Source organism: Syngnathoides biaculeatus, chromosome 13 (genome assembly GCF_019802595.1).
Source record: "Syngnathoides biaculeatus isolate LvHL_M chromosome 13, ASM1980259v1, whole genome shotgun sequence".
NCBI lineage: Eukaryota > Metazoa > Chordata > Actinopteri > Syngnathiformes > Syngnathidae > Syngnathoides > Syngnathoides biaculeatus.
In genome coordinates, this window is record NC_084652.1 from 2,802,487 (window position 1) to 2,946,665 (window position 144,179).

General features: G+C 45.2%; 1 protein-coding gene across 1 annotated transcript; it reads right to left on the reverse strand.

Moving 5' to 3' along the window:
* Positions 1–19,078: 19,078 nt before the first annotated feature.
* cdh2 (cadherin 2, type 1, N-cadherin (neuronal)) lies at positions 19,079–77,708 on the reverse strand. Its single transcript, XM_061838946.1, has 16 exons — positions 77,401–77,708; positions 75,533–75,641; positions 42,385–42,596; positions 37,265–37,432; positions 35,939–36,094; positions 35,122–35,266; positions 34,825–34,997; positions 32,610–32,747; positions 32,069–32,254; positions 31,207–31,460; positions 30,783–30,925; positions 29,745–29,978; positions 27,068–27,301; positions 26,727–26,866; positions 24,163–24,327; positions 19,079–20,615 (listed from the first exon to the last, which is right to left on the reverse strand). Exons 1-16 carry the CDS (start codon positions 77,461–77,463, stop codon positions 20,409–20,411), a joined length of 2,727 nt encoding a protein of 908 aa, XP_061694930.1. The 5' UTR covers positions 77,464–77,708; the 3' UTR covers positions 19,079–20,408.
* Positions 77,709–144,179: the final 66,471 nt, after the last annotated feature.

The window sequence follows — 144,179 nt, forward strand, 5'->3', positions numbered from 1 at the left end:
CCGGTAGAATAATTCACGTTGTTGCTTAGCGTCTTCTGGCTCTTTGGAAACGGAATAACAAATTCCAAGAAAAAAACACACGAGTGGCGAAGAGCACGTAGCTCGCCGTGTTAGCTTCGATGTCTCATCTTGCTAACTCCTTGCACAGGAACACAAGTGGCGAAGAGCACGTAGCTAGCCGTGTTAGCTTCGATGTCTCAGCTTGCTAATTCTTTGCACAGGAACACGAGTGGCGAAGAGCACGTAGCTCGCCGTGTTAGCTTCGATGTCTCATCTTGCTAACTCCTTGCACAGGAACACAAGTGGCGAAGAGCACGTAGCTAGCCGTGTTAGCTTCGATGTCTCATCTTGCTAATGCCTTGTACAGGAACACGAGTAGCGAAGAGCACGTAGCTAGCCGTGTTAGCTTCGATGTCTCATCTTGCTAATTCTTTGCACAGGAACACGAGTGGCGAAGAGCACGTAGCTAGCCGTGTTAGCTTCGATGTCTCATCTTGCTAATGCCTTGTACAGGAACACGAGTAGCGAAGAGCACGTAGCTAGCCGTGTTAGCTTCGATGTCTCATCTTGCTAACTCCTTGCACAGGAACACAAGTGGCGAAGAGCACGTAGCTAGCCGTGTTAGCTTCGATGTCTCATCTTGCTAACTCCTTGCACAGGAACACGAGTGGCGAAGAGCACGTAGCTCGCCGTATTAGCTTCGATGTCTCATCTTGCTAACTCCTGCACAGGAACACAAGTGGCGAAGAGCACGTAGCTAGCCGTGTTAGCTTCGATGTCTCATCTTGCTAATTCTTTGCACAGGAACACGAGTGGCGAAGAGCACGTAGCTAGCCGTGTTAGCTTCGATGTCTCAGCCTGCCAACGCACAATTTTGGAGATTAAAGTATTTGCAGCGCACCCCACGTTTTGAAAAGCACTGATGTTGATAATAGCACAGGTTATTCAAACGAGTGTGCAAAAACATGGTGATCAGGTTTACTGACATTTTTTTTTTGAAGGCTGACAATGTTGTCGTAATTTAAAGATCTCAAATGCCTTCCACACTTGCCTCTGAGCTGTGCAGCATCCTCTCCGTTCGCTTATTGAGAGGAAGCTAAGGAGTCGGCGGGAGCCCTCTCAAGTCGGGACGCGCTTTTTATCGGTTTCGCTCCTGTAGCCTACGCGCACATATTCAAAAAGCTGCTTTTGTCTCAGCCAATCAGCCGCCCAGCAAGCTTTGGCAGCAATCACAGCGTTCCCAAAACAAAAGAAAGCGGTCCTCCGTCTTTGGAAGATGCAAGCGGCGCGCTTGGCAAATGCAAAAAAGTGCCTCTGCTTGAGCGAGCCCCCCCCCCCACCCCCCCCCACCCCCACCCCCCTCCGCATATGCACACAACTTACTTCAAACTTCCCCTCACAGTCCTCCTCTCACGCTAGATGATCAAGCCTCAGAGGAAGAATTAAGTCAAGAGCCTGATGGGGATTTTTTTTCTTCTTTGGCTGCCAAAGCCTGCTTGCTTGCTGATGGAATGCAGCCCGTAATTTCACATCAATTACACCATTTGGAAACGTGGCCGTGGCCGGCGCACGATGCCCAGCCGTTTGCTCGCGGAGCGCCCCACTTAGCGGGTTTAGGCAAATTGGCAGCAAGGTTCTTTCTTTGCTCGGTTTGGAGTGACACGCGGCGGCGGCAGCTTTGAAGCCGGGACCGACGCGGCGCGCGTGGGCGTTTCCGTACGCTTACATACAGTAGAACATTTCATTACGCGTCTCTCGACGCCGCACGTTTTTATGCGCGTGCAAATCCAAATGAGAACATTATTTTCTTTTGTTCCTGTTCTTAAATAAGAGCCTTTCTCTGATGCAATCTTTTGTGGACACACATTATTACCCCCGCGGCTTATGTTGTAATACACCAGAAGGCGTTGTGTCAGATACTCGGCCGAGGTAATTTCCAGTGTGTAAACACAAATGTCATCCTCGATAAGGTTGTGCCCGTTACTCCAGAAATGATGATAGATGGCCGCCACCGCACCTCGACAATTCTCCGAACGTGATCATCGGCCCAAAGCGACAAATTAGCATTTCTCTCATCTGGCGACATTGAGAAGCGCTGTCAAATGTTGAATGGATGTGCAGTCCGACGCGCTGTGGGATGTCGTTCGCTAATATGAGCACTCGTGTGTATAATGCGCTTTGATCGAGGGATTCCTACGCTGTGCTCGTCACGGTGGAACAAACACTTCATGGTTTACCATGAAGCAACGCTAACACAGCAGTGAAGTCATATTTGCAATAGATATTTATCGTAATTTCCGAGCCGTGACTTTTTTCACACGCTTTCAACCCTGCGGTTTATGCGGCGCTAGTGTTAGCGCGGCGCTAGCGTTAAACTCTGTCTGTGTACCAAGGCTTATAAAAAGGTGCGCTAACGCTAGCGCCGCACAAGGTGTATCGCCGCGCTAGCTTTAAACTCTTTTCTGTGTACCGAGGCTTTAAACCAGGTGCGGTCTGTAGGACGGGAATTACGGTATGTGGAAAGGGCGGCAGCTGGACAGCGTTGGCCTCACAGTTCTGAGTTTGGACGTTCTTCCTGGTGCCTGTGTGGGTTTTCTCCGGGCACTCGGGTTTCCTCCCACATCCCAAAAACATGCAACATTAATTACACACTCTAAGTTGCCCGTGGGTGTGATTGTGAGTGCAGCTGTTTGTCTCGATGTGCCCTGCGATTGGCTGGCAACCAGTTCAGGGTGTACCCCGCCTCCTACCAGTTGACAGCTGGGATAGGCTCCAGCACTCCTTGCGACCCTTGTGAGGATAGGCAGGTAAGAAGATGGATGGATCTATGTGGGAAAAAATCTTCAAATTATCAATGCAACAGAATCAAATGGGAAAAGTGGTAGCGGTAGCCGTGTGACCACATATTCAAATAGTTGGTTGCACAGTCATAAACCGCTTTGTATATTTTCTTTAGATTGTATTTTTTATTATTAAATTTTTTATTATTATTTGTATTTTATATTTTTATTCTTCATATATTTTATAATATATACTGTATATTTATATTATCTGTCCAGTCAATCGTGTCTCGGGTATGACGTCACACCAGTAAAATCAAGTGATCAAAGATGTGCCTCGATGTCAGATATATGATGCTCATCAATTTTTTATCCACGTTTGGAAGAGACCTGATTTTGCGTTTTTTTTTTTTTTGTTTTGTGTTTTTTTTTCCCCCTCGCGCTCTTTTTAGGCTACCATTAGGCATCCAAGCATCGTGATTGCTTTAAGCGCGTATTCTTTAGCTCAGTGACAGCTGAAGTGTGAGGCTTTGCTAAACATCTCGCATCAAAAATTGTGCAGCGTACAGTAGCTGACTCGCAAGCGCTGCGTCAAAACGATCGGCTCATTTGTAACACTCCGCCGAACAATGCAACAGTGAAAGCAGCCGGAAGCAAAACAGGAGAGCAGAGTGAGAAAATGCGCCGAAGACGAGCTCGCTTCCCCCTCGTTCCTCCATTTATAAAGTGTGATTGATCACTGTATTCTGCCATTAATGGCGTCGAGACTGCGGGATAACAAGGTCACACACACACCCCCCCCCCAGCCTATTTTGTTCCGACAGGAAGGCAACCCCCCCCCTACCCCCCCCCCTCCCCTCTCTCCCACGCGGTTTTCAACCTTTTCAATCAGACCGTTGGAGGCTTCAACCACGTTTCAATGTTGTTGCAATTCTTCTGGGAGCGTATTTTGCGCAGAACCGCTTAATGACTCACTCCCGTCCGACGATAAGCGAGGAATTATTGGCTTTGCATAGTCGGGTTCTTGACTAATGTGCTTTAATGGCATCTCCATGGTTCCTATTTAGGACGCTAATTGGCAGTAATGCATGTCAAACTGCGGTGTGTTTTATTAAATGAACTATTGATCTTGGCCTCGTATGCAACTGACGCCTCGCTCCGCGGACACCTTGTTATTCACGTGTTGCCGCTTTTGGTTTTGAAAAGGCGAGTCTGCAGCTCAAGCGTTCGTTCACTTTGGAGCGGTATCAGTACTCAAGATGGAGATTGCGGCACTCAATTTACATGTTGAAAGTGCCACTGACATCCCTGTATACATTGTAAAATAGATATTGTTATGAAAATTGCGTGAAAAAAGTAAATGAGCGGAGAACGTGTCTTTCATGTGCAAAGTTGCGGAAGTCTCACGCGACAACGGCGCGGCGTTGTCGTCGCTCGCGGCTGACTACGCTACATGCTCTCATACGTGCTGCGGCCGCGAGTGAGCAATGACGACGACGCGTGGTTTCTCGCAGCCGGCTGCGGTCGCTCGCTGAAAGGAAGATTACGTCTCCCTCCCCCAAATTATGATTTTAGCATCTGTATACACACCTACCCGTCATTTGGAACCCTTGAAGCTCTCGTCCTTTGCACCCATGAAATCCATTTTTCACGACGAACCGGGGTATTTTGGAAAAGTGTGAAGTGTGAATCCATCCTCCCGAGTGTTCGAGCAATATCTAGCGATGCAATGAGCCGGCATTTTGGCTAACACGAAGGAACAACGAGCTACCTTCCCGGAGGTAAAACTAATGGAAAGAAACGAGTTCACTTGGGGGCGCCGCTGTCCTTTACGTCACTTCCTGCTTCTTGCATCTTGGCTAACACGCAAGAAAAAACAGCTAATTTTGCGCCGGTAAAACAGGTATAAACACACAAGACCGCCAGTGTGGGTCCCTTGAAAAAACATCACTTCCTGCTTCTTCTCCAAAACGAATGCCTCGAGAGGATTTTCATGGCGGGAGATACACAAATCCATATACGGCAATATCATAACGTGTGGTGAAAAAATGGATGGGTCTACGTCGGCTGTCTCTCCCCCCCCCCCCCCCCATTAAAAACATACTAAAAATCATGCTTCCGGTCTTCAAGCTGGTAACAGCTTAAACACAACGACTCTGACCAGCCCGATAGTAATTTTAATAAATCTTGCTGATTTTGGACCGACTGTTGCGAATACTCGACGTTGGACACTCCTGGCGACGACTTCAGCGGACTAACACCACCATCTGTGCAACCTCAGTCGTATCGTTCACGTCGAAGCAGCTCGCCCTAAGTTAGCCTAGCCTAGCTGGGACCGCTAACAATGAAAGCGTCTGTTTTCCCACTATTTACGGAGGTGGAAAACATCAAACGCTAAGTATCTACAGGAGAACAATTGCATTATTTTGGACAAAAGTGGATGTTCCCTCAATAAAAGTATGGATGTTGGAAATGCCATCTTGTGTTGCACTGGAAAGACTCGGGAATTTGAGGACATATGGAGGGAGACCCTGAAGAGTTTTTGGAAAAAAATGTGAATTATTTGTGATTTGTGTGCTTCTTTTTTTTTTTTTTTTTAACACTGTTATTGTATTTTTTTAATTATATATGAAAAATCTAATAAATATATTGTTTAAAACAAAAAGTATCCTGCAAAACCTACATATCGTACACAACAAGGGCAGAGAGTACCGATAAGAAGTTGGGCGAGTGGAAACGCCAACATAAACTTGCTTATCGCCCGAGTATTCCTGAGCTTAGCTTGCTTGAAAAAAAAGTTTGCGATCAGTTCGTGGATGTCGAAGAAACGGTCGAACCTGAGTAACTTCCTAATTTATATGACGAGGGCCGTGAGGACTTGGGAAATTGGGAAGTTTTATCTGCGTACCCAGAGGAGGATGCATGGGATGACGGGACAAGCCGAAAGAAAAAGATGATGATGCTTTGTCAGTAGCCCTTTAAGTTCCTACGTGTAAAATTTTTGAAAAAGTGAAACGGGAGAACCATTCCAAGAACAACGAACACAGTCCCCGAATCCTTGCAATTTCGCAAAAGTGTAGGCGGTATTAGTGTGTTGTTTTGTATGATAACATAGTGAGGAGACCTAAAAAGATGGGATTTTGCCTTATAACGGTTGAGCGTATTGCAAAATAAATCAGCGTCTCAACAGTTCCTCCTCAGCCATGATAAAGTGCAAGTGTTTGGTATTTTTCCATCCGCAAGAGGAATGGAAACGAGCCGAGGAGGTTAGCAGGTTAGCGATGCTGCCCGCCGCGACGCCGCTGAAATCTCTCCACCGTCATCCGCGACGGCTCGCTCTAAATTAAGGCCGAGCAGTCAAATCGGGAGGAGAAGCCATTTGTGGGGAAAGGAAGATGAGTCGGTGTGGGCTAAAACCCATTCGGCATCATTCACCCGCAATCGAAATGTGTTTTACACCTCCGGAGTTCGACGGGGGGGCCGCGTGGGGAAAAGCAATTTATTCTTATGCGGGAGTTGCGTCACCCGTGAGCTGAAGCCATCGCAAGCACTTTGTAACGTTTTAACGTAACGTTTAGCTCTACTTAACAGTTGACGGTTGCTGAATATGTCGGACCCGACTAATGGTTTTTTTTTTTTTTTGCGGTGTCGGAACACAAACAAATGAATAGAATCACATCGTCTTTGAGAAAGTGTGAGTCAGAGTTTTTGTTCTTGAAGACAAATACACAATTTTGTACTTTGCCGACCGACGGCTTGTCACTCTTTGTCCCGGCCTACGCCGCAGCCTCGCCCGATGACAATAGACCCAGTAGACGGGAAAAACGGGCCTGCCCAGTGGCCTTGTTTCTCCTTCTAGACGACGACGATACAATAAGCGCCGTATTGTGATCCGGGCGCAAGTCGCCTGAAGCACATTTATTAACCGCCGGTCGTGAAGTCCCTCACCAGACCGCCCGAGACCGCAGCGACCTTATTAGTTGTCATTGCAAGAAATTATCCGGTCATTGTGGACAATGCGACCAAAGGTGAAAAGCGGGATGTCACAGACAGAACCAGGTTTGAGCGAGGACCGGCAGAAAGGAGAACAGTGAAGAGAACAATTATATGAAGTCATGGATGTGCAGGACAAATCTGTGAGAATCTGCGGTAAACCAGTAAAAGTGGTAAGACCTTAAGACAGAATGTAGACTACCGTGGTATGGACCATCTAATCGGTGGATGGCATAAATTCAGCATCTACGCTAGCGATTTGGACGCCCTACGACAAATCGCAGTTGGTGGTCGTCAGTGACATCCTCGTTCCCGCATTTTTGGGAAAATAGCTTCGAGTACATCTAATGACAATACTGGATGGACTGTTCTGTTAAACCAGGTCTGAGCTGGCATCCGCATCAAACCCTTACCTTGCTGTTCCGAGTCTAACGGGAGATCGCTAGGCGCTACGCAAACTTTCTCTAAGTCCGCATCAGCTACACGCTATGCCTGCCTAGCTAGTTTGGCTAAAGTTTCCTGTAATGGTGCAGAGACGCTCCTCAGATATTCCTTCCTGCAAATAAACTACAGTTCTCACAAGTCTTTATCACTTAAAGAGGACAAAAAATAAATGACAGGAGAAGACTGAGAGGCCATACTAGCCGCTAATGTGAAATGTAGAGGGCGACACGCCAGAAAAATAAGTGCTCAGGACCAACAGTTTTTTTTTTTTTTTTTACGGTGTTACAGATGAGAGTAATTAAGTATACACAACACTTTAGCTGGTAGATTAATAAGCAACGAGAGAAAACCATACCAGAGCTACACACAATCAGTTGAATCTACCATGTTTTAGCTTGATTTTCCCCTCATCGCTGTTCTACTTGGCGCTACTAGGTTTTGTAAACGGATGTCTGGTGTCCCTCAGGGCTCTTTCCTGGAGCTGTTTCATTTTCTTTTTTTTTTTTTTTTTTTTTTTTTCGCCCACACCAAATTGCTTCTCTTTTCCTTCTGTCACATCACTACATGGAGACGGTTAATGCCGGGATGTTGCACGCTCCACGTTGTCAAGCTCAATCTTCGGGAAGATGGCGTTTCTCTGCCCTCAGGGGACCGGCCGACCTCGCTGTCGCCGCTGACGACACCTCGGTTGCGCCGTCTTGAATCGGGCAACAACCAGCTGTCCTTGTCCGTCCATGTTACTCCTGCACGTCCTTCCTCTTATGACATCCACATACGTTCATTTACACGGTTATTCCTGCCTCCAGTCGAAGATGAAATCAGACCTGCAATGCTTCAGAAACGGCGTGTGTATATATAGGAATAGTGATAGATGCAGTCGGCGTCTTCTTTTCCTTTCGTCTTGTCCCTTTTAGGGGTCGCCACAGCGTGTCATCTTTTTCCACCTAAGCCTTTCTCGTGCATCTTCCTCTCGAACGCCGACTGCCCTCATGCAACATCCATCACCCTTTTCTTTGGTCTTCCTCTCTCTCGCTCTTTTGCCTGGTAGCTCCATCCTCAGCATCCTTCTACCAATATACTCACTCTCTCGCCTCTGAACATGTCCAAACCATCGAAGTCTGCTCTCTCGAATCTTGTCTCCAAAACATCCAGCCTTGGCTCTCCCTCTAATGAGCTCATTTCTAATCCTATCCAAGCGAGAACCTCAACATCTTCATTTTTTCTGCTACCTCCCGCTCTGCTTCCTGTCGTCTCTTCGGTGCCGCCGTCTCTAATCCGTCCATCGTGGCCGGCCTCACCACCGTTTTATCGATTTTTGCCCTTCATCCTAGCGGAGACTCTTCTGTCACATAGAACACCAGACACCTTCCGCCAGCTGTTTCTTCACTTCCTTACCGCACTCTCCGTTGCTCTGTATTGTTGACCCCAAGTATTTGAAGTCGTCCACCCTCGCCATCTCTTCTCCCCGGAGCTTCACTCTTCCCCCTCCACCCCTCTCATTCATGCACACATATTCTGCAATCAATATTCGGCAAATAACGTGACAAAAAAATAAGAATCATAAAAATCCAGATTATCAAATGTATTCTGCTGTGCAGATGCGTGTTGGACTTGTCGAAATTGTTTTGCTCTCACGAACAATTCAAGAGGAAAGATAAAACGCTGACATTCTTGTGGGTCAGTTGCCGGCCCTCTGAGACGAATTTGGACTGTGATTGGTTAAAGAAACAGTCCAGATTCTTCACTTCCTACCAAACTCTCCGTTGCGCTGTATTGGTGACCCCAAGTATTTGAAGTCGTCCACCCTCGCCATCTCTTCTCCCTGTAGCCTCACTCTTCCCCCTCCACTTTTCTCATTCACACACATATATTACATATTTTGCTTCGGCTAATCTTCATTCCTCCCCTTTCCAGCGCGTGCCTCCATCTTTCCGATTGTTCCTCCACCCGATCCCTTCTTTCACCGCATATCACAATATCATCTGCAAACATCACGGTCCAAGAGTAGATAGACGCAGTCGTAATTCATAATTAATTTGGGGGGAAACACGGAGGACTGCAATGCTGCTTTCGGTAAAGTTATGCCAATATATATATATATATATATAACCTCCATCCGCCATGCGAATATAAAGTACTCCCCAGGGAATGTTTATTGTGGAGGGATGACTCTTAGTGACGTCATGGTGTTCTTTGGTGCGATGCTATGACATCATCACTGCTTGTTTCCTGGCAATGATGTCACCGCCTTCCCAGAAAAACTCACATTCGGATGAAAAGTGTCTCAAAAAAAAAAAGCTGCATGTTGATTTTTTTTTAGAGTTTGAATCCCTTTCAACTACTATTAAGTCAGGACTCGTGCGACATGGTCAGTTTGGAAACTTTCCTGGTTGATCGACAACGACAACCACCTTGGCCCTCCAATTGAGAGAATTGCATTTATGTAAAATAGGCCTTTAAAATAAGACGCTATGTGCGCCTGACTCTTTGCTGAGATTTTTTTTTTTTCGGGGGGGGGGGGGGGGGCTTGGTTTGTTTATTTTTGTCAGTGTTCAAGCATCGCCTATGATCACGCGTCCTTTGTGGGGGCGCATGAACAATTCACGCACGGGCAGCCGCCGCCGGATGAAAAAAAACCCGACTGGCGCTGGCGGGGCGGCCCAAAGTGACATTGAATGTTCATAGACGAGCTGAAAATCTGCCACCCGGCCCCCGGACGCATCGTGAAGGGAGCATCGTTGTCCCCCGGGGGTGCCCCAAACCCCCCCCCCCCCTTTTTTTTTTTTTTTTTTCCTCTCTGTCATTCTGCGGTCACAGAGTCGCATCTGTTTGGACTCGGGGGTTGTTTATATATAAGAACAGAAAAATGAAATATTTGTTTTCAATATTTAACTAAAAAAAAAAAAAAATGCCAACACGGGTTTCTAAACAAACCCCCAAAAAAGGCTCTTTTTGTTCTTAATCTGCGGTCACTTTTTTTTTTGGGCTTCCAATTTAATGGATCTCGAGTTGTCGGCGTTGTTGAGGTGCCAGTTTTCCAGTTTTCGTGCTTTGAGGGCCAGTTATCCTTTGATTGGTTGACAGGGAACTTTTTTTTTTTTTTTTTGGTCTTTTGAGTCCACCAAAGAGCAGTAATTGGCTGTCAGGCCAATCAAGGACGTCTCTACTGGCTCCAACCGCTGACCTACATTTACAACTGAAATTCTTTTGTTGGGTTTTCCCTCTCCAGGAAATTGTCTTATTTTACTCCCGACAGTCTTCTTGCTTTATTGCATCGTGTTTGGTTTGGCTGCGCTCCTCCTTGTACATTTTTTTTTAAATTTTCATCAGATTTCAGCTTCTTTGTGTTGCTATGCCAATCTGATCCAACCTGGGGCTTGGGATTCGCTACGTTTGGCCGCTCGACTGTTTTCTCGAACCAATCGCATTTCAAATTCATCTACGCAGATGATGTCAGCATTTTCCTCTCCTCTGATTGGTTGGTCAGAAGAAAACTTAGAAATACATGAGTTTTGATCATATTTTTCCGTGCATCTTCGACAAAAATATTGACTCTGAACCCCTCCAGACGATGAACGCGTCACAGTTTTGTGCTTATATATTGCATCGTAGAATTCCAATAGTCCATTTTCTTTGCCGCTTATGCTCACAAGGGTCGCGGCGAGTGCCGGAGCCTGTCCCAGCTGTCAACGGGCAGGAGGGAGGGTACGCCCTGAACTGGTCACCAGCCAATCGTAGGGCACATCGAGACCAACGGCCGCACTCACAATCACACCTATGGACAATTTAGTGCCCAATGAATGTTGCGTGTTTTTGGGATGTGGGAGGAAACCGGAGAAAACTCCACACAGGCGGGGTGTGGGATTGAGCCCAGGACCTCAGAACTGTGAGGCCAACGCTTTACGAGTTGATCCATTGTGTGTAAAGTGTTGACCTCACGGTTCTGAGGTCCCGGGTTCAATCCCGGACCCGTCTGTGTGGAGTTGGCATGTTCTCCCCATGCCTGCGTGGGTTTTCTTCGGGCACCCATCCCAAAAACATGCAACATTAATTGGACACTCTAAATTGCCCCTCGGTGTCATTGTGAGTGCGGCTGTTTGTCTCGATGTGCCCTGCGATTGGCTGGCGACCAGTTCAGGGTGTACCCCACTTTCTTCCCGTTGACAGCCGGGATAGGCTCCGGCACTCCCCGCGACCCTCGTGAGGATAAGCGGCTAAGAAAACGGTTGGATGGATTCCACATAAGAAGGAAATGAAGAGCAATCGATGCGAGCAGACTGACCGGGTCTAGACCGCGATAAATGAAAGACCGGCTGCGCCCAGCGTGCCGTCGCTCTGTCATCCCGCCTGCTGACTTGTTCATTCAGTGGCAGCCTGAAGCACCAAAGAAAGACCCCACCCCCCTCCCGCCTCCAACCCAGCGCCAGCACCGACAGCCCGGCCAACATCGGTCTTCCTCAGGTCCACCAAAGGTCAGCGTCACGTTGTAGCGTGTATTCTCATGTTTACCAACACGCCGCCCCCCAGTGGCTCTATGACACTCGCACGCAGACTGCTGACTGGGTCCACTTGGAACTCTGCAAAGTGGCCAAAGTCGTGTTCGCAGTCGATAAACGGGACCCGCGGGTGCTTGTCGGAACAGCAACCCGCAGACGACGTCGCTCGGGACTACTCTCGCGCTGCAAGGTGACGTCCTCCTCTTGAGTTGGACTTTTTAGTCCCACTAAAAATGGGAGTAGGGCAAAGGCGTTTTGACAACATTTCCTGGAGGGAAAAGGATGATGATGATGATGAATGAATTATGAATCTCATTATTCATCGGATGCTTTGAGCCTTTGCTGCACTGAGCAGAAAAAGTCAGGTTAGCCTTTAAATGGGGAACGTTTCACTGGAATGGAACGTGTTGGAGGACGCTTTTTTCCTCCGCCGGTTCATTTAATTTCGGGTACTGAGAATGTTGGTGATCCAAATGCAAGCTGGAGATGACGAACAGTTTCTTCGAAGAATTTTACTTACAGAATATTCCGGGCACTTGTGAGTTACAGACAAATGGCAAGGGTACATAGCGATCACACATCTTCTATCTATTCTGTCTTAATGTCAGACCATGGGCGGTATCTAACCGATGGCACGACATCGGGAACAAAGAGTTTCTGTCTAAACCGGTTCTAGCTGGTCTCAACTGGCGCATTTCTCTGATCGGTGCATTAATTACGACAAAGTTTCCAGAATACAGTTGAGCAAGGTTAACCGATGGGCCGACGTGCAGCGGTGCGCGATATCACTCAAGGACGCATCTGAGCACGGAGCTCAGCTCGCTCCACTGAGGACGTGACGAAGTTATGCAGTCATGACTAAATATGGGCGTGAGACACACTTCCAATGTCAGATGCTTAGCGTTAGCGTTCCAATTTTTTTGGGACAGATTATACGTCGTCTCTCGGAGTTCTTTTTCGAATTCCGCTAATGTTCGGGGGAAGCAATAGTTACGAAGTTACGAGTTAGCTTGTTCCCAATGTTTGGATAATCATGACCATTTTGCTCACTGTAATCACGATATGACGTCATCATAGTTTTTTTTTTCCCCCCCACGTGTAGCTATAGCTGAGTTCACGTTGTTTTTCTTTGGATGACAAACTACTCTGGAGCGTACCAAGTGCGCCCCTGCTGGTCAAGTAGTGCATTTCAAGACTTGACAATCAATTCCCAATCGAGACGATTCTTCATGATCAGTTTTTGTTTGAGCAGAATATTTTTCCCGAGATAGCTCAGCTTTTCCAGAGAATGAGTGCCAAACAACAAATCCATATTTCTCCTCAACAAATGGCACATTCATTATTTATTTATCCCAATGGCCGAGTTTGTTTTATTTGTTTGGCTTTTTTTTTTGGGGGGGGGGGGTTGTTGTTTTGTCTAAATGCGCATTTTGTAAATCAAAGACGTCGTCATAAATTGGCAGATGAAACCGATGCGGTTCCCTGCCCACCTAATTAGCTTTGCAAATTATTTATTATGCGCAACTATTTTTATCTGTTTGTTAGTGGAAAGACGGCGATGTGCAAATGAGCAATTATTTCTGCCGTGCGCGCCAAATAAGTCATTGCGGCGGCACTCGACGTCAGTGACAGTCCTCCGTGTGCGTTGTCCATTTTTTTTTTTTTTTTTTGACATTTCTTGAATTGACGAATAAGTTCCGCAGCAACGTGCGCTGCTTCAGTTACGTTATGACAAAAGTGATGGCCAATCTTGCCATTGTATTTTCCTCTCATATTTGTGTATATTTTTGGGTAATTTTTTTCACGTACCGAACAGGGATTCCTCGGGTTTACGCTGTTTCGACTTTACAACGCCCGTCCGCCATTTTGTCTGGCTGACGCTTGCCCGCGCTTGTGCGCCGGGAGTATCTTTGCATCTTTTACCCTCATTTTTCAACATTATCGCACCGAATAAGAAAGCTGCGTCTTTTAGCGATGCTTCTTCTGAAGCCAAAAGAAAATCCATTACCATGGAAACGAAGCTCCAGATCATCAAAAGATCGGAGAAGGGAGGGACACCAACGCCACCAAGGCTTCAGTCGGTCGACCGTGGTGGCAATTATTCAAGCGATTTTAGCGCACGTGAAGGGTTCCGTTCCCATGTCGGATACAATATTCACAAAACAAGGTTCTTTGGTACCTGTCGAGATGGAGAGGATTGAGGACCGGGTTCTTTTGCAGTAGCTAAGCACCGCCTCCCCTTCTTCTTCTCCGTCCACCTTTTCAGCAGTCATTCTAAGCACATCATTTTGTTTATTATTTGTTGGGGTTCTGGTGTAAATTCTGACTTTAACGGTGGAATCCGAATGAAGTCGAAATTTGAGTTAAGTCGCTACTGCGGGAACGGATCTGAGTCGTAGACCGAGGACTCCCTGTATTTCGAATATCGGTGCTTTTGTTGTAATATTTGAATGCCTCGTAATATGTTCTTGTTCTGGAATAGTCATGTATGTTCCTTATATTGCAAATGATTTTCAAAAATGTCGGTCAAATCCTAATTTGTATTTTCGACTATGTCCCCCAAATGTCCTTTTTCTTGGGGCGGGGTCTTCAAAACCTGTTTAGGCTTTCAAAACCGTAAACGCAACGCAAACGTTTGACTGCATTTGTGAGTCGTATGCAGCAGAGTGCACAAAAATGTATCTTTTATTTTCATGATCTGCATCCCCTCATGCGAATCTCCTTGGGAATCGATTTTTGGTCACTTGAGAATCCGAATGATCCGCTTGTGTTTCCTCAAATTCTCGTTATTTTTAGCGAGAGAAATGAGCGTCTGGACAAGTATCTAGTATCTAGCATCTATCCAGTGTATCTTTCATCTAATATTTCTGTGTTTCCGTGTCCTGGTGTAAGAGAATCCAGGCAAATTCCCCGCGAGCAAGTGTGTGCGATGGAGGTTGCGGATGTTGTGCGCCTTCGCGTTCTTTCTTTCCTTCCTTCTTCCTCATCCTCGGGAGGGATAATCGGCGGCGTGAAATTGAAATGTGGTCCCGGGGTGTCCGTTCTCTTCCTCACCTGCGACGCCTTCAAAGAAGCGAAGCGCTCGGCGCCACCGAACTCCTCCAAGCGGTCGGTCTCCGCATCCACGTGATGAGAGAGACCCACGCGTGTACCTGGAAATAAGCTGCGGCTAAACGGTGGCGACGCGACGCGGAATATGAAAAATAGAAGCTCTGTCATTGCCGTGGCGACCCATCACGAAGCCATTCATGGGCAGGGTGGCAATTTTTTTTGCCTTATTGAGATAAAAGTCTCCGTCCGAACAGGCCACACTCAAGGAAATAACACTTCTTTTTCGTTTAACGCATAAAACAAAGGGCTCAAAAGATGTACCCTCTCTTGGGACGGGTATGTTATCGGTTCCGTGAAGTGTTACATCCGAGAGATATGTTTATTAATGAATTCTTATTCTAGAAGGACCCTTCCGCCTTAATAATCGTGATGGATTAGCATTTTGAAGACGAACTTGCTTGCATACTGACCTTCCTCCCTTTCTTCTCTTGGAAAACGCTGCATGTGGACTTGAGGCAGCCATGTTGGGTCAGGAAGGAAAAGGAAATAACTCGGTGCTAACTTTGACCGATGAGTTATCCTCTCCTGATACCAAATTATAGCTTCAGATTAAAACACTTCAATATTGTGATATACTGGAGGATATGATGGGTGAAAATCACGATGTCCATAAAAATGGGACGCTGCCCACGAATGGGTCATTAACTAGGACGCCATAGCATTAGGACAGGTGAGAATCCGGACTTGAACCTTCTAAACTAAGTTTTCTCGCTATTTGTGCGCTGGTGTCTTTGGAATTGAAAGCATTAAATATGCCGTTAATATACAAGGGTGACCCAAAAAGATACGTACCCATGAAAATGTCAATTGTGGCTTTGATTAAAAAGCTATTTATTTCAACTTACAACCACAAATTATTCAGTTTATGGAAGACCATTCGCCAGAGTTTCGGCTATTTCTGTCAATTTTTAGTCAATTTATGCCTTTCCCAAGATGTGTTCCAAATGTCCACCATTTCGTTGCAAGCAAACCTGTACTCGTCTGGCAAAGTTTTGAATCACTTTTATACACTCCTCTTTCGCAACTAACAATCGTTGATTTTGATGGAAAGTTGCGACAATGGAAACGCTTTCGAAACTGAATCTGTACACGCTGGTGTGATTTTGTCGCAAAATAGGTCTCCAGGGAGAATATCTTCTGCTGATTTGTCCAAGACATTTTCGGGGCAACTGTAGCTGCAAATGATCATCCATAGGTTCACCTTTCACGTCCTGCAACAGAAAAGAAAATTGGTTAAAAAATGGATTTTTTTTATCGAATAAAATATGGGTACGCATCTTTTTGGGTCACCCTCTACTAGGGTGATTGCCAACATTATTTGTAACGTTTTGGGGAAACGAGAAAAAAAAAAAAAAAAAACAAATTCAACAAAATGAAAAGTTGCCCCGATTCCGACCTTTTGAGGATTTCCATGACTTAAATTGACTGACAATCTTTTTTTTTTTTTTTTAGCAAACACATTGTTACTTCAGTTTTATTGAGATTGTTACAGTCATTTTAAAATGACTTTGGCTTTTATGCTAACAACGTCATCGTTTGACCTTAAAATGGCATCTAGAGATGCAGCGTTGATGCTACACGAGCTTGTTGTGAAGAAAATAGTTGTTGACATGGTAACAGGTACCGACGTACCTTTATTAGGTCTTGATTAAATAGATACAGTAAGTAAATATATTGTTTGAGCACTAGCACGAGTGCTAAATTGCCGTTGAGAATTGTGTAGTTTGTCCTAAAAGGATCAATCAGTTGCATTTCTACAATAAAGCGTCAAATAGTTTAACCTTATCTTAATTGTTGTTACACTAGCTTGTGAGGATGGAACTGTGTTATTACCACGACAAGGCCGGATTTCCTTCTGAAGTGGTTTATATTTTTGGAGTAGTCAGGACACCTCTCATCTTGCGAGAACTTTTTTTCTGGCGTCGGCACGATCGATCATGTCGGGTTTGTGACGCGAGTGGGCCAGTTTTGACAGCCGTGCCGTAAGTTTTTTTGATTTAATTTTTCAAGTCCTCATGCAAATATATCAATGGTTTCAGTCGTCATGTCTCCATTGTAGAGTCTTTAACTCCCAAATCCAAGTCAGGTGTGACTGTGGAGTTTTCTCGTCGACTCCACGTCACGACGACCGGCGTGGCCGTTGTTGTCCGGGCTACTCGTCACTTGGTGACTTTCTGCGTTCATTTGCCAAATTGGCTTTTCCGCACATTTGGAGACGGACCAACGCGTGAAGTTGATCATTCCGCACGGCGCTTCGAACAAGCTCCCCGTGCAGCCGTTCCCACCCGGACGCGCACTTGTCATTCCGCTCCACATCCCTGCTCGCCTCCCTCCGGGGGCTGGGGGGGGGGTGTTGTGTTGTGTGTTGTGTTGTGTGTGTGTGTGTGTGGGGGGGGGGGGGGGGGGCTGCCTGGCTGCCTTCACCCGTGCCTCACAGGCAACTTATTTCCTTTCTATTTTTCGACATTTTGAAGTCAGGTACAATCTGACCTCCTGTTCTTTACGGGGGAGACGCCTGCCGTCACAAAGCTTTCACCTTGACTCTACGTCGGCCACCGGAACGTGCTTATTTTAATACTGCAGTCAGAAATGTAAAAATAAAACAAAAAGTCCTTCAACATTCCATCTCGACAAAATCAAAGTAACACTGAAGGAAGAACTCTAAAAATTAAGCGTATTGTGACAAACGATGGCTCCTGGTGGTCATCTCCAACACCAACAGAGGCAGTAATCCTCTGTAGTCAAAGTGCCACTGTCATGAAATGACTGATTTTTAATATGTTACTAATGGAAAAAAAATGGAACCATCCGTTTTTTTCACCACAAAAACATGATTTTGACATATGGCTTTTTGTAACTCCCGCCATGAAAATCCTCTTGAGGGATTTGTTTTGGAGAAGAAGCAGGAGGTGACATTATCAGCAGACATCTCGTATGTTTCTACTAGTTTTACCTGCTGGAACGTAGCTCTTTGTTCGTTCGTGCCGGCTCGTTGTATTGCTGGATATTGTTGGAACACTCGGGAGGATGGATTCATTCTTCGTACTTTTGAAAAAGACCCGGTTCGTCGTGAAAAATGCCTTGCACGGGTGTAAAGGATGAGAGCTTCGTGGGTTCCAAATGACAGCTAAGTGTGTATACAGCTACTAAAAAAAAAAAAATAAAAATAATAGTTTGGTTGGGGGGGGGGGGGGGGGGGCGTAATCCTCTCAGAATGTAAGAAAAGATCCACGCATGTACGTCAGGGGTGCTAAATGTGTCGATGTACCTGTTGGCACCTTGCACGGCTTCGGCCGGGCTGGTTCATACATACTGTCTGGGAATCTGTTGTTAGTTAGAAGCGATCCACATATCATCTAAATCCAGCTCGAAACGATAGGGTAACACTGCCCCGGTCACTTCACTCGATTTTGTGAGATGTTCTCTTCTTCGAAAAGAGCTTCCGTGTCCCATAGTAGGTGGAACAGCGTGTTTTTAATGGCGACTGTCACGGTGTGATGTCATGAACAGACGATGCAGGCGATATGGCGACCACTCGAATGTCGCATGAGACTTCCGCAACTTTGCGCAGGGATGACGCGCTCTCCACTCTTATTATTATTATTATTATTACTATTATTATTTTTGTATGGATGTATGTATTTTTCATGACAATATCTTTACAATGTTTATAAGGCGTGACATTTGACCTTTGAGTGCAATACAATATACACGTGGAAAAGAAAAAAGTAGATTTGTTTCCTCTGAAAGGTACTGTACAAAAACTACAAATGAATTTGTCCTGTTAATTATATTTGAAAGCCATTTTTGATTACTTCCCAGGTCATGGCTTGTCTACTTGTTAACTTTGTGTAATTTTTGACAAAATTAAGAAGAAAAACGGCACCTGTTGTTTAAATAGCGGCTGTATGTTTGATTTTATTTAATTTTTCGGTGAATAGACTGAATGTTGGAGCAGTAGAGGCCGGTGGAATTCAGCCTGACACCAGACAACAACATTCAACGATTTGCTTTCAGGGCATGGCTGTATTATACATAGGTACACGCTTCACTTGAGCATTTTCAAACTCATCTTAACACTTGGTGCGCTTCAAACAATCACCAAATGTAGCCTTCAAAGGCAAATGCTTACACATAATAGCAAAGGCCAAATAAATTTGACATTGGCTTGCGCGGATTTTGAAATGACTGGAACGCAACTCGGCCTCCAGGCAGGAATTTACTTGAATAAAAATGAATCAACGGGCCACTCTGTTAGCTCCAAAACTGGACTTTTATTTGAATAGTTTGGGTAAGAGAGATAATTAGTTGAGCAGAACAAAATGCTTTTTCACACAGCTCAAGTCCAAAATGTTTTCCACTATTAAAGCTCAGCTTTAATAATCAGTGCCTTGCATGTCACACCCCCTCACCCACACTTTTTTTTTTTTTTTTTTGGGGTACAAATTCAACAGTTGTGCTGACGAGACGACAAGTTTTCAATTTTCTTTTTTTTTTTGTCCTTTCAAATTATGTTGTACAAAATCTCCCAACTTCTTCCAGAGACTGTCACCCAATTATTATTTCTCCCCCCCCACCCCCGCCATCTCGTAAATAAATTTGGGGAACAGCTTTCCTCCTTGCGTTTTGTCGTCATGAAAAGATAAAAACATGCAAAAAATGTTTGATTTTGGATGTCCAAATGAAACATTTACAGGTTTTGGAACTTTTTGCACTTGTTCATATACTACACCCAAAGAAAAGATAAAAAGAAAACAAAACATTATGTACACACATCTTTTTACAGTGAAGTAAAAGTCCAAAATATCCAATGCTGACTAAGGCAAATGAAGTGAACATTGATCAGACCATTTTTTTTTCTTTTTTTTTTTTTTTTTTTGTCAAATACTGTACTACATCACTCCAGGAAAAAAATAATGAAAGAAAATAAAATAATTTGCTACAAAAGTGTGATTCGTAACTCCCTTTAGGTGCGACCAGCTGAACAGTTCTGCTCTTCCTTGTTCTTTCCGTGATTCTTCATTAAATAAACTTTCACAAACAAATGGAAAGAAAGAGAGAAAAGAAGAAACGGGTGACCGAAGCTGACCAGAATGTCACATACTTGGCTTTGAAATCACCCCCCCCCCTCCCACCCCCGCCCTCCCAAAAAATAAAATAAAAATAAAAGTCAGTACCATTAAAGCCTTGAACATAAAACTAATCATTTCCATCCAAAAGAAATGTACAAAAAGGCACATTATATCCCAGTGCTTCTGTACTGTGAAGTTCAAGTGTAACTGAGCGCATTCAATTCCCGCAACGGTCTTGAATGGTGTGAGCGGAGCGAGCGTCCACCGGTGCCGTCGACAAGCATTATGTACGCGGAGACTACAACAATAAGCCGAGTTGGTTGCTTGGATTTTTTTTTTGTGTTTGTTTTTTGTTTTTTTTGTGTGTGTGTGGGGGAAAAAAAAAAAAAAAAAATCTCTGCATCCTTTTTTTTTTTTTTTTTTCTCTCTCACAGTTCCGTCACGTCTAATGTCCATCCACAAGGAATCTCCTTCATTTCGTCGTCTTCTTCTTCTTCTTGTATGCTCGTGTCTTAGTCATCGCTTCCGCCGTACATGTCCGCCAATTTTTTGAAGCGAGGCCCCCAGTCGTTGAGGTAATCGTAGTCCTGGTCGCCTCCGCTGCTGGACGAGTTGAGCGAGCTCAGGGAGCCGGCGGTGGAGCCGCTGCCCTCGTAGTCGAACACCAGCAGCGAGTCGTAGGGGGGCGCGGTGGGGTCGTTGTCTGCGGCCTTCAGACCCTGGAGGGAGGGAAACCACATGCGGGTTTAAAAGACCTGGACAGCAAACATTACGGCAATTTTCAAGGTCGGGAACTTGTTCGCAGGAATTTGAAAAGAATGAAGTAGGAAATGACGAGGCAGAAAGTTGCCTTTTAAAATTCGTTCAATGCCATTGACATCAAATAGTTAACAATTCTGTTGTTGAGCAAAAGTGGCTCGAGAACTATCAACGCTACTTGGTCCAGACAAGTCCTGTCAAACATTTCTTTAAGTCTCTGCAACATTTCAAATGACTCTAAATTGCCAGAAAACAGAAGTCAAAATTGTTTTTATGACCACATCACGTTTTGTCGCTACGTGACACGGTTAAGACCGGCTCCGTTCGACATGCGCAAAACCAGCGTTCCTAGAACCGAAAATCAGGTTCTTGTCAGACTCGAGAAGTAATTGCATCTGCTGTGGTTGTGATTTTGGAGTAGTGGGTACTCTGTTTTGTCTGCTAGCTTCAGAAAAAACACAGTTTGAAGCGGCGAGATGACAAAAACCTAGAAACAAGAATTTGTGGGGTTCTGGTCTCGCTGAAGTAGTCGTAAATTTATTCAGATTTATAATTGGGATTTTGGAAGCCTGGGTGTGGTTCCTTTCAACCCTGGTTTTAATGAGGGAGATCAGGTTAGGCGTAAGTTCTAGTCACGCTCAAGTCAATTCCGAGACCCGGCACGTCCTCGTCACCCGAAAGCGAGAGCAGAGCTCGCTCTTACGGAGATTTGAGAGCGTGTGGCGGCGATACCTTGTCATCTTTAATCTAGATAGCAATCTGGGGCTCATGAATAAATACTTGCAGAGAGCACTGAGCACATCTGCGGCTTGGGCAAAAGGGAGAATTGTTTGTCACGCACGTGTGCATTTTCTCTTGCGGTCCGTTTTGAACGACGGCCCTCGACGTCCCCGGAAATCTCCCTCTCGCCTTGAGAGATCCTGCCTATTGGTTTTCTAGACTCTCCTCCCCAGGGTACTCCAAAGACCGGATGGATCGGTAACGCAGGCATCGAGACGTGCGCTTTGGCCACCCACCGCGTCCTTGCCTCCTCCCAAATGAGGAATGGATTCAAAAGGATCCGGACGGGGAAGACCTCCCATGACCGGGAGGCGCGCTCATTGCTTTTTTCCAACAAAAAAAAAACCCGACAGATTGATTGAAAGTGTCGACACAATAAGCAATTACTTCCGACTTGTTAGCCGTTGTCGAGTGTTTGCTGCGGGCTGGATCATCTGGAGGGGAATATTACACGTGGATCGTTCATTACAATTACAAGCGTAATTGCTCTGCTGGTTACGTCCCACCAGCCCGTCTGCAGCCAAAAACGCTACGGGCAGCTTCATCAGGTTAGACAATCACGCGATGCAATTTCATCTTGTTGGCCTGACGCGTAGACCCGCTCGGCCTCCTTTTCTGAACCTGCCACGGTGACCGCTAATGACGTTCATAAAAAAAAAAAAAATAGAAACGCAACCTCCTGGAACAGAGAATCACCGACTCTGCGTCTTATTAGGAGGGACATTGAGCTCTTGTTATTGAAGTTCGTTCTTGAAATGGAGGATTCTGCGTTATTAGGTATTACGTGGCAATGTTCACTTGCTCCACGGATGTCGTAAACCACTGTCAGAGGGCTCAACGTGACGATTTTCTTTCTATCCTTCTAGAGAATTCAGATTCAGTTTCTCTGCGCTTATTATGTTTCGGTCATGCTCGAGTATTCATAGGGGGGTGATTCAAAGATTTTTTTTTTTTTTTTTTTTTTCCCTGCTACCTCATACCGTGCGAGATAAAAGGGGTTTAGCAAATGGGTGGTCTCTCGAGATCTGTAGGAGTGCCCCCGTCATGCCCGCGTCATAGACATTCATTCTGATTCATTATCGGGGGCCCGAATGTGGACGTCGGCTGCTTTCAATGGCTGCACTGTCAGAGGAGTTTTTGTTTTTGAGTCTTAGAGACGGTAGAATCTGGGACAAAAAAATCCCACATTCTCTTTTTTTTCTGGGTCGCCGCTTGCCGCGTCGCATGTGTCTGTGAGGTCGTCCGAGGATCCCACGAAATGAAGAACGGTGGCAATTGTGATCTATCGCGATGCATCTTTTTCCTCGGGCACGCGGGCGCATCGGCAAGGCGGGACCAGCGCCAACGACTGGTGGTCGAGGTGAGGGGATGCCGGTGATTGATAGCCAGGCGGCAGAGCGCTTATCCAAAAACACGATCGCCATCCAAAAAGCAGGCGAGAAGTGCGATTGTAATGCTGAGACAGTCACGTCTTTTGGTGGTGGTAAAAAATACATGACTGCTCTTTTCATTTGACATTCTCCCTTCAAGCTAGAGTCAATGACGGCCTCAGGCGCTCCCAACATGAATTTTATTCGCCCTCTTTTCTGACACCTCGACTTCTGTCGGGGTAAAAAAAATAATCATTATATCTAACTTTGTTAGCATCATGTACTCTTCTTCCTTTATACATGTCTGAGTAGACGTGCGCAAGACTCCTCAACTTCTTCCTCTCTCGTCTGGAAGAACAATCAGAATGTGATCTATTGATTCCGTTTGAGGTCGTTTTTCCTCTCCAGTCGGTATCACGCAGAGTTTTCCAAACCAAATTGTTTATTATCAGAAACTTCCATTAAAAAAAAAATATATATATATATGTATATATATATATATATATATATATATTAAAAAAATATCCAGCTGGGATTGGAGATGATGCTGCGGCAATACAAGCCTACTTCTCAATAACTCTGTGTGGTTTGTTGATATGTAATTTTTTTTTTGGGCTACACGAGTAGATGCAGCAGCATTTATCCACCTGTGCAGAAGCCAGCGAAAGCAGCGTGCATACATTACTCGGAAAAATCAGCTTCAGGGTGGGGAAACGTTTGGCTTTGAAGTTAACAAACACTGTGCGAAAACATACATTTCATTTTTCGTCTCGCTGCCTGAAGTCAAATCAGACCAAAGCTCTCCTGTTTCAGGTCAGTCAGGAACACCGACGTCATTTAATCTCGTCAAATGCCACAATAACGAGAGATAAGATTTCGCAGAGAATTTTACATTTTCTTTGAAGTCAAACGTTTCTTTGGTATTGTGTAGCATTTCTTTTGAACTGCACGACTTGGGTCGTTTCGGGTAACCTTCCGCAAGCTTCTGACAGTACTCTGCTGGAATGCTGACACAACTAGTGGAACTCAGTCAGGGTTGTCGGTTGCCTTGGCCGCGCACGTCTTTTCACATATGCCCACAAGTGTTCGATTGGATTCAGATCAGGGCCTTGTGATGGCCACTCAGCTGTTATTCTTAAACCCCTTTGAACCATTTTGCTACTATGCCTGGGGTCATTGTCCATTTGGAAGACCCATTTGCGCACAAGTCTTGCCTTAATATCTCCGTGTAATGAATTTTCTTCGTGATGCAATTTCTTTTATGAAGAGCTCCAGTTCCTGCTGCAGTGAAACTGCCCCACATTGGCCATTTACAGAGAAAACACCAATTTTCACAGTCAGCGTTTTAATCGTTTACCTCATTGATGAAGTCACCAATGTCTCCGGGGTGGGGGGCGGCAGATCTCATGGGGTACTGTGGCTCGGGGTGGAGGGGTCTCTCATCGAGGCGTCTGATCCCAACGGGCTTGATGGCCTCGGGTTCCAGCGTGTCCGGCTGCTGGAGCTGACTCAGATCGTAATCCTACACAACAGAGACGGGACGGACAGGGAGACGTCAATGAAGTTTGCGATAAGACCGCCGACCTGAGAGTTCTCATTGTCCAGTCGGTGTAATAAGAGAGTTCTGACACGGTTTTTTTTTTTTTGAAAGCCGCGAAAACAGGAGACGCGTCATACGAATGCGCTGCGCCCACAGGGAGCGCAGCTTCCAGTCAATGGCCATAAGCCAGGGCTAATCCTATTATCATTACCAAGGCAACGCTAAGTCTTTGGCCAAGAGAGGGAGTGAATGGGTGGTTGGTATCGGCGCAACAGACGATATGGCGTGCCTAATAAGCATGCGTGATGGATGGTCCCTAATCCGGCCATCTCTAATATCCCCTTTGAATTCAGGTGCCTTTACTGAGTTACGACATGTGTACTTACAGCTTCTTTCCTGCAGTGCGATGTAGAAATGAAAAGTACACACGTCAGTATCATCTCCTGTCTGACTGGATTACTCATGTGAACGCTCATGCCAGTAAAGCCCGAGGCTGTGTTGGATTACAACACTGGCCATCACACAAGAATGTCATCCAGCGTCTTTGGCCCGTTCCAGGCGGACTCCTGCTTGCGCATCACACGCCAGAAGGGTCACGGGAATTGAAACGTTGCCACGTCACAGTACGAATTAACACCTTTAACATAAATCTGATTAAAAAAAAAAAATTAAATCCTGAAACATCAAACGCGATAACGTCTACCTTTATGTTTTCATGCATACGTCTTTACGACACTTCTGAAATCACAGCGTCTCGCGTTAATATGCAGGCGACTCATCCGTTTGTTTACCACCCAGCATGCCGGTGCAGGTATGTAATCGGACGATTTTTTTCCTCCGAGCTCAACTTAATCATCTGTCTGCTCGTGATAGTCGCTGCTTCACAGGGCAGCAGCACCCAAAATCATACACTGTGAGAGCACCAAATGGACTGACACTTCAATTTCCTCCCTGGTGGGAGATAGGGAGAACAGAGGTGGGTATTATACAGACCACAGCACAGGGAAAGTCAGGTCCATCCCCCCCCCCCCCCGGTCAATACCGACTCCCCGGACACCGCAGGCGAGACCGTTTTAACCTGCCGTCCTTAGCGCCATTCGCAATGGAAGGTTTCTTCCCCTCTCGGTAAATGGCAGCTTGTACTGAATTTGCTGTTGAAAAGCATGACATTCCTCCGGTTTGTGCTTTATGTGCAGGCAAAACTACACCTTCTCCTCTTCTTCGCTTCTATGCAAATGTTTCAATGGTCTTGCAGTCATATTGTTACCTTACACAGGGATTCATTGGTGGCCCACAGCAGATGCCTGTCTGGAAATGACAGCGCACCAATTACAAGTCTCCGAGGCTAATTTGCTGCTGTGTCGGGTCAGAGCGGGGTCTCCTGCTTATTTGTATAATACGTGAGCCACTGCCGCACTTGAGCCAGTGAGAGAAAAGCCCATGTGGAATAACGCCCCCACCCCCCGAACTGATTCCGTCGTGCTAACAAGGGGTTATTAGGACAATTGAATTTGTGTCGCCGCATGCCTGATCAGCAGTGATAGAGAGATGCCACTTGAATTTTTGCCACTGGTTGTTTGTTCAGGGTAGGGGCGGCGATTGTTTGGGTTGCAAAGTGAAAAGAGGATACACGCATCCAATATTTCCAGAACCAATTGGATCACGTTAGTGTTTGTACGACTGATTCTGCTGTTCTGCCCTGATGCAGAACCTTCACAACTCCCAATTTCCTGACGTGCTGTTTTGCCGCTCCATGCTGTAACCTTTGCCGAGGCTCCTCAGTAGGTGGTTTCTATACAAACCCGGAGTTAACCAATGCAAATTCTGGGGGGCATAACCTTTATTTTTAAACTGTTGCTTTTCTGGTCTGTGCGATAGGAACAGAAAGGATAAGGCGTGAAAAACTGCCCATGTGGCATGCCTACAAAAATCAAATCTATTCAGAGCAGCCTTGCAAGTGGACGCGTGCGAGGCAATGCGCTCAAAGCTCACATTTTGCTTTATTTTATTTATTTTTTTTTCCCTCTTGCAATACACGTTGTATTCAACACATTCACTAAAAATATTATTCGTCCCTGCTACTGAAATAACTACTGAATCTTGTTGTTGTTGTTGTGTAACTTTGACAGCCTCCAAATATTTTTGACACTATTATAATCGTCTATAGATTGTGTTCCAGACATTTTCAAGGACCACGAAATCGCTTAAGTCATCCTTTGGAATGAGAATTTTCCCATTGCAATGACTGACTGCTTGCCCCCCCCCCCCCCCCCCCCCCAAAAAAAAAAAAAAAGAAAGAAATATCTCAGGGCCTTTTAACGAATCCAATGTTATTTGCGATCTTACTGCGCATGTCTGCGTGCGTGTGACGTCATTCCTACCTGATCCTCTTCGCCGCCGCCTTCCTCATCATACTTGAGAATGTTGTCTCGCACGTCATCCTCGGGATCGATGAGAAGCTGCTTAGCCTGGCGTTCTTTGTCGCGGCGCTTCATCCAAACCACGAAAAGCAGCACCAGAACTGCGACGCGCACACAAACACGTGGTGTCGTATTACAAAACGGACTCATATTTTCATTCACAATGTAATCGGATCCTGCGTCTTTCAGGCCGGATGTCGACTATATATTTGTTTGATAATCCTGTGCTAATCTAATCATCACTGGGATCACGTTAGTCTTCTTTGCTAATCTGCGATGGGCAGCGTTTAGGTGACACTCACTGAGGAGGATGATGATGCACAGCAGGATGGAGATGATGGCGCCCGTGCCAAGGCCGGCGGCCATGATGTGCTGCTGGTCAGTGCAGTCGCCGTTGATGTCGCACTGGCACACTTTGACCCTCAGGTTGGAGGTGTTGATCTGGGGCAGGTTTCCAGAGTCCGTGATGATGATGGGCAGGTCGTAAATGCCGCTCTCGATGAAACCGATCTTGAGGCGCAGCTGAGCGTAGTCGCCTGCAGAGAAGCAAAAGACCAACCAGAAGTACTTAAAAGTGGCGGCTATAAAAACCATATTTCCTCAAATTGTGGACACCCTCTAATAGCCGCCATTCCTCACTGAATTGGTTTGCATTATCAGCTCCCTAAAACGGGCACCTAAAAAGCACTGTGGTGCTAAACAACAAAAAAAAAAAAAACCCCAAAAAAAACAGCATCAATTGAAGCACGTAAACAGTCTCTCTGATGAATTAAAGGGTCTTACTGCTGCATTTTGTAGACGACTTCCTTGTGCGCTATTTAAGGTGTTATACCGACTAAGTTCTCCGCGTCTGCATTTATATTCAGGTAAAGACACCGCCTAGTCCGTCTAATTTCTTGTAATTTCACAGAAGTTCACGGAACTTCTGCGTATTACTTTTTAAATGGCACTTTGAATTTTAATATGATTTGGATATTTTAAAATATTATCCAATTTCTCCAGCTGAGTAAACACCCATGGCCTCTATTTGCAGACATACAGTGGCTACGCAAAGTTTTCAGACCCCCTTAAATGTTTCACTCTGTTATATTGCACCCAATTTTTCAATGTTATTCGCATACGACACCCCATATTGAAAGATTTTTTTTTTTTTTCCGATTTACTAGAATACAAAACTAAAATATCACGCAACTACAAGTATTTAGACCTTTTGGTGTTACACTCATTTAAAGTGGGTGCTGTCCATTTCTTCTGATCATTTTTGAGACAGTTCTACACCTTGATTGGACTTGATGAGGAAAGCCACACACTGGTCTTGATGACACCTTACAGCTCACAGGGGATCTCAGAGCAATCGAGAATCTCTAGGTCAAAGGAACTGCCTGAAGAGCTCAGAGAAAGAATTGTGGCAGGCCACAGATCTGGTTGCATGACTACAAAACAATTTCTGCTGCACTGAAGGTTCGCAAGAGCACAGTAGCCTCCATAACCCTGAAATGGAAAATGTTTGGGACCATCAGAACCCTTCTTGGAGTTGGCTGTCCGGCCAAACTGAGGGATTTGGGGGAGAAGAGCCTTGGCGAGAGAGGTAAAGAAGAACCCAAGGATCAACTGCGGCTGAGCTCCAGACACGCAGTCGCCATACGGGAGAAAGTTCGCTCCACCAGTCGGGTAGACTTACGCCTAACCCGAACTTTATGGCAGAGCAGCTCGACGGAAGCCTCTCCTCAGTGCGCGACGCATGAAACCCCGCATGGAATTTGCTTTGTAAAAAAATAAAATAAAATAAAAAAATACACACCTAAGGGACTCCAAGATGGTGAGATATAAGATTCTCTGCTCTGATGAGACCAAAATAGAATTTCTAAGTGGCATGTGTGCAGAAAACCAGGCAGTGCTCATCACCTGTCCAACACAATCCTCACAGTAAAGCGCGGTGGTGACAGCATCATGCGCTGCTGCATGGAAATGGGAGACTGGTTGCAATCGAAAGAAAAAGGAATGCAGCCAAGTCAGGGGATACAGTGGACAAAACCTTCCCCAGAGTGCTCAGAACCTCAGACCGGTACGAAGATTCACCTTCAAACAAGACAATGACTCGAAGAACAACTCAGACTGTTCTTGAATGGCCCAACCGGAGCCCTGACTTAAACCCAATAAAGCATCTCTGGAAAGAACGAAAAATCTCTGCCCATCAATGTTCACCATCCAACCTGACGGAACTGGAAAAGATCTGCAAGGAAGAACAGCAGAAGATGTCCAGATCCAGGTGTGAAAAAACTGTTGCATCATCCCCATCAATCATAGCCGGAATAGCTCAAAAGTGGGTTTCTACTAAATATTGAGCAAAGGCTCTGAAAGTTTATGGCTGTGTGTTATTTCAGTTTTTCTTTTTTAATAAATTTGCAATAATTTCAACATTTCCATTTCTCATTATTAAGCTAATGCAATTAAAAAAAAAGTGAAATTGAAGGAGGTCTGATTACTTTCCCTAGCCACCGTGTGAATATGGTATGTACCATAAATTCCTACTTGCATTAGAATATAAAATCCAAAACAAGGTTTTGGGATTTGAGGCTTACAAATCTACTGAATAACATTTGGATAATGCTGCTTAAGCTTAAAACTCACTGCGATTATACAAAATAGTATTATCCAAAAAAGATGTGCCAGTATTGTATTCCAACAAAGGTCTCTCCAGCTACTATAGTTCATGAGTTTTAGCAGAATGTACACAACACTTCAATTAATTAGGGCCATGTTCCTATCCCAACTTGTTAATATTACTATTATTAGCAGCACTAATTGCCTCTGCGCAGTCGGATTTTCAAGACTTTTCATGACTGTACTACTGCATTATTGTATGTAAGCGATAGACTGCGTACAAATGTGGGTTATGTCCCTCCTGTAGGAACTGAACTCTTGTAAGTTGAGGACCACTTGTATCTTTATTTTTAAACCATCAATAGTCATTCTTACCACTGATCCTGGTGATTGTCCAGTTCCTCTCGATATCGACAGGCATGCTTGGCAACTCAAAGGCAAAGGGCCCGGCGTTGGGCATCGAGTCGCCATCGATCGCTGTGATGTTGATGGCGTTGGGCTCGGGCTTCTCACATATTTCTACTTCCTGGGGGAACACCGTCGGGGCGTTGTCGTTGATGTCCAGCAGGTAGATCTGCAGAGTGCCTGTGCCACTTGCTGAAGGGTTGCCTACATTCGCCGTGAAAAACACACGGTTACCTAGTAATTATTTATGGTAACGACATGGAAATCTTTCAAGTTGATTGTGGAATCATCATGCAGTGAAGTAGTGATTGTTGTTTCCCCAGCCAGCTATGCACTCCATTGGGATTGGCCCCATCCAAATTGCGTACTGATCTACGAACCTAATCTCAAGTGAGGCGGTACACAGAAAGAGTGCCGTATTCGAATATTTGGATACGCTGAGAGTGTGTGTGTGGTGTGTGTGTGTGTGTGTGAGGGGGAGAGAGAGAGAGAGAGAGAGAGACGTCTTCCTGACCGACGACATAGGACGGGAATACTAAAGCAGCCAAACAGAGGCCACTGTCGCTTCTCTCAGGCTCCTCTATGTATTCACTGTGCTAAGAGGCTTCTTTACCATGCAGGCCACGCTCAAAGGAGCTAGTCATTCAGTCCTGACCCATTAATACTGAGAAACCTCTTTACTGGCAAAGTTTTAAGCCTATTGGACCAAACTATGCTCTGCAGAACAGGGTAAACCTGAACAGAGGTAAATCCTCTTCGGGGAAAATGGCAAATTTATCCTGTATGCACATCAGTCTTAAGGTGAATGGTCAGCGGCTGGCGGGGCATCAGTCATGGTGGATGTCTGTCGTCGTCACAAAAGTGGCCAAATTAGATATTTAGCCTTCTCAACGGTATTAGCTCCTTCTGACAATAGTATCTTTCAAGCATCCTGACAGAAGCAGCTGAACCACCAGAGCATTGCATTTATAGGAGCTTAACAAATACACATTTGCAGGGTTTACGTACCGTTGTCAGTGGCCAGGAAAGTGGCATTGTACAAGCTGTTCTTTACATATGGGGATTCTCTGTCCATAACGGCAATTGTTGTGATTCTCCCATTGTTGGGATCAATTCTCAGCCAGTTGGCCGGATCGGACAGTTTGGTGTAGCTGATGACAGAAAAACAGATATTCGTGATTACAGGCACGGTCTTGTCCCACAGACAGTAAAATCTTCTGTTTTGTGAGAGAACCAAGCAGTTACCGACACAAAGGTGCTTAAATCAGTGAGCTGAACCGATGATTGATGCCGCAGTCAAGCTAAGTCATCAATTTCACATGTTGGAGTCATGAATATTCGTTGATGGCAGCCAATAATGTAATCACTGTTGTCGTTGCCGATTACTCGGGTGTGATTTCAACAAAACGAGAAGCATACGCGCTTGCCCTACCGGATACTTTGCTGCATGTAGCGATCAGGGTCCTGCGCCGTGAAGGTGGTCAGCATGTACTCGGGTGACATTCCCTCTTCCAGTTTAATGAGCTTGGGGTTGGGATCGAAGTAGGGGCTCTCGTTGACGTCCAGCACTCGTATGGAAACGGTCGCCGTGGACTGCCGGGGGGAGTGGATGCCTCTGGCGAGGGGCACCTCGTTCCTCGCTTCCACCGTCAGTACGTACGCCCTGCTCATTTCATAGTCAATAGGCTGGAAAAACACAGGGGACAGAGACAGTGAGGCATACATCGTCACGTGAAATACATTTGTGGGGGAAGGAGGAACTCGCGTTAAATGGCTGAAAATTGTGCGAGAATGAAAGCATTTCCATTCCCCCTCCCTAAAATTCCTCCTGTGAAAGCCCGCGATAGACAACTATTTGGTGCCTTGGTGAATTAATTGAGAGCAGCAAGCCCGCCAGCTTCTTATTAATTACCTTCTTCTGTTTGAAATACAAATGAGAAGACAAGGCTCAAATTAATCTGTCTGATAAACAACTTTTATCTGTTAGAGTTGCTCCTAAATGCTACTGAATGCCTGTATTGTTGATCGCTGTATTCGTGCCTGGAGAGCTACAGTACACAATAATAATAATATTAATAATAAGACATTCCTGGATCCATCCACAGCAACGATTGCCTTGTCAACTGTTGGGCCACGGATGTCAGGACAGAGGTGAACATTTGGTTTAATCCTTTGTCCTATTTTCTAATAATGTGCTTGACTTGACCGTGAAAACCACGTCAGCCACCTTGAAGCATTCAACTTATAAAGAGTCTCTATGGTACAATGGGTGAGGTTTGAAAAGGTGACCTTACCTTGACAACCGTTACCAGGCCCTCGTTATTGGTGGGATCAGTGGGCACGGAGAACCTGCCGGTGGGGTCACCCCCAATGATTTTGTAGACGGCGTTCCAGGCCTGAGTGTTGGGTTGGTCCTTGTCTGTCACCGTCAGATTGGCCACGATCACGTTCACACGGTTTTCGTGCACCTCGCCGAAAAACTACATGAATTAAGCACGAGATGGAGAGAAACACGCATACTGTTAGTGATGCTGTGACGAGCGTTGGGTAAACAGACACAGAATGTATTTTATCACGTCGTCATGGTCATCTCGTCCCCGGTTTTCCTCCAACAACACAACAGTAACGTTACGTCTCGCTAAGTGCTTTTTGCGCTCCCTGGTTTCGTGCGGTATGTGTGCGCGCGTCCACGTACGCTTGGCTTGCTGCTCGCAGAGCCAAACTTGAACTAAGTTAAGAGAGCGGCGCTGCTGCCGGAACGCATACGTATTCACGCTGGACCGAACCAAAAGGCTGTCACCGTCTCTGGGTCTCGGGTAGGTGTTGATTGCTTACCGTCTCAGCTGTGAACTCTGGCGGGTTGTCATTGATGTCAGTAACTCTAATAACGGCGGTGGCCGTGTTGGAGAGGCCGTACATCGGGTTGCCCTCGGTGTCGGTTGCCTGGATGATCAGCGTGTACTGAGGCACTTTCTGTGGTGGAAAAGGGTGAACGCTTTGAGAAGAAAATTGCAATTGTCTGGCTATAGCGACTGTTGGTTGCCGCCAAACAACGACAAAATCTCCAAAATTGCAATGTATACACCGATATTCCAAAAGTAGGACAATATAAACGTCAACAATACGGTCATGCTTCAGAAGGCAAACTAAATCTGGTCGTATCGTTTTCAAACGCATTTCGACAGAGATTTAAATTCCCTCGGTAGTTTTATTTTTGATTCACTTCACTAAAAACATCAAGATTTTATGATGACGAAAGTTGTCACGGTGGCCGGCACACCAGCCACACCCGGGTTCATATCCGGCCTTCCCTGCGAGGAGCTCGCATGCTCTCAAACATGTCTGTGTGGATTTTCTTTGGGTAATCCGGTTACCAGCCGTATCCCAAAAATGTGCGTGGTAGGTTAACTGAAGCCTATAAATTGCCCGTAGGTGTGAACTTGAGCGCAAATGGTTGTTCATGTGCCCTGCAGCTGGCTGGCGACCAATTCAGGGCGTACCATGCTTCTCGCCCGCAGTTAGCTTGGATAGGCTCCAGTAAGTCCAAGACCCGAGTGATTATATGAAATGTAGAAAATGGATGAGTTTAAATTCAATAAAAAAATTTCCTCTATTTTTGATGAAAGGAAAAAAAAAAAAAAAAAAAAACAGTGACAGAACAGATTCCATTTGAATTTGGTGGTCCCGCTGTCATGGTGTCAACAGTCAATCACAATCAAACTGATTGAGGATTTTTACTGGCTCTCCCGGTAAGCCGAGGAAGCAGGAAAGAATCATAAAAATGTGCACGACTAAATCGATAACAAAATTTAAACGGCTTTCTTATTCTGATACCTAATATCGATTGATTCCCCAGGGGAAGGGAGGGACTTGCATTTTACTATACACTAGCACAAAGTTGACAAATGACTACTTCCACATTAACAGTTACTCAGGTGATGGACTAGCCACTCGGTAATGAGAATAGGGCAAATTACTTTCACGGTGGCGACTGTCGCACATAAAACGCCGGCCCCAAGGCGGAAGTGATTGAGCGGCAAGCAAGCCAGATTGCCCTCACTAGGATTACATCAACTGGCGTGTGCTTTCTATTTCATTATATTTATTCCCTCGCACGGCTCTGTGAGCCAATTAGGGGAAAAGGTGGTTGTTTACAGCACAAAGGAAGGATAAGTAAAAGATCTGTGCTGTGGAAATGAGGACAGAGAATGTGAGAGGAGGGGATTATTAAAATGATCGGCGGTGCGAGCAACATTCTTGTCGGACTAAATGTGGGTGGAAAAAGCCAAGGCCGACTCAACTTGTAATATAAGTGGTAATCAATGTACTTTGGCTCGTTGGCTCTATCGACAAACGCGCCCAAGCTGTGATTGCCATCATATTTAACAATCGGCTCTCCTATATTAAAATTGCTGCATTGACATATCAACCGACAATGTAAAATTAGAATGAAACAAAGATTGGACGGGGGCTTTGGAAATAAGCGCAACACATAAGATCCATCTTTTGCAATGCCACTTGGATCCCGTGGAGGCAAAAGTATCTTGCTGGAGCTCATTTCACTAGCCGACAGCGATACAACGCGACAGTTGAGTGACACAATATTCTCTTGCACAGATTCCTCAGTTCATGCTAAATGATGCGACATGAAGCATTTTACATAGGAAGGATTTTGCAACAAGTGTGTGCAGCCACACACTGGCACCGCGTGGCACAATCGCAGCCCTTTCCCGACATGGCGGAATTCCATCACACATAGACACCTTCATGTACGCTTGCCCTTAGGCAGAAGACTGAGGTATGGACTTTGTTTCCCAGTGTTGTGTGTTGTTGTATGAGGGAATCATGTCATTTAATGTCTGTCTTTTATCACAAATGTTCAGTGTGACTTTACTTTAAAGATTAAAAGGAAATGATTGATTTTGCAGGGTATTTGTGCTCTGTCAATATTGTCTATTGTGCTGATTAAATTAAAAGTAATTTCATTAGCCCAAAGGCAGGCAACAAAAAGAAAATAAATGTAAGAAGATGAAAATAAAAAGCTATCCACCTCTCTGTCCAAGCCCGCTGCCACGGTAATGATGCCACCAGTTTTATTATTGATGGTGAACATGTTGGAGGTGGGACTGTCAGGGTTCTGAGACAAGATCTTGTAGCGGATCATCCCATTAGCAGTTCTGGGATCGTCTTTGTCAACCGCTGTTACCGTCATGACAAATGTGCCTTTTGGAGAGAATGACACCAATTGAGTATTTTCAACATACAAAAAAAAAAAAAAAAAAAAAAACCAACACAACGCCACAATACACTTGGGTCTTTTTACCGTATACTGTATGTGTAGAGTTACCTGGCTTGGAGCCCTCGGGGACGGTACCGTTCCAGATGGGGTGGTTGAATTCGGGCCTGTTGTCGTTCAAGTCGATCACGTTGATCACAATGTCGATGGGGTTTTCTACTTGGTTGCCGTTCAGGTCCACTGCGTGAGCTCTCAGCTGAAAGGTGACAAGGAAGGAATATTCTTTAGCAAATCTGACCAGTTTGGGTCTACAGAAGAGTTTGCCAACTAACTGGGTCATGGTTCCATTTTTACTGGGTCAGCAAAGGCTATTTCTATTCATGATCACTTGGCAAAGTGCTTTTGAGTATCATGATTGTTGTCTCAAAATTTATTTATAGCATGTGCCAGTAGAAAGGAAATGAATGTAGACAACCTGGTTTAGAGGCCGTCTGAATATTTCTGACTCACTAGTTTCATCAGCTTTCAGAGAAATAAGTGCCTTTCGAAAGCTCGTACACTCAAGTGTTGGCTAAGTTTGGTTATCCGGTGATCTTCAACGTTTTAATTCAGCCACGATTCCCTCTCATGCACGTGAAAAAGGCTGCGCTAATTGCAATGTAATCGAAAACTCCCTGCAGTTAGAGAGCACCGGTTGAGAAGTGAGGATTATCTTAATGTGTCTAACACACAGACGCACACACGCAGTCCTTAAAATTCTCCGACGGATAAGTCCAGTTCTCTGGCAGCGCCACATCACACCACAAGTCTTTATTGAGTCTGAGGAGACTGTTTAGGCTACACATGACCATGGAGCACATACCAGACCAGAGGGAAAGTACATTGTTGCCGGAGCGGGTCATAAGGAAATCATTAGGCTTTGACTTACATGGAAGTTGGAAATGTGCTCTCGATCCAGCGGCTTGTTAACCGAGAGTTCTCCAGAGATCGGGTCGATGAGGAAGATTCCAGTGGGAGGTTGGTCAGCGCCGGGGCCTGTCACGCTGTATCTCAGAGATCGGTTCTTGTCGTGGTCCGAGCGGATCTGCGGTTGGAATGATTTGTTACAACACGCCTTAAGAACTTTAATAATAATAATATCATGGTTAAAAAAAAAAAAAAAAAATCTGTCTTGAAGCTTCTGCACAGACGTATTTGTTGTCAATAAATGTGAACAAAACAGAATTATCTAGTTACAGGTTTACATCACATTACAAACTGTAAATAGCATATACAGTATTATATATACTATATAGCATACTCTGATGGTTACTCATATCTGTATCATGTTTGAAGAATAATCTTTTTTTTTTTTTTTCCCTTAAAATCTTTATCAATATATTACATTTCTAAAAATTGGCAGGCCAACATCTCACATTGTTAGCTAAAGGCACAGCTGCTCTATTACATGTGCGGTACTTTGTCTTATAGCAATGTCAAGAGTTGTGATGATATTGGTTCATATGTGGTATTGAAGTTCTGTCTGGACGTGGATATTTTCATTGGCTGTTGTTGTAAATTGAGACCGCCTGAGCCTTCTTCCTGGTCCATGCTGAGCATCTCATTTCCTACTGACAATATGATCCACTAAGCCCAGAAATATCCAGTTTAATGTGGCTCGCATTAAATATAATATGTACAAATTGTGTGCAGAGGACTTGATGCAAGATTCAGCTTAATATACCGAAAAGGATCTCCTGCTTAATATACCGAGAAAGATCTCCCGCTTAATATACCAAGAAGGATCTCCTTCTTAACTGTCCCGAGGAGTGCTTGTCCTCTGTCTGCCACCCACACTGAGCCTCGGCCATAAGACTGTTGTCAATAAAAGGAAGTTGAATGTGTCCTTGAGCCATCATAAAACCAGGATAATATCTAAGGAACTACTCCGCTGGTGAGCACTTCAACTTTTGCTCTGCAGTCATGTGATGACACATTCGACAGTATGGCCCTTAAAACAAAAAAAAAAAGAAAAAAAAAGAGAATGCGTTGGTGTGTGGGGGAAGTCGTGGACAAGGTTGACCTTCAGCAAAGAGCTGTAAATAAGAAACATTTTCTTCAAGTCTCATGGCTGCGACCTTCAGAGTGGAAGCTCTCGGCTACGAGGGAGCTACAAAGTTGTCATATCGAGCAAAGAAGCCTTTTCACTCAAGTTGGGAGTAGAGCATGATTGTGATTGTGTGTGGGGGGGCTGGGGGGGTGGCGGGGTTTTTACCCGAACAAGCTCCTGTGGAAATGGACCTCGCGAATTTTCTGGGACATTGATTGGGGGAATGACCCAGTCTCTCTTCATCCGTTTCAGCTGGCTGTCCAAGTTTCGTGACGGAAACGCTATTTCCTTCAAACCCTTGGACGTGGCGAGATCAGAGGCGGGTTCCATGACCTGGGGGGAAAAGAATTAAAAAAAAAAAAAAAAAAAGGGTTTGGTACGTAAGATCATACATACATACATACATACATACATATAAAACCTGGTTATATTATTCACGGCAAAACATGAAAGGCTGGCAGTATTTCGGATACCGAATCCAGTTCCTGCAGGGGCGATGTAAATTTAAATGTAAGCCGGGATCCATGCTAAAATCGTAGTTAAGTCATAATTACAGATGATAAACAGTTCAAGGCCTTGAGTTTAAAACCAAATGCAAAACAGTAAGCAAGGGACTGAGTGTTTCTTATTGTCGTAGGACCACATACTAAAGTACCTTGACTTAAGGGTTTCGTTTGTTCAGTGACTAAGCTCAAAACTCAAACTTTACTTGAACATCAAATCAATATTACCCACTGAAATTAATCTGTTCCGAAATTCTGCTCTATTATATAAGAACTGTAAAAGATAATGCAATGAAAAACTGGTTTAGAAAGCTTATTAACTGAATGTAGGCAAGGCACATCAACAACTGTGTGCCTGAGGAGCAGGACTTAAAGTGGGCGTGGCCCAGTGAGCGACCATCAGAACATGGCCGGTTCGTCTCGCTCAGCCTTGGGATATGAGTTGTGACCTACTGTAGCTGCTCCCGATTGTTCTTATTGTGTACAATCCCCAATTCCGATTAAGTTGGGATTTCGTGTTTAAAAAAAAAAAAAAAAAAATGTTAGTCATGGAATGATTTGCAAATCAAATTTTAAATTGAGCAACGAATAGACTACAAAGACATTTCATATATGAACTTTTGAACATGACTTTTTTTTTCCCCACCACATGTTCCAAAAATGCTGTGACATTGGCAACAAAACAAGAGAAGTTTAGGAATGTCCAAAAAACAATGGAAAGGTGGACAGGGTAATTGGGGGGGGGAAAAAGGCTCAGTTGTTTATTTGAAAGTTCACCATTTTGTTAACAACTACATTAGTAGTTCAACAGTTTTAAGAATTTAGGGACTTCGTCGTTTACAGTTCATGTTATACCTGTAATCAAAAGATTCTGGGAATCTAGAGAAATCTGTCTGCATAAGCGGCGAGGCTGAAAACCCACATTTAATGCCCGTCACCTTCAATCCCGCAGGTGGCAATGCTTTAAAAAGCGGCATCATTGTGTCGAGGGTATTGCCACGTGGATTCAGGAGCACTTAAAAAAATCCATTGTCTGTTACAGTTTGTTGCTACGTCTATAAATCCAAGGTGAAACTCTTACTGTAAAAAGAAAAAAAAAACAAGTAAGACCACCCAGAAACTGCCAGACGGCTTCTCTGGGCCCGAGTCCATCCGAGATGGACTATTGCAGAGTAGAAAACTTTTGTGATCTGACAGGTGCGCATTTTATATAGATTTTGCAAAGCCTGTACTGTACTTCAGTCACGTCCTCCGTCCTCGCAATTCTTATCAATGCAAAGTTCAAAAGCCAGCATCTGGGATGATGGCGGGGTGGGGTTGCCATGGGATAGCATGTGCAACTTTCACACCTGTGAAGGCATTACTAATACTGAAATGTACATACAGATTTTGGCACGATATATGCTGCCATCCAAGCAACATCTTTTTCAGGGATGTCCCTGCTTATTTCAAGAAAACCTAATTTGAAGTTTTTTTTTTTTTTTTTAGAAAATTCCACAAAGATGGGGAGCACTTTTCACATTGCTAAATTTACTGCATAGTATTAACAAGGGAAGAATATTCATGTGTGGATTAAATTTATGAATCAGGTCTCGAAGCAAGGGAAGGCACTTATTGCAACCAGTACATATTTGTTGATTGACTTCAGTGTTTTGGCATCTATACGACAACAACAACATGATGATGCAAGGTATGGGATGTTTAGCTACATTCATGTTATGCTAACATAGCTAGCAATAATTTAGCCATTGCAATACTGGCATTTTAATAGATGTTCAGAACATTTTCCTCACAATACAGTCAGATGCCCTCCTTGGTCTCAACAATCAACACCGCAGTGTGATTCTCCTCGACAATTCTCTGGTGTATGCGGTGCATACAAGAGCAGCAGTACACCAGCACCGCTTGGCTTCAAATGGCCAACCTCATCTCATGTCCTGATAAAATGCACCCACACAGACACAACCGGCTCCCATAATGGATCTGCCATCCTCCCTCAGCTGTAATGAATGAGATTTGAAACAAAGAAGGATGGTACCTGCAAGCCAGACACTAAACACACAGATGGCTCAAATTGCCTATGCTGCTCCAGAGACATGAAGGAGGGATTGAAGTCGTGCCATGGAAAGTTACAATCACCTTGAACGCGAGGCGGGGGAAAAAAAAAAAACAAACTGTTAAATCAGTCAGTTTACTGGCCCTTTAAGTCTTAATATTAGACCAAGGGTGGGAAAGCGACAGATCATAGCCCATGTATGGCTTTCGAGAGACCTTGGACCAGCCCACCGTGCAATTGTAATACCACCAACCAACAATAACAAAAAACCTAGGAACTGCCATATAAAGCAAACAAAAAACATTTTACCAACAAATACAGTATGTAATAATAAATATTTGCTCAGCACTGTTTATCCTCAAGTAAAAAAAACGTCTCTCACCTGTGTGACACTCTACATTCTATGAATGTCCAAACAGACACCACCGTCAGTGAATTCCGACTTTGCTACCCGCAACCCTTACAGCTTCCTCTAATCATGTTTTAAATTTGTTTATAGTGCTTTCACACACAGCGCAAGTAACAAGCAGCACACACACACACACACACGCACACACACAAGTTGTGGGCATGCATTAGAAATATATATTACCTTATTAAAATGGGCAAGAAAGAGTGAGGGAAGAAATTATTTGGAACCTGCGTTTGGAATGATGAACTACATGTTGTCTTTGTTCAGCCTGACGTGTATCTATCTAGCTATCTGCCTGCGAAGCCCCGAACCATGCACACAAAACACACAGATACGCTCACGCACTGTTCTGACAGCTTCAGGATCTCAACACCGGAGTGCGATTTAAGAAAATTCCCCCGTTTCCACTTCTTAAGTGTTGCTTTGTTCTGCAGAGTTCTGTCGGAGGTAGACATAGTCTTATCCTAATGAGCTTATTGTTTAGTTGTCAGTGGTTACAATTTCCCCCAAAGGCACACTTGCCGCACGAATAACAAAAGAAATAAAAAGTCATCACAGATTTGATTAAGAGATCATCACCAGATGCAAATGACGCAGAAGCGTAACCTGATTTATGTTAAAAAAAAAAATGGCTGACGGTTTATCTTTCCGAGAAAAATATCGTACCGACGTCAATGACTAATAGTGTCATTAAAATCCCATACCTGAAGTTGCATTTCTGTGTGGCTAATGAGAGTGCTTGGAGAGGCTGTGAAATCATTACCGGCTAAAACTTTAATTTCGTTCCTGGCTAAGAAATCTGCCTGCTAGCCCCGAAGAATAACAAAACTATTTGCTTTTAAACTGTGAGTTCCTATTTCCCCGACACGTTTACAAATATTCACTTTCCGTTATAATTTTGACGTATTAATAACACAGCAAACATTAACTGCATTAAGTTCATAAAACTTTGGCGTTAGAACAGTTGGGAAAAACGAGTAGTGTAATAATTACCCAACTGTTAGCGCTCCTCACTAGTTTTGTGTTTGTATTCTTTCTTTTGTTCGGAGCTGATATTGACCAATTATTCTGTGAACGAAGGACAGTGATTTGGGTATTCTGTCACTGTTATTGTGGCAGTTTGAGGCGGTTTGTTTGTGCCGTTGGAAGAGAAGCAACACTGAGTGACGGTAGACTGCTGTTAGCTTCTCACATTATCCGCTGACAAGCGAACTGTCAAATGTGATCCAAAGGTAAAAAAAAAAAAAAAAGTGTTTTATGTCATAGTGGTTGATTTCAGCCGACTTGATAATGTTAAAATGTCACTTAACCGCGGCTACAATTTATTCCAAAAGGAATCAAACATCCATTAGAATTGATGTTTTAAAATCCACACAAATCGGGGATTGCTGGTTTTGAGTTTGGCGGTTAAACTGTTAACGCAAGAGGTTTGGCCACGGCCGAACACGCATCACTGTAAGAAAACATGTCTGTCTGTGTAGAGTCTTGCTGAGCAGGATCACATAATTCCTTGGCACGGAAGTTAAAACCTACAATCCTAGAAAGCCTCTAGATGTTTCTTTCATTTCCTGACCGACAAAAACAAGAACGCTACAGCATGCGTACAACTTTAATATGAACCTTCTCATCCGCGGTCAAAGACAATGTTGACATATGAGCACTCTGACGTCGCAATTAATTGCAGGCAACTGATCGAATTGTCCAGGAGCGCTCAAACAGATGCCTACTGTCTCAAAGAGATGCTGCAGAAGCAATAAGCTCACAATCGCAAGATGTGCTCACTGAAATCTCATTTTATGAGCAGTCGTTGCGCATCTGCTCTTGCTTGACGCGTACCGTGTTAAGTATATGTTTGTGTGCCACTTAATTGACACATTAACTTTTAATTAGAAGCCATCCATCTTGTCTCATGGAACACCTGGTACAATTTGGGGGGAAATAGTCATCTGTGAATGTGAAGTGGAGTTAATCGGTGCAAGTGGATTCACGCAAGCGCAGAATTGATCGTTCTACTCCAGTAAAACAATGGACTGACAGAAATGGACAGTAACGTCTAGGAATCGACGGTAGGAAAAATCTACAAAAATCTGATTGGAATTTTACTCGATATTCTCAACACCTGTTCCATGACAATCTGGGGAACTCATCTACAAAGTTGCAGTGGAGCAAATCAGTGTCAGTTGATGGACACAAGGACAGGATTTAAGAATTGGGCTTTCTACTGCAGTAAAATCGACAATGAACAGTTTATTTTAGGGATTCCCATGGACACCAAGGACACAAGGAAGATTACGTGTTTCTGCTGTTTCCTCACCTGCTGGTTGGAAAGTGTCAATCGGACAAGGGTTATCCATTGCTGCTGAGTAGTGTCGTCAATGGCCTTGATCAGCAGCGAGGATGTTTGCAATCCAGAGAGTTCCAGGTCCCTGGCAGCATAGACCACCCCATCAGCTTCTATCCGGAAGTCCTCCGGGTTGTTGCATTCGAAGCGCACCAGGCCCCCTCGGCCGCAGTCGACAAAACTCACTGCAGAAGAGAGATAAAGTTAAGAATGAGCCCAGTGGTGAAAAACAATACTTAAAAAGGACAAAGACGAAGAAGGTGGAAGACACACAGCTAGAAATACACAGAGAGCGACGGAAGGTCCACAAAGATTTTGTGATTCCCTCCCTCATCCTCATAAATTATTCACTTCAAGCTGTGCCCCAAAGGTATCGCTCAAAACAGGTGCAGAGGAACATCGAGCTTGAAAAGGAAGTAACTGAAATTGAACTGTAAGAGCTATTACGGGCGGGGGAAATCTAAAAGATACAATAGTATATCTTGAATTTGATGTGCAGATTCCTGCGTCCAGCGAATGTACTGTATAATCGAGCGGGGACACGTGCTAGCTTTGTGGCTCACGGAAGTCTGGGATGCCTTGGATGGATGAATCCTCCATAGGCACAAGTGAGTGCTTGTGATGTTTATTTCATCGCAACATAACACACAATGCACACGTGTCTCATGGGGGCTCCATGTCCAAGCGGGGGTCTTAGTGGCAGCATTAAAACTATGTTACATGTGAGTGGCTGTATAGCATCGCATAAAATGGATGGACAGACAAACATGCCGTTTGTGACTATAGAATCCTTTCGTCTTGGCCGGTTACCCAAGCTAGCAATGAACACTTTTACGTACGGTGCACAGAATGGAACAGGGGCAAAGATAAAAACACATTATCCAGATAAATAGTTACAGGAGACGCTCTACTGTTGCAGCTCTGAATTATTCAAGCAGATATAAGTATTACTTAACAAACGCCTGCAAAGGGGCACCTCATCTTTCCTTTGGCCGCTACCTTGGGGACCTAAGACCCCAACCTCGCCAGAGAATCATTTGCACTCGGATGATGTTCCTCTGGGCTTGATCAGAGGATCCCATAGATCAACTTGGCATTATAGTTTAACCTCTAGGCTTAATTGAATAGCCAGAATGTTCTCCATGCCTAGAGTTATAAGACCTTGTTGACAGAGATGAATGTTTACTTTTTAACTTGGCCTATGTGCAACAGCAGACATAATATCACAAAATATTTTCCTGTATCTTCAACTGTAGCGATTCCACAAAAATGGTCGGATCAGGGGCACAACGGTAGATCCGTAGATAATCCCGCAAATGTGTGTGCTTTCACACAGCGACATAACAGCTAGCATCAGAAACTTTTATGTCAGCACTGGTGTATGGTGTGACTAACGCCTTGTCACTTGTACAGTACGGCGACAATTGCTTTCAACACAACAGGATGGGAGAAGTGAGTGTCCGCTATTAAAATTTAAATCCCAATTGTGGCATTGCAGTATACTATAGCTTGTTATACGGCCGCCATTCCACCTGTGTATAAGCTCTGGTACAAACTCCAAATGCACCAAATGCCAGGCTGACTTCGCACCCCAATTCTATGTCGGTGCTGTTTACACAGAACAGTCACACGAGAAGAAAAGCTGAAAAGGGGCATTTTTGCACTCAAGGCCATAGTTTCTTTATCCTAGCTGTTATGAATTCTATGCAGTGAAAGTGTTAAGCAGTATCTTGACAACAAGGTACACCCGTGAGTTTGTTTGCTTCACTAAAATCAAACTCCTGAACATGTTCTGAAATTCATAGATCACAATATCCCAGTGGCTCCACAATCCAGAGTCATGCAACAAATTCCTAGCAAAGCTCAACCATCTCCAACGATAACGGATGGGAGAATGTCCCTCGTGTGTGTATTCATTTATCAACGTTGAAAAAGCCAGTGTGTCGACATAGCTACGGCAATCTATATCTGGACACATTTGCTCCCCACACTAGTGAGCCAAATGAGATCTTGGCTGCCACGCCCCATCAGACATGTCGTCATGGGTACAACGATAAAGGCTTCGGTGCGGAAAGAAATGCCGATGCAGCAGGGGGGGGGGGGTCCTGTGGGTTAAAAAAAAGAGGGGGTGGGTGGGACAAATGGGCCCGTCAGCAGAATGGCCTGTCCAACTAATGCCCTGCACCGGGGCCTGGAATTACCTCCGACTCAATGATCCTATTCAAAGTTTGCATGCCCCCCCATCACTGACAAGCAACACAAAAACCCTGGCTAACCCCAAGTGCCATAGTGCCTCTCTATTGTTTGCTCCGTCACGTGAAAATTCGTACTCGGATGCGCGCAAATAGTTACACCGATAGCGAGAGATGAATTTCATTTGTAAGACCGAATGTGGACCATAACTGCAAATTGGGTTTCACAATTTCCCCGTTTATGCCTGCTCAATTTTGGTTCCCAGTAAGCAAACACTTGCATTGTCTCTAACGTGCTGTAAATGTGAAAATCTGCAAACAGTCTCACAGGAGCTCATCCCAACGTGCGCCACCACCGCGGGAAGTGAGGTCACCAACACTTGAGAATTACTCAGTACAGATGCATATAACCAGTAGATCTCCGAACCAGAGAGACCCAGTATGCTATCATACCCATCCTCCACCCTAACAAAGAGCAGAGCACCCCAGACTAAACACAAGCTCTAACCAGGTTTAGAACAACTAAGATGATGCCAATTAGAGCAGATGATCCCACTGAATGCGCTGTGTAAAACCTCCAAATTATTTACTGAAGTCATACTTCAAACCACTGTACACTAATCTTTTACCTTATTTAAACATTGTGTAACAACATTTCTGGTGCCGTGCGAAAATGTTAGTTATTCTTTCCAGTTGCACTTGTATCTAATTTGCCGTTTTACAGATAATCTCCCTAATCGACCGCGTCTGCTGTAGTGCCAACTCAACAAAATGCTTCTTTTTCTAGAACATGACACCATAAAAGAGAACTGGAACTGGAAGACCCAGTCAGGGCGATTCGACTCAAAAGATGACACTAAGTTCCGTCACGTCGCAGAATCAAAATCATTTGCAAACATTTCAAACAAGTATCATATTCAGTACTTTTCAGACAGTCAAGTTAGTTTAGCTTGGGTCTATAAATAAGGGCCTTTGCCATTTGCCAGACTAAAGTCCTTGGGGGCATTCTCGTAATGCACTCGAAACGAGCAAAGTATTCCACACAGTTATTGATGGTCTGAGAATATACATTTGTTTTTAACACGACATGACATTATGTTCAATTAAGAAAAGAAAATTCAAATGAATTGTTAATTATTAACAATAATAAATAACAAATATCCGAGACCTTGGTTTGTGTAGTTGGGGCATATTTTTAAGAGTTGTTTCTCAGAGTTAAATTTGAGGACTCCTGTTAAGAATATATTATATAGCGGTGCGCCCTCTCTCCTTCCAAAAAAAAAAAAAAAAATCATTGCGATAAGACTTTTGCTTATCACACTCGTCCACATTGCAATATACAGTGCGTGATAAGCACCAAGGCGAAGTGAGTGGCTAACGTAGATTTGGATGCTCCACTGATTCCAGGGAAACTGACTCCGAAAGGATGTCATTTTCACATTGTTAGTTGGTTGCTGGATGTCAGACTATGTGATGGGTAGCCATATTGTCTTGAAGAAAGCACCCCAAAATACATAATTGCATAGGCCACAAAGGGTGGATGCTTTGACCAGGAGGAAAACACCATTGGCACTCTCCATTGGTAGTTTAATCCCACATAAAGTACTCTGTACTCCAGCTAAGCAAAAGACAAGAGTAGTTTAACGAAACCATCCCCTGTGAGCTTCTTACGGTGACATTCAGTGATAGCTCGTTATTCCCCAGGCAAATCCAGTTTATCTACAAAAAGAGAATTCAAGTTGACAGTCTTTTTGAAACTCTTTGAATCCAATGATGTCTGCGGGTTAGCCGCAAAAGACAAGCTCCGAGGGCAGTTATTTACAGAGGTACGCTAGGCAAATACAATTATTATATATATATATATTTTTTTTTTAAATACAGTGCAATCAACGGCAAGCATTGTGTGGATTATTGTGTCACTGGAGCCAGAAGATAAGGTTAAGCTTCACCTTTCAGCAGATATCAGTGCACAGCTGTGCTGATTTTTGTTGGGCAAGTTGTTGAAGCGAGTGGCAGTGAGAGATTACTAGGATGTCCGACAGACCTTTACCAAAGCTAGCCGGAAATAGAAATAGTTGACTAAAGATGTATTAAGTGATGCAAATGTGATTTAAAAAAAAAAACCAAAACAAAACAAAAAAAAAAAAAAGATGAGAATCCTCTTTTACACAGGATCACCGCATTATGACCACAATTTTAGAGCTGGAATTCATCCACCTGTTTCATTTAAACAAAGCAACGCAAGGTAGTTTTATCCCGACCTTAGATCTCAGATTTGAGATGTAGCAAACGTATGACCATTTTTACACGATCGAACCTTTTCTTCCGCCCTCCCTTCTCCTCTCCTAAAGGTCATTCTCTAAAAACTAAATTACCTTTTAACCACCGGTGTCACCAGCAGAAGTGAAGCAGTGATAAAAGCCGGTTTGGTCAAACTAATCAAAAGAAAAGAGCATTGTCTTGTTCATTCAGACCGTGACCAGGCCACCATTTCAACAAGCATATATTCCATTGCTACACGTTTTGAAGTAACATGATGGAATGACAGTACTGGTACTTCCATCAATGAAGTAACTTTTTTTTTGATGATCTCATAAGACGTTTATGATTACATTACGTCGTCGAAAAACGTCCGTCGTAGATTCGCCGAGGGAGGAAAAGCCGAAACGAGCTTAAGTGTGCCAATGGTTTCCCCACAGGGACCATCAGCGTGCAGGGTTATTTTTTTATGGAAAAACAGATTAGGTGACTCGCGCTGTGATGTCAATGCCTCAGTTCTGCTTTTCAGCACGTGGGAAACTTGCTGTAACCCTGTTCTCTGCACACGCAGTAAATATCGTCTGTCATGTGCTGCTCTAAACGTCGTGGCTGGGAAATCCTCGTTGTGTTAAATGGGAAATGAGACAACTTGACAAATCAAATAAATGTCGTGTGCTGCAGGATCCTTACTTTAGCACTTATTTGGGTTAGGATGTAAATCACTGCGGTCAAAGAATTCGGCCCACTTTGTCTGCACGAAGGGTCGGAGGCATGCCGTTTCCATTAAATTCCTGACAGAATACATAATTTGTAATCCGTGCAGTGAGCGAGTTACAACCGAACCACATTCTGGCAAACAAATGGACAGCGAGGGAAAAAGTTCTAGAAGTGGTTTGAGAAATCCATTTGGTGACAATTTTGATCCTAAAAAAAAAAAAAAAAAGACACAAAGTACTTTACTTTTTTTTATTGGCTATGGATATTGGTTTGAGGATTCAATCAGATGCCAAGTTGATGTTCAAAATAAATGTGATAAATCAGATTCAACTGGGATCTTTAAAGGGAGACAACAAAGCACACTGTTCACTACAGCTTGGATTTAACAGAGCAAAGGTTGTGCAAATAAATGTGCTGGAAGACAAAGCTATCGTGGACACAGGGCGACTCCCTAGGAAACCGCATGCTATCAATTTTCATGAAATTGACACGAAGTATATATATTAGGATGTGATTAAATTCTGGCGAACTGTCAAACAGCCTGCGTGATCACTCGGCATGCCGTTCACTTAGTGGTGCAAGAAGCAGACCGTTGACCATTATCGTTATTACAATCATCGTCGTGCATGACAAGATGTCTTCAAATGTGCTCAGCTTCACGACGAGTAGCACGGGGATAAGCGTAATCCTCGCGTCTCCAGGGGATGTCATGTGATAACCACTTGGCTCCTCTGTTTGCTAATGCTCACAATAAGCGCTGTATGTTTATTACTACGACGCAATACTAGTTTGCAAATGTGAGGTAATGAAAATTACCTTCGCATGGAATATATAAAACTGTGTTGACAATTCAATTCCACTGGAATGAGTAGCTCAGGTAAAATGCTCCATTGGTTCTAATTACAAATGTGTAAAGACCACAGACACCAAATGCAAAGTAGGCAGTACGTTGAAAGACAATTTTGCAAATAGCAAATGCAGAGGCTTTGAAGGCCATTTTATCACGTATATCTTCGTCACAAGTTGTGGTGGATTTTGGAGCACAAAGCCAATGGAATCCTGGCTTTTTCCCTCCTGTTTTCCATTTTGGATAAGCCAGCGCACGAACAGGAGGCGCGTGCATCCTCTTGGCTGAGAAACAAATCAGCAGACAAAAGAAGATGAGGCTGACGGCCGCTGGAAAACCACTATTATACTGTGTGATGGCATCTGAGACACTCAAATCCCGGGCACCAGACATTTTGCATTTTAACATTGGCAATGTATTATTGCTGTTATATGCTCCTCACACACAATCCTCACAATTAAAAAAAATCTATTTCAAAATTCCCAAAAGGACGGCGTAAAACCCAAATCTGCTGAGATGTCTTAAACGCTTGGTTTTTTTTTTTTTTTTTTAGCTCAACAAAGCCAGCAGTGGGGAGGAGGCAGCTATCAACCACTTTTTTTTTTTTTTTTTTTTTTTTAAAGTTACGTGTCCTGTGCCACACTTCTCAAAATACTCGGGAGTCTCCAAAAGCCCTTCGCGATAGATAACAAAATGAACCAACCCGAGGCTACAAAGGCAGCAATGCCTCGAGTGAAAGGCTGTGGGGGTCAAAGTCTTAAAAAACAATGTGAGCAAGGGAAAAAGAAGCCTCTTCAAAGCGATGGATTAGGGCAGTTGCCAATACACGCGACAAGTCTGCGTGTGCACATTTGCCATAGCACATTTAAATCAATACGTGTCAAATTTCGCTTGAAAGACAATTAGCCTCTGCTTGACAAAGAATGAATAGCAGTAAAACACACATTGCAAACACAAGAGCAATGTTGCTCTAAAAAGCTTTCAAGCTTTTTCTACTCTGACAGCTTGTTGTGCGCCGCTTGACTTGTACAGACAAAGCAGACGGAAAGCGTCCACTCGTGCATGTGAAAATGGAATCTTACGGGATCAGATGGGTTTTGTGGAAGCATCAGGCTACAGTTGAGATCTTGCACACTAATCTACGTACTTTAACCTGCTTGACCCTCCCTCCCAGCCATTCGGGCTCAGAAGAAATCAACGGTAGAAAATAGTTGCAGGTGAAAGTCTGTGTCTCGGGGATGAAGGCGTCGCGATTTTAATGGATGAAACAATTGTCTGCCGCACAGAGACAGAGAAATTCATTTAAAAGCTTTTGTGAATGCCATAATAGGAAAATTATTGCATTTTTCAATAGTCCCGTCCCCCTAAGAAATATTCCATAATTGTTCTACCCTGTTATTTGTATACATCCTTCATCGATTAGATTGGGGCGCTAGATCATATTGAACCATCTGTCCGTCCATTTTCTGTACTGTTTATCCTAACGACCATTTCTCCCTAATTAGTGTTTTCTAAAAAACATTTAATATCTATTAATAGAAACATAGTGGGCAATAGGCATCACGGTGGGCTCAGCTGGGGAAAGCATTGGCCTCACAGTTCTGAGGTCCCGGGTTCAACCTCAGACCCGCCTGTGTGGAGTTTGCATGGTCTCCCCGTGCCTGCGTGGGTTTTCTCCGAGCACTCCGCTTTCCTCCCACATCCCAAAAACATGCATTCATTGGAGACTCTAAATTGCCCCTAGGTGTGATTGTGTGCACGACTGTTGTCTGACTCCATCTGCCCGACGATTGGTTGGCAACCACTTCAGGGTGCACCCTGCCTCCTGCCTGATGACACCTGGGATTGGCTCTAGCACTCCTGCGACCCTTGTCAGGATAAACAGCTATGAAAATGGATGGATGGCATGTTTACGTACAAAGAGTGCTAGCACTAGCTTGAGAGGCAACATAATATTTAGTTTCCTGCTTGTGAGTCGTATCATATTAAAAGCACGTGAGCATACCTCAAAGCAATCCTTAAATGTCCACTCCCTAGCACCCGTGACGATGACACGTTTTTCCTCACTGTCGCATTGGCGTGGCGCATTGTTGTCGCCGTGGTAATGAGCGTACCCAGTCACGTTTAAGGTTTCGCATCTTCGACAGTGTTTGTTTTGACGAGATAAAGTCCAGTCTTTGTAAAGGACGGGATGTGGTGGTATAGGAATTTATGCGTAGTGTGCACTGTAGTCTACGTACGGTAAGATTTGACATAGTGCAATCGTGACCAGATTTGTCTTGTAGCCATATCCAGGCATAAATCAGGACCATCGTTTTTAACATCATAAACTGTGCCTGCACTGTAAGTAAGCCGGCACAAACGCAACATCAGGTGTCAGCGATTAGCACTGGCATGAGTCCGACACAAGGAAGCATCCCCTCTAACGTGTGTTATCTGTGTGACTGGACTCTTACTCCCATGTAATCAGCTCAACTGAGTGGGTTCAGAGAGAGATGTGTGCAGCTGTGCTTTATTACAGACACAATGAGTTCCAGATTAGGGGAAGTGGAAGGAGGGCGGAAGAGAAAGGGGAATCAAGAGGGGCGGAGGGAGGGATGAGTGTGTGTGTGTGTGTGTGGGGGGGGGGGGGGTTGGGTTGGAAATGATTCCAAACACATCTGTCCTCAGTTTGTCTGAAGCTATAACATAACAACAAACCACAAGCATGACCATGTACAAATCTGTCTCCACTTGGGAAAAAAACGCCTGTGGAAATGTTTCCAGACCTTGGGGTTTTTAATCTGGGGATTGATGAAACACTGTCTCACCTGCTAGTGCCAGCCAGCTATGTTAATCAGGGTCACAGAACTGTCCTCAGAAACTGTAGAGTGGCACAGTCTCTACACAAACATTGACAAACGATTGGTCGTGTTGTTCATCTTAGACGCTACTCATTCATCTACATAAGTGAGATGTTCCAGGAATCCCCTACAGTTGTGAAGTGGAATTGAATTACAGTCCACAGTGGTTAATCGTCTTCGACAGCGGTAAAGATCCATTTTTTTAACTGACAGTTGTGGTCAAAAGCTAGAGATGCAAACCCAATGTCTGAAAATGCTAGACACCGACAGACATGGTTATAATGTACTTAGCTCTTCAGTAACTCCTTTGGGAGATATGGCTAAGTTGTACAAGAGTTCCACTGGCAAAGAAGCATGCCACACAACCACCAAAATTACTGATTTTAATGTAGGTGACCTTGGCAGGAGCATATTATCGTTATTTTAAGATAAGTAAATAAAATGATTATCATCCAGCGCGTAAAATAACTGCATTGTTTCTTTAAGCGCAATATCGGTCTGATTACGCTGTACTTTCAGGCAGGACAGCCGCAGTGTCATAAAAACGCAATAAAGCATGATACCTCGCCGTGTGTCACCCTAATCAAGCTGCCGCGTGCAGAGCAAGAGATGAGAGGCAGAGGAGAAATGGGGTTCTGTGTTGGGTCAGTCCTGTCTTATCATTCTGCTTCAGTGGAGGCTCTCACGGAACACACATTTGTGTGAGTTCACGGTGCGTTACTCTAACAGAGGCAAGACTCACCAGAAGGACATTGCGCTTCCATTAGAGCTTACTGGAAAGCCATTCTATCTCCCTTTTACACGCCTTATGCACAAGGAGTGATTAAACATCAAACTGTTTCCACATAATCCGCCACCAATTCTTGCTACGCGTCTCCGTTAGTCGTGCGTTCTTTCTTCCACTACGGAGACTGATTCGTTCCTGACTATTCTGAATTAATCCCAGACTAAGACATTTGATGGCAGATGGGAAGATGTCTCTTTGTTGCAGATGCCGCTGACAAAACGGGAAATGCTCAAATGAACTTGATGGAGAGAAAACAGACTTTTAACTTTGATGATTATGGAGTTTTTTTTCTCATTACAAAGAGCCGGCCAGAGTTGGACACATTTATAGTTGGCAGCCACATTAAACAGACACTTCTTGTTGAAAATGGTTGGGGGTATTAAATTGTTCCAGGTGGTCTCATTTGCTCTTCAAATTTTCTATTACTGGAATTGAGCCTCTTCCTCTGAGCGGCAGAGCACAATGTAAGGTCTGTAACTAGTTTTATTTCTAAATCTAATGCTAATTGCAAACTGTTCTCCTCACTTGACCACAGGATTGATTCACTGGAGTCTGTGGGAGTTTGCCATATGCACAGTGCGGTGCAAAAGTCTTGCTCATCGTGGATTTTGATCATATAACTAAAAGGGTGCTAAGTAGAGCACTGATCAGCGCATTTTCTATTTGGCTTTGGTCGGTCGTTTACATGTTAGTTCATCTTTCTGAAGAAGGTGTGCATCCGGTATTTGAGCATACTCAGATGGAGAGAGATTCCATACAGGATGCCAAGATTGTGATGATTGTACGGCTAACACTAATTCCACCAATTGTAAGGTTTTACTTGTAACGTCGTCAGAGATCGGGGCGTGCAGGACACATCTGCTTATTAGCCAATCTGATAATCTGACAGGACCACACCGTCCAGATACCACAACAAGGACACTAAAGATGCTTAGCCTTAATATTTTATATTACATGATTTCAATCATCTGCAGCCCTGTATGGTTGTTGACGGGGAGTTGTAAAACAAACTTTAATACCCCGGTGTGCTGAAGTGCGAAGGATCAGTGCTGAAGGTGGGTGGGCTGTAACTCAGTGCCCATGTCTAGCTCACTGCCAATGTAGAGAATAATTCTGCAAACCTTATATGGGTGCAGGTGACCATAAATAACGTTCATACAGTGTCAGCACTGAACACACCCACCAGCTCAGTACGTTTTTTTGGCCAGACACTTTTAAGGACAGGACGTCATCAAAGGGCAAATAATTTGTCGGAGGAGGTAATGTTTTGGCGATCAGCAAAAAACACGGTATAGTCGTTATGATCACAAGACTGTCAGCCAGCTGTATCTGTATATTCTACACAACACTGTCAAGCCTCTAAAACATGTGGTTTGAATTACATACTGTACATCTAACTTGGAGTGAGCTTTAAAAAAAGAAAGGTCCTGTAAATGTATTATGTAGGACTAGATGTTAAGATCCCTCTATTCATGCATAGAATTCATTAAAACGCAATAAAGTGCGTTTTGCCTTATAAAGATCCAACGCACAATTCAGTTGTTTTAAATTACATTGTAAACCCACTTCTATTTGGACACTCACCAACTATTTAAGTCCCACTACTCTAAAAATGTTTCTGAGTCCAAACAAAGCAGTTTGAATTGTATTCAGCCATTAATGTCCATTTTAATCCACACAAGGAGCCACTGTGCTTTACAAGACATCACAGAATTTAGTATAAGCAGCTCACGCAAGAAAAGCAAGCCCCCGCCACCTGGTGCACAAGTAGGGGGGGGGGGGGGACATCAAAATCCTGCCAATAGTTTGTCCTGCTGCGGGATTTGAGTCTAAAAGTGTTTTTTACAGGCTCAAAACACAATGGAGTGATCAGTCATTAGTTGGAACAAATGGAGAAAAGCAGTGAACAAATTCATTGAGCGTAGACTTTGCCCTCTGACAGAAAATGACACGCACGCGGGTTCAAACCCAACCACTGTATTGACAAGAAGCAGCAGGTTTCATCTATTCCCAGAAATTTGGAGTGAAATCTGATGTTACACTTCTTCCTGAAATGGTCAACTGATATGTGCTGATACAGTCTGGGAAAGGGCGTTGTCCATGAACCTCATCGTGCTCCTACATCTTATATTACACGTCTCCCCCCCCATCCTTTGTGCACAGGGACAATAACATAGCTTCGAAGGGGAGGGGAGGGATCTGGTTACCTTACCAACCACTGCCATAACAACATATGGAAGGAAGTTCCATGACATGACAACAGGTTTGTCTTTGTTGTTTTTACCTATCCCGTCCGTCAATGTGGTTCACGAATGTTCCGAGAGCTCGTGTCATAGATACTGTATAACGTGTTCAAGTGCTTTTATGGCAAATATCAACACACTTAAAGTAAACTAAGTGCATTTCTGTGGAAACAGCAGTACCGTCCTCCTTGTTTTCTGCAAAGATTTACATAATGTAGGCGTTGTGAGGTGAAAGAGCATCCCCATCACAAATCCCTTTGAGCGAGGTCTCACATCAGACATGAGCTAGCTGCTTTTAGCCTCGCGGCAAACGGGGAGGGAGTCTCCTCCCTTCCTGCTTGTTCTCCCACTATGCCCGTAGCCACACCTCTACTATCAGCACCAAAATTGAAAGCGAGAGTCCTGCAACCTGAAGCAGTTGAATGCTGATCAGTTTTCAGACCACAGACAGGGGAGTGTGGTTGCGAAAGAAAGAGGTTGGGGAAGGGGGGTGAGGAGCTCTGTAAGTATCTGCTTTATTGTATCCTGGTCAATGAAAGGGGGGTGGGGAAAGATAAAGCATCTATCCGAATCTGGGGTCAGTGTAGTCTCTGCAAATTGCTGGCCAACACTACAGAACCCAGCAAATGTAAATGAGATTTGCATTGGCTGTCGGCCGGGATGACCAGCATACAAACGAGGTTTCAGCATTCCACTGAGATCCATGAATTGAATTAAAGACAATGTGGGAGGAGAAGAAAATGTACACACACGGTACTACCCAGGATTTGGAGGGTGTCTCCGGTGACAATGAGGGGTAGTTTACGTGAAACTGATTTTGCTCTCAAGTTATCGCCATGCTGAAAAGCAGACGCCAGCAAACAAGATTTTCATTCTTGCCAACTGCAAGCCTGACATGCTTATGAAAGCATTCGCGTTGCCCCAGAGATCATAAAAGTGTCGTCTATATTGAGCTTTTCAAAAACAAAGAGTAAATCTTCGCATTTTTATTCGGTTATTGTCATCTAATAGTGTCTTTTATTTTCTGAATGCTCAATGATCTTATGAAGCATGGAGACCTCTGTCAAAATAACAGCTAATTCTTGTGGCCTATGAGGAAGCCGATATTAAGTTGCATTCTTAGCTCAAAAGGTCCAAGGGCGCAGAAAGGAAAATGTGACAGCTGCAGCAACCCAGGACAGTGGGAAGACCTGGAAGCACAAACATTTGTCTTTCTGCTTCACTGGAATCCACATTAGGAGGTCATCAGCATTGTAGGAACCCCAAGAGCTGCTCCATAGCAGCTGTGCATCAAATGTTACTGCCCAAAAACAAAGACAAGATGAGATGTCCTGAGAGATGGGTGCTGCCGTGCATGGATACAGTGAAACACACTTGTACAGTCCAGTGTGCGCATTGGTACTTTATTAACGTCGAAGGTAAACTTGGTCATTTGGACGAAGGAAACAAAAAAAATTGGGCAGTAGAGTAGCAGGGCGGGAAATCCCGTACAGTGTCATATATCCAAAACCACCAGCCCAAGTCTGCATCTAATTTTGAGATATTTGATGAAGGCCGTGCACGCGTCCAGCTCAATCCGGCAAAACTCTTCTGCTCAAGTGGACCAGAGGGGAAACAAGCTTTTAGGATCGTTGTGGCCAGTAGAGAGGGAGTCACACCCAGGGCTTGCGTTTGAACATGGTCAGGCAGCTGGTGCCATGAGCTATGACAACAGATTATTCTTATGGAATTCAATTCCGTTTTTACAGCTGCGGAGCTGTGGGCAAATTGTGGAGCTCTTCTGCTGGTAACATTAAAGCGCTGTTTTACGGGTCTACTCTGGCAGCAACCAGGTCACTTTAATGAGGGACAGTGTCCAGCTCAGGCTCCTGCTCACTTAAAAAGACAAGGCTGGACCCTCAACCACATTAGGGACATCTGCCCCCTTCATCGACAAACATGGCCTGTAATGGCCCATTACATAGTACAGGGCCTGGGAATGTGCTTGAATTTATAGCATGAATGAATCCAAAACCAGAATCCTGTCTATCATGGCCACATTAGATTATGTGAGACAGAAGGCCCATCGGACCTAATAGACCTAATCATTTCCAGAGGATGGCTGTTCAAGCCTTCCAGTACAATTTACCGGTGCACCCCAATGAATTCAGACAAAAGAACGCCGCACCTTTGCTCAAGCGTAGATTTCATAATAACATGAAAGAATGAAGGAAATTGGTTATAAATCCCTGACGTATAAATGTACAGTACTATATTGTTTGAACCAAATAATTCTTAATCAGTCCTGCTCATCTACAATCTACCTTCAGAGGCCTCTAGAGGGGAGGGTGAGGTGGTTGCCCCTGACAACCCTTTGGCTTTTGCCAACTTGAGCCCTCCTCCTTTAAGTTCTGCTTTCTTTCATTTGTGGGTCTCCTGCTTTTATTACATTCCCCTCCCCCCGCCCGCGTCTCAAAACCCATCCACGTTATCCACGTCAAATCCATTGGAGACACCCAGAGGACGCCAATATGGAGCCAATAGATTCTCTGCTGGAACTCGTGTATGTGGGGCTCCCGAGGCAAGGCAGGCAAGACCCAAAACTATATGGCAAACTGCTCAAAAACATCTGTAACACAAACGCAGCTTTGTGTTGCTCTGAGCAACACTGCTGAGAAATGAATCGCAATCAAGTTTTTGTCACAACCGAGACGGATGATTTCGTGTTCTCTTTTTTCAGTTTGACAAAGATCAAAGGTGTTCTGTGATTCATATTGAGCCACAATAAAAATACCACATAAGGAACCATACTTGTGTTTTGTTTGTTTTTGTTTTTAATCATGTTTTGGCATTTAAATCAAGAAAGGTTTCTTAAACTCACTGTTGGGACCAAATCCAAATTGCCTTTCTTTAATGAGCAAGTTGGTGGAGGTTTGTGGAACATCTTGGGTGATGTGTTCCTAATTATAAGGTCAAAGGGGTTCTTTGGTGTCCACGATGGTCCCGACACACAATGTCTTGAGTTTACAACCGGCACGCGATGAACTCGCTCGCATCAAGATGCATTTGAAGGCAGGAAGGCAAGCAGTTTTCATATAAATATTCCCTGCAAGTATGACTGTAATACTTACTACCTTTGGTCAGTGATGCATTTGCATATGCATTTGGGTTACAATGGCTCCATAAGATGGAGTCACCGATGGTGTAGTGGTACAGCCAGCGTGGAATCGATTCCCGCTCAGTGGTGGTGTCTATCTACCCTGCGACTGACTGGCAACCAGTTCAGGGCGGAGTCCGCCTTTCGCCCGGAGCTAGCTGGGATGGGCTCCAGCTTTCCCGCAACCCTTGTGAGCATAAGCGGCTTGTCTAATGACATGACATGGCTCTATATGAATGGAACTGAAAACAGGGGATGCCCTGTATAAATTCCATTGTGTTGATGATATGTTTTCAAGACTCTGGGAGTAATCAAGTTTTCATACTAAGCCACGAGCTGATAATATTGAGTATGTTGTGATCAGAATAAAAGCATGAATTGATTTTACACAAGATTTTCTAGCAGTGACTAAACTTGACCAAGAAAACCACCTTACCGGCGCACCAACGTACATTCTAACTCGTGAATGCGGCATACTAACTAAAAAAAATTTTGAAAATACAGTCAAACGGATTTTTAGCAGCCTCAACATTGTGGAAACCTTGGGAGGGATGGAGATGCCACGAAAACAGAGCATCATGCCCTGCTTTGGAATTGCAATTAACACCTGCCAACATCCTGTCATGGGCCCCAGGTGCGAGGAAAGCAATGTGTGACCTGATGAAAGACACACCACCAGCGCAGTGCCAAGCAGTCATTTCCCCTCACTGATAGTCTATTCTTTATTTAGCATAGCCTAAGGAGGTTAAGACTGCCGCACACCGGCACAAGCGCTAAAAATACAACATTACCAACAGCGCAGCTCGCTAACCACATATTAACCACACCAAAATATATATTGCTCGTCTTGTATAGGACAGCGGCTCTCCGGAATTTAAACACGAGGGACATCGCAGGTCAAAGCGTGAATCACCGACTGAACAAGTCCCACTCCTGGTTGCCCACCCAGTGGCAGGAAGTCTGGTGGAGACAAGTGAATACTAACAATGCGGCAGTGTGTCTCCAAGGTCCTCCTCCTTACAGAAGCCGCAGCGTGGAATCCTAAATGAGCGACTTTGACAGAAAACACATAGGCTTATCGGGAGGGGGGGGGGGGGGGGGGGGGTGGAGTGACGGATGAGCAGGAGAGGAGGCAATGAATTTAGAAGTTGAGGGAGGGGTGGGGGGGGGGGGGTAGTTATTTTCTGTCAGCAGCAAGCCCTTCACTAACAAAGGCTCTTTCATATTTCTTGTGAACAGAGACAGAAACTGCCATTAATCCCGGAGGGAGACTTATCCCTCACACATATTTCATTCCTCTTATGCCCGTCCTCCCATTACTGTTTACAGCGTCAACTATTTGAGCTATTTGAATGAGTTTGGTCGGTTCTATATGGCTCGATTCACAGATGCCTCTGAAAGATTATCCTGTGGGGTGGTGAGAGTGATTTGTCCCCCCACTATGCTCGGAAAATGGTCGGGACCGACAATCGTAACAGTTAAAACTGGTAAGGATTAAACCTAGTCCTTTTGTGCCAGGCAATGAATTCCGTGACTGTGACGTGAGACAGAACGATGGCCACTAAGGAAGCAACCTGAAGCGCTGTACAAGGACACAATTAGAGGAGCTTCTGGTTGTGTTGAGGTTTTGTATAACATGACCCAAATCAATCACGGTGCTAGAATTGACCAAGAAAAGGGTTTGCAACCATGTTGTCAATCAGATTAGGTAATGGCTACTTTCTTCTTCTTTATTCCATCACGCAATGTTTCACAGGTTAGTTTTGGTACTACAACGGACATCTGATTTGGGGGAGCCGTATCACTTTGGTTGGTGGCGATTTCGACAAAATAATAGCAGTAAGCACACGTGTCAATTTCTTTCCTTGTTTTGTGTGGGGTTGCCTACATTTTAAACATGAAAGATGTCAAAAAATTGTGTGTCTAGTTGGCTTTAGACATAACACATGCGCCACACATTTGCTTTGCTCCAAGCAGGGGACAGGAAGCTGTGGCAAAACTGCGACTTGCGTGCTATTTCTCAGTCTCATTTAATTGAATTTTTTTCGCCCAGCTGTCCATTTTTCAACAGATGAAACCCATTGTGATGGGTAGAGAACACGCCGACCAAATCCCTACCGCTGCCTCTGTGAGTCATTCCACGCAGCTGGCTCAGACTGCTCGGCGGTCTTTCAAAAGTCATGATGAGCAGCTCAGGAATCAACCTCTAAACTGTGCGGCTCACAAAAAAGTGGTTAAAACATGAAGTGCTAGAGGAGAGGAAAAGCACAAAAAGAGCTCTCCCTTGCCTGGACCTTCTTTATTTCAGACAGACACAAATCAATGCTGGTGCCATTGCACTCGCCAAGCACGCTGCAGACAGACCAAGAAACCACTGGCCAGATCAGAGGGTTAGGTGAGAGCCAGTGTGGGCCATGGCCAAGTTTTCATCGGAAAACTCTTCTCGGACCTCGCACGTGCGCATGCATCCGCACCCTGTAATGTCTTCCACAGTTCTGCTGCATAACAGCATCATCTCCTTGATGATTTAGCAACACTAAAGGCGACACTATCTCGGCTCAAAAATGCAACGGAGTCACGTCTGATGAGAAGTCTTTCATCGCAGGGGACACGAAAACACCAAACATGAAAACACAAATACTTGCCAAATGTCAAGATTTCAATGTTAGGGCCCTCAGCAATGTGCTATAACTATATATCCCGTTTCGCTAATGGAAACCCTGCATCGTGTTCTGCGTCCCGACTGGCTGAGGTGACAGTAGACCATTGTCAACCGCCCTAAGTACCGGAACATCGGATCCCCCGGCGTTTCGATGCACCCCCGCAGTGCCGCGGTGGCAGTCCCGGTACTTAGGATGGGGAAATCGCTCCCGCAGCAGGCCCCAAAACCCTGTGCTGGACGAGCCCACCCGGGCTCAGTGCACTTCGCTGAACTTCAATGGCCATGCTTGTCAAGCCATCAAGTTTGAGTGCATCCTCCTCCTCTTTCTGAACACCGTCTTAACGCTTGTCCGCTTCTTCCTCTTCACCACCAAAAAAAAAAAAAAAAGTCACACAGCTAGCATCGAACAATTATGTAAATTAGGCAAGCTGAACACATTCTGTACTGTAGACGACATTTGGCATGGAGGAGATTGATTGACCTTCAGCGCACTGCACTAAACTCGGGTTGGCTTGTCCGGTAGCGGGGCGAGGGGGGTTGCCGGAGGAGCAGCACACGGTCGCCATCGCCCACCATAAGAACAGGGGGCGGCATTCCGGCGCACCCGCACAAAGCATCGTGTCTTCAGTTCTCAAACACAATCGAGGGTGGCGTGTTTGTTTATAAGAATATTCTCGCCCAGAAGAATTAAAAAAAAAAAAAAAGAGCGCCCACAACGACTCATACGCATGTTTTTCACTCCCAAAACACCAGCACCAAGGAAGTTTGAGCAGAGCCTCACTAATCAACGTGAAGGCCTGTAAAATATGCCTGAGTCGCTATTAATAATTTCTTGTGTGTCCGACCCCTTAGATTTATCAATAAAATAAAATTCTAACTTGAAGTTGATCAAATTAAATTAGTGGTCAAACAACTATAACATTTTTCGTTTTATAGGAAAACACTTATATCCAGTGCTGGAGTAAGCAGAAGAAAATGGATGGCGGGACATTTCTGTATTTATTTCTCAAATAAATATTTTGGCCTCAAATAGGTTTTGATCTTTGTTTTCATTCTAGAATACAGTAGAACATTGAGAGTGTTTGAATGAGAGAAATGTAAGAAAATGTTAATGCTTGAGAAAAGTTTAGAAAGTGTGTGGTTAGTAGTTTAACAGCATTTGTTGATGAAATACCAAAATATCTCCAATAACAAGATGCACAATATAATTAGCTCCATGATTAAACTTTGCATGTGTTGTATAGCTGTCATGTTCAATGCCAAAAGCTGAAGTGGAATGTGCTATACTTGAACTTGCATGGTCAAATATCTGTTGCTGAAAGTCCAAAGATCTTTTACTCCGGCATATATGAAACTTGCAGCATGTATTTCCACCAACCAGACAAAAGTGCATTCATTTGAATACGATACAACGCTGAATTACAATACCAGATTTCGTCTCCCAAATGGAAGTCTTGCATTGCATTAACCCGCACTATAAATCTTTCAACAGCTAAATAATGGAATGATATGTGCTGGTGTTGCCCGTTCGAGTCGCTCAACACGGACTAACCCCGACAAATGGAGAACAAAGCCGTGTTTGTGCCTTTTGACCTCATCTCCATTGGCCCACACATTCTTGGTGGGGGCATTCTAACGGGGTTGGCCACAGTTGTTTTTCCGCTATTTATTTTATAAGAACGCATTTAGAAGACAATGCTTGCGTTTGTGAATCTGTTGCGACTGGGGTCCACTTTATACAAACAACTAACAAAAAAACAACAACAAAAAAAAAAAGGAAACTCTACTTCGTCAACTCATCTACATCGACTCTTGTTTACTTGAGTTGATGATGCCCAAGTTTTGGCCAAATGTGATTTTGATCAATGTTTTTTCCCCAAATAATCCAAGAACTGTCTGCCACTTAAATACTTATTGATGGATAATCTACTTGAATTGTTGGTTGACAACCATATTTGGTAGGAGTGCATGATTTTCAGTGTATGTGCTGTCTCTCAATCGCCACCCACTTCATGTCCTCAGTCTACACTTCAATGCAACATGGAAGTTTTCTGGTCCAAAATAGCCCCCACACTCATCGTGGCCCAGTTACCCCCAGACGCATTCCTCTCTTTTTTTATGTGCTGCATAATTTGATGAGTACCAGACGTGCTGATAAGCAAGCTAATGCGCGCGCACATACAGGCGCAGGCACACACTCCTCTTCTCCTTGTGCATTAGTCCTTTTGCTGCGTATAAACAAACACTTCAACTACTCCCTCTAAATGAACATGGCTGCAGCAGCAGAAATGGTGCGTGCACGTGTGCACGTGTGTTCTTGCTCACTAATTGAGGTTACGGCAACAACCGTAGCGTGGCGTGAACAAAGCAAATGTACGTACATTAAAAATGTGCTTTTAAGTTTGACCTCACCGGGAACGTCCTAATGGCTAAAAACATTTATCGAGCAACTTTCTGTTTTTTTTTTTTTTTTTAAATTAGATTTTTATCTGTGGCTTATTCCCACTGTGGTGGTGGCGCGATTCACAAACAATGCATCAAGCAAAGTTATGCTTCCCTAGTCAATAAAAGTGTTCAGTCAAGCCCCATAAGGGACTGCTTATGATTATAAACACAAGTAGTAGAAGTGGGGGAAAAATAGACATCATGGCATGTTGATCTAATATAAATGCATGCCTCCCTAACCCCCTGCCAGCTTTTTACAGGCGGGGGAGCTCAAAGGGAGGACAAGGCTGCAATAACACAAGCTCAATCTTCTCGACCCAAGGCTCTCCTCCTCTGCCGTCGACATGACATTCTTTTCACATACAAATGCACAAAATAAGATTCAAAAGAGTCAAAAATGTTGAAAGTCGAAGAGACTAAAATTTAAGGACAATATTTTAGGGGGAGTTAATCTCCTATGGCAGTTCATACCTTGTCTTCTCATACAGATCGATTTCTTTTACATTGTCTGTAAGTGCATTTTTCCGCCCGTTTCCGTGTCACTATTGTGTAAAAACAGAGTTGCTAACTAGATGCCTCAATTTTCCGCATTCTCACGTTGTATCAGAACCAGAACAGAAGTGGGATGACAACCATGTGTCTGGGCAGTTGTGCATGTTCAATGCCAAAGACTTCACCCGCCATGGTGTGCTGAACACGGAGGTACTATGAACGCCACACTTGATGCTGCAAACAATGTTGTCTTATATATAATTACGTGGCGTGAATGTGTACACTGATGCGGCAATCAGTCTTACTGAGTACTGTGTGCTGTATAAATGGCAAAGGTAAGACAAATGCTAGGCCTGCTCCGCGATAGGTATGGCGTTGGTACTTTGAACTCCGGCGTGAAAGAGGGTCCTAATGCAGTCATTTACACTGGACCATTTTTCAAACAAAACTGTTTACATGAAAACTTAAACCTTCTGAGATCTACTGGGAGGTTTGGCCCACGTACAGTAGCACGTTACTCAAATTTGTTTTCAGTTGTTCTTGCATCTCCCCAAGTACATCATTTGGACAATGTCCTTGATATGCAAATAAACGAACATTTCTCACGTAATCACACCCTGCTTGACGTCTACTGCGTGTAATCGGAAAAAAATTGGTTTAACTGCGATATCATCGACTGTCAACCAAGCCTGGGCTTTATTATAAGCCCAATTCATTTTCTGTCCATGTCTAGCGCCTCCTATCACTAGTGACAGGCGTGAAAGGTCAATAACCTTGGCTCGCAGCCCTCATACGGTTAGCAATGCCATAAATTAATGGATAAGCCCATTATTCCAAAAGTCTTTAGCTTCTACAAAGGTCACAACGCTTAGAACACTTAGCCTGAAATTGGACCTATGGAAGATGAAGTGTAGGCCGACATGTCTAAAGGTGACGGGGTGTTGGTGTTTATTGTTGCGGTTGGGTCACAGATGAGGTGAGATTTTTACAGTGTAACAATTGTAAACAATGAGCGAAGAGGAATTACAACCGCACCCCCTTCACATTGTAAAATAAAACAAACCTGTGAACAGTATAAATGTTTTGCAAAGACTTTTTGCTACTCTTTCGTGCACTCTACGACTTCACCAAACTGTACCGGGTTGTTACTTTCTCGTTCAAAATGTATATTTTTACTGTGATGCGCTCGTGTCCGCTATTAACTCTTTTGTGAATGACCGGTTGACACACAACTACGTACAATATCAAGCAAGGAAGTTGAGCTACCTGGAACAGATACCTTCAATATCAATTGCTCAATATACATTTGGCAAGGAATCCTTCAGAAAGTTCTCACATTCCATCACCCGCTTATCCGTGATTAGGGTCATGGGTGAGCTGGACCCTGTCCCAGCTGACTTTGGGCGACTGGCACGGCACAAAACTGGTCGACGGAGCACATAGACAGATAGCTATTCACATTCACGTGTGAATCGCAGACAATTTAGAGACTTGGACTAAACTAAGAAGCTGATTTTTGGAATATGGGGGGAAGCTTGGAGTACTAACTCACATAAGCACGGGGAAAACGTGCAAAAACTCCATACAAGAACTCCAAGACTGCTCTTTTAGCCGCTCGTCCACTGGGACATGAATATTAAGAGTTGGAAAAAAAAATAAATCAATTGTTTCACCGTTGTCCATCAATGAAATGTGCTGCCCTAATGTCGTATATATATTCACCTGAGATGGAATCTGTTTTTTTTCTTTTAAGCAAAACTTTCTCACGCAAACTGAAATTTCTGGCACCTCGTGCATATTTTTCAATCGTGCAACGTTATCTTATGTGAGACTTTGACAGCTGTATCAAAATATTCAAACTTTCATCCTGTGGTTATATTATACCCTTCAGTAAGAATATACCCCCTTCCTTCCAGCCTCATTCCTGCTGAGCCGGCAGTAAGACAGGAAATAAAGTGGCGACATGCTGCACGCTCTTTAATGCCTCAATAAATATCGACAGTGATAGTATAAACTCAGACAACGCGGGCCACCGAGCGATACGTCGCTGACTGCTGTGGTGTGCACTCGAGACTAGGAATTGTTTTTGGTCAATCATAATATCTGTCTGCTGTGATGGCAGGCAGGCAGGCGCTGGTGTCAGCAAGAACTAGTCACAGTAGATCACTTGAGACATGTAATATGAATGGCTGCGTATGCTTATTTAATTGGAATGAGACTGGAGTTTTTAGGAGGCACATCATATTCCTGATCGCAGATCCAATCTCGATCAAAGAAAAACGTGTATTAATCAGAGATGAAAGTTGCTGTTGTTCCTACAGCCCAACGAGAGTGATCAGAATAGTTGACAACACTAGTTAAATCCCACATGGGCTACGACTCGTGGTTTAAGAAATGAGCCATGAAGGGTCATTGGGAAACATGGAATGCAGACGTAGAACAAAGGAGTTCCAGCCTTCCATGACTCAATTCAGTCGCGTCTATCATTGACGAGACTTGAGCAACGGGAGCTCCTCCGTTTGAGAACGTGTGGACGGGGGAAGGGACGGCAAGGAAAGAAGGATGAAAGGATGAATCATGCACGATGTCACAAGATACAACCGAGTGAGTCACCAAGAGGCCAGTGTCGAACCGAGCGCCGGTACGTTGAAATAGAAGCCTCTGCCGGGAACGCGGAAGTTGGCGTGGCCCGCGGGAGGTCGCCGCCTCTTTGTGAACACGGTTACAGTGTGTGGGTCAGTCAAATTTGTCTTTTATTGTCAGAGACGTGATTTTGGTCCAAATGTGTGTATGTTTATCTTGCCATGTGCCAATGGGAGGTTTTGTAGGTGCTCTTAAATGTTTAGATGTAGCCAACTGTATTATTTTAGCATTACAGTGGTACCTCAATTTACAAAAATAATTCATTCTACAAGTTGTTTCGTTAAGTGAATTTTTTGTCAGTTGAAGCGCTTTTTACATCGAGATAGCCTAATGCGTTCCAAGCCCCCTGGAAAAAAAAAATAAGCATTCAAAGTACATCATGTAAAGACTTTGGCGTTGAGCGACTATGCGAAGAGAAGGGCGAGTGAGAAGCAAAAGGCATCAGGGGGGGTGGAGGAAGAGCCAAAGGTTTGACAACTGAGACAAAACATAGGTATGAATGTACGCATGCACACTTAACTTAATTAACTAAGGTTTCTTGGGCTCCATGGTGAAGAAAAAACAAACGAAAAACTCACAAAAAAGTTGCACTTTACAAATGTGTGCTAGCATGTGACAAAGTGTCAAAGCGCTGAAGGGGAACGAAAAGCATCATGGGTAAAGACTGATGTCTCTCCTAGCCAATGGGATGGCAACAAGATATTATGCCAATCGCCAATGGGAGAGCAACTCCATCGCGCCACGCAAACCAAGATACAGGATGTTTACGTTTGGTGACAAGTACGGGGTGCGAATAGCAGCACCTATTTTTGCCTTTTGTATCCTGAATTTTCCTTCATAACAAGAGACCATATTTTCCCGAAAAGGCATTTCACAGACGTTCGTAAGTAGAGGTACAGTACCACTGTATTTCAAATGTAACGACTGTACTATTAGGCGTACTGTTATACACGCTGCACCCACTAAATGAAAATAAATAAATCGGAATGTTGAGTGGCACGGTGCCTCAGGTGGAAAGCGTTGGCCTCACAGTTCTGAGGTCCCGGGTTCGATCCCGGACCCGCCTGTGTGGAGTTTGCATGTTCTCCCCGTGCCCGCGTGGGCCTTCTCCGGGCACCCCGGTTCCCTCCCACATCCCAGAAACATGCCTTAATTGGACCCTGCGATTGGCTGGCTACCAATTCAGGGTGTGCCCTTCCTCCTGCCCGATAATAGCTCAGATTGGCTCTAGCATTTCTGCAACCCTTGTGAGGATAAGCGGCTAAGGGATGGATATGCATGCATATAACACATAAATACAAGAGAAAAAAAAAACCGTTAACTCTACGGTCGGAAATAAACGCATGCTTGTGAGCTCACTTGCCTTTTTCTATGGCCAAGTCGATCACCTTCAAATTGAACTCATGCAGGGTACGCTTTACTGCATGTCACGTACAGTAGCATAAGATCTGACTGCAATTTTCCAAAGATTGGAACAGTTAACCAGTCCGATTTAGAGCTGAAAACTCAATTCATGAACAATAAATACTATTTTGGCGAGGTAAAGAGAAGCCAAGAAAAGAGCTCGGGGGGTGTTGCTGATTATAGTCTGAAGCAGACCAGAGTTCACTTACGATACCCCAACAGTCCAAGGAGCAGATGAGCGCGTTAAATCGAACCACAATATCAGAAAAATTCTGCACATTTTATTTTTAAATGAAACCGAACCTGACGAATGTAACGGCTGAAGTAAGAGTGGAGAGATCTGCAGCCAGATAATGCAGTCTTGTATAAAAACAACGCAACTGAGCCTGTATATATTGCCGGCTGCACCAAAGATTTAATGAGACAGCGAACATAATGGCTTGGGGAGTGGCTCCTTCACATGCCCGCTGATGGAAAACGTAAGGACCTTTAAGGCCCTGTACGCTCTGATTCCGTTTAACGGAATCAGAGGAGGGGGGGGGGGGCACAAAGGGGAGATAAAAGTTTGGTCTAAATCGAATGTCAGTATCGCAGAATAAGCAGCTGGGTTGACTTGCAGAAACGAGATTCTGTTGTAGACAGGATCCTTGAAAGAGAGATGGAATTGTTTGCTCTAGCGGCCCCAGAAAAAGCTTTCCTGCAGAGGAAAAATGGCTCTGAAATCTACAAATCAGTCACAAGAAGGATAAAGTATTATCTCAACACTGGTATATTCTGTTCGGGGCTTAAGTTGGCGTTTTGTTCTCTAAAAGCAGATTTCGCTGGCGAAGAATAACGAGCCTCATTCTATGGAGGCATGTGTGGAAGAAAGTCAGGTCAGTAGTTATTTATACATGACCTTGTTGCATAGCGTGGCCATTTTAAGGCGCTTATCATTCTGTTCTCCCCATGAAATCAATAACGTATTGCAAGAAGAAGAAGAAAAACAAAAAACGTTCTTTCTTGCACGACAAGTGGTGCGGGTACAGTGAACAAACACTTTCAGATTGGCTGAACCCGGGTGTGATCTCCAACCAAATGGGCAATAACCGCCCCCTGACTTCCACAAGATTGCGTGAAGGACCAGTTCAGTGAAAGACGTTCGAGTCTGCCTGTGATCCGCCGGAATTGAAGTTTTGGGAAACATGCTCACACACGAGCTGCATTACGATCCAAAGACCCTTCTACGAGGCCCGTAAAAGCCAGCATTCGTGGTCTTCGGTATGAACACAAAGCCAATATCAGAAGTAGCACCTTTGTGAAAAAGAAAGCAGGAATGAGGTTGTGAAATTCGATACTCGACACTCGTGTTTCCTCCGCTGTTGTGTCAAAAGCAAATGTCATTCTCCGACGAGTATTTTATACACCAGACATCTAACTATGTAAGACAAAGGCCGGAGCTATCGTTAAGGGTCTGGTGCCCCAATTTTGAAGGATCTCTTTGTGAAAGAGGCTTGAGTTCAAACGAGTACAGCTTTATATGGACTGCATTTATATTTGAGTCAAACAGTTGAGATTGTCTTTGATTGAGGTTGCACAGGTCAAATGGACTTTACTAACCCTTGGCTAGAGATGTGTCACTGTTTGTGCCTTTGAGTTGAACAAGCTAATTATGTGCAAAGGACAATCCCTCATACGACTGGCCAATGTCACGACACTGCTAGGTGCCAATACTGGAGGGGCAGCGCCTGTGGCTGATAACTGCAATATGAACAGAGGTGAGGAGAAGTACATAGTCCTCGTAACGGTCTTAAGGCACGGTGTGCCTGCGCAGAGAGAGGGATTATTTCCAGACCGCCTCAAGTTAGCTAAGAACTCACAGCCTAAAAAGGTCAGACGTAAATAAATTATGCCTTATCCCGCCATGCCACCCAGCAGGCTCAAAAATCCACCCACCAATTAGACACAGTTGGTTGCGCCAGCCTTAATGTGTTAACGTTTTTTTTTATTTAATTTTTATTATTTCACATCAACGCTTTTGCCCGAGGATTGCAATGAAGCTTGTAATTTTTTTTTTTTTTTTTTTTTTTAAATGAATCGAAAACATTTGCGGTGGTCCCAATACTCGACTCGCGTATCTAACTCTGCTTCCTTGTTACATTTAAAGCAAACTGCATCAAAGATTAGTTTCCAACAGATATGTTCTGCCAGGATTCAATCTAGTGTCATAATTCGTGTTGGTTATCTAGGCCATGGTGCTCCCAGGAAGAAGAAGAGAAAAGATTCTGTGACGAATTTATGCAGGGTGAAAACAATAAAAGGAATCCAACCTATTCAAACCCAACCCGCCAGTGATGCTTTTGCTGGGAATTGGAGCACTGCCTTCATTACATACATATTGATCACTGCAAACAAAGACCCGCGTGTATTGATTTACTTCCAGGACAAAAAAACAAAACCAAAAAATAGGGGTACGAAGGAGATGTAAGTGATGTTATGAACAAAGTGCATGTCGTTAAAAAAGAAGAAAAAAAGGGGGTGGGACGCGAAATGTCGTTTGAGGGCGAGGAGGAATGGCCGTGGGGTTGGTTGCTCTCTTCATGTCCTACAATGACAGAGAATATGTAAAACATAGCAGGCCCCAGACCATTAAAAAGGGAAGAAGCCTCCCAGTGGTTCATGTTGCACTTTATATTCCTCATCTATGAATACAAAATTGAATGTGAAAATGATTCATGTTTGATGACTGAATTATTCAGTGTCTGCACACGTATCGATTATGCCCTCTCAAAACTCATATGCAAAGATTACAATACAGATGTTAAGTTGTGAAAAGGCATTTTTGAAAAAGAAAACAGACCTACATGCAAGCAGTACATGCAGTATATGCGACGTGTGGTCTAAACTTTCACAATGGGATGGATACCAACCAAACGCTGATGACGTCATTGTAAAAATAGCTTCATCCGTCCGTGTCTGACGGAGCTGAAAAAGCTGCCAGCTCTACGTCGAATAGTCACGTCTCCCTGCGTTCGGCTGCGAAGAAACTACGAGGCGGTGCTAGGCGCTAAGCTAACTAGCTTCGCATGCCATACGAACTGAGGCTGGGTAGCAACCGTGGCTAAACACGATTCGGAGCCACTCCAAACCTGGCATGGCAGCGAACGGGCCACATTTCTGACAAGTACTGCAATCACGAGACGAGGAGGATGAGGAGTCGCGAATCAAGTACACACCAAGCAAAAAGAGACAAACCATGTTAATCGCGAAGCTAATGTGAAATGTAGAGTAGCGAAACACCAGAATAAGTGCTTAGATACAGTACAGTACAGTACAGTATATATTTTTAACCCAAGTCTGGCCGGAACTGCAACACACTGGAGAGTAACTACGAACTGCAATTAAACTGGTAAATTAAGGGTCGACAGCGAAAATTGTATCACAGCTAGATAGCAATTTTACATATGCAAAAACCAGCAATATTGGAAACGTTACTTTAATTTGTAGTGTAGGCCCCGTAGCTCAGTGGTTAGAGCACTGGTTTGGTAAACCAGAGGTTGTGGGTTCGTATCCCACTGGGGGCCTCCACTCCCTGAGAAGGGTTGCGTCAGGAAGGGCATCCGGCGTAAAAATTGTGCCAAACATATATATGCGTTCATCTGAGATGACACGCTGTGGCGACCCCGAAAGGGACAAGCCGAAAGAAACACACACACACTTTAATTTGTAGTGTATTCCACCATGGAGTAAGGATATTTAATTTTAAGTTTTGAGAGAATACAATGCCCTACAAATTATTATAAATTACTTTTCATCTAACTTGACAAATCTTTTTTTGTTTGTTTGTTTGTTCAACCAAATTAGTTTTGCTCAGGAAATATAGAACCTATTCAGAACCATTTCCATTGTAATTTTTTTTGATACTTTTTTTTCCCCCAAATGTTTGCATTTTTTACTCTCCTGAAATTGTGTTTAGCAGTCGCAAAGACTTGTTTTCAGTTGAAAACCATTTCAGGTGAAGAATCCCTTTGACAGAGCCGTATAGTTAGAATAATTCCTCAACAGTGATGGGCTGTGAAAGCCACAAAAAAGACAGTTGTTCCAAAAGATATCTCGCATAACATTTTCACCGCAGGGGCCCAAGTAGTTTAGTGAGTTCTCAGAGACCTTGTTCAACATTCTCTATTCCCTTATAGATAAAGACTTGAGGGAGCTGGCTTCATCACTCCGGTTTCAAGTCTAGTCTCGCAGGTCTGTACTTTCCAGACATCTGTTTATCTTACTTCCCTGTCATTGGGATACTCTGTGGCACACGGCGAACCGAGCAAGAGGTTCCGGGCTTGAATCTCTGTTCAGACCGTCCTGTGCGGAGGTCCATTTTGTACCGGTACACCCCAGCTTCCTCCCACATTCCAAAAAAGATTGGACGGATGGATGATTGTGCTCAATACACGTTCTTGTTTTGCAAAAAGCAAGTCAGATTTCTGGATCATCCGCTGCTTTTATACCTTCTCAGAATATTTCTCCAAAATTTCACACCTAAAAAGCGTGGAGGCCAATTGTGGGGATACAAATATTTGTCGCATTGGCCTGACAGGTAGTGTCGAGCCATGCCCGCCCGTGTGTCTGACCTTGTTTGCTCGCTCGTCCATTCATCCGGAGCTGACCGCGATTGCTCGACTAATGTCACGTGCAGTCTGCGAGCGGGAGAAGGGCTTGAGTAGCTCGGGTGAGTACTCGTGCCAGTTTACAGGATGGGGGTCGAGCGGGGTCACGTCCCACAAACACAGGGGCCCCCTTAAACACATCTAAGTGGCCACAGCTGTACACGCGGCCATCAGAATTAACAGGCCGCAGAGTACCAAAACAACTCAAAACCTGGCGGAGTTGGTCCAAAATGGAGGATTTTCTGGGGTGATATTTGAGTTTATTGAGAGGGTTTGCCTTGTGTAAACAACCCTGATACGCAATTTTACCTGATGACAGATGAACAGAAAATTGAGATTTATTTGGCGCTAGCACATGCACTAGCACAACTCTCTCTCTCTGACACTAATGGTTCCAATAGACTTTTATAAACTGGTCATGTGTGAAAACCCCTTTGGCGAGTCTCGACACCCTGACACTGAAGGCAATAAACATGCTGCTTTTACGCCACCAAAGCAAAGACGGCAGAATGAATGAAAAGGATGCAAGGAAGTGCTTTCAGCGCAATCAAGCCTTTTGGACTTTTCATTAACCCAATTTTTAGGGGAGGAAACCTCTGCTGAATAATGCTCCGGCTGACACACTTTCTCTGGTTTGAAGGCCCCATCTGGTTAAAAACAGCAGAGTGCACATCAGCTCCCACCAGGCAGCAGAATTCCACTGAGGGGCAAAGCACCCGCTGCCACGACCTACCTGAAATTGAATGCTGTTTTGTTAAACATGTTGCTTAATCAGGCACCTACAAGATAAGCTATCTTTGTCTGGAGAAGGCTTTAATAAATAACTTTTCTTTTGCTTCCAGTCTATTCACTTATCAGGCCAACGCAAACAAACATTCTATCCTTTAAACAGAAAGGTCCTAGGCAGAGAGTTTGTCGTGGTTTCGGCTATCAGTGAGCCTTTTACGCGACTGGATAGTAGTTTTCACAAAAAGGAATAATTGTCCTTCCTGGCTTTTCTTCGCCCTGCACTGCCAACTAACTTTCAAAAAATGCATTTTCATTGAAAATCAATACAGCCTCACTTGGCCGGCTGATGGTTAAAGTCTAGAGGACACCCCGAGGAATGTGATTAAATCTCACAATCAACTGTTCTGGCTGGCCGGCCCACCCTCTTGCCAACATCAAATCCACAGGAAGTCTTCAATCTAGTGCATACAATGTGCACCGTTTTACAAGTGAAGCGCCACCATTACCGCCTTTTTACGCACCTCGGGGTGTGTATTCCCTGAATTAGCCACAAAAGGACAGGCCGCAAATAGATGTTTAACGGCTTTTCCTTTGCGTTGTAGTTTGTTTGCATGTCAGGCAACAACAGCGTTTTGTTACTGAAAGTGAACACGGATGATCCCATTTCAAATGAGTAAAATAGCCAAAATGAACAGGTGGGAAAAAAATTTCACAGTCAAGTCTACGTGTTGTAATGTGAGGGGAAAATAGTCCAGGCAAAACAAATGGAAATGAATCTCAATTATTTCTAATCATTAATGAAGGCCTTCCAGGTGACGAATGAAATGTAAGGGCACACGACGAGCGATTAGCCCGCGACGTTGTGGTCAAAAACAATCTCCCGAAATAGCACGACCAGGGCAAAATTGCAAAACTTGGGCAAACTCTGCACACCGCAGGGGCTTTTTTTGTGTCTCTCCCACACACGGCAGGATCGTTCTGCCGGAGAATGCACTTTCATTAACATCTCACGCTGCTGAGCTGCTAGGCTGCATTACAATGACACGGGGGCGCCCCTCTCTGTCAAGGAAATCTCGAGTACAACAAGACACTGGGGGGGGGGGGGATGGGAGCAGCAACAAAAAAAGAGGGGAAAAAGAAGGTGGTGGTGGTGGTGGGGATGGAGGGTAAAATAAAGGGAACCCGATTACCCCCGGTCACGGATCATCCACAAGCCGGCAGAGGGAAATCCATCACCTGCGAGATCAAATGGAAACTTGTGCACGAGGTAAAGCTTAAGAGAAAGCGGCGGTCGGCCGTCCAAACGCTTTTCCTGCGGTCTTGTCATTTCTGCCTCCCTTCCTCCGCCCTTCTGAATCACACCAACAGCGGTGTGCAACTTTTAGGCGCATACCGTGAAATCCCACACAAGCGAGAATGTTTTCAGGCCCAAATGACCTCAAGGCTGTAACCTCGCTAATGGCACGCCGGTGTTATATTCCACTTTTACAACTGCCAATGTGTGGCTTCACAGTAGCTGCATCCTTGTTACGCCAGTAATATAGCAGGACTGGTCATGTCTCGCAGTTCAATAGGGAACTGAAGACAAAGATGGAAACATTTTCAAAGACCCTTATGTGGAAGTCTTCAGAAACGGATCTAATTTAAGCCACCAGTCTTATGCTGGACTACAAAAGAGTAGTGAGGCCGCAGAAAGGGGGGGGGGGGGGGACGGATTAAGTAGAAAAATGCATTTTTACAAAATCATACTGTTGGCCGAGTAACGCATTTCTTTGAGGATGTAAACCAAATGGAATCAAACCCACAATGTTTCATGAGCAAAGTCATATTTTTGAGAGAGAAAAAGTCATAACGCTCGCAGAAGTTGTCATTTTAATGACTGAATGTCAGCGTTCCCACAAAAACGGGCTCCCCATATCGATGATGCTAACATTGAGTGTTTCAGCACTGATTCAACCTCGACTAAAGTCTAACTTGACAAAAACATCTTCATAAATGCAGGTACCCCATTTGGCTCAGATAATAGCAACATTAACTTTTCCCCCGTAATATTGACTATTGATTTTTTTTTCTCCTGCTTTTTTACAACTCGAGTCCCACAACATTCAGACACTCTTTTATAAAAGAAAGCATTCTTGTAAGATTGTGGCTTTACACAAGTAATATTACAAAATTACTCTCATAACCAGAAAAATTACATCTATTCCTATACAATTGCGGCTTTATTATAGTAAAAAAAAAAGGGCTTTATTCTTGTAACCACATGACTCCACTCTTGTGGAGTAACACTTTTTTTAATCACATAAAAACTATAATTTAGTAATTTTCTGACTTTTTTTTCTTATAATAATAATGGCTTTGTTGTTGTAAACTGATGCATTTACTCTCAAAGTACAACTTGATTGAGCCTATTACTTTTTGTAAGATTCAGGCCAGCTTCTTTTAAAGTAATAAAATGTCCCGTAAGATTAAAACTACGCAGGAAAGATAATCGTGCATTTCATTTGTCTATATTCCTGAATTATTCCGACTTCATTCTTGGAAAAGAATCTTTATTCTTGCAACCTTACAGCATTTGTAAAAAGTTTTTCTCATGACGCCACAACTTTATTCTTTAAACATGATGACTCATTTCTTTGTATTGAGGTCCAAGTGCCAGACGGCGGCCATTTAGCAACATTAATTGCTTGATTAAAGTTGCATAGGTATTGAAATGTGTGCAATGGATTTTCATTATCTGCCCTCCAGGGCCCCCCTAGTGAAAGATGCAAATTGCTGAGGGTGTTAGCCACAATGTATGCTTTCACTTTTGACTAACAAGCTGCACCGTGAACACAACGGGCCCTAAAAAATGGGGGAGCATGTAAGCAAATTGGCCGATATAAATGTGAACCACATGTGAGGCGTTTTTATGAGGCTTTGGAGCTACTCGGGAGATCTTTTTTTTTTTTTTTTTTTTTAAATGTTGGGCTCGTTCTGAGCAGGCATACCGTGAAGCACAACGGGAGAGAGGATGGCAGAACATACATAAGTGGGAGGGGACGGGGGGGGCGGGGGTGGTGGAATCAACACTCACCAGTGAAAAGGGGTTCTCCCCTCTCGTTTATATCTGGCAGGCCGACCTCGTATACGTCTTCAGAGAAGCCGGGCCTGCATGGTCGGACGACCCCGCATTCTGCCGCAATCTGCGTATGGAAAGGAAGAAGGTGAAGGCGGCGTGTGGCAACGAGTCATATATCAATCCCCAAAAACACACCGCGTAGCCTCTCCAGAATCCCTTGCTCACGTTCTGAATCCCCCCACCGCCCCCACCCCCCTCTCTCGGTTGTACAAAAGCATCTGTTGTTTTTATAGCAGGCACTGCAATTAGGATAATGAGGCCAAAAGGGTTAAGCATTAGCCAAAAAGCATGGCTGGGCAAGAACAAGCTCCATTTGTCCCAGTGGAGGGGCCTCGGTACAGGGCCGGTGTGACTGCCAAGCCTCTGTGTCGGCCTCTCTGATCAACGCTAACTGTGTACTTTTCAAGAATAGGGGACACGGCCGCAGAACGTCATTGCCGACAATCCGCTATTGTTACCGTACAAACCGGAGGAGCGGAACACCCAAGAAGCACAAAAGAAAAAAAAAAACCCGAAGGGTTTAACGGTGACGACCAACTGGATTTTGACTGGAATGCGGATGCCCCCCCACACTTGAAATGACTCACTGAGATAACACGGAAGACATCAAGAGCAAATGTTCCCGAATTTTAAGGAGTACTGGCCCAACTGTTTCCCAGACCTGGCAAAAAATGAATCATAAAACGGGCGTGAAGCAATTCTCAGGAGCAGTCGGCTTACTCCCTGAGCATTGTCCCAGCCTTGATTCTGCTTCTCGTCTGTCAGATTTGACCCGGTTTCTCATAGCATGAACTCTCTGGGAAGAATGTAAAACGATGGAAAAGAGTGGGGGGGGGGGGCTGTCTGAAAAAAGGCATTGTGGGTATTTGTGCCGCTGCTTAATCAGAGGAATTTATATTGAACATGCTTGCGGAAGAGGGTGGAGGAGCAGAGCCGAGATACTATAGGACAAGGATAGGTAGCCTTTCTCTTATCAATGCGACTATTTATTACATTTTATGGCCCTATTTGGGAGTTCAGTACATTTACAATTCCACTGCGGACCATGTGAAGCGCTTTCACGGGACCGCATATGGCCCACGAGCCAAAGGTTCCCGTGCTAGAGGATGAGCGGTAGTAACTATAACAATATTACAATTAAAAAAACACCAATAATTTACAGCTATTCCATCTTGAAGCCCCGTAATATTATTGCTTTGTGCTTAATACTGTCCCCCCCCCCCCCCCCTGCTGTGTGTGCACTCATTTTGCCGCTAAGCCTCATAAGCCTCAACCCTGTTGCGTGGACCACTCTTGAATTCGAGTCGTGTTTCTGCCTTTAAAATAATAATAATAAAAAAGTTTAGCGTTGATAGCTACTTGTTCAACAACCAACCAAAAAACAAACAAAAAAAAAACACACCTTGATGAGAAGGTTTTAATGATGCAATCCACTCCCACAGCGTCCCCGAGGCATGGACGCACATATTAAACTTCAGAGCTCTCAAACTAGATTACATACACGTCCATAACGCCTCGATTCACGCAGGCGAATTAAACGCTAGACATTTTTAAAAATATAAATCGTGTTACAAGAGAGGTTTCATGGCGGAAAAGTATTCGGGAGGTACTGTTTTAAACAAATAGTAAGCGAACCGTTAAGCTAGCACCGAAAGGGGGGACGCGCCACAGACAGTCGTTCCCGTGCCCGTTTAACTGCATTGTTTCTTCTTCAAATAAAAGAAAGACCAAAAAAAAAAAAAAAGAGTGAAGTTGGCGTGAGATAAACTAGCGACATCGCGTTTTTAAAAAGGAGCCACGGACCAAAGTGTCTCGGAAATTACCTGCAGTCCTGCCAGGAGCGCCAGTAGAAGCAGCCCGTCGCTGCCCTCCCGTCGTGGGTACATTTTTTTTTTTTTTGCTCGCGTTAAATCCTCTCAAAAACAATCACCACAATCCCGCTTGGCCGGTCGAAAGAAGAAAAATGAACAGCAAGATTCCTCCTAGCTTTTTTTTGTTTTGTTTTGTTCGTTCTCCCCCCCCCCGAGACGAAAGGCTGGAGCAGCCTCCTCCGAGGAGTGAATCCGGGAGAAGCACTGGCTGGTACTGAAGCTGCTGCAGCGACTCTCCTCCTCTCCTCTCCTCTCCTCTCTCCTCTCCTCTCCCCTCCCCACCGCTCCCTTCCTCCCTTTCTTCCACTCCAACGCAACAAAAGACGAGGCTCGGTCCACTCCACTATAAAAGCTGCCTCTCACTGTCTCTCCCTGCTGGTCACACGTCGCCACGCTAGCCGAAGAGTGAACTCCCAACAGCGGACGCGCAACACTAAAAATCCCGGTCGAGGAGGAGGAGGGACGTAAATAAATTTAGGGGGAAAAAAAAAAAAAAAACAAGACCAAAGAAAACTTAGTACACACGTCACAAGAGGTTGAAGGCATCAAAGATGTCAACAAAAAGTGGAATTCGGCGATGACGTCATAGCCCCGCCCAACCAGCTGATCAAACAGCTTCATTTGAATGATCCCGCCTTGCTCAGAACCATCCATCCGTCCATCAATTTTCTTTGCCGCTTATCCTCACGAGGACCGGAGCCTATCCCAGCTGTCAACGGGCAGGAGGCGGGGTACACCCTGAACTGGTTGACAGCCAATCGCAGGCCACATGGAGGCAGGCAACAGTCGCACTCACAATCACACCTACAGGCAATTTAGTGTCCATTTAATGCAAGCAAATTATCGTTGAAAAATAAAACAAAACATGAATTTGGGCATGACTGGTTAGAGCGTCAGTCTTACAGTTCTGAGAATCGGGGGGGGGGGGGGTTGGAGACGGGGTACACCCTGAACTGGTCGCTAGCCAATCGCAGGGCACACGACAGGCAGGCAACAGTCGCACTCACAATCACACCTACGGGCAATTTAGTGTCCATTTAATGCAAACAAATTATCGTTGAAAAACAAAACAAAACATGAATTTGGGCATGACTGGTTAGAGCGTCAGTCTTACAGTTCTGAGAATCGGGGGGGGGGGGTTGGAGACGGGGTACACCCTGAACTGGTCGCTAGCCAATCGCAGGGCACACGACAGGCAGGCAACAGTCGCACTCACAATCACACCTACGGGCAATTTAGTGTCCATTTAATGCAAGCAAATTATCGTTGAAAAAAAAAACAAAACATGAATTTGGGCATGACTGGTTAGAGCGTCAGTCTTACTTTTCTGAGAATCGGGGGGGGGGGGTTGGAGACGGGGTACACCCTGAACTGGTCGCTAGCCAATCGCAGGGCACACGACAGGCAGGCAACAGTCGCACTCACAATCACACCTACGGGCAATTTAGTGTCCATTTAATGCAAACAAATTATCGTTGAAAAAAAAAAACAAAACATGAATTTGGGCATGACTGGTTAGAGCGTCAGTCTTACAGTTCTGAGAATCGGGGGGGGGGTTGGAGACGGGGTACACCCTGAACTGGTCGCTAGCCAATCGCAGGGCACACGACAGACAGGCAACAGTTGCACTCACAATCACACCTACGGGCAATTTAGTGTCCATTTAATGCAAACAAATTATCGTTGAAAAACAAAACAAAACATGAATTTGGGCATGACTGGTTAGAGCGTCAGTCTTACAGTTCTGAGAATCGGGGGGGGGTTGGAGACGGGGTACACCCTGAACTGGTCGCTAGCCAATCGCAGGGCACACGACAGACAGGCAACAGTTGCACTCACAATCACACCTACGGGCAATTTAGTGTCCATTTAATGCAAACAAATTATCGTTGAAAAACAAAACAAAACATGAATTTGGGCATGACTGGTTAGAGCGTCAGTCTTACAGTTCTGAGAATCGGGGGGGGGGGGTGGAGACGGGGTACACCCTGAACTGGTCGCTAGCCAATCGCAGGGCACACGACAGACAGGCAACAGTCGCACTCACAATCACACCTACGGGCAATTTAGTGTCCATTTAATGCAAACAAATTATCGTTGAAAAACAAAACAAAACATGAATTTGGGCATGACTGGTTAGAGCGTCAGTCTTACAGTTCTGAGAATCGGGGGGGGGGGTTGGAGACGGGGTACACCCTGAACTGGTCGCTAGCCAATCGCAGGGCACACGACAGACAGGCAACAGTCGCACTCACAATCACACCTACGGGCAATTTAGAGTGTTCAATTAATGCTGTTTTTGGGATGTGGGAGGAAACCGGAGTGCCCGGAGAAAAGCCACCCAGGCGGGGCCGGGATCGAACCCGGGTCCTCCGAACTGTGAGGTCAATGGTTTACCAGTTGCTCCACTGTGCCGCCACCAACCAAAATGATAAATAAAAAGCGTTACAAAAGTACAAATAGGATCCTTTGGAAACAAACATTTTTCGATTTGAGTATGAAAATTAATTTAGAATTATCAATTAATAATCAAACAGATGAGATTGTAATTTTCAAGCTTAACTTTTAAAAGCAAGCAAAAAATAGTTTTAATTAATTTTCAAACAAATTATCCATACATACATTTTCTGAGCCGCTTATCCTCACAAGGGTCGCGAGGCATGCTTGAGCCTATCCCAGCTATCAATGGGCAGAAGGCAGCGTACACCCTGAACTGGTCGCCAGCCAATCGCAGGGGCACATAGTGACAAACGGTCGGACTTACAATCACGCCTACGGGCAATTTAGAGTCCAATTAATGCAAACAAATTATCATTTAAAAAAAGGTGAATTTGGGCAGCAAGGTGGAATAACTGGTTAGACCATCAACCTCACAGTTATGAGGTCCCGGGTTCAATCCCAGACCCGCCTGAGTGAAGTTTGCATGTTCTCCCCGTGCCTGCGTGGCTTTTCTCCGGGCACTCCGGTTTCTTCCCACATCCCAAAGACACGCATTAATTGGACACTCTAAATTGCCCGTAGGTGTGCTTGAGAGCGCGACTGTTGCCTGTCTGTCGTGTGCCCTGCGATTGGCTGGCGACAGGTTCAGGGCGTATCCACCTTCTGCCTGTTGACAGCTGGGATTGGCTCCAGCACTCCCGCCACCCTCGTCGGGATAAGCTGCTAAGAAAACGGATGGATGGATTGTGTTTGTAGATCTTCAAGCAGGTCAATTTGAGCTCCTGCGCTAATTCAGTGCATTGGACGGCAGGCAGGACATCAATCGCTCAGCTACGTCAATAGCTTGACATCATAGCAGCGTGTCACTACCGCGTTACCACCGAAACGACTGCACCAAAAAAGAGGAACGTGAGCCAGTCCGCAATAGATCACAATGGAGGACATTTTGTCTTCTTTCATCTTGACGTGCGGGGGGGGGGAGAGAGGTAGCTTTTGTCCCTTAACGTTCTATTCCTGTTATCGGAAGTGACCCAAAAAAAAAAAAAAAACGTCGTTAATACTTTGTCTTCGGAGCAAAAGAAAAATCAATTGTTTCAATGATGACATTGACTTCTTCTTCTTCTTCGCGATGTTCAGCGCTTTGTACTTGCTGTATTGTTCCCATCGCCATATTGCCTTAAAAGTCGTATCACCGAGGGAAGATGTCGACTAACATGTTAGCATATCCCGCTAACCGCTGGTTAGTTAACCGCTTCGTGCTTGTCATTCTGAACTGCTGTTTGGTACACGACCACAAACAACGGTCAGAAGCCGTCCCCCTACCTGGGGGACGGAGGGAGGCCACCCTCTCATCCTCCGGGGTAAACCCCAACGTTCAGGCCCCGGGCCGGGGGGGGAAATCGGTGTCTCTCCAGACTGGAACAGAGTCCAAGCCCTCTCAAGAGGAGTGGTGCCAGTGTCTTACAGACTCTTCTGTCCCATAGAACACCAGACACCTTCCGCCAACCGTTGAACCCCGCTTGGACCCGTTTCTTCACTTTTGTCCCATTGTCATACGTTTCTTCAAGATGATCATGAGCAATTGAAGAGTTCAAATGCCATTTAAACAAAACCCGAGTTATGTCTAATCGCTATCATGGCATCGTTCATATGTTGCGTCACCATCATTTGCGTTGGCGCCGACCGACGTCCAAAGTCCATTACAAAATCCCGAGTCCTTACCTACTCAAACATCTTTCTGCCCATTACTTCTCTCCTGTAGCTTCAGTTGTCTTTGAGAGTCAGAATAAAATATTATCCCGTGAAACAGTTCAAGAGAGATGATGTCACGTCGGTCACGGCCGATCTCGTCACGAACGCGCCTGCTGTTCGCCCCTTTGAAGTGAACGACGGCGGGCGCTCATTTGTTGGTTTCTTCTCTTTTTCATTTTCCGCACCGGGCACACGCGTGGATGTTCTCTACCCTCGGTTAGACGAGAGAGGACAAGCGAGGGGAGACGGCTGTTAATGAATGTGCCGCAACCGCCGCAAAAATATTCCAGCTCTTTGAAGGTCCAGTAATGGCCTCACGTGCGGTCGAGGCTGAGAAAATCGTTGATGCATTTCAGTCGCACACGAGCGCTAACAGAATGCACGTTCAATCAAGCGACACTATCGGACGACTTTGAGAATAAATCGTATTTGCTGTTGATGGTTTCGACCGTCATTTGTCAATATGTAACGTTCCGTAAATATGTTTTTTTTTTTTTTTTTTCGATATTTTTAGGATGTTTTAATGGCTGATGTGAAATTTGGAAGCCTTGGATGATCTAGTTACTTGGAAATGTGAGCAGTTTGATCATCCCGCACGCACAGCCGGCAGCGCAAGACGTTATCCGTCTTTGGCGTTTGAGGGTTTTTTTTTCCGAGCTTATCCTTTTTTATTTGGGTGTACGCATGGTACAGGGAGGTTATAAATTTGTTTGCTCAGTTTTCACGTGCAAACATATTGATGAATCACAAATTTGTACGTCAAGTGTGCATCCACATAATTTAGGCACAAAGGTGTGTGTGCATGCACTGCTGGTGAATTGGGCCCAATGAGGTTAAAAACAAACTCTCATGTGTGGAATCATATTTCAAAAATCAGTATATTTAAAAAAAAAAAATGTTTAAAATGGTATTCTAAACAAGGCCTGTGCTGTTAATAAACATTTTGTTCGGGTGGTTCTACGAGGTAAAGTTGAACAAAGTGAGAACTAGCTACTGGAACTTGCGTTTTTTTTTTTTTGTTTGTTTGTTTTTTTTGCAGGTTGTGTATTAGCTTGAAATGAGTGGGAGCAACTGTGGCTGTAATCGGCCAATTTGTTCCTGCAGCCGCATGAAGAGCTTTATTGATCCTCGGGTCGGCCATTTTGATCACGACTCCCCCCCGTGCTAATTGGTCTACCCGGCTACGTTTGATCTTAAGGATTATTAACTGTCGGGGCTTCCGCGCTCATGTCTGTCAGCCTCATGTTGCCTGATCCACAAATGGACTGTGGATTTGTATTTCTTCAGTTTTTGCGTTCACTTAATCCTAATTTTTTTTTTTTTTGGGGGGGTCATGTTTCGTGCCAGTATAATATTGCAACAAAGAATTCTTCTCACATTATGGGCTCGTAGCTGCTGAAGTTTAAATGACCTCAGTTGCGCTGCTGATGCCTAATTAAGTAGCAAGGGGATGGAATGGCTGGTTTGCGATCGCGATGCTTCACTTGAAAACGGCATGCGTTTTGTTTTGCTTGGTGTTTTTTCACCACCTTCCAAGGAACAACAAGAGCCGACTTTGGTTGACCTCTTCCTCCGAGGCTGACGTGTTGTTCTCCACCCTTATTGGCGTTTCATGTGGGAAGGAGATGGGTGCAATACTGATCCTCCTCCTTCTCACAAATCAAACCATCCGCCCTCGAGGGTGAATTGTAATCGTAAGCAAACAGCCAGCGCTATTGCGGCCCACACTTTTTCTAACCCACCAACAGGAAGAGGAGTGCTCATTGCCGGTAACAACTGATTTGCGCTTCCTCGCAGTCGTGTCGCTGATGGTTCACGTTTTTAAAATCATTAGAGGCGCTCCTCGATGCAAATGAAGCCGATACGAGAGGCACGTGAAAACGCCGTTTAAGTGGATAGACGACAACATTCGAATGTGAGAGACTCCAGAGATGAGGAGGGACTGGCATTAATGCTCTTATTGTGTATTTAATATGACCAACGCGGCACACCGCATCGATTGACAATCGAGTGTCACTTCCCATTCCGGACGTCCGTCGTAGTGCCAAGACTGACCTGTGAGAAGCGACGTGACTGCCATAAAATATAATGATAAAGCAGAAATGGAAGCAGTAGAAAAATGGATGTTCGCATGTATTCATGCTGATGTAATATGCAATACGGGTTATTTGAAAATACATGTGAATCCATTTTCTACAGCACTTGTCGTCACAACTACACGTTACAGAAGCAATGAACAAACATTTTTTCAACAGTTTCTCATTTTCATCGCCGCTTGTCCTCACGAGGAGTGCTGGAGCAATTTAGTCTCCATTTAAGGCAAACAAATTATCATATTAAAAAAAAAAAAAAACCATGAAATTGGGCAACACGGTGGAACAACTGGTTAGAGCTTCGGCCTTACAGTTCTGAGAACTGGGGTTCAAATTTATGCCCATTCTTTTAGAATTTGCGATGTTGGACGCTCACTGTCCTCTCTAAATCAACCCAGAGGTATTCTATCGGGTTGAAAGCAGGATCACGTGCTGCTCATCCATATAAATATCTCGTATCCATCTTGTTGCGGACCTTGCTTTGTGCACCGGTGCAAGGACACGTTGCCGCAGGAGTTTGCGTTCCCAACTTTGTGTGAACAGTTTGCAGATGACCCCGCCCAGTGCCAAAATTACACTTTCAAGAACGGAGTCGCGCAATTCTTTGTGCAGCATGTTAAAGTTGTTTATTTTATTTCTGTAAACAGCACAGAATCCACATGTAGCTCACAGGACATAAATAGCATCCGCTAACAGTTCTGGCATGCTATACGTTGTGCTGTTGTGCTTCTGCTTCTTCTGCGAATTCGAATCGCAGAGAATATAAACTAACAAATATACTGAGCAAAACTCTTCAAATCCATCCATCCATCCATTTTCTTTACCACTTATCCTCACGAGGGTGGCGGGGAGTGCTGGAGCCCATCCCATTTGTCAACGGGCAGGAGGCGGGGGACACCCTGATCTGGTCGCCCAAACAAAACTTGTCTTCTTGGAGGAAAACAAAAGATACGCACGTCAAGATGAAAGAAGACAAAATGTCCTCCATTGTGATCTATTGCGGACTGGCTCACGTTCCTCTTTTTTGGTGCAGTCGTTTCGGTGGTAACGCGGTAGTGACACGCTGCTATGATGTCAAGCTATTTACGTAGCTGAGCGATTGATGTCCTGCCTGCCGTCCAATGCACTGAATTAGCGCAGGAGCTCAAATTGACCTGCTTGAAGATCTACAAACACAATCCATCCATCCGTTTTCTTAGCATCTTATCCCGACGAGGGTGGCGGGAGTGCTGGAGCCAATCCCAGCTGTCAACAGGCAGAAGGTGGATACGCCCTGAACCTGTCGCCAGCCAATCGCAGGGCACACGACAGACAGGCAACAGTCGCGCTCTCAAGCACACCTACGGGCAATTTAGAGTGTCCAATTAATGCGTGTCTTTGGGATGTGGGAGGAAGCCCGAGTGCCCACCTGGAGAAAAACTCCACACAAGCGGGGCCGGGATTGAACCCGGGACCTCAGAACTTTGAGGCCAACGGTTTACCAGCTGCCCCACAGTGCCGCCGCTTAGTAATTGAATTTTTTTTACTTTTATTGACAAAAAAATCGTGTCTGACTAAAGAACGCACCCCTGATTTAGTCTTCAGTGAAGCTAACGTGGACATTTTAGGACCGTGAGCGGGAGCCAGAGCACCCATTGGAAACCCACACACGCGCAAGGAGAACATGAATACTGCGTTCAGTAAAACCGGAACCAAGTTTTAAACCTGAGAACCAGAGAACAGCGAGGCAGATGTGCCAACCACGAGGGCTCCTCAATTCTCACCGCAAATCAACTGGCAAAATTCACATTTTCATTCAAAGAAATTCCACAATCTTGCCGTACGTAAAGAGGCAACTGAGTTTCTCCGTGAGTCTCACCCGTATTTTTCGTACGTAGGACGCCGATGCCAAGGTGTCGATACTAAAGCAATTACCCAACACGACAAAGTGGTGTTTCCTGTCACAGACATTCATATTCAATGCGACGAGGAAGAGATCAAATTGAATGACCTGTTGAGAATTGATATCACATTTTGAGCAAATTCTTCAATTTATGTAATCTAATCTAATTGAGAGCGGGGTGAAACCGCTTCATCTCTTTGATTAATGCCGGAGGAGGCTATCTTCCATCAAGCGCCCCTCTCGGCCGCGGGGCCATCGGGCCTCCGTCCATCTAATTTGCGGGCCACGTTGCGAGTTTCATCAAAACAATTTGGTGTAAAATGTCGAGTCAGTGGCGGCGCCAAGGTTGTTGTGCAGTTGACGGGTTATATATTCTCGCGCCCGCGTGGAGACCGAGATAAAGCTATCGGAGGCGGTCGCGTGATTCTGACACTGCGCTTGACTTTCACGAGCGAGGCTTGTCCGAGGGTCCCGGGGGGGGGGGGGGGGGGGGCTCTATGACACCGGAAGAAAACGCAGCAAGGTCGCTTTCACGTTTGCCTTCTTCATGCTGACTTTGTGTTGATACAAGAATGTCCCTCCGGTCGCACTTCTCTTGTGCATTTCTGCGAAGAAAAGCAGAAACTGAATATAGATGAACTTCTCCAACAAAGTATGTCCAGTACACCCCCCCCCCCCGTCCCCTCTTTCTTTTCCTTTTTTGCTGAGTTCATGAAAAAGGGACGTGCGGGACCTGTAGCCTTCCGTCACGGTGGGGTACAGCAGAACCGCCAATGTTGAACGCCTTTTTAAAGTTGGGAAATATCTGGGGGGGAAATGCCTGAAATGCCAACCGGATCATGACCCGGAACTGTCACAATGCACGATGTCAGCACTCTCCAGTGGACCTCGTTTCAGCCAACATCAAACGACGAATTCTTTGGCTTCTGGTCCAAGATGTTTAGCGCCGTTACTGCAAGTGTTACGGTAGGCTTAACTTCTTGTGTTGTCCCAACAGCGTAACAAAACTCTGACGCATCCCCAGACCTCGGTTTTAAGGGGGGGGGGGGCACATGAAATTCATTTGGATAAAGGGTGATAATTATGTCGATATTAGTATCTTACTGATCGTGGCATGCACTTAATGGTCACGTTAAACTAAACCGAGCGCAAATATGGCGAGCGATAACAGCGTACGCCGGGGTCTATATCTAAACAACACCAATCGAATATAAAAACTGTAACTTACTGTGAATATTGAAGTGATTGTTGACGTTGATTTAAACGAGCGTTAGTTGGTAAATTTATGCCGGGTATCGAGATAAAAGCAGCGGCTGCTTGGCTCAGATGGATGATTTACCTGCGTGCAGATTTGGAAATTCGCTTTTCATCTTTTTTTTTCCCTATGACTTGGATCTCCAAAATATTCAACTTTTCTTCGATCTTGACAAAGTACTTTATTCTCGCTAGATTCTGCTGTCATTGACCCCAAAGTGAGTGACCCTAATATTCCTTGGCGGCAATGTTTTCTTTGTGCACAAGCACCCATATTTTGACCCCAATCAGCGCTAATTACCTTGTCATCGGCGATGCCACACACGTCAAAGGTTGCTTTGGAACAAATTAGTGCGAGGGAAGGATCAGCCTATTCTTCAGAGCCATTATCAATTGCAATCAAGAGCCATTGTTCTGCATTCAATAAGGCGTCTCTGAGGACCAAAGTAATACTCTGATTATTCCGTTCTGGTGCCAAATCGGCCCATTCACTTTCATCTGCTGTTGGAACAATGGAGCCAAGTAGGATTCACAACATACAGGAAAATATGAGCAATTGATCTGCGCAAAATTTTAGTGCAGGACATGAAAAGTGTTGCGTTCCAATGAAGAGACGTAAAACCCGCTCCCTTGACAGACAAAAAAAAAAAAATAGATAATAATAATCCCGCTTTGTAAGATCGAGGTAAAACATTCAAAGTGGTCTTCTCGGGCTGTCTGCAGCAATTTAATCGTTTGATTTTGTATCCATTACGAGGAGGAATTGCACCGCGTGCATCTGCCTCCCGGACTCTGTTACACGCCTCGTCCGTATCTAATACGGATTGATTGCCTGATTAAGGCAGAATCGTGTTGAATCGCAGAGAACCCCAATAAGAGCGGGAAGCGTCGTTGGTTTGTGTTTGGAAGAAAAACGTGTCGCGCTTAGGGACGGCGCATCAATGTCATTGCTTTTTTTCTGCAATCCCGTTAATGATCGACCGGGGGGAACATTTTGAGATTTAGCAATGAAAGAAGCCACATTGATTGGGCGGATTGAGGTTAGCTGCGATGATGGCGGTCCACGAAATCAGCAAAACCCAGTCTCGCCCACCTGGCGCGGTTCACGCAAAGCGGAGCTAGCCAGGAAACAGACCCCCGGGGGTCCGTCGTCAGTTACATAGCCCGTTTACCGTGCGATTAGCTCACTTAGCCTCTTGTTGCTCCCCGCAAGTGTTTATTTTGTTCTTGAGCGCTCGAACGTCCCGTTCAATAAACTGCTGAAAACGCAGCAGCAACTTTCGCTCTCCTATTTCTCTTCACTTGAGAGGTGGCGCATCTGGAGCTCCCCCCGTAATTTCTACTTGCCCTTTTAACGTTCCGCGATCGTCAGACGACTGGCATTAAATCTTTCTGTATCTCGGTCAGACAGCGTATGTTCCAATTCTATCATATCCCATCTTTCACGATCACTGGTCTTTATCTTGTCAAATCCAACACTGTTCGGGGGTGACGGGGGCATGCCCGGAAAACATGTCACCTTTCACAGTCACCGGATACAATCATTACTCTGGCAACAGCAAGTTGTCAAACAATTGATCACCGTGGCAATGTTGCGGGGAAAAATAACAAAAAATAGGGGGGGGGGGGGGGGGGGGGGAGCCTGTGGTGTCACCAGGTGCTCCGGAGATGACATTTTGGGCTAGCCGTTGAAGGTTTGTTCAAGGACTGTATTTTCCGCTCTGTAAGGCACGCTTAAAAGTCTTTAATTTTCTCAAAAATAGACCGCCACTGACACTTAGCACCGGTTTGTGCGCGTGGATAAATGTTATGTATGTTGACAACAGCAAGCATGAGAGGCGATGAGAGCTCACTGGTCACAATGCGCAATCCTATTGGTCAACGTGAATGTTTGCTTTTGGAGAATTGTCATTCATTTGTTACACCGCACAGAAGATCCCCCCCCCCCCCGTATCTATCGGTTACGGTTTCCCTCGGAGGGCCGTCATGACTGAAAAATCTCTAATCGCCTCAAATTTATGAGCTAGTTTTGAAATCAGAAGTCAAGGGTAATGTGTTTTTCATCCGTTGTTCATCTTTGGTCATGCAAAAATGTGTCATTAAATATCTCAACTTCATCATTTATGATATGAACAGTTGAAATTTTTAACACTGATTTTCACAAGAGTCACGGAAGTCGAGACACACTTCGTGGCCCGGATAAAATCATGTCGCGGGCTGGACTTTACTCCCGGGCCTTGAGTTTGACACCTTTGTACCACAGGAAGATTTGCGTTGGGCACGATCTGGAAAATTGCTCCAAATAACTAAATCGTACAATATCGGGAGTGAAAACCTACAGTCTGATCTAGGCAGGCAAAAAACGTTCATGAATAATGAACCACATGCTGCGTCACCATCTCAAAAAGAAAAGCTAACGTCATTTCCATTAGACCGACGTGAAACGATAACGTGTGAATTGGACCACGATGCGGGTCGAACCAGCCGCGTTATCCATTTATACAAGAAAAGTATCTGCAGATCTGTGTAGACCTGCGGTATTTGTAGCTCCAAATGGGTTGGATTTTGTTATCGATCCTCCAGGAGGCCAAGGTGTCCGCTTGACCGTGCGCGTTGCCTTTTCTGATTTAAGAGCGCACAACCAAAGCCGGTCGGGTCGTCGGGTCCATGATGAATTTGTTGCCGATGATCCACGGCAATCCTTCCCTCTGACTCCCACCTTCGGCGTGGCTTTTGTGTTCAAAAGCGAGGCGGGTGGGTGGCAGCCTTGGTGCGTTTTTTTTTTTTCCCCAAATCAAAGACTCTGGCTTTTCGTTAATAATCTTAAAGGTAGAGATCATTTAGAATCGCAAGAGCGGTTGTTATGCAAGCGGCGCAGGAGCTTGTTAACAATGTGTGAATAATGACTCCCGCCTTACGCTTGTTTGCCCTCCCAAGTTTGCCAGATCGGGAAGATGCGCAGTGTGCTCATTAACAGGATTAAAATCGTGACATCCATAGTTAATAAAACCAAGCTAAAGTTATTGTTGAGTTATTTTAATTAATCCAGGAGACCCTCTAGGAATTGCGATGTGAATTATTCTTCTTCTGACAAATTAATCTTCCTTTTGGGGTCCTCAACAACAAACGTCAAAATGCGCAGCTTAATGAAATGTAAGGGATCTTCAACACGGGGGCCCAAAACTCACTCACTAGTGCCTGATCTTAAGTTTCGCAAAAGTTCTCACCCATAGGCAACTCCCAAAAAAAAAAACGTATCAGTCTCCATCAACCAGCAAGTTGTTTTTGTCATTGTGGTATTCGTTTAGATTGTCACGAGCGAGCGACTTGGGGCAGGATCCAAATGCAGGACTCCGAGGCAGGGACGTGATTTTCGAGGGTAGTTTAGTTATGGCAGAGGTCACACACAGGTGAGCAATCCAAAAAAGGCAAAGTCCAAATTATCCAGAAACGAGGTCCGATAACTATGAGGCCCAATTTGAAACATGAACAAGACTTGACTCGGTGGCACAGAAACGCTTGTTACAAGGGAGATACTCTAACAAAAAGCTGGTGTACTCACGCTAAATCCTGCACTGTCGTCCACAAGCAACTGGCCAACGACAGCGCAACACACATGCTTATATAACTGCCTTCGTTAGCCAACTGGCCAATGACAACGCAACACACGAGCCGTATACAGTATGACAGGCCTTGTTAGCGTCAATGAGGGTACACGGGGCGGATTTTCGGTTCAACAATGAAGAAGTCGTGATTGAACATACCGTCCTTTTTGGACTATGAGCCGCGCCTGATCATAAGCCTCACCCCGTACATTTTTAAAGGAAGAAAACATTTTGTACATACATAAGCCGCACCCGTGTATAAGCCGCACATGGCCACATTGAAACACGAGATATTTACAAAGAAAGAGTTTTCAAAGTTTGAATAAAAATACCTCACAAACGGTGCCTGTGACGCGGCAGTAACACGGTCCAGGCCACCTGCTTTGATTACCTCTGAAAGCTTTTTTTTTGGTCTTTTTCCATTGCTTCAGTTCTTCCCGCTGCCGTTTCCAGCGTCTCACCATCGATTCGTTTATGCCAAGTTTCCGTGCAGCAGTTCCGTTTCCTTCTTTATCGGCCAGCTCGAGTTGCTTTTAACTTGAAAGCTGCGTCATTTGCATTTCTTCTTGCATTTTCCATGATGAGCGTCTGTTCGTGCTCATTTTATTCATGCACAAAGCGCAAAGTTACATGAAACTTGCGTCTTCCTCGACACGTATATTCCACCCGTCTCACTCTTACTTTTTCTACACTAGTGCCCCTGGTGGCCGTTCTAAAAAAAAAAAAAATCCATAAATTAACCGCATCACTGCGTAAGACGCAGGATTGAAAGCATATATGACAAAAGTCACGGCTTATAGTCCGAAAAATGACAATATATTCTATTTCGACGTGATGACGAGACGGTCCCGATACGTTGTAATTGGTGCGCTTCGCATTTTTCTCTTTGCTTTTGTGAATTGAGCAGGAAGAGGATTACGAAATGACGCATAAAGCTGCAGTCACACTTGATTAGCAGTCAGCAGGTTATCATGTGATTCACATTCCTCTTCCGTTGTCCTCCTTTGAGTGCGTAATTTCTGTAAAGAACAAGACAGACTAAATTAAAAAACAATTTTCCTCATAAATATTACATCCAAGTAGATTCCTGGCATCAACTATACCGCGTACCCCTCGGAATTCCCAGACTTCTGAACCAGGGGCCAAAAAAGCGATGCACATCTCGTGAGGATCTGAGTAAATCCATCCATCCATTTTCTTAGCCGCTTATCCTCACGAGTGTCGCGGGAGTGCTGGAGCCTATCCCAGCCTCACACAATTTTTAAATAAACATCCCAAGTGCAGTTTTTTTCTCACGAAAAGACGATTAAAATGGCAAAAGGGTCAATGAAACGAATAAAGTGGAAACGCTCAATTCAAATGTGACATTTTATTTCATACTTGCGGCCCAATTTGCAATTTAATTTTTCAAAATGTGTCATGACTTTTTTTTGTTTTTTTTTTTGTTTCACTTTGGCACGCAAATGCAAACTCGAGTCTGGAGCGTTCATTGGCGGCAGTGAACTCAACGTGCGCAGCACTCAAACGCAACATCACGCCCGGTGAATTTCACATTTAAATTGATTGCAACGGAAAAGCACCTACATCCACTCTATTAATATACCTATTTATTGTTCTATTCATTTTTATGGACTTCATGACCGCTGCAGCGCACGCTATGTCATCTATATGACTCGAAAATAGCATTTTCTGCCAATGCAGCAGATGTTAGTGGCAGGTTGCTCATTTGGCTCGCTCGGGGAGGTGATCATGAGGCATATTGCGCATACACACACACGCACGTGCGCACACACCTACGCACTCGTCTGACCGTAATGTGAAAAAGTCACCGAAGGCGTACAAATCTTGAGCAATTTCCTGCTATTTGTAAGGCTGGGCGGCCTTAGAAATAGTGCGCGGTTCAAGTAACCACGTTTCGCTGCCCTTGCTCTGAAGTGGCGCAATCGGGCTGTGCGTCATGGCGGTATGAAGTCGAAAAAGGAAAACACGGAATTAGCGGGAGCTATCCTCGCTGGTTTTGGGCTAGCAGGGCCAGGGTGTACTCCGGACGGGTTGCGAGCCAATCACGGGGCACGTACAGTATAGTAAACCAAGAATGGACCTTTCCGACTGGAGATCTTAAGCCCCCCCCAACCCCCCCCCCCGCCCCCACCCCCCCTTAGCTACAGTTGCCGTCTTCCACAATCTTCCAAAATGGCGGCTGAACAGAACAGGTTTGATGTGGATTCTCTGTCGCGTATTCCCGGTAACATTGCGGTATGTTTTTTGCCAAATGCGCCAGACTTGTCCAAGAGGGTTCTTATGCAGAGAGGTCTCAATTTTTTCACGCAAGGATACGTACACGGAAATAAGATTTTGGACGGAGCGGGACGCAATTGTCAGTTTTACAGCGAAACGTTGGCGATCGATGCAAAAAAAAAAGTTTGACGCTTCACAAACTTCATATTGAAATCCAACCGGATAAAATAGTGGAATCGTACTGCGCATGTAAAGCAGAGTGAGTACTTTTTACTTGGAAAGATCGCGAGTCTTATCATTGTAGTCTTTCGAAGCGAGGGGGTGTTTTCATTTGACTTGGCTCGGAATAGAACCCAGCGCTCTGTCTTAAAAGTCCGATGTGATCCAAATATGCAAATTTCTTTTGCATTTACGTATCACTAAGACGACTCTTCGGCATAAAACATTCCACACTTAATTCGGCAGGCCAGTGATACGCTAACAAAGTGAAAGTTGTTCTCCTGCAATGTATAAAACACCGATAATAATGAACTGCAACTCCGAGAAGATACTTCTCCCTCACTTCCCTTCGAACATACGGCCTTGCGTTTGTTGATATTGTTCACATGTAGTTGTACGTGCGCTTTTCCACGAGCCGTAATCCATCGTAGACACTTGGTCGACTGTGTTTCAATCAAGCGGTAACCGAGCCGGATACCTTTCAGCAGAATTGCACGTTCCCCAAGCGGATCCGAGGACCATTTTCTTTGTAACGTGAACTTTTCCAAGCGCACGCTACTGACAACCGGCATTGCTTGTGGGACAACATGGAGCCAATGCGGCTATCTGATTGGTTATTATTGTACGAGTGATTGACAGGTCGGAAAGGTCCATTGAGACAGACATTCACACCCATGGACAGTTTAACGTCTTCAAAGAACCCGATATAAATTTGTTTTTTTTGGGGGGGGTGGAATTCCACACAGGACGGGCTGAGTCAAGATTTGAACATGTGGACTGCGAAGCATCCGCGTTAGCCACCACGTAGCCTCCCTGCTACCTGCGTTGTTGGGCATTTACACCCGCCGTGTAAATGTTCCTTTATTCACAGCGCTGTTTTGGCTAACCCGTCGTGTGCGACATCTTTGCACATTTGTTTGAGGTTGCGCGATTTAAAAACAAAAAAATAGGGCCATTTAGCGATGTCAGAATCTTTCTCTCCGTCTTTTGTGTCAATCCATAAAAGCAATTTTTTTCCAGATCATTTTCAGATTGTTGTTGTTGTTTTAGCTTCTTTCTTTCACTGCAAGAGGCTCAATTTCCCCGGCACCTTTTTTGTTGTTGTTTTTTTAATTTTTTGGGCTTCTTTCTTTCACTGCGAGAGGCTCAATTTCTCAAGCACCTTTTTGTTGGCGTCTAATTGGCTTCCATTGATTCCCTCAGTCACCGCGGTGGCTTGGCCGCGGTTCTCTGCTGACACTGCAAAATCGAGGGGGGAGGGATCAGCCAGGCTGTCTAACAGGCTTTGGCCCTGCGGTGCACAAACACACTCTCACACGTGCACAATTCCCGATACAAGCAGTGAATGATTGTGTCAGTGAGCTGGAAGTGAGTCAACCTGCCCCTCATAGTTAGCGTCGCGCAAAAAAAAACAACAAAGGGCTCGCGGTGCGTTCGGGTCGCCCGGTGTTGCGGCAGAAGGGGGCGGTGGGGGTGACGGGGCGGCCAAATGGCGGATCATCAAGAGGGGAGCGAGGGGGGGGGGGGGGCACGGCCAGTCAGCCGAGCGTCACCTTGAGCTCTCTGGAGGAAACGTCCGGAAGAAAACCTGCTGGGAGTAAAGGGTGTGAAGGATGAAGTGGCAGAGGAAGGAGGGGGGGGGGGGCAGGTGTCCGCTTGTCCATATGTGACAACAACTGTGACTGTCAAAGAGGACTGAGGGATTTTTTTTTTTATTTTTTTTTCTGCATCTCATTATCACAAGAAGCTAAATCCATCTTATGCGTGATGTAGCCAGCGCTAGACGTCTCCCGATGCATTTCCGATCATAATACATTCACAATATGGAGAACGCTTCTCCCGGTACCGCTCACTTCATATTCGATATCCTTCCAATCACAGTAACGTTCAACCCGATATGATGTGAATCACTCCAATTGCATTATGATGTGATTGACTTCGATTGTTATTTGATTGATGTTATTACAATGCAATGCTATACGAGTCACCCTAATATGATGTAATGTGATTCACTGCAATTGGGATATTACCAATTCATTACAATCGTGATATGTTATGATATGAAATTATACGATTCACTCTAATTCAGACATAATACATTTCACTCCAATTCCGATAGAATACATTTGGCATAATTCATCAATTTAGTGCTCTGCTTAAAACTTTTGAAACATCGTGTCCATATACAGTAGAGTACATTACAATACTTGTGTATGTGACTTTATATCTGCGGGCATGACCGGTGGACTTGCGCGTGTGTAGTTTTCAAGACAACGTCGTGTCACAGGATTCGTCTCGGAGGCGACCTCCGTTCATTTGACACAGCTGCCGTGATCAAGGCGAAACAAACACTTTGTAGTATCTGTAGCATCAAGCTAGGACCAAAACGTACATCAGCAAAAAAGGGCCATAGCCAGTCACTGTGATTTGCCCGTGCGCCATCGTCCTCGCAAATCTGCAGACAAGAAAAATCCCGCGCGTAAAATTTTGTGCAGTCTTGACCAATGTTCCCGCTAAGCTGCGCCACTGATCCAGCACAGTGAACCACAGCCTGACATCTTTTTTTTTTTTTTTTTTTTATGATTATCATTTAACATGGAAGCACAAGGGCGACCTGTTTCTCAGCCTACTTCTACTTCCTTGTTTACACACGCCCGCGACTTTATATCTGCGGGCATGACTGGTGGACCACACCCGTAACTTTATATCTGCGGCCATGACTGACCACACCCGTACATTTTTCAAATGTGAGTGGCTGGGCATACCCGACATATTAACAAACGTACCTGCCGTGAACGAGGCGAAACAAACGCTTTGTAGTATCTGTAACATCAAGCTAGGACCTAGACAAGTGAAACAAATATATTATCCTCTCTAGATACTACAAAGTGCAAATATCCTCAACCACGATGTAGCGTACTTCGGCGAAAAGGGGAGCGGTGAAGACTGTCGTGATGCTTATTACGGGAGGCTGTCTCCCCTCTAAGTGCACGTGGGGGGTCCGAGGCTTAATTACAAGGTTCCATTCAGAGTTAATATGTCAGGAAACTACTTAGAAATTTTGTGTGATTATAAAAATAATAACAAATATACACTTTTAAATCTCTAATAGATTCAATACTTATATTGTAGTGAACAATATGACCATGCATTCCCACCCTTTGCTTGTTATGCTTGGTATATTTGAAAAGATCCCGCAACGCGTCATTTCAAACATATATTTGTTCGAATTACAACATCACAATGCACACTCGCCGGTGGCCGCAACGTACCGCATATTTCAGCTCAATAAGCTCAAGTCGTGTTCCTTGCGCTGAAATAGGATAAGCGTCACGGAAATGAATGGATAAATAGTGAAAGGTTTCGGAAGGCCAAGGCTTACGGGGCACAATTGCTCTACCCCGGTAGGAAAATTGCGGTCGGAGTGTCGTGTTTCCCCAAACGTGGCCTCGGCCGAGTGCTTCCCACGGTGGTTACAACGTGGCTTCCCTCTGTGGCTTCCTCACGAACTTGCGCGAAGACAATTTTTCTTGTGCGGGTGAATGCTGAGATTGAACGGTCATCAGCCCCTGCGGACAGGATCCTGCCTCCCGCTGGGGGATTGTTTCTACAGTACACGGAGTCCTCGGTCTACGACTGAGATCCGTTCCTACGGTCTTGACTTAACTCGAATTTCTCCTCAGCACCTATATATATTTAGTTTCAAGACGCCCCTTATTTACATGGCTGTTACAAAAAGGAGACGGCAAGCAAAACGTAGTTGGAAACAAAGTGTACTTGTTTGTTTATGTGTGTAGAAGATTGCTGAGTACACGTGTGGTCATCATTTCTTTAACAGGCAGCAAGTGCTCCTGGTTCTAACAGTTCTGATGATTAGATGTTTTTGTTCTTGCGATCTCCTGCTAGGCGTCTGCCCCGTTATCTAGATCAGAGCAAAGCATTTCTTTATTGGAAGCAGATATATGATAATTATATTCACAATCATTCCTACATTTCCCCACTGTTTATCCTACATTTGCTGCCACGTTTTCTAGAGCAGAGCAAAGCATTCTTCATTACAGGCAGAGAGGTGGATGGAGAAGAAGAAGGGGAGGGTGTGCTGGGCTACGGCGAAGGAACCCGGTCCTCAATCCTCTCCATCTCGACAAGTTTCAAAGAACCTTGTTTTGTGATCATTGTGTCCGACATTGGAACGGAACCCTTCACGTGCTAAAATACGGGCTTTGTCTTTAATAGTTGTCACCATGGTCGACCGATTGAAGCCTTGGTGGTGTTGGTGTCTCTCCTTTCCCCGATCTTTTTATGATCTTGAGCTTCGTTTCCATGGTAGTGAATTTTCTTTTGGCTGTAGAAGCATTGCTAAAAGACACAGCTTTCTTCTTTGGGCCCATAATGTCTCAAAAGGAGGGCCAAAAATGCGAAGGTACTCGTGGCGCAAACAAGCGTTAGCCAGACAAAATAGGGGACGGGGGAAATGGGTGTTGTAAAGTCGAAATGTCTTCGGTCGAGACCGTCTCAACCCAAGGACTCCCTGTGTATACAAATAAATGGATTGATAGATAGCATGGCGGTTGCTCGAAAGTGGGTCTGGATCTTCAGCCAGCCTAGCTGACCTTGTTCCGGGCAAAGATGAAACCGCGTGGGCGGTTATTACCTGAACCATAATTGCAGACGGTCTTGCCCACAGGCACATTTTCAGAAAGATGCAGAGAGGAGGAAGAAGACAAACTCGGTTTCATTTCACACTTGATCGGTTGTATTTGTACACGAGCCATTAAAAAGTCAACTCTCCTCAATATGTCCCCTATAAGTTTCCATCCATGAAGAGGATGGAAAAAAAAAAAATGCGGATGAAAAATCAGGAAAGGGCTTCGGTAGCGACGGCGTCGTCGTTTCCTCCCGTCGGCCTTCGGCTGCCGGTGACACCGACAGCTCCTCAGGTGTGCGCTACGCTACATTTGCTATTCGGCCCACCGTGGTGGCGGCCTCGTACCAGCTGCCGGGACACGCAAACACTCGGCTCGGATTTTCATACTGTACGCACACACGGGCGCAGCTGCTGCGTCAGCGAAACCGCAGCGACTCGACGTGAATCGGCCTCAAACGCCTTTTTTTTTTTTTTTTTTTTTTTTTTTAGACGTCCACGGACCACCGGCGTTTCATCATCATTAAAGGAATTTCACATTTTGGGCGCTATCACATTTCAGTAGACATAATGCATATCTGGGGCACATTAAGGCCAATCACGGTACAAGGGTGGAGAGCAATAAACTTTTTATAGCAGAGCAGGCAATAAGGCGAAAGGCCGTACTCACTGGAGGGTAGCTTTAATGTCCATATTAATTAATAAGCTTTATCTACCGCGATGCTAATTATTTAATGCGGGGCCCCTATCAACAATTCACAATATGCTCTGCTTTATGTGCCGTGTGCATCTGTTCTTATATTAACGAGAGAGTCGACGACGCGTGTGTGCGTTTCCCAAGAGAATTTTGTCCAAAAAATGAGTGCGCTCAACGATTATGTAAAAGTACAAATTTCTGTATTTTAGTGATATCCGCCATGCTTGTGAAGTACTAATGGGGTGATATTAAGGATAGACCTTTAGGGAGAGTGAAGGACTATTCAATGGTTTAGTCTGAATGTTCTCAACTCCGACTTCCGTGCGTACGCGGCATGCCGAGCTGGTGCAATCTTCAAATTCCTGCTCGGTGGAGCCGATTTTGTGATTCGATGAGATATCGTATGATTAGAAGCAACAAAAAAATAAACAGCTGGACTGCATTAAATGCCATCTGCATCGCTCGGTTTTCTTGAAACCAGGACCCCCCCCCCCCCCCCATCAACCCATCTGCCCTTATGGCCTCAAAAATGTATTTCTCCACGCAATCCCTCCCACCTCTCCCCGACTGGGCTCGCTTCAAGTAATACGACGTAAACGTAAACGTGGATATGCAGCACATTTCTTCATTTCAACCACTCATCATCAACACGGTGTCGTTATATTTTTATTGCATTCAACCCGAGGTCACTTTTTATGTACAGTATCACTTTTTTTTTTTTTTTTTGTAGCTTTAGGAAACAATTCAGGTGTTGTATTTTTTGAATTTGATCAACAAACATCAGCTGTTACAGGAGGCACGCTGGTTCAACTGGTAAAGCGTTGGCCTCACAGTTCTGAGGACCCGGGTTCAATCCTGGCCCCGCCTGTGTGGAGTTTGCGTGTTCTCCCCATGCCTCTAATTATAAATTAATTTTCATACTCAAATTAAAAAATGTTTGTTTCTAGAGGATCCAATTTGTACTTTTGTAACTTATTTTATTTTATCATTTTGGTTTGTCTCTGGGAAGTCCCGTTTCCTCCCACATCCCCAAAACATGCAACGTTAATTGGACACTCTAAATTGCCCCTAGGTGTGATTGTGAGTGCGGCCATTTGTCTCTATTTGCCCTGCGACCTTGGCAACCAGTCCAGAGTGTACCCCGCCTCCTGCCCGTTTGACAGCCGGGATAGGCTCCAGCACTCCCCGCGACCCTTCTGAGGATAAGCAGCAAAGAAAATGTATGAAAGTTAGCTGTTGCATCATCTTCTCTACATGTGATGATATTAAAGTACTACCGTATTTTCCGCACTATAAGGCGCACCTTCAATGAATGCCCTATTTTAAAACTTTTTTTCCATATATAAGGCGCACCACATTATAAGGTGCATAGAACAGACGCTACGGTAGAGGCTGGCGTTACGTTACGCATCCATTAGATTGAGCTGCACTAAAAGTTCAACCCTGATCCATATATAGGGCGCACCGTCGACTTTGGAGAAAACGAAAGGCTTTCAGGTGCGCCTTATAGTGCGGAAAATACGGTCGTGAAAATCGTAGAGAGTAGAATCGGCGTCATTTTTGGGAGTTGCTGAAGCACCCCTGAAGGAGATACCAATACCTCGACCAAACTTTTCCAGTCACACGTTTCACAGTATCATTACAGAGTAGCGTTGCGCTACCCTTTTTTTCTTAGTTTTTATTTTTGCAGTCATGTGATTTCCGTTGTCGACAGCCACACACTGAGAAGCAAATACAGGAGCGCCTCGTCGTCGTCGTTGTTTGCTAGCACGTCGCTTCTGTCTGAAGCTTTCAATGCAGCGTGGTTTTATTTTATTTTTCTGGTGCCGGTCCAGTGATAAAGAAACCTGCTTCTTTTTTTTCCACATCAAAACAGAAACAATGTTCTTGGGTGTCATGGAAAAGGGCCAAAGGAATTTCTTTCAATTTTCTTAACATGCATAGGGAATTATCTTAAACAAATAATAAATGCAGTGTTTTCTCAAAACAGCCATATGACGTGCAATTAATGGATTGTTTTGTTTTTGAAGTTATTTTGGTTTGCTTGGTGGCTTTTGTCTGTTTTTCCAATCGTTTTTCATGAAATGACCTTCAAGTCAACCTTGAAATGTCCCCACAAATATTTTGTAGCCATAATCTGGGTTGAAGAGCAGAAAAAATGCGTTTCCAGCCCGTATTCCCGACCTCAGCGGCAACGTCGAGACCGTAGCTTGGCCGAGTGACACAGCGGAAAAGTGGAAGACAATAACTCTTGGGGGAAAAAAAAAAAAAGCAGAAGTGAAATTAGATGTGTTTAATAGTTTGTGGAAAATATGTGAGACAAAGCACAGTTTATCATAATTGACTCACCGCACAGCTCCAGCTTCACAGTTGGAAACATACCGTGTAATTATGTACATCCTTGCAGGAAATTATTATTATTATTTTTTTTATGATTGAGGTAAAAATAGTGACAGGCTGAATGCGTGCTGTGATATGACCCGTATGCGCAAAAATTGCCTGTGGATAACTACACACAAGCGCTGCTGGAAACGTAAGTACTAGCATGTAGCGCCTCTCGAGTGTAGAATACTTTGACGAGAGGTGACTAACCTGAGTTCTTTCCTTCGTCAAAATTAGGAACTAATCAATTAACTTCATGGTAATTAATTTCTATGACAACTTTACTCTTTACTTGTGCACTTATTCCCTCTCAAAAGGTCTCTGAAATAATATTTCCCCTTATGAGTTGAGGTTATCCTAAGTGAAACAACCAAGCTGCCATATAAACTCCCCGCTTTTGTAACTGTCTTGCAGATAGTCCAATAATAGACCTGGTTATGTAACAAAAAGTGTGAAAAGTGTAATCACAAAATAAAGGTTGGAAAATCAAATATGTATACAAAACAAAAAGTTCATTCAAATAAACAAAGTCAACATAACAGGTACACAATGCACACATGAGCTAAGCCGGGCTAACCTAAGCTAAGCTAGCCAGCAAAACAAAAGAAATTGAAACCGCAGTGTCCCTGCAGTGTTTCAAACTGCAGGAGTGAAGAAAGTCGAGGGTTGTGTCCACTTATCCAGCATTAGTCGGTCCGACCCGTGACGAAGATTTTGTTCTTGTTGTCGTCGTCGTCTTCTTCCTCGCGGTCCAACACAGGCCTCGCTAGCTTGCGTTAGCTTGTCGCTCGCGTCCTAGCAAAGTTCCGTGCATTCACTTAGCCCCTGTATTCGCGGCTAACTCCACCACGTTACGACGTGATTTGAATAGTCCACTCAAACGACACGCTATCACAATTGAACTGTCGAACACGATCAATTTTGATAAATGTCCGCCGTTAACTTTCCTTTTCTTCAAACCAGCCACTCGTCCTTTGCACTCCTTCCCGCTTCTTCTCTTTTTCTCTCTCTCTCTCTCTCTCTCTCCTCAACCCCACTCAACACGTCACTTCCTGTCCTTAAACGCAGGTTACAATAATAAAATGACAAACAAAAGTATAATTTCTTTTCACAAATTAATAAAACACATTTTCCTCCAAAAGAAAATAAATTCAGCACACACTTTAACAAATATTCCCCCACCTTGTATAAAAAAAAAAATCAATAACCTAATTGCTACTCAATTTATTTGAACTTTTAACTGTAGCAATTTTTGACTGGGTTCCAAGTACATTAATAATACAAATATTGAATGTTACAGAGTGTACAGCGGTCTGGTATGATTCCATCCATTTGTCCACAACTGTAGGCATAAAAAAAAAAAAGGGATAGATGAAAGATTTTGAAAAGCACTTGTTGTGTTCCTCAAGCACCGCAAGGAGCTGAAGCGCATCTCCATGCAAAAGCTTTTGAAAGGTTTCAGGCTGTTTTATTACGGTTCCGTTGGTTTGAGTTGGTTTTCGAACCGCACGGCAGGTCTCTTCAAAGCCGTGCGCTCCCATTCATTTTCTTTATAAGGATGGTTGCAAAAGGTTCTCAATGAGGTTGAGGTCAGGGGAGGAAATGTTTGGTTTTTTTTTATACTCAAAGTAGCAAAAAGTGGCATTGGCATTTCGCGGTGTGAGTCAGCGCGTTATCTTGCATGAGAATAATTCCATTTGAGGAAGGAACAGTTTCTGTTTGACTTTCTCAAGGTATCAGACTTTCCAACGCTTTTCATCAACAGAAAGATGATTCAGCCCCCCCGTGCGATTGCATAAAAACGCCGACTTGTTTAATCAGGTTCAACGACCTCCTCCAATTACTCTCATTTGATTCGGCTCCTCCGTGAAATCAATTATCGAACCTGCCCGAGTAATCGAAACGTTCCCAAAACCGAATATCAAGAAATATCGCCATAAAACAAAAAGAAACTCAAACGCTGAATGGACATAAACGCTGCGTGGATAACGGTTCCGATAGCAGGTTGTTTCGCCGAATGGTGCGTTTGGATCGCGAGCAGAAAGAAAGAAAGCACGCGGGAGCCGCTCTTCCCCGGCCGGGCGCGTTACATACGGCGCATACATTAGCGAGTTGTTGATTTTAGCCTTTCTTCCCACTTGGCATTCGCTGAAGGGCCTGTTCTTTCTCCGCCGCTCACGGCTCGGCTCGCTAACGCGCTCCAGCCTGCGCTTCGCTCTACCATGTAAATGCAATCAAGTTGCTGACAGAGTATTTCTGTTGGCAGGCCTGGCGTCTGTTCCCCACATTCAAAAGAACTAATAAACAAGTAGGGAAGTCTTCTAAAAATAGAATGAGTAACCGCCGTCTTATATAAAAGAAAATCAATTACATCAACGCTTTGCCTTCGCCGCAGGTTCATTTACGCTAATCCGACGCGACAAGGTTAATTTTGTGCCGCTCGGCGTACAGTAAGACTGATTGCTGACCTTTGGACGCGGTCAACTTTTAATTAGGTTGCCCCGCTCATTTTTCCGCTTTGCTTTTCTCATATGAAATTCACATCTATTGGATGTGATGCAGCTGGAGTAGGTTACGAGAGCGCTGCCCCCCGCCCCCCAACCCCACCCCCAACCGAACCCACCAGCGCCCCACTCCCGACGTTTGCTACTGATTGGTCTCGCGCATGAAAAGGTTACGTCCACCTTCAATTAAATTTCTCCCGCTGTATGTTAATGCAAATGTTAGAATAATGGTCGGCGGTCAAGAGGCGGAGTACCAATGCCCTGGTGCCTAATTTACTTTTGTTTCTCGGAGGGGTCAGAAATGGCTTCTCATAAATGCATCATTACGCCTCGACTCCACAGCCGCCCGTGGGACAAATTAGACGACGTCACCTTGATTGCTGCTCGCTGTTGCAGCTCCCGTGCGCTCACCGGCAAAGCGCTTTTTAGTCGTACGAGTCGCTGTTGTTTGAACGCCGCCGATCTCAATGGATGAAGGGAAAAAAACAACATTGCAGAAGGTGGAACTCTTTCATTGCTAAAATTCATCCCTGGAGGAAATAACGGCGAGATAAATCATCGGCTCTGGGGTCATATTGTGGCCCCCATAAAATGTTTACAACTCGGTGGCGGGCGGTGCATTTTAGCATGTACGTGACGTGTTTCAATTTTACTACATTTTATCCAAAAAACAATGCAGCCAGGTACAGAATTACAGTGAGGGGGGGTGGGGGGGGGACAAAAACGAAAAAAAAAAACCAAGAATTTTACATATTTGGGATGAATGCCATTGTGCTACCCTGAGAACGCCCGATCTCGTCGGATCTCGGAAGCCAAGCGGGTTTGGCCCTGGTTAGTACTTGGTTGGGAGACCGCCTGGGAATACCAGGTGCTCCGAGCCTCTCTCCGCGGCTAACATGCGTCATCCGGTGTAAAACTGTGCCAAAAAAATATTCGTTCGTGTCAGATGGCACACTGTGCCGAAAAGAACAAGACGGGATGAATGCCTTTGTAAGGGAAAACAAAAAAAACATAGTTAACCCTTTAACCATATTTTAGTGAGGAACCCTGGAAGAGATTTCTGTTCTACTTCCTTTTGTTGTCCTATATTTCATCCATTCGTCATTCTTCTTCTCCTCCTACTCTTCTGTGATGACTTTGCATTAAAAGTCAAACAAACTAGTTGAGTTAATCCTCTCTGGAGACCACGGGTCACCGCTAACCACTAAAAATAGCCCACCATTGATGAGACACTGTGATGTCTGCTGATGACTGCATGTTTTTGGGATGTGGGAGGAAACTGGAGCACCCAAAGAGAAGCCACCGAGGCACGGGGAGAACATGCAAACTCCACACAGGCGGGGCTGCGGTTCAAACCCCGGTCCTCGAAACTCTGAGCCCAACGCTCTACAGCTGCGCCACCGTGCCGCCTCCTTGTTAAAAGCTCATTGCTAATTATGAGAAATTGTGAAAAATCCTGGTCTTTGAAAGAGATGGATATTGTTTATTGAAAGAACACGTTTGCTGTTTGAAGAGGGGGGGCCCCCCATATCTCAGCACAAGTGGACTTTTTAAAGGTTCTTCGCCTATCAACACAACCCCTGATCTCTTGAACACTTTTGCCTTCGCCCAAGTAGCTAGCGGTTAGGTAAACCAGGGGTCGTGAGTTTGCTTCTCACTGGAACGTCCACTCCCGAAGAGGGTTTGCGTCACGAAGGGCATCCGGCGTCAAAACTGATGACAAATCAAATGGAGCCGTTGCACTAAAATTGTCCACATCTCCCGTTAAATGATACGTGGCACATCCGTTCAGCCAGACAGCCAGGAATCAGCCTGTGTAGTTGCATGTGCGCAAATGGACTTTTTAAAGGTCCTTCCCCTGATCTCTTGAGCACTTTTGCCTTCACCCAACCAGCTAGCGGTCAGGTAAACCAGGGGTCGTGAGTTTGCTTCTCACTGGGTCGTCCACTCCCGAAGGGCATCCGGCGTCAAAACTGTGCCAAACAAATATGAGCGTTCATCTGGCGACCCCTGACGGGACAAGCCGAAAGAAAGTTGCTTTGCTGTTTGAAGAAGTGTGAATGAAATAAGCGGCCCCTTTGCATGCTCCGAGTTTGACGGATGTTCATCGTGACACCTGCTTTCGACGCTCACTGAGCTCACATTTTGTGTGACTTTGGAAGCGAGTTGTTCCCTGAAAATGTTCCATTTTTACGACGCGAGGCTCCGCTTCCCACGGGACAGATGTTCAGGTACGGCTCGCAGACCCCAGGAAATCCTCGCCTGAGCACGCGAGAGCGTCGGGGCGCCGATGTCGCGAAGTCGCGGCGAAATGGATCCTGACACTCCGTCGCTTACGGATGTCAGCAGCTCCCAAATGCGATGACATATCGCACTGCGGCGAGAGTTTAGGATCGCGCGGGGAAATTGTCGTTTTGCATTAGCGTGCGCGAGACTGGCGGCTCGGGCCGCGGGCGGGGTGACGGTGTGATGGCGAGAGGCAACGCGGGAGGCTCCTGCGACCCGTGTGGACGTTCCGAGTTTAGGTTACACCATCCGGATTCATCTGAGTTGGACACTTTCCCGGCACGCAAACATTTGCCCAACTGCAGAGGGTGTCAGGCTGAATGTGCAACACGCGATCAACTGGTGTTTATATTTCCAGGTAGCGTTAGACACTAGTTAGAGGTGCAAGCGAGATGAAAATCAGCGCGTGTTCCCGTCTGAAGATGACAAATCAATTGCAGCCTTTGCACGAAAATTGTCCATATCTTGCAACAGAGTCACTCTCCGGTTAAATGATACGTGGCACATCCGTTCAGCCAGACAGCCAGGAATCAGCAGGTGCGCAAATGGACTTTTTAAAGGTCCTTCCTCTATCAACACATGCCCTGATCTCTTGAACACTTTTGCCTTCACCCAACCAGCTAGCATAAAGCTTTGTATTCCGCCACCGTGACTTCTGCTTGAAGGTCCTATTATGCCGACAAAGTCAGCCCAAAAAAAAAAACCAAGAATTTGTGATAAATATTCCAACAGTGGCATCGGCCTTGGTGGGCAAAAAGCTGTTTGTTACATTGTAGTTGTCGGGAGGAGGAAGACCACGGCTAAATCAAAAGAAATGAATTTTGCCTCAAAGCACCGTCTTTCAAGTTCCACTAAAAGCGAAATATGATCCTGAATTGAATTGAGTTCATTCCATCAAATCCATTTTCCAGCTGTCCGCGATCAAAAAGAGAAACGCTTGCTTGATTCGGCGGGTTCACCGCTGCGAACTACATTTGCAAACTTTCTGCCAAAAACTGAGGCGCACAACCGGACGACGTCATCGTCCTTACTCAAGTTTTCCCAAAGAGGACGCCAAAAATTGCGCCTCGCAGCCGGCAAAATCTTCGTTGGACATTTTGCATTCACATCAATTCGTATCTTCCGATTCTCAGACACATCGGACATTGGAGATGCGTTCAATCTCGAGCCCCCCTTTCCGCGATATTACGCTTCTTAATTGAATTGATATTAACCGCGCCGCAATTCCAAAGGACATTGAATCATCCCGCCGCGTCCAAAGCAGGGGCCAAATATGTTATCTTATAAAAGGCCTGATGAGATTTTGCGTATGTGGATGCCGACATGCTAATCAGAGTTCTCCTCGCGGCGTCCTTCAAGGGATTTGTGACGATCATTAATCTTGTCAACAAAGTGGAAAACATCTCGCTTTTGGCTCTTGAAGTTCTTGCGAGAATCCAAAACAATTTGTTTGTCTTGACACGTGTATTGATGTTGATCCTTTGTCCTGAAGCTCTGCAGACTTACTTGTTTTGTTTTTTTTTTTTTTCGGGGGTGGGGGGCTAACGCCACTATTTATTACACACACTGTGCATTTTGTTGATTTGTGTCCCCTCGCGCTAATATATCCGGTGTCTCAATTAGGGTGATTTACACCGCATCGCTCACGTGACACAACTGGGACGTTGTCATGGCAACGTGTAAAGGATGGAATTGGGCTCCAACTACCAAGTGTGGATAAAAATGTTGGCGTGCGGCGAATATCGGCCGACGCGAGCGCAACCTAAAGGCGCGGATCGCACGTCAATGCCAGGCCGATCTCATCGAAATGACGTTTACGCACCCCGAGCAACACGAATAGACGCATTCCGAAAACACCCGTCGAGAGCACGGACTATTAGATAAAGTGTAAATATGCTCAATTGGAAAATCAAATATAATTTAAAAAAAATATAGCAAAATGGTGGCCAATGGAGGTCATGCGGAGGTTACTCCTCGTCGACTGTTCTTCTTCACTGTTCTGGCACATTTCCTGAAGCTCTGATTCGCCTTTCAAAATAAAAGTGACAAATCTCCAGGCCACCTCGCAACTTTTCAAGCAAAATTATTTATTTTCCCATTCTTATCACGGGCGTTGGCCTCACATTTCTGAGGTCCCCCGTTCAATCCGGGCCCCATCTGTGTGGAGTTTGGATGTTCTCCCCGTGCCTGCGTGGGTTTTTCTCCGGCAACTCCGGTTTCCTCCCCCATCCCAAAAACACGCAACATTAATTGGACACTCTAAAGGTGTGATTGTGAGTGCGGCTGTTTGTCTCTATGTGCCCTGCGATTGGCTGGCGACCAGTGCAGGGTGTGACACCCGGGCTGGGCTCCAGCACTCCCCGGGACCCTTGTGAGGATAAGCGACTAAGAAAATGGATGGATGGATGGATGGATGGATGGATGGATGGATTCTTATCATCATACGTCTCAATGTGTCAATATGTATTTGCAACTCACCCAAAAACTTCAACACATGAACGTTTTTCCCCATTGAGTGAAAAATGGGTTGATCAAAACAAAAACAAAAAATAATTTCTTTTGTTTGATCTTTTATTCCTGTATCACAGTCTCCTGCCAGTTTTCTCTTTATTTGCTTCAAACTCTAGTTTTACGCAACACAAAGTGTAGTATATCGATAATCTTGGTGGCGCGGGATAGCCCCACGCCATCTGCAGTTGAGTAATAAATGCCCCCAGAACGCTGGGCAACTTCGAGCGGGGGGAAAAAAAATATGTCCGGAATTTGTAGCTTTGATCGGTAGATTTGTTTATGAGGTCGTCGAGCGTCATCGGAACGTCAAAGATGAAGGAACGTTGCGCGTCGAGGCCTCTTCGCCTCGAAACACCAAAGTTTTCCTCGAATCTCCGTTTTGTCATTTCAAGATAAAACTTCCATCCGGGCTGCGACTGTGACACATCAGAGGAGCGAGCGACAGGAGATGACAAATTACTCGTCAACGTCATCGATTGGTCAACAACTGCGGCGCGACATCACCGCTTCATTTTAACATTAGCCATCCGCGGGAATACCAAAGTTTCTTCTACGTTATCATAAACGATACGTCCTTGTTAAGGGGAACGCGGCGGGGACGCTATTAACGTCTTGCTGCTGCCTTGATGATCTCGTCCGGCGGGAGTCCAGTTTGCTTGCGTTTTGTTTTGCGACCCCCCGCGGCTGCGCTAAATGGGATGCGGCTAATGATGCCGCAAACTGTTTTTATTTATCGTTTCATCGAGACATCTTACGTCCCCGCTTGAGATGGAGCACCGCGGTCGGGGAGGCGAGGGATTTAAGCGTTATTGACTCGGGACTCGAACCGTTTCCCCCGAGGGAAAACGTTAGATGGGCTCGCAACTTAACAGGTCAAGTAGAAACCAAACACAAAAGTTTATCAAAATGGAAACGTGAGATGACAACGGTGGAACCTCAATGGACAATTTTCCCCGGAAGGAAATAATCCAATGATTAATAATGTATGCACGGCGTTCGAGATCATCTTTGGAAATCATAGAACAGAGAAGTTTTTGTAATTAACCCTAAGTGTAAAAAGTACTTCAAAAAAACACTATTAACAGTAAAACCTGTTGACTTCTACAATAGGACACACGCTATTGCTTTCAAAGAAAGTGCACTTACTTCACGTTGTTCTTGCCGTAACGGCTTTTGTCGAGGCCGAAGCCGAAGAAAAAGCAAAAATATACTTTCATGCTGACACCGGCACTGCCGGATATATTTCGAATGCATTTTTCCGTCAAGCCTGTGAATATTCGCATCCATCCGGGTCGTTTCGTCGTCAGGGCTTTGAATCGATGGCGACGAGCGTGCCTAACTTTTGTGTCCAAACTTCGCTTTTTTTGTATCTGCCGATGAAGCCTTGAGAGGCCAAACATGTTTTTTAAGACAGGGGTGCCCGGACTTTTTTTTACCCCAAGATCTACTTTTCAAGCAGCCAGCCTCTCACGGTCGACCGGCAGCTGGAGGGGGGAGGCCACGCGTGCATTAAATAGGACGCTAGCTTGCGAGAATGCGTCTTTATGTGCGTGCTTTCGACGTATTGGCCACACCTGAATCAAGCGACGAGGTGGATGATAGGCTAACATCTTTTTTTTTTTTTTTTTTTGGTACGCCCTCACGTGATCGACCAAAACTGCCTCGCGATCGATCGACGCATTGAGCACCCCTTTTTCTAAGACAACCGCAAGAGTCCACTTAAGATTGACTCAATGCCCTGAAAATTATTCAGAGTAATCAAATATTTGCATGGAAAATTCAGTTTTCATTTCAAATTTTTTGGGTCAGCTGGAAAGCGTTGGCCTCACAGTTCTGAGGTTCAATCCCGGCCCCGCCTGTGTGGAGTTTCCATGTTCTCCCCATGTTTGCGTGGGTTTTCTCCCGGCACTCCGGTTTCCTCCCACATCTCAAAAACGTACAACATTGATTGCGCACTCTGAATTGCCCCAAGGTGTGATTGTGAGTGCAGCTGTTTGTCTCGATGCGCCCTGCGATTGGCTGGCGACCAGTGCAGGGTGTACCCCGCCTCCTGCCCGTTGACAGCTGGGATGGGCTCCAGCACTCCCGCGACCCTTGTGAGGGTGAGCGGCAAAAGAAAATGGATGGATGGATGGATGGATGATGAAGTGGTTATTGACCAACTGTACATGGCTATTGACTAGCATGCCAGAGAATGGGCAAATATGTTAGCGTGTTGCAAATGTCCCTGCAAAGAATTACAAGTAAAAAATATTACAAAGAATTCAGTGGAGGTCAGCGTTTCAGTAGACTGACATGTCAATAAATTTTGGGGTGGGGGGGGGTCTGACCATTAAGGTTTAATATTGATTGCAGTTTACCCGTATCCTTGTTTATCGTAACTCTAAAAAAAAAAAAAAAAAGTGTAGAAAGAAAGGCCTTCCCCCCAATCAGATGAATAAAGCAACACCAAAACAGTGGGAAATATCATCAGTATATCAAATCGCGCACAGTCCAAATGTCAATAGTTGATATGAGGCCTGTGTTGGCCGCGCTCCTCTGATTGGTTCAGCCAGAGGCTTTGTTAAATAAAACAGCTCCAAGATAATCTCGGGAGTGAGTCAACGCTCGGCGAGATTTCAGCGCAGTTCCAGTTGAAGCGACTTCAATAACGTCGAGGTTCGATAGCCTCGCTTTCGCCCGCCGACGTCCCGACGCCCCCCCCCCCGCCCCCCCCCCCGCTGAAAAGACGCCCGCTTTCCAGCACTTCTGTGGACAAGATATCGAATCGCTTGATTCTTACAGCTCAAGTGTTTGCTCAAACTACAATAACATTTATTTACCAAACTTTTAGCAAGAAAATGGGCCTTGCTGTATATTTTTGAAGGAAATGCATTTCAAGGGGTACGTTTAAAAACTTCTTTGGTGAATTAATAAATTGAGGAATCTTACTGCATGTTTTAGGAAATTTGGGACATCAAACGTGTCGAAGTTGCCGGCTTTTGTGGATTTGTAGCAAAAATGTGGACCAAAAGCGTTGCAGAGCAGAAACACAGGCAGGAGTTTCGGATTTACTCCAAAAAGAAAAATGAACAAAGTCCAAAAATCTAAATTGAAAAGGAACGCAAGTAAACAAACAAACAAAAACCTCTACGGAAGCATCTGACATGGAACGAAAAGAAACCAACTAAACCAAATTGACAAGATCACGAGGAACAACTGGACTAGACGGGGCACTGGGCTGACCAGAACTGCTGAGAGTGAAAACCTATCGCTCAAGACGACGTGAGCATCGGTCAAACACAAGAGAACCAGACATAAAACCAAATATGGTATCGTGGAAACCAGAAAAAACGCAGATCAGACTTCAGTTCAGCCATTTTTTGTTGTTGTTGCTAACCAAAACAGCAGCACGTATTGAGGATTACATGCAGTCTTTGACATCATTCAGTCCAATTTTGGAGATCGAACAGTCGCAATGTCACCGCCCCTCACTCGCCCACATTTCGGCAAGCAAAGCAAAGTTTTGTAGTATTTTCATATACTTCTTCTGAAGACATCTTTAACATCTTAACGTTTATGAAATGTGAGGGAATTACATGATGATGGAAAATTTTGGGGCTTTATGCTCTCGTATGCGCACGCCACGTATCAGTACGTGTGTACCCCGATTGTGTACCCCAGCTTTTGGGACTTTGGATAGATTTTTTTTTTTTTTTTTGACCCGTGCTGCTCATGTACTTCCTTATCACCAGTTGAACACCGTTTCCACGAAGACTTTAACAGTAAAATTAACATAAATTTAAATATTGAACAAATCTATAAATCATGATAACGTTGCCGTTGTAAGATGAATGTGTTGTACAAAATTAATACAAAGCACTTTATGTCCATCCGTGTTGACGTGTTGCTCGACTTCTATTATTTAACGACAGCTGGCGCTGCCCGCCTCATCCGTCTGTCTTCCGTTTTCTTTTATTTATTTGATTTTCTTTCTTTTGTCTGTGTGCTTTTCGCACGACCGTTCATTTTTCAGAGCTTTTCGAGATGCAGCGCGGGATGGATTGGGGGCACGAAATCGGGGATGATATTAATATTGTCACCAGAAAATGGCAGAGTGAGGAAACTGGGAACTGCTTGGTGGCTTGGCAAGGCCCCCCCCCGACGTGGCCCACCTCTTTCGTGCTGTGCGACACGAAGGAGTGACAACGTACAGACGGATGATATTCGTAGTAAAGTACGTTTTCATTTTGCTGTCGTCATGAACAGCGACACGGGGGCGGACCAAAATGCAGGACTCCCAGGCAAAGGCATAATGTTCAGAGCGGTTTTATTCCAAAAACAGGTCAATACCAAAAGGCAGCCCAAAACGAGGCAGAGGCACCAAAACGCTAGGCTAGGCGAGATCCAAAAAACGTACAACGAGGTCCGATGACTATGAGGAAAACTAGGAAGGATAGAAAGACGTGATCAAACTAAAATGGCACAGACTCGCTGTGATTAAGGATTGCTCTAGACTGACTTACGCACCGTAGCGGAGCATCCCAGAATGAAGTGGGCAACGAACTGGCAAATGCCGATGACACGTTTCCCACTGAAGTACTGAGTTCATTAGTGTCCCAAATGTGACAGCTGTGTCGGCTGTCCGAGGTGGCTCCGCCCCTCACAGGAAGCGCCGCGAACCAGACCACGCCAAGACTTTTCCGTTTCAAGTGTTGCCCCAGTCCTGTGGGCCACCCGATGACAACAGCGGGAGTCCACTGGAAAGCTAATTAACCGCAGTGTGATCTTGTTTGTTTTAATTGTTTTTGCTTTTGCTTTTCGAAGGAATACGTCTTATGATTAAATACAGCTTTCGCAAAAGATGTCGTGAAAAATAAAATGCAACTTGACCACCCCTGGAGACCTTATTGCAGTTTTAATGGCGACACATTTTCATTCCAAAGCAGCAGCTGTAAAAAAAAAAAAAAAAAAAAAGCGTACTGGTGCCTAAATTTAGTTAAATATGATTATCATCAAAGCCGTTCGGATATAAACAGAAACAAGAGGTGGGGGGGGGGGGGGAGAAGACTTTGATAGGAAAAGAAAGCCGGCAGACGGCATCTCTGATGAAGGACATTGTCGAGTGTACATTTTTAAGAGCTGGGCCGTCATCCGGAGACGACGATTATGGAAAAAGCGCGGAAAGTTGATTCAGTCGAGCGTTTGGAAGGATAAAACGTACACGTCGAGGACGCAAAATAAATAAACGGGAGCCTCGCTAAAAAGTCATCGCTTCGACTTTGCGGGTGTTGAACGTTTAGGAGGACGCGTCTATCACGGGTGGTTTCTTTTTCTGCGTTAACGTGTCGGAAATGATGGCCTGGAGTCCTGCGAGGGCTCCTGCTAAATCCTGGGGGAAAAAAATGAAATGCAACCATCTGACAAATGTTTGGATTCTTTTTATTTATTTATTGAGTTATTTTTTAAAGGCTCCTCCGGGGGTTTTATTTGTTTTTACTTATGTTTCCCATCCTTGGGTTGGACGAGGAATCCCAAGCTGTGCTGACCCCCCCAGACGCCCACTTTTTTCCCCACTTCAAAACAAAGCATTTCCAAACATGAGCACATCTGCCTCACAGTCGGGAAATCCGGGTTTGAATCTCCATTGCAACGCTGCTGTGTGGCCTTTGCGTGTTCCCCCTTTTGATGTCATCATCCAATTTCTTTGCCGCTTAACCTCACGAGGGGTCGCGGGGAGTGCTGGAGCCTATCCCAGTTGTCAACGGGCAGGATGCGGGGCACGCCCTGAACTGGTCGCCAGCCAATCGCAGGGCACATAGAGACAAACAACCAATCGCACCTTGGGGCAATTTAGAGTGTCCAATTAATTTTGCATGTTTTTTTTTGGGGGGGGGGGGGGGGAAATCAGGCAGGAGGCAGCGTACGCCCCTGAACTGGTTGCCAACCAATCGCAGGGCACATAGAAACAAACAACCATCCGCACTCGCAGTCACACCTTGGGGCAATTTAGAGTGTCAAAATTAATGTTGCATGTATTTTTGGGGAATGTGGGAAGAAACGAGAGTGCCGACACGGAGGAAACCCGCGCAGGCGCGGGGAGAACATGCAAACTCCACACAGGTGGGGCCGGGATCGAACCCGGGACCTCAGAAGTGTGAGGCCAACGCTTTACCAGCTTTTTTTGGTCTGTCGCCAACACACAAGTAGATCTGTGGTCGTGTGCTTTGAACAGTCGTAACGTTGAGGATTGTCGGCGCCTGAGGAAATCGCACCCGACACCACCCAAAAATGTTGGAGACGTCCCGTTTGCCGGCTGGAATTGAGCTCGAAATTCGCCTGAATTCCGCTACGTCCGACATAATTGGGGTACAACTTTGGGTGTTCGCCGGCCGATCGCACTGCGCATCTCGTTATCACATTGACACCTACGGGCAATTTCGTGTCTTCAATGAAGCTAACATGCGGGCACATGTTTTCCAATTGTGGGACAAAACAAGTACAGGGGAAATGTTTCAGTGGAGACCCCCGAAAGGCCCCTAAGAAACTTCCTTTGAAGTCTTCCGACTGCGACGCAGATGTGCTAAGCGCATAATGTGCGATCGCAAGTCCTCATGAAAGCATTCGAATGAAGGATTCGTCGTGCCGATCTTTAATACCAAGCACACTTGACAAAGATGCCAAATTATCACGACGCGTTTGCACGTGTGCGAGCTGCGACTTCCTGTCCCGTTTCTTCCGTTTGTCCACCGTCGCCGAGGACAAACTCGTTTTCCGCTCCGTTTCGCGTCAAATCTCCAAAGCGTGTCGACAAAGGCCGCCTGTTTGTCATCATTTGCATTCCAATTCGAAAACGTTTGCCGAGCGTGGAGCGGGCTCCAGAACGCACGCGGTCGGAAGGCGAGCGCGACTTTGCCAAATCATGTCAAGTGGTCGGGAAAATGGATTTGTTCAAAAGAAACGTTTAAAAGGTTGGAAGAATGTTCCATCTTGACTTTTATCCATTTATTTGAAAACTTGCTGGAGATGGAATCGCTTGATAGCTGCTCAGCTGATGAGTTTTTGATGACCATTGACGTTCAAGTTTCCCAAGAAGGGCTAAATTGATTTTGCAGCAAGCCGTATTGACTCGAACCTTATATTAAAGCTTTAATATAGCTTCATCCAAGCATCTATGCATTTTCTTCACCGCTTATCCTCACGAGGGTCGCGGGGCGTGCTGGAAGCCGATCCCGGCTGTCCACAGGCAGGAGGCGGGGTACACCCCGAACTGGTTACCAGGCAATCGCGGGGCACATCGGGACAAACGGCCGCACTCACAATCACACCTTCGGGCAATTTGGAGAGTCCAATGAATGTTGCATGTTTTTGGGTTGTGGGAGGAAACCCACGCAGGCACGTGGAGAACATGCAAACTCCACACAGGCGGGTCCGGGATTGAACCCAGGACCTCAGAACTGTGAGACCACCGTGCCGCCACTAATATATCTTCATGGGATAAAACAGATTCTCAAAAATGAGTTGTTGTTGTTGTTGTTTTTTTTTTTTTTTGCTTGGAAATGTTCAAAAATCTCCAGATTATGTGGAACTGAACTCGGTACAAAAACATAAACGTCTGAATTCAGAAGGGGTTGCGTGGTTGCTCCATTAGCGGGCGATCCTGAACGGCGATCCGTCCGTCTGGGCTCCCTTCTCAAGCGTTCTAATTTTCTCCCCAAGTGGAGTTTGGAGTTTTTCCCTTGCCCAACTCAAGGTTTGGATCAGGTGACGTCGTTGATCTTTGTCAACTGCGGGCCGGTGAAGACTTTTGAGATTAATGGTCACACACACAAACATAACTTGAATGGGTCGATGCCGGTTGGTTAGTCAGTGGGTAGTTGATTGGAAGAACAGTTGATTAGTTGGATCGTTGACTGGGTAGTTGCTCGAATGGTCATTTGCGTGAAAAACGGCACAGGTGTCAAACTCAGGGCCCGGGGGCCAGATCCAGCCCACCACGTGATTTTTTGGTGGCCCGGGAAGGTAAATTATACGTGTCAGCTTACATGATTCTTGTTCAAATCTGTACCAAAATGTCAAATTGTCATATCGTAAATGATAACGTTGAGATATTGGAAGCATTTTTGTGTTACCAGACATCAACCAAAATTGGAAAAAAAAAAAAAACAATGACCCTTGATTTCTGAAACCAAAACTAGTGCATGTGTTTAAATGTGAGGAAGCAATTCAAGATGTTTATGTTTTCACAGTCATAGCGGCCCTCTGAAGGAAATCGTAACGATATTGTGGCCTGCGACAAAAATGTATTTGACACCCCTGATCTACAGCATTGTTGACTGGATGGTGGTTTGGTTGGTTGACAGGATGCCTGATTGATCGTGTGTACTGCGTACGGTATACTAGCTTGGTTGGATAAGTATTTGATTGAATGGATGGATAATAGAACTGGTTAATCGGATGCATTTTAGGTTTGATGGAGGGATGTTTAGAAGACGGGCGGATGGATGTATAAATGTTAAACAGAGGTGGGACGGTTTTCTATTTAAGACGCGCCAGTTTAAGATGCCAGTCCCAACGGTAAACTTTATCGTTTTGAAGTACGTGACTGACACTATCATCCAAAACCGCAATGATGAATTCAAATATCCTTTTTTTGGTTTTGATTTGTTTTTTTATTATTATTTATGGGGCTTTATAAATGGATAAATGGAGCCGAGCGCGGCTCGGGATTTTCTCTTCATTTATTCTGTCAGCATCTCGCCGTCCGCCTTCGTGTCAGACTAGATACGGTGTGACAGTCGTAAGCTATTTTTATCTCCTCCCCATCGCGTTAAGAAATTACAAGTGATGTATATACGCCGTCGAAAAAGTCTTCCGCTGTCGGGTCCGCGGCGGAATGAACTCGATATCGCTCATAATGCCGTCTGAGCCGGCGCATTGGGTTTTTGCTCCTCTGCGACCTGTACATCACAGTTAATGGACTATTGGAGCGTGAGCGCCGCCAAAATAAGGCTTAAACGAGGCGCCGCCGTCACGGCTTTGGCCGCTTTCTTAATTACAGCTGCGCCTTCCCCGCTTGAGTGATTTTTCCCCTCTTACTGCAAGGTAGACCGATTGACATCTTCAGTGTGATCAATATAATTGCGCGTGGAGTGCGGGTGAAGTGGACGAAAAGCTGCCGTCAAAACACTTCAGGTGGGTTTGTTTGGGCTGGCGGCAAAGTTACACGTTATCTTCATCTGATCTGTTCTACCGCAGAAACTGCAAATCTATCCCATTTCCCCGTCTGTGTCTGTCCGTTTGTCCGTCTCTAGTATCTCGAGTATCGTCCATCCGAGCACCCAAATTAGCGCAGAGTCTGCTTTGGTGGTCCCCCGACATTCCACTTATTCATTTGTTTCGTCTCCGTCCTCCTCAAACGAGCTGTGAAGGTCTGCCCTCGTCCTCGCCGCCGCCGTCGTCGCGCGCCGATAGCGCTCGGCTGGTTTTACGTGGCAGCGAGTTCAGGCGTGTCAGCCGTTTCATTTTGGTCGGCTTCGCCGTCGCTCTCGCCCACGCGAAAGTCCTGTTCTTTGTTCTGGTGGCACGTCGTGAGAAACGTCAAAAGACAGATGCAGAGCAAAATAAATACAATGGAAACTTTGAAGTCGGATGTAAATGTAAATGTGGGAAAAATGGTTCCATTTGTGGCTTACGGCAAAGAGTTCTAGCTGGCTTTGACATCTTTATATACTGTATGACTGTCTGTCTGTCAAAATATTTTGACCCAAAAAACCATAAAACAAGTATGTTTAGCTGGTGGTCAAAGCTCAGGTCTCACATTTCGGTATCGTGGCCGTTTCCCCAGTTTCCAGCCGAGGCCAACTCGAATCCGGTTTGCGGCTTTTAATGTCTTCCCAGACTACAGATTTTTCCTCTCCAATGTTTTAGGCACATTCAGGTCGAGGCCCAATTGGTGAGTTTGTGGCCAAGGCTTCAAATTCACTAACCATCTCCTTAAAGTGCCACTGTCATGAGCTAATGCATGATTTTTAGTATGTTATTAATGAGAAAAAAAACCAGCAGCCGCCATGGACCACAAAACATGATTTTGACTTTTACAGCTTTTTGTAACTCGAATTTGTTTTGGAGAAGAAGCAGGAAGTGACGCACATGGCAGGACCGCCCTCAAGTGGACTCGTTTGTTTCGATTAGTTTTACCTCCGGGAAGGTAGCTAGCTCGTTGTTCCTTCGTCTTAGCCAAAATGCCGGCTCGTTGCATTGCTGGACATTGCTCGGGAGGACGCTCGGGAGGACGGATTTACCCTTCATAAGTTTGCAAAAGACCCGGTTTATTGTGAAAAATGGATTGCACGGGTGCAAAGGACGAGAGCTTCGTGGGTGTGTGTATACAGTATACAGCTACAAAAAAAAAAAAAAAAATTCGGGGGTGGGGCGTAATCCATAAAACAGGGTTGCTAAATGTGTTGATGTGCGCATCGGAAGGCTTCCACGCAGCAGCCGCTTGTGGATCGCTACCGGCCTTGTTGACGAGGCCGAGCCTACCGCTAGCCTTGTCGGCCGGGGTGGCTCGTCGCTGCGGTCGCTCATGTCCGCCGTTTATCATCGCTACGCAGATGTGGATAGGGCGGGGAGGTGGTTTGGTCGTGATCCGCATGTCTTCTAGATATGGCTCGAAACAATGGGGTAATATTTCCCCTGACACTTCACTCGGTTGTGAGATGTTTTCTTCGAAAAGAGCTTCCGTGTCTGAAGGGGCGTGTCCTACAGTAGGAGCCGTAGCGTGTTTTGAGTGATGTCACGGGCAGGAGACGCAGCCAATATGGCGACCACGGATGAAGCGCTCTCCGCTCATGTTTATTTTTTCGTGTAGACATTGACGTGAAGAATGTTATATGTACTTTTCATTGCAATATCCATTTTAGAATGTTTATAGGGATGACACTTGACCTTTAAGAACTCTTAGCTAGATGACCAAGATAGCATGTATTTGAGGTGTGTTACTGTATGTGTGCGTATGTGTGTGTGTTGTGCCGAGTACAGTCGTACTACATGTGCCTACATGGCTGTTTACTGCTTTTATGAGCGAAAATATGCCGGCACAACTGCATCAGGGCCCACAAATAGTTTCGTAATCCGCATGTTTTGCTTTAAATTCCTTCAAGCCCAAGTCCAAATAAGTACTTACAAGACAGAGTCGTTGAATGTCATCATTGTATTTTGACATAGAATAAAAGCCTCCCAGCAAGGAAGGAGGAGGAGGAGACGGGATAGCTTCAATAATCAGGACAAGTCGAGCCCGGATGGCGCGTCATTGTTCGTGACATTTACTCCGAAGCTTTTTTGGAATGCGGCCACGTTGCTTTCAGGGGGATGAACGCGGCGTCCTCGACGTGTTCCGCGTTGGACCAATCGCTCCTGAAACTCGATAAGTAGCGTCGTGTAACAGCCGCGCGGGCCGAACCAAGCGTGGCCTTGGGAAGCAACAAAGACCGATGACTGATGGCCAATCTTGGCGCTATTTCATTAACTGCGGTAAAAGCGCCGCTGGGTCGATGGGAGGCAAACATTGCAGCGAGCAGATAAATACCATCTTTGCCGCTTATCCTCACAAGGGTCGCGGGCAGTGCCGGAGCCTATCCCAGCTGTCAACGGGCAGGAGGCGGGGTCGCCAGCCAACCGCAAACAAAAATCCCACTCGCAATCACACCGACGGGGCACTTTAGCGGCCATCCACATCCATTTTCTTTTGCTGCTTATCCTCACAAGGGTCGCGGGGAGGGCTGGAGCCCATCCCAGCTGTCAACGGGCAGGAGACGGGGTACGCCCCGAACTGCTCGCCAGCCAATCGCAGAGCACATAGAGACAAACGGTCACAATCACACCTTGGGGCAATTTAGAGTGTCCAATGTAATGTTGCATGTTTTTTGGGATGTGGGAGGCCCACCCGGAGAAAAGCCACGCAGGCACGGGGAGAACTTGCAAACCCCACTTGGGCGGGTCAGGGATCGAACCCGGGACCTCAGAACTTTGAGGCCACCGTGCCGGCCGAAAAAAATCCCACAGATTTCATTTTTTCAAGCCTTTTAGGATTTCTGACTACCACGAAGCCGTCTCCTTTGCACCAGGAGACTGACATTGTTTACTTATGGAAAATTGTACACTTGTGATCATGATCGCATCTGATACAAAGAGGCAGAATTCATCTTTTGGTCAATGTTGCTACTGCTCCACAGCGACAGCGTGACAAAAATGAACTCTGTGTGTCTTGATTGGTGGAAAAAAATCTTCATGAAAATGTTTTCTTTTTTCCAAACAAGGGAGAAATTTGGGAGAATCAATGAAGTTGATTTTTTATTTTTCTAAATTGATTTTATCAATTCTATTTTATAAAAATAAGACTGCATGTTTCCACAAAGAAATTCTTAAACTCACAAGAATAAGTGTTCAGCATTTTACAAATATAAATTTGCATTTATTTTAAGGGAAAAAAAAATGCAGCGGTCTGTTCTGCTCTATTGTGTCACGTCGTTGTTCCGATACGGTCCAGTCCGGTATTGGTTGTGTCGTTTTATGTTTCCGGTCCGGTCCAGTACGGTGGCCTTTATTGCCAATTCACAAGACGCTGAGGGTCGAAATATCTTTCTCAAGGATGGATATTCCAAAAAAATACCTCTTCACTCTTGTCGTTCAATCTATTGTGTTGTAGTTGTGGTTGTCAGCGTGGCCCCGATTATCTCCTTTATAAATCTATTATATTCGAATCTATGGCCGTTTCTGACAATGTCGCCGCGTCTTGTTGTTTGCTCGCGTGTGCTTTCAGCTCTCCGGTTGCGATAAACGAAATGTTGCGTCCGCAACCTTGCCGTCTAATTGAATTTCGAGCTCCGATTGGCATTCTGCGCCCAGAATGGGACGAACTCCGAACGTTTGCAGCGTAGCCTTTTCCTTCTCACTTGTCTATCCCCGAGATATTGATCGTCAGCGGTACGGTCTCAAGGCAGCTTGATAACTGTTCTTTTTCCATCTTGTATTCCAAAGTTGTCGTTTCGTGCGTTGCTCGCCCTAATTAAAAGTTTGTGCGATTAAAAACTGCTCTTTTCCTTAAGCCGCGCAAATTGCTTAGACGTGCTGCATAGCCAAAACACACGCACACACACGCACACGAAAAAAAAATCAAGAATGGACTGAATTTGCGATGGCAATGTTGGAAAAAGATGAAATGTGCGACATTGTTTTGTTTCTGGCGTCTTGCTTTCATTACCGTTTTCCTCCCTGTCGCTAAAATGCTTCTTTGTTTCCGCTCGACCTCCGTTTCTTTCGACTCAGCTCGTCCCCTGCAGACGCCACAGGTCGGAGTGATTTATTTTAAAGGGCTTTGTCGGGGGACGGGCGGTCAGACGTGTTTTTTCCTCGGGTCTCGACAAACGCGTCGGGTCCGCGGCGTCCGCAGCCGCTCGTGTTTAAATCCACTTGCGCGCGACCTGCAACAGTGCGCCGTGGCCTTTCAACAAAAAAAAAAAAAAAAAACACTTTCAATCAAAGTAAAGGATCGCGCGAGGGAAAAAAAAAAAAAAAACTAAACAAAAACCTTTTGAGATAAAACTTTTGTCCTTGAGAAAGACTCAATTCCAATGAGCCTTTATCTACTTTGCGTCGACAAAAGGAGTTCACGGGTGGCCACACAAGCAAAAAGCCAAAGGACAAACGTTGCCGTGTTACAAGTATCAAGTCGTAACGTTACTCGATGAAAAAGCGCCAACTGCGCCTTTGAGAAATAAAATGCGGGGTGGGGATCGAAGTGGGGAAAAAACAAGGAAAGACAAACTAAAGCAGGGGTCCGGAAACTATGGCTCGCGGGTCACACCTGGCTCTTTTGATGTCGCATAAGGCTCGCAGACAAAACTGTACAATGTCTTTTCTGTCACGTAAGCAACGCAAATGACCAAGAGACAGTTTGTCCAAGCGGCGTCGCCGTAGTTCACCGTAGCAGTCGAAGTGCGCGGGCGCAGGAGGGTCCAACGCGGAGCAGGTCGCAACAGCTAATTGTGCAAACGATCGCGCAAAGAAAACAAAGATGGGGAGTTGTACGGTTTTGGGCGAGACTGGACAGCCATTCACAGATGGAGGAGTACGCCAAAGCATTCGCGCCTGATGTTGCCAGTGACCTTTTTGACAACTTTATAATCAAACGAATAAAAAACATGCTATTGTTGCCAAGAACTGTTCACCGTCATACCACCATGATGGCAAATCAAATTGAATTACGTTCACGATTAACAGATGGAAGTCTCGATGCCTGCATGAAGCTTCATCTAACGATGTATGAGAGACATCATAACAATGTTATTTAAGAGAATTCGGCTCTTTTGAAACTACATTTTGGCATTTATGGCTCTCTCAACCTAAAAGGTTTCCGATCCTTGCTCTAAAGTATACAGGACAAATTAGGAAACTAAGGTTTGGTATGCAGACCAACATTTTTCAAACCAAAAAGATTGAAAAAAAAAAACATCTCTAACCGAAACCCAGACATTAAAAAAAGAAAAAAAAATCAGGCATTTGTCGTGATGCTATATGTGGTGGGCTCTGATAATCTCACCGCAGAGTACGCAAAGATTCTGTTCCGACACCAACCTGGAAATCTCCTGTGATCACACATTGAGCTCACAGAACGCTAAGACGGCCAGACCCGAAAACTAAGACGGCCAGACCCAAAAAGGAAGACGGCCAGACGCGAAAACTAAGACGGCCAGACCCGAAAACTAAGACGGCCAGACCCAAAAAGGAAGACGGCCGGACCCGAAAAGTAAGACGGCCAGACGCGAAAACTAAGACGGCCAGACGCGAAAACTAAGACGGCCAGACCCAAAAACGAAGACGGCCAGACCCGAAAAGTAAGACGGCCAGACGCGAAAACTAAGACGGCCAGACCCAAAAACGAAGATGGCCAGACCCAAAAACGAAGACGGCCAGACCCGAAAAGTAAGACTGCCAGACGCGAAAACTAAGACGGCCAGACGCGAAAACTAAGACGGCCAGACCCAAAAACGAAGACGGCCAGACCCAAAAACGAAGACGGCCAGACCCGAAAAGTAAGACGGCCAGACGCGAAAAGTAAGACGGCCAGACCCACAAACTAAGACGGCCAGACCCAAAAACGAAGACGGCCAGACCCGAAAACTAAGACTCCCAGACCCAAAACCCAAGACAACCACACCCCAAAACTAAGAGGGCCAGACCTGTCTGCATATGTCCCAATAAGTCCAAGTGGTGATTCTATCGTAGTTTACCTTACTTATATTTCTTCTTACCTTAAATACAATTGTAAAGCTTTTTTTCTTTTTCCTCTATGAGAAAGTTTGACTGTAAATACACGCGAAAATTATGCTTCGAACACGTTGAATTGATGTTTATGTAAGTCGATCGTTGTCATGCCAGCTATTGTAAAAATCTTTAAAGCAGAAGTGTCTGCCCACGCATTTTGAAATTGATTTGCAAGCACCAGTCGGAGCGTTTTCTTTTTCTTTCTTTTTCTTTCTTTCTTTCTTTCTTTCTTCCTTTTTCTTTCTCCACATCTCAAACGTACTCCTGGTCCATCTTTGTAAGTCTCCGGGGAAAAAAAAGCGAGTGCAAGGCTTTTGTGCCTGTTCCAATTCACGCCGGTACATCCGCGTTTCCTTGAAGTTGTGTTGACACGCCGACACCAATCCAGCCTTCTTTTTTGTCCATCGGCGAGGCTGCGGTGAATATTTTTTTTTTTTTTTTTTTTTTCGCGAAACGACGTGACGACTTTATTTGGCTGGATGTGGAAATCGAGGGTTTGCGTTTGGGTTCGTGTCCCAGTTTTTCCCGCGCCACCTGTCCAATAAGCGGCGGGCCGCCGGTGGCCGAACGGCTTCGGAAACGGCTTCGGCTACTGGACGTTTCGCACTCTACAATTTTGGCGGCGTTTATCAAGTTATTATGGAAGAAGTACCTTTTCATTTTCTCACACTTCGCTATTCAAAATCCCCAAAAGCGTGATCTCAAAAACACTTGAATAGAACCGACTTCTTCGTGAAGGACTGGTTTCCGACCAAATACTGTCAACAAACAAGCACTCTTGCTCAGATTCACACCAATGGACAATTTAGTGTCTTCAGCCGGTCAAAGAAAACCTATGCAGGCCATGGGGGAGGGGATTTGAACCTGGAACTGCCGAACTGTGAGGTCACCGTGCTGGCAAAATAGCTCATTTGATTTACAGGGGGAAAAAAATGCATTGAAAGCGTGGCTTTATACCGTGAAAATACGAATTACTACTTAATACTTCTTTGCCATTGTGTTGCAAACATACTTTGTTTCAGACCAAATCCCGTTTCCCCATTTGAATGAATGACAGGCAAAGCAATCCGTCCCTTGGTCGGAGCGCCAGGCTCGGGCTCCGCCCCCCGGTCACCGTGGTGACAATTTTACTCGCTGTAAAGCGTGTCATCATCCTTCCTAAAAACAAGATGAAACCCAAGTAAATCCCATTTTCCGATTGGACTCTTTTGTGTCATCTGTGAGATGGCTCAGAGGTCACAAACTTTTGAGCCAATCAATCAATCAATCAAAAGAGTCGTTTTTTTTTGGTCCTCTCTTTTCAGTCATTATTTTGCAAATGGCCGACTCGGCCTTATTTTACCTTTCGGGCCCGATTCTGACAGACAGTCGGGGACTCTTCTCGTACGAGATTGTCTCACCGAGGAAACATGAAACATTCATGGAGGAGCACACGAATAGTCCAGTTCTCCTTGGATTGCCAATGGCAAAATTCATTTGAAATTCAACAACAATGAAGGACTCGCCCGGATAAACGAGAACCACAACTAAGGGTGACGCAGAGATGGGCTTTGCTAAAATCCTGAAAAACAACAACAACAAAAAAAACAACCCCCGCCCCCCCCCCCCGTCATTTCATTTGATTTGTATGCGATTCTTTTTTAATCAAATAGACTTCAGTTGAGTTATCTGGTGAGTTATTTTTTTTTCTTTTCATGTAGCAAGGTAATAAATACTGCACTCTAACGGAACGCAGTCCACTGAGAATTCCGTGAGGGTACTTGATTTTTCTGCTTCAAATTCTGCCAACTAAAATTCCAACTGCCTCGTATTTCTCAGAAGTGTCATGTAAAATCTGACATTATTTTCATCATCCCAATTTGATTTTCATAATTCTGTATTTTTACTCTCAAATTAGAAATGACATCATTTTCATACAATCCTGATTTTTCTGTTGATATTCCAACTTCATTCTTATAAGAATGTATTCCCAAATGACCCTTTCCTTTAAATTATATTCTCTCTCATTAATTCCCACAAAATTAAAACTTTTTTTTTACATAATTCCAATCAAATTCTGGTAAAATTGTTACTTTTTCTGGTGGAATTGTAACGTTATGATTCATTTTTCAATTCATTTCAGGATGTTTTCATTTTATTTTCATTTATTTGTCCACTGTCAAAAATTCAAAGTTCTTCTCCTACAATTGTAGTTTATCCATCCATCCACTTTCTTTTGCCGCTTATCCTCACAAGGGTCACGCTGGAGCCTATCCCAGCTTTCAACGAGCAGCGGGTGGAGTACACCATGAAAGGGGCAATTTAGAGTGGCCAATTAATATCGCATGTTTTTGGAGTGTGGGAGGAAACCGGAGTGCCCACCCGGAGGAAAACCCACGTAGGCGCGGGGAGAACACGCAAACTCCACACAGGCGGGGCCAGGATCGAGCCCAGGTCCTCAGAACTGTGAGGCCAACGCTTTACAAGCTGACCCACCGTGCTGCCCAATTCCAGTTTAATTTCTGAAAAAAGGTGTTCCTGGATTTTTTTCTTGTAAAATTCTGACTTTGTTCTCGTAATCCCAATATTACAGCTTTATTTGTACAAAATTCCACCTAAATTGGAGCGTTTTTCTCATAAAATAACTTCCTTTGCAAAAGTCTGACTTTCTTGGCACGTTCTTGTAAAATTCCGATTGGTTCTTCCAATCGTTAAACGTAACGAGTGGCGCTGATGTCGGACTGGCGCGAAGGACGGGAATCTCCAGCAGGTTATTGGTGAAACTGTTCCCGGCGAGTGTAGATCTGGACCCAACGAGGGGGGAATTTTCAAATTGGTTCGATTTGAGCTGTCAAAATCAAGGTTGGATTTGCAAATGAAGACGGGGAGCCCCGGAACAGAGCCCTGGGGCACACCTGAGGTGACTGGCTACCAAATGAACTGAATTGGTGATCATCACTACTCCATAAATTGATTTTCAGTTTTAATCTCCTCAATCTAGCTTTATTATCATCAATTTGTTACATTTCATTATGACTTTATTCTTGAAATAATTCCCTTTTTGCGACATATCAATTACAACATTAGTCGTAGAAAAATGACAACTTAAATCTTTATGATAGTTTGTAATACTATGACTTCATATTCCAACTATATTCTTGCAGAATTATAAATTCTGTCAAATCAAATTTCTTGAGCAAAATTCGGACTTTATGTGCATCCTCCCAATTTACATCTTGTAAAACCATCATGTTTTCTGGTCACATTTTCCTCCTAATCATAAGGTGGCATCCTTATTTTAATATTCCTGGACTTTCCTTTGCGTCAACTGACTTTTTTTTATTCTAGCAGTAGCGTTCACATTTTCACCTGAACGGCCTTAAAATGGAAAGACGCGTGCGTCACTTCTGCACGGAAAAATCTCTGGTGGCTTTTTTTTTTTTTTCTTGTTATGCGGCAAAGGCGAAACTCTAATGGAATACTAATACACAACGTTGGCCATTATCCGCAAATTTCAGCCTAAGCTAGCGTGAAAGCCAATCACAGCCCGTTCGGCCGAATTCCTTCTCGCGCCTCGTTCCTCCGAAGCGTCGGAAATTCGCCAATTAATTCCGCAAAGTTAATTGCGGGCTGCACTGCAGATGACCTCGCTGCTCTTTCGCTACTGCTTATCTGACTCGAGCAAAGCGGAGCGCCCCAACAATTTCGTTTGATTAACGCCTCAACAAAAAAAAAAAAAAAAAATGAGGAGTGTTAGTCGATTGCAACCGGTGTAAGACTTAAAAATCCCCGTCGGCGCTAGAATTATGACCCGGACGTGTCGCTATCCGTCATCGGCGCGCTTCAACCTGTGGCGGGCGTGCCGCGATGGTTCACGGTCATAAATCACGTTGTTCGGTGAAACAAACGCGCCGTAATGAAATCCCCGAAAGAAACGAGGCGGCTTCCCCAAAGAGCCGCGGTCCGCCACGAGCGATGATCGTTACCCCACCGACTGTAGCCACCAGTTCTGCGCTCGTTGACGTGACCTCCAGCCCTCAACGCTGCCGATTATGAGTCATGGCTCAAATGATTAACGTTGTTGGACCCAGCAGGACTGTCCAAGTTCTGTCTGTCTTTGTGAGTTTCCCAGACGGTCTTTGCCAAAGTCTGTTCAGCCAAATCTGCGTATGACCATGCACGCACCTTTTAAGTGTGCCGTCCCTCGCGATCAAGTTTCCAGAGACCCGACTATCGGACGGATCCGGAGCGATTATCTTGTATTATGGGCTATTGTCAGAGTGAATTTAGCTCCTCGATTTGTCTGGAAAGCGGTCAGGCCGCGAATCGTAAACGTTGCTTGAGTAGATTCTCAGCCGTTCGGATCATTGTACTCCGCAGTGGTTAAATCAAGGAACGTGGAATCTTCTTGTTCTTGTTGATTTTTGAAGCCGTTTCAACTGAAACTGTTCATAAATTTGAACATTTGTAGGTGTGGGGACTTCCTATTTTGCTCAGAAAACGCTCGATGCCGTTTTGGTTGTTGTTGCGCGGCACGGTTGGCGCTTAGCAACTGGTTAATCAGCCACCCGCTGACAAAACAGCTCGTTAGCGGCCGCTTTTCACGGACGCCACGGCCGCCTCGCAGAAACCGAGCGGCTTTCGACAAAGCGTCGACTGGCTTCCGTTGAACCCGCAACGACTTGCGGGAACCTTTTCACGGCACGGCAAGTAGCTAACATGTAATTACCCGGGCAGGCACACCTCTTATGTATTCTCGCTTTCCGTGTTTCCGTAGTTTTATCAAATTCTGTTTTTATGTTCTTTCATCAACGGGATAGGATTGCGTGTTTCCGCAACCATCTGCTTGAAGGACTCAAAGTTCCCAGTCCACTCAATTAGACCCGAGTAGTTATTTGGTTCTTGGAAAGAAATATTTAGCTGCACTTGATCATGTGTTTGGACATTTAATATCTTTCGAGCCCGGCCTCTCATTTTTCGAGGTTACGTCTTATGAGGGCGTTGTGTTGATTTAATACACCTGCCCGACGTCGTACACGTCGCTCCGACGTTAGCGCCAAGCGTTGCATATGCTGTAAAAACATTGGCAGGTTTGTTGATCCGCCACGGCTAAATTATTCATCGACAACTGAATTATTCAACAAACAAGTCTCGCCTCTGGTTAAAAAAAAAAAGAAAAAATACTTCAACAAAACAATCTTCACTTTTTATCCCGTCAACAGAACACACGAAAGGATTTTTCTTATATGCCGGCGGCTGTCGTCGGCATGGGAACTTCGACTCGGGTCATGTTTTCATTTTTGCTTGTTTTTGTTCTCTTGTACTGTATACATTTTTTTTAATGTTATTTTTGGCGCTTCTCCTCACGGCAGATCACGCATCCCTTTTACCCCAATTAGCCAGCGAGTCTTCTTGGGACAAATAAACGACTTCCTCAAATATCCGTATCGGAGTTCGCATGCCGACTTTAAAAAGTCAACTGCTGAACCCAATTTGAACTCTGCTGCTAATCGAGACGGCGACAACAAAGCATCTAAATACTTAAAAGACAAATAACTGCCTCGCCCAAAATTGATGCTTTTGTTTGTGAGTGCATCAACCACTTGAGAAAAATATATCCTCCACCCACTTGAGGCATTAAAAAAAACAAATCTTTCTCAAATGTATGCAAACTCCTGGCTGGAAAATGCAATTATCTGAGTTCGCGGAGGAGTGTATTTTTTTTTTTTTTTTTTTTTTTGCACATGGACATCAAACAATGAACTTTTGGATGGCTTAGGCCAATTAGTTGGCGAGGTCCATCGTCTACTAGAGGCAAGTGCACGAGTGGGTGTCAGAAAAGGGGCAGGGCTGGCGTCACGGACGATCGATTTCTATTCAGCCAATGACAAGAACCTCCGTTTGCGAAAGAATCCGTTTCGCTCCGGTTAGACGTGACTTTGCTTTCCGAACAACTTTGGCGTGACGACGGATGACTGGGAATTTATTTCCTCGTTTTGCTCCGTGCTTCACTTATCTTTGTTGTTTTGTCTAAAATGGCCACCGCATCCCACGATGCATCACCGTGGTAGGCGGTGGCCCTTTAGGGTGAGCAGTAACCACCGCCAACGTACAATTTACCGTACCCAGAGAGGCTAACGCGGGGGCTTGCTTGTGAAGCCACTGTTATCACTGTCATCTTCGTAAATTGAGCTTTCACCTGTTTCCAGATTGCAGAGCATCTATTTTTAACCCAGAAAAGCTGAAATGGACTTCTGGCGCTTCCGTTCATCGCCATGGGAACATGACCTTTGCAAACATTTCCTTCTTTTTTTTTTTTTTTTTTTTAAACGGGGTCATTTCCTAACTTGAGCTTCCACTCTGTCGCGTTTTCCTCGCTTTTTGTGACTAACTTTTCTGGAATCAATTGGATGAAGATAGCTTTGCCATTTTCAGAAATGTGACTATTACTTACTGAGATCGACAGACGGACTGGTGCAGTGTCTGCAGCGGTACGGACTTTGTATCGGTCCGTTTTGGTAAAGAGGGAGCTAAGTAGGAAAACCGAAGCTCTGAAATTTACCAGTCGATCTACTCTACGTTCCTCCCCTCACCTATGGGGACGAGCTGTGGGTCGTGACCGAAAGAACAAGATCCCAGAGACAAGTGTTCCTCCGCAGGGTGTCCGGGCGCTCCCTTAGAGAACGGTCATCCGGGAGGGGCTCAGTGTCGAAGAGCCAGATGAGGTGGCTGGGGCATCTGGTTCGGATGCCTCCCGGACGCCTCCCCGGTGAGGTGTTCCAGGCATGTCCCACCGGAAAGAGACCCCGGGGATGACCCAGGCCACGCCGGAGAGATTTTCTCTCGGGATCCTTCTGGAAGAGCTGGAAGAAGTGGCTGGGGAAAGGGAACTCTGGGTGTGGCTGCTGAAGCTACTTCCCCCGCGACCGGACCTGGAAAAGATGTGGAAGATGGAGGGATGGATTACTTGAGAAACATTCAACAATTATTTTTATTGACCAAATACCGACATAAATGAACTTTTCTACGATTCTTCCAGAAACTATTTACGTAAAAAGAAAATAATAAATAATATCAACAACCTGATATCTCTGAAAAGTGCCGTGGAGAGACAAAAGACGCGATCGGTGGCACAAAGTGCGCGACGTGTTTGGCGGCGTTGCGAAATTCTCGGCCAAGGAGGTTGACGTCATCTGCGCTCCGCGGCCGACACGCGGGACCCTTCCCTGATATGTTCGTACTCGGGGGTTAATTAAAAATGCAACGCCCGAGCCGCCATTCCTAACGGAGCCGACGGGGCCTCATCATTAATTTAGATTGATTCAATATCAAACGGGCGAGGTCTGGATCGGCAGAAGTCAGCCACACGCGACGCGGGTGTCCACGCATCTGTTTGTTCCGTGCGCGGAGGGCTTCGCAATCCATTTGAAGGAATCATTCGTGCTCGGCGGTGAACTATTTGAATCTTTGATGATAGCTCATTACTTTCTTGTCAAATGAAGGCGTTCATTCGTCCGTCGTCTGCGGCGTTTGTCCCCATTAGTCCCCTGGATGAGCCGGAGCTGTTTTTGGGCGAGAGCAAAGTTGCACCATGGACCGGCTGCCCGCTAACGTCTGCCCGTGTAGAACCAAAATAGTGTTTATGCGTCCGTTCACGCCTGAGGAAAAAAAAAAAAGTTTGGATTTATGGCAAGAAAATCTGCGTAGAGCCCAAATCAAAGACCAAAGCGCCGGCGTGAAAACGTCTCCATCGTGTCAACAACTTCAGCTAAGTGGCGCGAAAGCTGTTTGTAAACATTTGTAATTGGACTTGATGTTAAGTTAAAAACCTGAGTGACAGATTGGAAAAGCCTGTCAATTTAATAATCCCAATTTCACCGCATTAATTGGTTTAATTATAAGGACTCTCCAACTTGCCTCGAGTGTCCCCGAATGGCTTTAAACGATGACGGGCAGCTCCATTAATATGCATCTTTCACTGCATACTTTTCATGTTATTCGCAGGATGATGCGAATATGCGTGTTTCCCATCAACTCGAGCGATATTTTTACCATTCTTTATCTAGATATAGACCAGCAAAATAAACTCCAACGTGCAGAAATACCGAGTAGCCCCTTTAATTCGAGATTAGCCGCGGGTCATGTTGTTCTTATTTAACAAGGTTTTGTTTTTTGTTTTTTGTTTTTTTAAATAACTAAGAAAGGAAAAAAGGAAGTACTAAAAACGTGCTGGAGAAGGTGCCTTTTGTTTCCCAGCGGTAATAACTTAACCACTTTATCAGCGCGATGTATCTGATGAAAACACAAGCGTGTACTCGTGCGTACTCGTGCGTGCGTGCGAAGAGAAGCGGCGCATTAATCACGGCGGCCCGTCCGTCCGGTCGGGTCAACGTAGCAAATCACATTTGTTTCCGTCCCGCCGGGGGGAAGGCGACGCGTTCACGGTTAGAAGATGACAATAAAATGGCAAATATTGGCGAGGCCGACTGATGGCGTGTTGCTGGTGTTGTTTTGGGTGTGACGCGCTGCAATTAGCAATATCAGGAAAGTGTAGAGCTGGTGCACGTGACGTCAGCATTTTCAAGGCGCCGTATTGCCAGTCAAAAACAGCCGCTCGGCAGTGTGGGGGGGGACATTGAACCGGAGCAGAATATACACAAGACCCGAGACCTGATGTGCTGTCGGTTGTCACAACAGACGAGACAGATACTCAAAGAGGTCGTTCTATGGAATACCAGCTGAAAAGAGCAGAAAATATCGACGGATTTCGGCAATCACACGTGACGGATGGTGCCCAACCAAAATACGCACACGACTGTGTAGCCATCACTTCACTTCAGGTAGGAATTATTCTTCTCAATCTCAAATTCCCAAGAAGTGTTTATAATGCCAAGTTGGCTCATTTGAGAACAATGCGTTTAAAACAACAAACAATGACAGGGAGTCGTCTCCAAGGTGCGCGGAAGCGTTAAACTTGGCTAAACCTCTCCCCGACAGACGTTCTTCTCAAATGAGTCCAGTGTGTATTTCAAAAAAGAAAATAAACCGTCGGTCACACAGAGGTTTTCGCAGGTTAACGTGTGGCCGCATCACGCTTCGTGTACGGAGAAGCCGACTCCGTCTTCATTTTTTTAACGCATTGTTCTCAAATGAGCCAACTTGGCATTATCACTACTTCTTGGAAGACGCTACAGACTCGCTTGTCCTCTTTTTTTTTTTCCAGTCATAGTTAACGAATGCGAGTTTGTGTAAAAACAGGGCTCATTTATTTAAATATTGGTATTTGCATTGAATTCTAGTTGAAAAGATCAATGGATTCCGACAAAGGTTAACGAGTCGCCAAACACGCTTCTGTGTTCGCGAGCTATCAAAACGGTCGCTGTGTGGTATTTATTCCTGACGAGAACAGCTCCACCAACAAAGTATTCGGATGCGTCCAGACTTTTATACGCTTTCAAACTTTTCCGTGTAAATCTGGACGACTTACTCACCAGATCCACTTGTAGATCCAGTTGTCCAGGACAAGGGGTAACTGGTTAACAGTCCAATTTCTTAGCGGCGAAAACATCGACTTCGGCATTAAATACGGGTCGCCTGTGCCATCTTTCTCGACTTTTTCCACGTACCGTCGTTTATTTTCACCTTCTAAATGTCTGACGGTATCGGACAAGACTCCGGGCGTCGTGCTACAAGACATATTTCTAACCGACTTAGCATTGAGCAATGCTCAGCTAGACCGGCAATATGGCGACGTAAGCAAAAGTCACGTGATTTTATGATGTAGCCGCACGAGCTCGATAGCGTAAGTTCAAAAAAGACTTTTGACTTCAGAACGATTGGGGGAAAAAAGGGGAAACTTTTATAAGTAAACATTTTTTTAGGGGGCATTTTGTTGTGCGACCTGGACAAAAAAAATTCTTGAAAGCGTATAAAGTCATCTTCATATGTCTGTAATGGATATTTGGTACTATATTACATCCTCTTTTGTGTGCTGCCGGGCTGTGAAACACAATTAGTGGAATATTTTGAGAGGGATGGAAATTATGCGTGGCCTCCAGGCAAGCAAAGGCGCTTTAATATCTCCCTTTTCCTCTCCTCCCGTTTCCACGATATATGTTTTCATATTCAGCCTGCCCGGATAATCACTATAATTACCCCGAAAATGCACACATTACGAGTGTTATTTGGGCAGTTTGTACTCTGCGATAATGGCCGACGTCCCCATAATCAAGAGGAGAACACATTTTTCTTATTGTGTGCACATAAAAAATGCCGTTGAAATTTGTCTCGCTTAAAAAAATATGCCGGCAATTCTCGACGTCTCCCTTTGCTTCCCCAAAGTTTGCCGTTTCCTCCGCCGAGTTAAATGACGCCTTCCCAGTTCATCGAGAAAATGAGGAGTAATTTTTGTTCACGCGGCGGCAAGACCTGGCCGCTATTAACAGCGACGTCCGCGTACTTTATCACCTGGGAAAATATTCGTTGGGTGGGATTCTGAAGAGAGGTGCTCGTTCTGCTTTCTTGGAATCAGAATCAGAATCGGATTTAATGGCCAAGTACGTGAAAACACACGAGGAATTTTTCTCTGCCGATCGGGTACGGCGTTCGTGTACTGAGAAGAAGAACAAACCAACAAGAACGAAGTACAACAGACATTCAAGTACCAGGAAATGATTCCTTATACGATCTTCATTCCCGAGAACTGACATTGTGATGCTTTCACTGTCTCCGCGGCGTGCAAACTGCTTGGGTGGTGGTGGTGGGGGTTGGGGGAAACCCGCCTTTGAAGGTTGCCTTCTTCATACGAAAGGTTGGATTTATACTGCAGGTGTCGCATCCCAGCGGACCCAAATGCAGGACTCCCAGACAAAGGCATAATGTTCAGTGGCTTTTATTCTTAACTAAAGAGATGCACAATTACACCATCCAAGAAAGCGGGATCCAAAAAACGAGAAACAGGGTTCGATCCGGGATGCGGTGAAACATAGTCACTAACACAAAGCAACGAACTGGCAAATGCCAGCGACAAAACCCCAACTTAAATACTTGCCTCATGGGAAACAGCTGTGACAGGTGTCAGAAATGGCACCAACCGGAGCAGCGCCCCGGCCACGCCCTTCCTGGTGGTGCCCAAGCCTTGCTCGTGACAGCAGGTCCAAGTGCGCAATATCAGTTTCAATTTAAAGTGACATGTACGCTATTTTTAACACTGACCGAATACACGAAAACAACACAAATGCACAAATTTCACGGAAATGAGTCCACGAGCAGTGACAACATGGACGTGATCACGAATCCACAACTTGCATCCGGCGCTTGGTCGATCCGGACCGACTCCGTCCTCCGCCGGCGCAGAATCCGACCGCTGACATTTGCGCGCAGAACCTGCACGAACCTGGAAAAAAGGAGACGTCTCCGATTTGTTTTTTTTTTGTTTTTTTTTTTTGTCTTTCCTTTTCTGTTTTTTTTTTTTTTCTGTGAAACCCGTACGTGATTTCTTTTTCAAACTAGTTGAGAGCGCCGCCGTGTCCAAACAAAGCGGGAGGAGGAGGGGAGGGAAGGGAGGTTAAACAACCCGGAGCAAGGGAAACACAAAAAGAGTGCCCGAGAGAGCTTTGCTAAATAGTGCGAGATTATACACAGCTAAGGTTGGGGGGGGGGGGGGGGGGGAGGTTGGAGGGCAAAGTGCAGACCGAGGAATTCCAATTTCATGTCGAGCAAGCAACCTGGATGAGGGATCTACATGACTGCAGTTTGAGGGACGGAAGCTAATGCTAATCAACGTGTCTCACAGTTCTGAGGTCCCGGGTTCAATCCCGGCCCCGCCTGTGTGCCGTTTGCATGTTCTCCCCGTGCCTGGGTGGGTTTCCTCCGGGTGGGCACTCCGGTTTCCTCCCACATTCCAAAAAATGCGCAACATAAATTGCCCCGAGGTGTGATTGCAAATGCAGCTGTTTGTCTTCCTCTCCTGAGATAGGCCCCAGCCCTCCCCGCGGCCCTTGTGAGCATAAGCGGCTAAGAAAATGGATGGATGGATGGAATCTGAGTGTGCGTATTAAGAAATCTATCCATCCATCCATCCATTTTCTTTGTCGCTTATCCTCACAAGGGGAGTGCTGGAGCCTATCCCTGCTGTTAACGGGCAGGAGGCGGGGTTACACCCTGAACTGGTCGCCAGCCAATCACAGGGTACACGTAGACAAACAGCCGTACTCACAATCCCACCTAGGGACAATTTAGAGTGTCCAATTGACTCCACACAGGCGGGGTCGGGATCGTACCCGGGTCCTCAGAACTGTGAGGCCATGCTTTACCAGCTCCCCCCCACCATGCTGCCATTAAGAAGCATATTTTCCCCAAATTAATAATTGTTTTTGCACAGAATGAATGAATCGCTGCAACAAAAATGTTGAGGCGCTGAGCTTGAAAAAGAACCAGTTGTCAAAGAAAAAGCCCGAAATCCTACCGCGACGTCACAGGGAGTCCAGTAAAGCCGAGCCAAAGGACGGACGGACGGGGGTGTGTGTGTGTGTGGGGGGGGGGGTAATTCATGTTTACGTCGCGGATGATCATCCAAAAGTTTTGACGCGGCGGAGCTTTCAAACTCTCGCCACGGGCGCTTCCGCGCCGTGCTTTCATGTGCGTTTAGACGAGAGAACGAAGCCACGCGAGCCCAGTCAAGGCCGAGTCGGCTCGCGTTAAAATGGATTCTTTGGAGAGGAGCGCGCAAGTCTCCGGAGAGCTAATTGGTAGGAGGGAGAGGAGGGGGGCGGCGCTTCGCTTTTGTCCTTTTCATCATCGTTTTATAACTGATGTTCATCAACCAAGGTGGGAACATTTGGCTGCTTGTCACTAGAATGTTGTTGTTTACCTATCGCAATTTCAAATGTCGTAATTTTTTTTTTCTTTAAGAAAACACATTTTATATGCCCCCCCCCCCCCCACACACACCCCAAAAACGACCATGGTGATTGCAACGAGTCGCTTTTAAGCATATCTTGAGGCTCCAATGCCATTTTCGCTGATCAGAAGCTGGAAACAACGTTTCGAACTTACTTACTTACTTGAAGGAGAAATGCATTTTTTTATTGTTTTTTTTTTTTTTTGCTGCGTTGTAACGACACGTCTACGACATGCTTGAGTCCAACTACCCCGAGGAATGATGGCACACTTTTTTTTTTTGGAGGCTCCAACTGAGGGGGCGGTTCGAGCTTGTGCAAATAAGCGCCGGTGGAGAAAATGGCTTTCATTACCATGACAACAGAGGTTGGCACGAGGGGGGAGTCGCTTTTACTTCCTGGAAAAAAAGTTTTGGGGCCTATAAGTTGACGTATTATGATTATTGTGTGACTGTGAGTGCGGCTGTTTGTCTCCATGTGCCCTGCGATTGGCTGGCGGCCAGTTCAGGGTGTAACCCCGCCTCTTGCCCGTTGACAGCCGGGATAGGCTCCAGCACTCCCCGCGACCCTCGTGAGGATAAGCGGCAAAGAAAATGGATGGCTGGACGTTTGACTTGTGGAGGCAGAACTTACAATTGTCAAGTAGTGTAGTAGGTCCATGGAAGCGACGCATCCTGTGAATCTTCTTCTTTTCCTTTCGGCTTGTCCCGTTAGGGGTGGTCACAGTGTGTCATTTTTTTCCATCTAAGCTGATCTCGTGGATCTTCCCCTCTCACCGCTAGAGTCTTCATTTCCTCCCTCACAACATCCATCAACCTTTTCTTTGGTCTTTCTCTCTCTCGCTCTCTTCCCTGGTAGCTCCATCCTTACCATCCTCCTACCAATGTACTCACTCTCTCGTCTCTGGACATGTCCAAACCATCGCACATGACACAAGACACAATGTAGCTCCTTCTGACCTTCTCTGTACTTTTCCACGAGGATCCTCAAGGCTGAGAACGCATCTGTGGTACTCTTTCTCGGCATGAAACCATCCCGTTGCTCGCAGGTACTTCCTTCTGTCCTGAGTCGAGCCTCCGCTGCTCTTTCCCATAACTTCATTTGTGTGGCTCATCATCTTTCTTCCTCTGTAGTTTCCGCAGTTCTGAACATCGCCTTTGTTCTTAAAAATGGCGACGAGCAGACTTTTCCTCCATTCTAGTATTTGCTGGTATTCTATTGAATAAGTTGGTCAAAAAACTCTACAGCCACCTCTCCAAATTACTTCCACACCTCCGCCGGTCTGTCATCAGGACCAACTGTCTTTCCATTTTTCATCCTGTTCATCCTTTCTAACTTCTTTCGAATCATTGCCACCTCCTGGTCCTCCACAGTTGGCTCTTCTAGTCTTACTTCTCTTTCGTTTTCCTCATTCATCAACTTCTCAAAGTATTCTTTCCATCTATCTATCTGTTAAATAAGTTGATCAAAAACTCCACAGCCACCTCTCCAAATTACTTCCACACCTCTGCCGGTCTGTCATCAGGACCAACTGTCTTTCCATTTTTCATCCTGTTCATCCTTTCTAACTTCTTACGAATCATTGCCACCTCCTGGTCCTCCACAGTTGGCTCTTCTAGTCTTACTTCTCTTTCGTTTTCCTCATTCATCAACTTCTCAAAGTATTCTTTCCATCTATCTATCTGTTAAATAAGTTGATCAAAAACTCCACAGCCACCTCTCCAAATTACTTCCACACCTCCGCCGGTCTGTCATCAGGACCAACTGTCTTTCCATTTTTCATCCTGTTCATCCTTTCTAACTTCTTTCGAATCATTGCCACCTCCTGGTCCTCCACACTTGGCTCTTCTAGTCTTACTTCTCTTTCGTTTTCCTCATTCATCAACTTCTCAAAGTATTCTTTCCATCTCTTCACCACACTACTACTGGCACCAGTCAACACATTTCCATCTCTATCCTTAAGCAGCCTTACCCGCTGCACATCCTTCCCATCTCTATCCCTCCGTCTGGCCAACCCGTAGAGATCCTTTTCTCCCTTGTCTTTCGCGTCCAACCCGGTGTACATGTCGTCGTCTGCCTCTTGTTTAGCCTTCGCCACCTCTACCTTTGCCCTACGTCGCATCTTAATGTATTCCTGTGAATGTACAGTATCAATTCGTTGGCGTATCAACACCGCACCAGGTAATGAGACGATACGTGGCGATACTTTCACATTTCCTGCCGTACGCATTAGCGCCACCTACAGGGCCGCGGCGGCGCGGGACCATCCACTGCATGGTTTTGAGTCGTTTGCCCTCGGCGCGATCCACTCTGGAGTTCGGTTCCTGGGGCACGCAGTAGGCCTACCAGTAGGAACTCATTAGTTGACCACCCGTACGTTCCCACGGTTCTCTCTGCCTGTGTGATATATGAAAACACACTGTGGGAGGTTTATTAATCACTTAAGCTTTTGGAGTGGTGGGATACCAAATCCTCTCTCGCTTTTGTTTCTCGTCCCACCGAGCGGTTTTGTGTTGGTTTTCACCGGATTCGTTCCTCAGAAACACGAGGCCGGCGAGCGCCTTTGACACGGCAAAATCCAGCCGTCTTGTGCAAATCGTCGAGGGGGGAACAAAGGTGGGAGCGCTGCGACGTATGTGTCACTTCTGCACAAGCACGACGGCAACTCCCCTTTCCCGACGCCTCCGTCAACCGCGGACGGAATCTACTGGAAGCACAACCTGGCCTCTCGCCGAGGCCCATATATGGTCACGGCGCGATCCGGCGTCCGTTCGGAGTGCCCCCCTCCGCCGCCCGGCGTTCGCTCGCTGTACAAAACGCTCGCAGCTGTGAAAGCTGCGCTAAAAATAGCCCGCCTGTTTCTCCTCCTCATCCTCGCCTTGTTTTGTCAAGTGGGACCTTCCCTTTTCTTCTCGGATTTAGACTTTGACGCTCGCTCGACTTGATCAGCCTCTTTCATGCCCGCCGCTTTGCCAATTTTCCCGACAATTGAAGCGGAATGCATGGGGGAGCGGCGGGCACGGGCAGACACCCCCCCCCCCGTCTTCTGCGGCCCTTTCCGGCGGCTTTTGCTCACCTTTTTAAACATTCGCTCTTCCCAGAAACGAGAGACTTTATTTATGGTGCGTGTGATAAAGCGGGGGAGGAATCGGCCCTCGCGTGCTTGTTGCGTGAGGTCACCGTGCGCGAGCTAATGGAGAACCTCCTACCCGACTCACTCGATGCAAAACAAAAAAAAAAAAAAAAAGATGATTGCTTCTTCCTTTCTTTCATTTTTTTTTTTTTTTGTTTTTTTTTTAAAAGCGGCTAATACACTCCCCCGGCCCCTGACACACTGAAAGGCCACACTTTGATTCCATAAACAGTTTACCAACAGCAATGAAAGTCGTTTGTGAAGTTTTTTGTTGTTTTTTTTTTAAATCGACTTCACTGCCGCCTTTGTAGTGGAACTGAAAGAGAAAGCGGGCATGTGTAGTAGGCGTGCGACAATTGTTACTGCATAGGCGACGTGAACAAATTTGCTCCCATCAGCTCGGGGGAAAATGCAGTCTCTGGCGACCAAAAAAAAAAAAAAAAATTATGATAGAACAACATGAATGGAAAGATGATGGTATGGAAGTGGGAATAAATTAAAGCAGTAATTGATGCACAAAGGGTTGGCCTCACAGTTCTGAGGACCCGGGTTCGATCCCGGACCCGCTTGTGTGGAGTTTACATGGGTTTCCTCCGGGTGGGCACTCCGGTTTCCTCCCACATCCCAAAAACACGAAACGTTAATTGGACTCTAAATTGCCCCTAGGTGTGATTGTGAGTGCAGCTGTTTGTCTCCATGTGCCCTGCGATTGTCTGGCGACCAGTTCAGGGTCTCCATTCAACCGCAGAAGCTCTTCTTCATTCAGATGTCTAAGTTTTTGTACCGAGTTCAGTTCCAGATAATCTGGAGATTTTTGAAATTTTCCAAGCGAAAAAAAACAAATCATTTTTGAGAATCTGTTTTATCCCATGAAGAAATATTAGTGGCGGCACGGTGGTCTCAGCTGGTAAAGCGTTGGCCTCACAGTTCTGAGGTCCCCGGTTCAATGCCAAACCCGGCTGCGTGGAGTTTGCATGTTTTCCCCCTGCCTGCGTGGGTTTTCTCCGGGAGGGCACTCCGGTTTCCTCCCACATCCCAAAAACATGAAACATTAATTGGACACTCGAAATTGCCCCAAGGTGTGATTGTGAGTGCGGCTGTTTGTCTCCATTTGCCCTGCGATTGGCTGGCGACCATTTCAGGGTGTGTCCCGCCTCTTGCCCGTTGACAGCTGGGATAGGCTCCAGCACTACCACGACCCCCGTGAGCATAAGCGGCTAAGAAAATGGATGCAGTAAACAATTGAGACATAGATAGTCATATGTAGCAGGAAATACTGTTCAGTGATCCACAGGTTGAAAATGTAGTGCACAGTACACAGGAAGTACATACTGTAGATACCTCACTTTACAAGTGACCAGATCTACCAGTTTTGGGTTTGGGTTTTTTTTTTTTTTTGCACAAATAGTTTTGAGCACGAAATGGTTGCAGGAACTTCGCAACAAATTCCCGAGTTCCTAAAAAAAAAAAAAAAAAGAGGCCAAAGTTCTTCAAAATGTTAGGCATGAAACAGGGGGAAATTGCACATTTTGAATTCCCCAAACCACGTCCCTGATCTAGCTAAATGTTAAGACACAATGCAAAATGCCATAGACGGGCTAAGGAAACTAGTGTCGATGTTGCAAGTAGTTCCGATGGATATTTGAACACAGATGACGCGGCAACACATGTAGACAGACCAAATCAAAATACCGAGAGGCATACAGTATAATCTTTATGAAAAATTAATGCTGCTGCATCTTGCTAAGTCATTGAGTTCGTGTATGTCTGTATTGTACGACCCATTGGTGACCAGAACGAGCGCAGTGTTAACTGGCATCGGAGCCTGATATCGTGAGGCAAAAGCAGTTCATATTTTTCACATTTAACAGTTATTGCTTTCTCTGAGCATCAAGTACAGGTGTGTGCGCACGGAGTTGACAAATATTCCTGCCGGCCTCAGACCGCGGTAACCATGGCTACCCACCGAGCACACGCGCAAGAATCGCGATTGTCTCTTGAATGGGCGTAGCGCGGTACCGAAGGTCCCTTCAGTTTCAAAATGCCCGTCGACCCCCTGCGGAAAACCGGCTGGCAACGGCACCGTCGGTAACCTTGGCTGGCGCAACATCGGCGCTAATGAGGGACGCTAGCTGCGTGCGCCAGGAATTGCAGAGTCTTTGCGTGCTGCGCGGCTCGCTTGGCGGTTTCTGGATTGTTACGCAAGGACGCCGAGGTCTTGCACGGATGTCAGAGAATCAGTCCTTTACTTTCAATTATGAAAAAAAATGACCCCGCCCCCTCCCTCCCGGGTACTCTGGCTTCCTTCCATATTTCAAAATCATCCATGTTAGCCTCAAAGAGTCCAATAATGTTTAGAAGTGTGAATGTGTGTGTGTGTGTGTGTGATTGGTTGCTTGTTTCTACTGCGTGTGCCCTACGATTGGTCGGCGACCAGTTTAGCCTTCTTGTGCTATAGCTAGCCCAGCAAATTGAGGACAAGCCCTACAGGAAATGAATCCCGTCGGGTCAGCGGCTGTGCTTTTGTCCCTCTTGAGCAACGTGCAGGTGCTGCACGTGTCGCTCCCGCTGCTGATGACAAATGCGTTCAGCACAAGTGGAACAGCGGAAGTGACACCTTTCAGCCTGTGTTTCGATTCCCCCGCATCAAAATAAGCCCCTTTAAAAAAAAAAAAAAACACGCACACAAAAGAAAAAGGAACCCAAAAAAAAAAAAAAAAAAAAAACACCACTCCTGTGTGCTTGCTGGCACAGTCCTTCGTTTTATCTCCCTCACCTCTGTGATGTGTTTATTCCAACAACATATTCATTTGTGTTTTTTTTTTTTTTTTTTTTTTGTCAATGGACGATGAGGGGCGGCACGGTGACTCAGCTGGAAAAAAGGAAATCTAATTTTGTACGAATAAAGGACCCCTGACGGGACAAGCCGAAAGGAAAAGAAGAAGAAGAAGAATTTGCAGTCGTGAAATTACTCGAAGAAAGTATTTCACAAAAAAAAACCAAACTCAACTCAAACTCAAAAATCCACAAAGACCTTTTTCAGAAATGAAACTGGAATTGGGCGGCGGATGGATCATGCTGGTAAAGTGTTGGCCTCACAGTTCGGAGGACCCGGGTTCGAACCCACCTGTGCGGAGTTTGCATGCTCTCCCCGTGCCTCGGTTTCCTCCCATGCAACATTAACTGGACACTCGAAATTGCCCCTAGGTGTGATTGTGATTGAGGAGATGGAAACTGAAAACCAATTTATGGAGTATTGATTATCATCATTTCAGATCATTTGGTCTCATCATCCCAGCCAGTCACCTCAGGTGTGCCCCAGGGCTCTGTTCCGGGGCTCCCCGTCTTCATTTGCAAATCCAACCTTGATTGTGACAGCTCAAATCGAACCAATTTGAAAATTCCCGCCTCGTTGGGTCCAGATCTACACTCGCCGGGAACAGTTTCACCAATAACCTGCTGGAGATTCCCGTCCTTCGCGCCAGTCCGACATCAGCGCCACTCGTTACGTTTAACGATTGGAAGAACCAATCGGAATTTTACAAGAACGTGCCAAGAAAGTCAGACTTTTGCAAAGGAAGTTATTTTATGAGAAAAACGCTCCAATTTAGGTGGAATTTTGTAGAACAAAGTCAGAATTTTACAAGAAAAAAATCCATGAACACCAACTGGAGATGCCCGTTCTTCGGGCCGGTACGACACGTTACGTTTAACAATTGGAAGAACAAAGTCGGAATTTTCCAAGAACGTGCCAGGATTTTACAAGAAAGTCACATTTTTGCAAATGAATTCATTTTAGGAGAAAAACCCTCCACTTTAGGCGGAGTCCTAATTTTGTACGAATAAACCCCTAATATGCAGTCGTGGAATTACTCAAACAAAGTCGGAATTTTACAAGAAAAGAAACTCAACTCAAACTCAAAAATGCACAAACACCTTTTTCAGAAATTAAACTCTCGTCCAAAGTCGGCTGCGATCGCGACACTTTCACGAACGGGGATGGAGCACTGGCGGGGGGGGGGGGGGGGGGGGGGGCGTGGCCTGGTCACCGCTCTGGGCGGTGCCACCTCCGGCACTCGTATTTTCCAGTTCATTGAGTTCGGGTACGGGCACCGCTTCTGAAATAAAACCCATTGGACATTATGCCTTTACCTCAGAGTCCTGCATTTGGGTCATCCCCTGCACCGACGGCTCGTGACAAGACGTGCTAGGAAAAATGGATGGATGGATTTCGATGTTAATAACTGTAGTACAACTGTAGCGCTACCATGAATGGATTCATCCACAACTAATCGAGACCTGCTTGAACTAAAATTGTCCAAATTCTCCGCATTTCACCCTCTAAGTGGCAAAAATGCTCCAATTTTCGTAGCCCCCACGAAAGCAGACGGATTATTGCAAACGTCCGCTCTCGTTCTGGAAAAAAAATGAAGATTTTCTGACATCTTACTGACCAAAGCAGTAATTGAATCATAATCAGTTGAAGTTTTTGCATTTTTCACCCCACCAGTGAGGAAAAGACGACCCGTACGGCTTCCAGGAAAATCCGCCTTTGCTTCCTGCGCCTCTTTTCTTTTCCTCCTTCTGGGAAGCTGTTGATGTTTTGCGCGTGCGCTGCGCTCCAATTTTCCTTCCCGAGCGGGTCGCATATCTCCGCGCACACCTCGCGAAAAGCGCGACGCCGCAGCCGACAACCGCGCACGCTCTAATCAGGTGGCCTTTTGAAAGGCGAAGGTGCAAGAAGAAGGTTCAGGTGGCAGTTGAAACACTTGATTTTGTTTTTCTTCTTCTAGTGTCACGTAGAAAAAAAACAGGAAAAAAGCAGATCAGAGCATCAGAAGCGAGGGTCTCTTCTGTCTCTTTAATGTACCTGCTTAATTTTTTTTTTTTGTCGAGCATCTGAGCGA

Excerpts from the sequence above, each read along its gene's own strand:
- cdh2 (XM_061838946.1), bottom strand. The coding sequence starts at position 77,463 with ATGTACCCACGACGGGAGGGCAGCGACGGGCTGCTTCTACTGGCGCTC. Across the intron at positions 35,267-35,938 it reads AGCACATTTCCAACTTCCAT|CTGAGAGCTCACGCAGTGGA; the intron begins GTAAGTCAAAGC and ends GTCACCTTTCAG. Across the intron at positions 27,302-29,744 it reads GACAATCACCAGGATCAGTG|GCGACTACGCTCAGCTGCGC; the intron begins GTAAGAATGACT and ends GCTTCTCTGCAG.